This window comes from Prionailurus bengalensis, chromosome B3 (assembly GCF_016509475.1).
Source record: "Prionailurus bengalensis isolate Pbe53 chromosome B3, Fcat_Pben_1.1_paternal_pri, whole genome shotgun sequence".
NCBI classification, from domain to species: domain Eukaryota; kingdom Metazoa; phylum Chordata; class Mammalia; order Carnivora; family Felidae; genus Prionailurus; species Prionailurus bengalensis.
This window is the reverse complement of record NC_057355.1, coordinates 116,623,461-116,767,639: the sequence shown is the minus strand read 5'-3', so window position 1 is coordinate 116,767,639 and position 144,179 is coordinate 116,623,461. Positions and strand designations below refer to the sequence as shown.

The 144,179-nt window shown below is 40.3% G+C and overlaps 4 protein-coding genes, 1 long non-coding RNA gene and 1 pseudogene across 7 annotated transcripts in view; 3 read left to right on the top strand and 3 right to left on the bottom strand.

The window, feature by feature from the left end:
- Window positions 1–1,577, top strand: part of LOC122469269 (disintegrin and metalloproteinase domain-containing protein 20-like) — a 6,490-nt gene extending 4,913 nt beyond the window's left edge. For both annotated transcript variants that reach the window (XM_043556473.1, XM_043556474.1), the window contains exon 2: window positions 1–1,577. This exon is cut by the window's left edge. In XM_043556473.1, coding sequence (XP_043412408.1) covers window positions 1–1,372 — 1,372 coding nt within the window. In that variant the 3' untranslated portion in view covers window positions 1,373–1,577.
- Window positions 1,578–23,055: 21,478 nt separating this feature from the next.
- ADAM21 (ADAM metallopeptidase domain 21) lies at window positions 23,056–30,424 on the bottom strand. The gene is made up of 2 exons (XM_043556472.1): window positions 30,251–30,424; window positions 23,056–26,168 (listed from the first exon to the last, which is right to left on the bottom strand). The coding sequence occupies exon 2, from the start codon at window positions 26,012–26,014 to the stop codon at window positions 23,879–23,881; it is 2,136 nt and encodes a 711-aa protein (XP_043412407.1). The 5' UTR covers window positions 26,015–26,168; window positions 30,251–30,424; the 3' UTR covers window positions 23,056–23,878.
- A 33,869-nt stretch (window positions 30,425–64,293) lies between these two features.
- On the bottom strand, window positions 64,294–74,437 carry LOC122469267. The gene is made up of 2 exons (XR_006293427.1): window positions 74,057–74,437; window positions 64,294–64,573 (listed from the first exon to the last, which is right to left on the bottom strand). It is a non-coding gene; the product is annotated as an uncharacterized LOC122469267 (long non-coding RNA).
- Window positions 74,438–74,478: 41 nt separating this feature from the next.
- LOC122469265 (synaptojanin 2 binding protein) lies at window positions 74,479–111,884 on the top strand. Its single transcript, XM_043556469.1, has 4 exons — window positions 74,479–74,674; window positions 95,448–95,584; window positions 105,332–105,427; window positions 107,412–111,884. The coding sequence occupies exons 1-4, from the start codon at window positions 74,611–74,613 to the stop codon at window positions 107,550–107,552; spliced, it is 438 nt and encodes a 145-aa protein (XP_043412404.1). The 5' UTR covers window positions 74,479–74,610; the 3' UTR covers window positions 107,553–111,884.
- Window positions 111,885–117,645: 5,761 nt separating this feature from the next.
- Window positions 117,646–118,612, bottom strand: LOC122468111 (annotated as a pseudogene).
- Window positions 118,613–125,114: 6,502 nt separating this feature from the next.
- Window positions 125,115–135,721, top strand: LOC122469266 (cytochrome c oxidase assembly protein COX16 homolog, mitochondrial). 2 transcript variants are annotated; one of them, XM_043556470.1, is made up of 4 exons: window positions 125,115–125,372; window positions 127,152–127,223; window positions 132,179–132,241; window positions 135,387–135,721. In XM_043556470.1, exons 1-4 carry the CDS (start codon window positions 125,304–125,306, stop codon window positions 135,507–135,509), a joined length of 327 nt encoding a protein of 108 aa, XP_043412405.1. In that variant the 5' UTR covers window positions 125,115–125,303; the 3' UTR covers window positions 135,510–135,721. The 2 variants fall into 2 exon arrangements, with proteins under 2 accessions (XP_043412405.1, XP_043412406.1); XM_043556471.1 differs by lacking the exon at window positions 132,179–132,241 and having other exon boundaries at window positions 125,119–125,372.
- The last annotated feature ends 8,458 nt before the right edge of the window (window positions 135,722–144,179 follow it).

The window sequence follows — 144,179 nt, the reverse complement described above, 5'->3', positions numbered from 1 at the left end:
GCTTGTGGAGGATTTTGCCCTTTGGAAGTCTGTCAATCTTGATGCCCGACTGCACCATGACACTGCCCATCTTTTCATAAAAAAACGTTTTGGCACAAAGCTTGGAGTTGCCTACGTTGGAGGGATATGCCAACGCCCTTTTAATAGTGGAGTTGATGTTTTTGAAGGAGACAGTCTGTTTTATTTTGCACTTACTGTGTCCCATGAACTTGGTCATAATTTGGGTATGCTTCATGACACTGAGCAATGTGTGTGTGGGCTTCAGTGGTGCCTAATGTATCCTTCCCGGAAGGTGACAACTAAGTTCAGCAATTGCAGTTATGCCCGGTACTGGGACAATACTCTCTCTAGAGGATCATGTATTAAGTCATCTCCACACTCTGCAAATATCTCTATGGGACAGTTTTGTGGGAACTTAGTGATTGAAGAAGGAGAGGAGTGTGACTGTGGCACCATACACCAGTGTTTAAATGACCCCTGTTGTCTGTTGAACTGTACTCTGAAGCCTGGAGCTGCTTGTACTTTTGGAATTTGTTGCAAAGACTGCAAGTTCATGCCATCGGGGACCGTGTGCAGACACCAGATAAGTGAATGTGACCTCCCCGAATGGTGTAATGGGACATCTCATCTGTGCCCAGAAGATGTATACGTGCAGGACGGGGTTCCCTGTGGTGATGATGCCTACTGCTATGAAGGGAGATGTCCCAACCATGACAAGCAGTGCAGGGAGATTTTTGGCAAAGACGCAAGGAGTGCATCTCAGAGATGCTACAGAGAAATCAACACCCAAGGAAATCGATTTGGTCACTGTGATATCACAGACCTAATATACATAAAATGTGAGGCCCCTGATATTCTCTGTGGGAGAGTACAGTGTGAGAATGTGGAAGTAATTCCTAGTCTGATACAGCATTCTACAGTGCATCAACTTCACCTCAAAAACATCACTTGCTGGGGCACTGATTATCACGTAGGGATGTCCATACCTGATATTGGCCAAGTGAAAGATGGCACAGTGTGTGGTCAAAAAAAGATATGCATCCACAAGAAGTGTGTCAACATGACCTATCCACCGCGACGCTGTCAGGCTGATGAGACCTGCCACATGAACGGAGTCTGCAATAACAAACAGCATTGCCACTGCAACTATGGATGGGCACCTCCCAAGTGCCAGCATGTGGGCCATGGAGGCAGTATTGACAGTGGGCCACCTCCTCAGAACCAGGTGGCATCAGAAGGAGAGAAATGGTTGGACTACCTGATATTATTGTGGTTCATTCCTTTAACTCTTTTCGTTTTACTTTTCCTGATTATACTTGGTAAGAAAATTTTGAATGAAGAGGAGGAGCGGGAGGAGGAAGAGGAAAGCTAAAAACTCCTGTCGCGTTAAACAAATATCTAGCACTTCTTTTAATAGTACAGAAACATTAGAGCATGTCTGACTGTTAAAGAAAAATTTAAGGATCCCTCATATCAGGATCATAAGCATTAATATCACACCAGAGGATTTCTAGCATGTACTTTCTTACTCTTCATGTTTTAAGCAATATTAAAACTTCATTTTTTTTCCCTCGGAAGTCGTCTGTTTTTATTTCCTGGGCAAAGGCACAGCAAGGAAATATTTTTAAGCTGGTGTCTATCAGCTCTAATCCTCCTCCCACCTTTGTGCTCTAGATGTAATGTTAGGGATATGCCTCTACAGATCCCACTTCTGTTCCACCTGTTTTCTTGTGGGTAACTGTACCAACAGAGGGCAGTAGAAGTAGCCTAGAGTGCTGGATGAGGGGGGAAAGGAGTTACGTTTCTGTGTGCCGAAAGTAGCTCTATCATTTTGGCTGGGGCCATTCATTCTAGTAGCCAAGTTTGGTTTTGGACTCCAGTTTTGTTGGCTCTTTAGAACCACCTTCATTCTTGGTCACTGACACCCTCAGAGGTCTGACGTGCAGCTCTGAGCTTAGCAGGGTGGTCCTCCTCTGATTTCTGACCAGCAACTGGTCCCTTGCCCTGCTCTGCAAGGGACCTCTTTGAATCACCGGCATATTGATAAACCACTTTCCTTTGTTCTTTCCTTTGTTCCCCTCACCCTCGGGCTATCAAGTGCTTTCAGTAGTTATTTCACTGTGATAGTCAGAAGCAAAGTTAGAGCTTAGATTGTGAGATTTTGATAGGGACCAACTACTGTGAAAAGGGGAGGAAGTCAGTTGTGCAGAGAGAAATGGTACTGCACTGAAGCCATGGCCAGCCCAGCAGCAAGCTCTGGAATAAATACTGCGTGACAGATTTGGCCCAAAATGGCCAGGTCTTCATACCCTCTCTTGCTCATTCACTGGGTGTGGGGTGACCTGGGAAGGCAACCGAGGCTATCCTAAATAGCTGACATCTGGAGACTCTAGCTGGTATTTGTAACCATCTTCTTCCACCTCCCATTCTATTGCCTTTGCCTTCAGCAAGTACTTCATCTGATCATAGTTATTTATCTGGTGGTGTGACCCAAAACCCTCATTCCTAAATGGTCTGAACCATTAATAGTTCTGCCTGGATTGGGTTGTAGTTTTCCACTGACCTTAGTCACAGGGCATTGTAGTACTGAAAGACATGTTAGGGGATCTGCTGTATTCCAGACACTCTTACTTGCCATTTTACTCTGACTGATTTACTGTGAAGTAGTAGTCCAATTTCCCTTTGGTTAGCAGGATTAATCACCCCAACCATCACCATAACTCCCTTCATTGCCTGTGGATTCAGAGGCATGAGGAGCCCAAAGTGGCCAGGTGGCAGTCTTGGCTTACAGTCAATGGAATCGTTTGTCTCCTGGGAGAAGTACTGTTCCCTCTGGGACTAAGCCTTCTGAGCCAGCAAAACATGAAGTTGTGGGAACAGGAAGCAAAACTTTTGCTGGTAGGTCATTAAGGTTAATAGTGACTTCTGCCACTCCCATTTCCACCTCTTGATTCCTGGACCCATGAATCTGGGCTATGAGAGAAATAACATCATATGTTGGACACTAATTCAGGGCATATACAGCCTTCTGGAGAGCCTGGCCTCAGTCCTGCAAGGTATTGCCATCTAGCTGGTGCTGTGACTTAGTCTTGAAAAGGTTATTCCACCATTCTATTAAGACAGCTTCTTCAAGGGACACCTGGTTGGCTCAGTTGGTTAAGTGTCCGACTTCGGCTCAGATCATGATCTTGTGGTTCGTGAGTTCAAGCTCTGGTTGGGTTCTGTGCTGACAGCTCAGAGCCTGGAGCCTGGTTTGGTTTCTGTGTCTCCCTCGCTCTCTGCCCCTCACCGCCCCCCCCCCCACTCTCTCTCTCAAATAAACAAGCAAACAAACAAAAAGACAGCTTCTTCAAGATGGTGGGGAACATGGTAATACCAGAGAATTCCATGACCATGGGCCCATTGCTGCACTTCTTTTGCTGTGAAGTGAGTTCCTTGATCAGAAGCAATGCTGTGTAGAATACAGTGATGATGAATAAAGCTTTCTGTAAGTCCATGGAAGCATTGTGTTCAGGGAAGGAAAATCTGTATGCATAGTGTCCACTCCAGTAAGGATAAAATGTTGCCCCTTCCCTGATGGAAACAGTTCAATGTGATGGACCACCTTCTGACATGCAGGTAGCTGGCTGATTACCTCAGAGAAAGGTGCCATACTCAGGGCTCGATGTTGGCCTTACCACTGCAGATTGGGCAATTAATTGTTGCTGTAGCCTGGTCATGCATAGTGAGTGGAAGTCTTTGTTGCTGAGCCCAAGTGTAACTGCCACACTGCAACCATAACTACTTTAATGAAGTTCATGAAACCATTGGGTCATGATGGGTGACTGGGGAAAGAGGCTGACTGGTATCCACAGAATGGGTCATTCTATTTGTTAAAATCATCTGCTGAGGTAACCCTTTGGTGAGCATTCACATGGGACACAAATATGTTTGTGTTTTTTTGGCCATTCAGAGAGTCCGATCCACATGCCTCTTTCCTAAATTTCTTTGTCACTTATTTTCAAATCATGTTCCTTCTAAGTTCCTGACCATGTGGCCACAGCCCACACATTGTTATGTAATCCCACGTCTTGCCATTTCTCCTAAACAAAGTGAAAAACTGCCCAAACTGCCCACTGGTGCACTGCCCAGAGTTCTGCCCACGGGGGGATTTCCCTTCACCACTGCCTTCAGGGATGTCTCAGAGAGAGGCAGCAGTGCTGTAGCTGTCCACAGTCAGATGTGCATACCATGCAGAACCATCTGTAAGCCAGGCCTGAGTCTTCTCTTCTCCTGTCAACTGATCACAGGGAACTCCCCATGAGGCTGTATATGCAGGCTGGGAGAGAGAAGGCAGTGGAGCAGGAGTGGGGACTTTGGACACTTGGGCCACTTCTTCATGTAACTTACTTCAGGATCTGCTCAGGCCTGATCTTGTATATATCACTTCTGTTTGATAGAGTGTTGGTGTACAGGTTCACTTTGTGGGTTGATGGTCAGAGAACAGCCAGGTCGTGACAGTTACCTCAGGTCACATGGTAACATGGTGCCCATGAGCAAGCATTTGGTCTCTATTAAGACCTAGTAATAGGCCAAGAGCTATTTCTCAAAAGGAAAGTTATTTCTCAAAAGGAAAGCTATTTCTCATCTGAAGGTGATGGCAGAGCCTTGCCCCCAAATCTTAAAAGCCTGCATTGTAATTCATCTCTAGGGACCTGCCAAAGGCTCCAAACAGCATCTCTCTCTCTGCCACTGACAATTCGAACACGAGCAGATCTGTTGGATCATAAGACCCAAGTGGAAGAGCAGTCGTACAGCAACCTGGACCTGTAGCAGAGCCTCCTTTTCTTCTGGGCCCTGCTCAAAACTAGCAGCTTCTCAGGTCACTTGGTAAATGGACTGGAGTAACACTCGAGTGAGGAATATGTTGCCTCCAAAATCCAAAGAGGTATTGTGCCTCTTTCTTAGTTGTAGGAGAGCCAGGTACAACTTATTCTTCATCTTAGAAGGGATATCTCAACATGTCCTAAGTAACAGGACCCCTAAACATTCTGAGGTAGAAGTGAATTTTAGATTTACTTCCCACCTTGATGTGCAAGTGTCTTACCAATAAGCCTAGAGTAGTTGCTGCTTCTTCTCACTCGCTAGGTCCAGTCAGCATAATGTCCTCAGTGCAATGGACTAGTGTGATATCTTGCGGGAGGGAAAGACAAAATCCTTGCGAACTAAATGATGACATAAGGATGGAGGGTTGCTATAACCCTAAAGAGGTATATGTATATATATATCACTGGCCTTACCAGCTGAAAGCAAACTGCTTCTAGTGGGCCTTATGGACAAGTATGGAAGAAAAATGCATTTGCTAGATCAATAGCTGCATACCAGGTACCAAAGGATGTGTTAATTTTCTCAAGCAATGAGACTGCATCTGGTACAGCAGCTGTGTAATAAAATAATACACTGTCATTCTCTAAGATTTATATGTTTTCTGTGCAGCCCAAATAGGAGAGTTGAGTGGGAATGTGATGGAGATCACCACCCCTGCACCTTTCAAATGGTGGCGCTTATCTTTGCAATCCTTCTAGGGATGTGTATTGCTTTTTGTTTATTTTCCTAGGTAGGGACAGTAGTAAATGGCTTCCACTTGGCCTGTTCCACCATACTGGCCCATACTCTACAGGTCAAGGAACTATTGTGAGGATTTTGCCACCTGTTAAGTATATTTATTCTAATTACATATTCTGCAACTGGGGAAATAACCATAGGATGCATTCGGGGAGCCACTGAACCTACTGTGAGACAAACCTGAGCCCAATTCCCATTGATCACCTGACCTCTATAAGCTCTCCTACTCTGACTGGCTCTGGAGAGCCACAGTGACATTATGGGTCTTCTGGAATCAGTGTCACTTCAGAGCCAAGGTCCAGTAGTCTCTGAAAGGTATGGTTATTTCCTTTTCCCCAATGTACAACCCTGTTAAAAGGCTATAGGTCCCTCTGGGAAAGACTGGGAGAAAGATTAACCATGTAAATTTTCACTGGTGTATCAGGGTTCTTCCTAAAGGGTACTTGGCTTCCCATGTATTCAAAAGGTTCTTGGTCTGTAAACTGGCTCAACTCGGAACTGATTGAAGGACTGCAATTCACTGCTTTTATGATTGGAGTTAGACTTTCTGTTGACTTGGAACTTCTATGCTTATATAGATCAAGTAAGAATCTCTATTTCACTTCTAGGAACATCATGATTAACTAGCCAACACCATGGGTGTGCATGAGTCAGATTATTTTGACTCTTATGTTCATTATGGTAACCATGCCTACGTTATCTTTGGTGGTCGAGTGCTGCCATTTGACCCCCTATTTCCCTGGGACCCATATATTCCTAATACTTCTAGGTTTACAATTGAGTGGCTATGGTTCCCACTCTAAAGTCTGACCTACATAGAAGAGCCATCACAGAGATCTTCAAGGATGCTGGTTCCCCTCACAAATTTCTCAAAGTATTAGTGAAAGATATGTCCTCTGGACCCTCAGTGTGGGTGAGTAGGTCTTAAATGACAAGTCCACTGTAACATTCCAGTGTCCCTAAGCCTCCAAATCCCTTCCTCTATGTTAAGCCAAGGCAGGTCAGGCATTTACAATTGGTTCAAGATTGGCCTTCTTTTGGTCCATGTTTCAGCCAATTAACCAACAAACTGTTAGAGCCCTTTCTAACTCCCCAGGCCTCAGCGTTAAATGCAAAACCTCTGCTTAGTGAGCCCATATCAATAAATTCGGCCTGACCCAACTTTATGTTTCTTCCACCATTATCCCACACCCTCAGTATCCATCCGTGTTCCCTGGATGTCTGTTGGTATAAATTAGAAAACTTAAATTGTTCTTTTTGAGTATAGTGCACCTTCTCGTGGGTCATGTTTTATGCCTCATCATTAGGGGTCCTCTGGGATTTGACTCTAGTTATAGGTCTAGAAGCAAAGAAAGGTGGTGGGGGTGGGTCCCAAGGAGAATCAGCATTAGCACTGTCTTATATGGTGGTTATCTCAGGGGAGATCATTACCATTTCCTCAGGTAATGCCAGGTTAACCCCTCAGATGTAGATGGAAAAGCTGTTCCCACTGTCGCTGGGGAGACCAGTTCAATTCCACTAGGGCTGTTAATGAATCTTTGGGTTGTTTCCAGTATTTTGGCTGTTTCATGAGTAAAGTTGCAGTGGATGTTTATATGTAAGTCTTGTTCATACACAAGTAGAACACGGCTTAATTTCTGCTGGGTAAACCAACATCTAAGAGGAGGATTATTGGGCATGCAATGAGTATATTTACCAAGAAGCCACCAAAAATGTGTTGTAAAGTGGTTGTAACAATGTACACTGCCAGTAATAATGGATGAGAACTCCAGCTGGCTCTATCCCCCAGACTCCTGGTACCATTGGACTTAATCTTTACTCATTTTAGTGAGTCTGCACTGGTCTGCCACTGTGGTTTAACTTGCATTTCTCTGATGACTAATGATGTTGAACATTTTTTTCATGCGTTTATTAACCATTTTTACGTCTTCTTTTGGGAGTATTTTTATGTGTGTGTAATTGAATATTTTCTCCCATTTTCTTACCAGTGTTCTTGGAAAAGCAGAGAATTTTAATTTTGATTAAATCCATTTACCAATTACTTTAAGGTTAGTCCTTTTTATACATTTTATAAAAAGTCATTGCTTATCCTAATGTTATGTTGATTTTTTAGGAAGTCCTATTTTTTTTAGAAGTCGTATTGTTTTAACTTTTATAGTTGCATCTGTAATGCATCTCGAGTTTATTTCTCTACACTATGAAAGATGATGGTAATTTTTTTCAATAAGCATATACAGTTGTGCCAGAGTCCCTATTAAAATGATTTTCATTTCCTCCTTGATTTACTTTGGCAAATTTGCCACAAAATCGGGGCGCCTGGGTGGCTCAGTTGGTTAAGTGTTCGACTTTGTCTGAGGTCATGATCTCATGGTTCGTGAGACTGAGCCCTGCATCCAGTTCTCTGCTGTCAGCACAGAGCCTGTTTGGGATTCTCTCTCTCTCTCTTTCTCTCTCTCACTCTCTCCCTCTCCCTCTCTCTCTGCCCCTTCCCAGCTTGTATGAGTGCGTGCTCTCTCTCTCTCTCAAAACAAACAAATTTTTAAAAATTTGCCATAAAATCAATGGAGTATTTATGCATGGATCTCTTTCTGGACTCTTTTGTCTCTCATTGATCTATGTGTTGTTGCTTATGCCAGTTCTACACAATCCTGATGAATGGATGACTTTCAAAAAATATGCTGAGTAACGATAATGTTTCAATAAACATCGGGGTGCATGTGTCCCTTCGAATTAGTATTTTTATATCCTTTGGGTAAATACCTAGTAGTGCAATTGCTGGATGGTAGAGTAGTTCTATTTTTAACTTTTTGAGGAATCTCCATACTGTTTTCCAGAGTGACTGCACCAGTCTGCATTCCCAACAACAGTGCAGGAGGGTTCCTCTTTCTCCACATCATCACCAACACCTGTTGTTTCCTGTGTTGTTAATTTTAGCCATTCTGACAGGTGTGAGGTGATATCTCAACCATAAAAAAGAATGAAATCTTGTCATTTGCAATGATGTGGATGCAGCTAGAGAGTATTATGCTAAGTGAAATAAGCCAGTCAGAGACAAATACCATATGATTTCACTCATAGGTGTATTTTAAGAAACAAAACAAACATACAGGGAAGAAAAAGAGAGGAAAACCAAGAAACAAGACTCTTAACTATAGAGAACAAACTGAGTTACCAGAGGGGAGGTGGGGAGGGGGGATGGGTTAAATAGGTGATGGGGATTAAGGAGGACACCTGTGGTGAGCACTGGGTATTTATTGTATGTAAGTGTTGAATCACTAAATTCTACACCTGAAACTAATATTACACTGTATGTTAACTAACTGAAATTTAAATAAGAACTTAAAAAAATATGCTGAGTGAAAGAAGCAAGATTAAAAAGAATACATACTATTTGAATTTATATGAAATCCTAAAATGGACAAAATTCTATAGTGACAGAAATCATATCAGTAGCTGCATAAGGTAAGGGGTGGGGAGTTAGCTGCTGAAGGGCATAAGAAAATTTGAGGGTAATTGTCTAGTTCCTTTCAAAATTGTTTTGGCTAATCAAAGTTATTTACATTTCCATAAGATTCTAAGTCAGCTGTCTGTTCCTACATAAGAGTCTTCTGGTATTTTTATTGGCATGACATTGAATCTGTAGATCAATTTGGGAAGAATTGAACACATATTAACAATATCTAATCCAGTTTTATAATCCAGAAACAGGGATTTATTGTGGTCTCTTAAAATTTCTCTCAGTATTTTTTAAATAACTTTAATTGTACAGGGTTTACACATACTTTGTTGAATTTATCCCTATGTATTTAAAATTCTTATTCTACTTTAACTAATATTGTTTTACTACTATTTTTCCAAATACTTACTCTACATAGAATATAATTTATGTTTCCATATTGACCTTATATCATGTGACCTTGTTAAATGTACCCTATGTGGTTTTTGATAGATTTTTTTTGTAAATTTAGTATACACAATGATATCTTCATTAATAAAAGTGAATTTCATTTTTTTTCCTATCCAATCCGTATGCCTTTCTTTTTCTTTGTCTATTGCATGTCTAAGACCTCCAGAATAATGATAAAGAAGAGTGAGGATAGCAGACTCCCTTGCCCTGCTCCCAGTCATATAGAAAATGTTCAGTGCTTTGCCATGAAATGTGATATTAGCTGTAGATTTTTCATACATGCCTACCAAGGTTGAGGAAATATCCTTTTATTACTGTTAGCTGACCATTTTAGTCATAAATGAGGGTTAAATATTGTCAAATAATTTGCTGCATCCATTAAGGCAATTATAGAATTTTTCTCCTCTAGTCTGTAAATGTGGTGAATTACATTGATTTCTTTTTAATTTTTTAATTGTCATACAGTACAATTGACTTTATTTTAGTGAATAGTTCTAAGAATTTCAGCAAATGTACAGATTCCTGTAAATTGCTACCACAATCAGAATACAGAACAACTCCACCCCCCACCCAGAACCTCCATACTGTTTTTCAGAGTGGCTGCACCAATCTGCATTCCCACCAGCAGTGCAAAAGGGATCCTCTTTCTCCGCATCCTCCCTAACATCTGTTGTTGCCAGAGTTGTTAATGTTAGCCATTCTGACAGGTGTGAGGTGGTATCTCATTGTGGTTTTGATTTGTATTTCCATGATGATGAGTGATGTTGAGCATTTTTTCATGTGTCGGTTGGCCATCTGGATGTCTTCTTTGGAAAAGTGTCTGTTCATGTCTTTTGCCCATTTCTTCACTGGATTATTTATTTATTTATTTATTTAATTTATTTTGGTGTTGAGTTTGATAAGTTCTCTATAGATTTTGGATACTAACCCTTTATCTGATATGTTGTTTGCAAATATCTTCTCCCATTCCGTCAGTTGCCTTTTAGTTTTGCTGATTGTTTCCTTCCCTGTGCAGAAGCTTCTTATTTTGATGAGGCCCCAACAGTTCATTTTTGCTTTTGTTTCCCTTGCCTCTGGAGATGTGTTGAGTAAGAAGTTGCTGCGGCCAAGATCAAAGAGGTTTTTGCCTGCTTTCTCCTCGAGAATTTTGATGGCTTCCTGTCTTACATTTAGGTCTTTCATCCATTTTGAGTTTATTTTTGTGTATGGTATACGAAAGTGATCCAGGTTCATTTTTCTGCATGTCACTGTCCCGTTTTCCCAGCACCACTTGCTGAAGAGGCTGTCTTTATTCCACTGAATATTCTTTCCTGCTTTGTCAAAGATTAGTTGGCCATATGTTTGTGAGTCCATTTCTGGGTTCTCTATTCTGTTCCACTGATCTGAGTGTCTGTTTTTGTGCCAGTACCATACTGTCTTGATGATAACAGCTTTGTAATACAGCTTGAAGTCTGGGATTGTGATACCTCCTGCTTTGGTTTTGTTTTTTCAAGATTGCTTTGGCCATTCGAGGTCTTTTCTGGTTCCATACAAATTTTAGGATTGTTTGTTCTAGCTCTGTGAAGAATGCTGGTATTATCTTGATAGGGATTGCATTGAATATGTAGATTGCTTTGAGTAGTATTGATATTTTAACAATATTTGTTCTTCCTATCCAGGAGCATGGAATCTTTTTCCATTTTTTTGTGTCTTCTTCATTTTCTTTCATAAGTTTTCAATTTTTTTTTTCAATGTTTATTTATTTTTGGGACAGAGAGAGACAGAGCATGAATGGGGGAGGGGCAGAGAGAGAGGGAGACACAGAATCGGAAACAGGCTCCAGGCTCTGAGCCATCAGCCCAGAGCCTGACACGGGGCTCGAACTCCCGGACCGCGAGATCGTGACCTGGCTGAAGTCGGACGCTTAACCGACTGCGCCACCCAGGCGCCCCTCTTTCATAAGTTTTCTATAGTTTTCAGTGTATAGGTTTTTTACATCTTTGGTTAGATTTATTCCTAGGTATTTTATGGGTTTTGGTGCCATTGTAAATGGGATCGATTCCATGATTTCTCTTTCTGTTGCTTCATTGTTGGTGTATTGGAATGCAACCGATATCTGTGCATTGATTTTATATCCTGCAACTTTGCTGAATTCATGAATCACTTCTAGCAGTTTTTTGGTGGAATATTTTGGGTTTTCCATATAGAGTATCATGTCATCTGCAAAGAGTGAAAGTTTGACCTCCTCCTGGCCAATTTGGATGCCTTTTGTTTCTTTGTGTTGTCTGATTGCTGAGGCTAAGACTTCCAATACTATGTTGAATTACAGTGTCAAGAGTGGGCATCTCTGTCTTGTTCCTGACCTTAGGGGGAAAGTTCTAAGTTTTTCCCTCTTGAGGATGTTATTAGCGTTGGGTCTTTCATATATGGCTTTTATGATCTCAAGGTATGATCCTTCTATCTCTACTTTCTTGAAGGTTTTTTTTTTTTAATTTTTATTTATTTTTTTAACGTGTACTTATTTTTTTTGAGAGAGAGACAGAGACAGAGCCTGAGTGGGGGAGGAGCAGAGAGAGGGGAGACACAGAATCTGGAACAGGCTCCAGGCTTGGAGCCATGAGCCCAGAGCTGGACGTGGGGCTTGAACTCACAAACCGCGAGATCATGACCTGAGCCGAAGTCTGACGCTCAACCGACTGAGCCACCCAGGCGTCCCCTTTCTTGAAGGTTTTTAATCAAGAAACGAATGTTGTATTTTGTCAAATGGTTTCTCTGCATCTATTGAGAGGATAATGTGGTTCTTGTCCTTTCTTTTATTGATGTGATGAATCACATTGATTGTTTTGCAGATATTGAACCAGCCCTGCATCCCAGTATAAATCCCACTTGGTCGTGGTGAATAATTTTTTTTAATGTATTGCTGGATCCAGTTGGCTAATATCTTGTTGAGGATTTTTGCATCCATGTTTATCAGAGAAATTGGTCTATAATTCTCCTTTTTAGTGGGGTCTTTGTCTGGTTTTGGAATCAAGGCTGGCTTCATAGGAAGAGTTTGGAAGTTTGCCTTCCAATTCTATTTTTTGGAACAGCTTCAAGAGAATAGGTGTTAACTCTTCCTTAAATGTTTGGTAGAATTGCCCTGGAATGCCATCTGGCCCTGGACTCTTGTTTTTTGGGAGAATTTTGATTCCCCAAATTATTCGATTTCTTTACTGGTTATGGGTCTGTTCAAATTTTCTATTTCTTTCTGTTTCAGTTTTGGTAGTTTAAATGTTTCTAGGAATTTGTCCATTTCTTCCAGATTGCCCATTTTATTGGCATATAATTACTTGTAATATTCTCTTATTTTTGTTCTGCTGTGTTGGTTGTGATCTCTCCTCTTTCATTCTTGATTTTATTTATTTGGGCCTTTCCTTTTTCTTTTTGATCAAACTCGCTAGTGGTTTATCAGTTTTGTTAATTCCTTCAAAGAACAAGCTTCTGGTTTCATTGATCTGTTCCGTTATTTTTTTGGTTTCGATAGCATTGGTTTCTGCTCTAATCTATTATTTTCTGTCTTCTGCTGGTTGTGGGTTTTATTTGTTTTTTCCAGCTCTTCAAGGTGTGGGGTTAGGTTTTGTATCTGAGACGTTTCTTCTTTCTTTAGGAAGGCCTGGATTGCTGTATACTTTCCTCTTATGACCACCTTTGCTGTGTCCCAGAGGTTTTGGGTTGTGTTATCATTTTCCTTGCCTTCCATGTACTTTTTAATTTCCTCTTTAACTTCTTTGTTAGCCCATTCATTCTTCAAGTATTTGTTACCTTTCTACATTTTTTCTTGTGGTTGATTTCGAGTTTCAAAGCATTGTGGTCTGAGAATATGCATGGTATGATCTCAATCTTTGTACTTGTTGGTATGTGTCCCAGTATGTGGTCTATTCTGGAGAATGTTCCATGTGCACTGGAGAAGAATGTATATTCTGCTGCTTTAGGATGAAATGTTCTGAACATATCTGTTAAGTCCATCTGGTCCAGTCTGTCATTCAAGGCCATTGTTTCCTTGTTGATTTTCTCATTAGATGATCTATCCATTCCTATAAGTGGGATGTTGAAGTTCCCTACTATTCTGGTATTATTATCAATGAGTTTCTTTATGTTTGTGATTAATTGATTTATATATTTGGGTGCTTCCACATTTGGAACATAAATATTTACAATTGTTAGGTCTTCTTGGCATTAATTATGATATAATGCCCTTCTTCATCTCTTGTTACAGTCTTTATTTTAAAGTCTAGATTGTCTTCTTTCTCATTCTTAAAAAATAAATAAACATTAAAAACTTTTTTTTAAGTTAATTAGGGGTGCCTGGGTAGCTCAGTCGGTTAGGCATCCGACTTTGGCTCAGGTCATGATCCCATGTTCTCTGAGTTCAAGCCCCATATCATGCTCGGTGGTGACAGCTCAAAGCCTGGAGCCTACTTTGGATTCTGTGTCTCCCTCTTTCTCTGCCTCTCCCCCACTCATGCTCTTTCTCTTTCTTAAAAAATAAATAAACATTAAAAAAATTAAGGTCTAGATTGTCTGATATAAGTATGGCTATTCCAGCTTTCTTTCGTTGACCATTAGCATGATAGATGGTTCTCCATCCCCTCACTTTCAATCTGAAGGTGCCTTTGGGTTGAAAGTGGGTCTCTTGTAAACAGCATGTAGATGGATCTTGTTTTCTTATCCATTCTGTTACCCTATGTCTTTTGATTGGCGATTTAGTCCATTGATGTTTAGAATGAGTATCAAAAGATATGAATTTATTGCCATTATATTACTTGTAGAGTTGGAGTTTCTGGTGGTGTTCTCAGGTCCTTTCTAGTCTTTGTTGCTTTTGGTCTTTATTTATTTATTTGTTTGTTTGTTTTTATTTTCTCCCTTCAGAGAGTCCCCCTTAAAACTTCTTGCAGGGCTGGTTTAGTGGTCACAAACTCCTTTAATTTGTGTTTGTCTGGGAAACTTTTAATCTCTCCTTCTATTTTGAATGACAGCCTTGCTGGATAAAGAATTCTTGGCTGCATATTTTTCTGATTCAGCACATTGACTATATCCTGCCACTCCTTTCTGGCCCATGAAGGTTCTGTGGATAGGTCTGCTGCAAACCTGATCTGTATTCCCTTGTAGGTTAAGGACTTTTTTCCCCTTGCTGCTTTCATGATTCTCTCCTTGCCTGAGTATTTTGTGAATTTGACTACGATATGCCTAGTTGATGGTCAGTTTTTGTTGAATGTAATGGGAGTCCTCTGTGTTTTCTGGATTTTGGTGTCTGTGTCTTTCCCCAGGTTAGGAAAGTTTTCCATTATGATTTGCTCACATAACACTTCTACCCCTTTTTCTCTCTCTTTATCTTCTGAGACACCTATGATTCTGACGTTCCTTTTTAATGAGTCACTGATTTCTCTAATTCTTAAATTGTGCTCTTTTGCCTTAATCTCCCTCTTTTTTTTCTGCTTCATTATTCTCGAGAAGTTTGTCCTATATATCACTGATTCTCTGCTCTGCACATCCATCCTTGCCACCGTGGCATCCATTCGAGATTGCAGCTCAGTTACATTTTTTATTTCATTCTGACTAGCTTTTACTTCTTTTATCTCCACAGAAAGGGATTCTAATCTATTTTTAACTCCATCTAGTATTCTTATTATTGTGGTTCTAAATTCTGATTCAGACATCTTGCTTGTATCTGTGTTAGTTATGTCCCTGGCTGTCGTTTCTTCCTGCTCTTTCTTTTGGGGTAAATTCCTTCATTTTGTCATTTTGAAGGGAGAAAAGGAATTAATGAGGTAAAAAGAATTAAAAACAATTAAAATTTTTTAAAAATTACAAAATTAAAAACAACAAACAAAAAAATCAAATAAATGATGCTAGATACTAGATGTGTTTTGGTCTGGGTGTTGAAAGGAGCTTGATAGATTATAGAAAAAAGGGGAAAGGAAAATAAAAAAGGAAATCATTTGAAAATTTGAAAAAATGAATACACTGAAATAGAATAAAATGAAAAGATGGAAAAAAAATAGAATTTGAAAAAATTTACCCAAAAGTAAAAAATATAGCAGAAAAAAATTAAAAATATTTTTAATAAAATTTGAAAATGAAAATAAATTTTTTCTCTTTCTGTATTCAATAAAAAGAAAAGAAACAAAAAAGGGAAAAAAAAGAAAAAAAAAGAAAATTGAATAGATGGACCACTGAATAGACTGAAATATGACTGAAATTACTTCATTTTTCCCCTAGAAGTCAACCTATGAAGCGCTTTATAGTCTGTAAACTAAGTAGGCAGAGAAACTTGTGTTCCTGAAGAGCAAGGTTGGCCCAGTTGGGCAGGGCTTGGTGTAATGGCTCCATTCTCCACTAGATGGCGCTGCTAGCCTACTGGGGTGGATTGTTGTGGCGCTTGTAGGTGTGTATGCGCATGCGCATGCGCGGGAGCAGTGAAAATGGTATCACCCAGCTACCCAGTCTCTAGTACTGGAACTCTGTGCGCTCCCCGACCAGCAATCGCATACCTGTCCTTTTTCCTTGGCTTCCTTCCACTCCCTGCTTTTACACCATCCATGACCAAACCCCAGGCAGCACCTCCCTGGGTGCCGGCTGCACCCAGAAACATTTGCGGGATTGTGCTGCTGCCAATGCCAATGCCCAGAGACTGGGGCTGGGTGCCAGCCCACCCCAGAAAAAGTTCGTGTGATCAGGTGGCAGCAGGGTTTCAGGGATTATGGAAAATCACAACACACATCTGGCACCAGGTTTCACCCACAATGACCTTGTTCCAGCACCAGCAAATGTGGTTGTTCTCCTGGGTCCACTGGGGCCTTTGGGGGAGCCACACAGCCTCTACCAGATGTCCTCCCAGCAGGGGAACCGCCCCTCCCTGTGTGGCCTGAAGAATCCCAGACTTCACTCTGCTCCCAGGGATTTGCTCTTCTCACCAGAGCATGGCCAGATATTGAGCTGCGCAGTTTCAGACTCTGCACTCCCCCTCTTTATAGAGTTTTAATGGAATTTAAGCCCTCTCCTTTCTCCTTTCTCCCTTTTTAGTTCAGTCCCTGCGGCTGTTTCCACTTTTCCACTTTCTCTCCAGCTGCTTTTTTTTGGGGGGGTGCTTTTCCGATATTCTCCCTCCCCCCACCCCATCTGTGTCCTCTCTCCACACGCAAAAACAGCTCCCTGCCCTCCGTGGCCTCTCTCTCCCCCAGTTCACCTTCTTCACCACGTACCTGCTGAGTTCTGTAGTTCAGGTTGTGCAGCTTGTTGTGTTAATCCTCAGATCAGTTTTCTAGGTGTGGAGGATGGTTTAGTGCTGGTCTGACTGTATTTCATGGACGCGAGACACAAAAAAAGCTTTCATACTCATCTCATGGTAGTTTTAATGTGCATTTCTTTATTGGATAATGGTGTTAAACAACTATTCAGGTGCCTGTTTATTATCTTTCCATGCTCTTTGATAAAGAACTTTTATCAAGTCCTTTGCTGTTAAAAATTGGGTTGTTGTTTTGCTTGTTGAGTTTTAAGATTCCCTTTATATACTCTGGATACAAGTCCCTTGCTGAATATGTGATTTACATATATTTTCTTCCAAACTTTGCTTGTTTTTTCATTCTTTTGATAGTGCCTTTCATAGAGCAAAAGATTTCTGACAAAGTCCTATGTATTAATGTTTCATGGCTTGTGCTTTTGGTGTCAATTCTGAGAGGTCTGCCTAACTGAAGGATACAAAGATTTTCCTACGTTTTCTTTTAAAAGTTGATAGGTTACATTTTATATTCAGATTTATGGTCCATTTTGAGTTAATTTTTGTAGAAAGTGTAAGCATTCACTTTTTTTGCATAAGGATGTTTAAAAGTTAAAACACCATTTGTTTGATGGATTGCTATCTCCATAGAGCTGGTTTTGCACCTTCATCAAAGACCAAATGGTGATATTTATATTTGTCAATTTGATTTTCTATTGTTTCACTGATCTGTACGTTTATCCCTTTGCCTGTACTACACTGTCTTTATTACTGTAGCTTGGTGTTAAATCTTTTTTTTAAGTTTATTTATTTATTTTGAGAGAGAAAAAGAGAGAAAGGGAGTAGGGGAGGGGCAGGGAGAGAGGGAGACAGAGAATTCCAACCAGGCTGTGCACTGACAGTTCAGAGCACAGCACTGAGCCCTGACGCAGGGCTCGAACTCAAGAACCATGAGATCTTGAGCTGAGTCAAAATCAAGAGTTAGACACTTAATAAACTGAACCACCCAGGTGCACCTGTATTAAATCTTTAAATAGGGTAGTATGATTCTTCTTTCTCTTCATTTTTCAAAATTATTTTAGTTATACTTGTTCATTTGCCCTCCCATGTAAATTTTAGAATTAACTTGTCTATGTTTACAAAAATGCAGCTAGGAATTGTATTGGTATTGCTTTCACTACATTTCACAAATTTTTACATGCAGTAAGTTTATTTTCATTCAGTTCAAATATTTTCCAATTTCTCTCATGATTTCTCCTGTCATTCACAAGTAAAAGATGTGTTGATTAATGTCCATATATTTGGGTGAGTTTCACAGTATGTTTTTGTAATTGTTTTCTAACTTACTTACATTTTGTTTTCTAACTTACTTGCATAATTTTAAACTTCTTGGGCACCTGGGTGGTTCACTCGATTGAGCAACAGACTCTTGATTTTGGCTCAGGTCATGATCCCAGGGTTGTGGGATTAATGCCCATGTCAGGCTTAATCACTCAGTGTGGGGCCTCTTCAGGATTCTCTCTCTCTCCCCCTCTGCCCCTCTCCCCTGCTCACACTCTCTTTCTAAAAAAATAAAAAAATAATAAATAAATAAATAAATAAATAAATAAATAAATAAAATCTCTTAAATTTCTAAAGACTTGTTTCATAGACCAGCATAGTGAATGTTCCACGTGTACTTGAAAAGAATCTGTATACTGCTAATGTTGGATGTAATGTTTTATAAATGTCACATGAGTCAAGTCGGTTGATACAGCTACTCAAGTCTTCTATATCTTTACTGATTTTCCATCTACCTGTTCTATTAATTAGAGAGGGAGGAATGTTGAAATAATCACTCCACAAATAGTAGCTTGTGTATTTCTCCTTTTACCTGCCAGTTTTTTACATACATTTATTATATTTTTGTTATCATGTGCCTATGCAATTTGGATTGTTATGTTTTCTTGATGTAGTGACCATTTTTTATCATTATGAAATGTCTCTGTCTCTAAGTACTTTTTTGTCTTGAGGTCCACATCTTCTGATGTCAATTTAGCAATTCTCCTTACTTACAATTAATGTTTATGTAACTAACATTTACCATCCTAGTATCTTAATCTATATGACTTGCTTAAAGAATGTTTCTTATAGACATATGATTACACCTTCCTTTTTAAACCAATTTTGTAATGTCTACCTTTGATTGGTGTATTTGGGCTATATAAATTTTTTGTAATTATTTTTATAGCTGGACCTATATTGGTTTTCTGTTTGTGTCATCTGCTCTTCATAACTTTTTTTTTCTATTTCTGTGCCTTCTTTGGTTGAATATTTCTTTGAATTTTATTTTATCTCCATTATTGGCTTACTACTAATATCTCTTTTAAAAAATTTTTTAGTTAGGGGCACCTGGGTGGTTCAGTCAGTTAAGCGTCCAACTTCAGCTCAGGTCATGATCTCACAGTCCGTGAGTTTGAGCCCCACGTCAGGCTTTATGCTGACACCTTGGAGCCTGGAACCTGCTTCCGATTCTGTGTCTCCCTCTCTCTCTGCCCCTCCCCTGCTCATGCTCTGTCTCTCTCTGTCTCAAAAATAAATAAAAACATTAAAAAAACAATTTAAAATATTTTAGTTGTTGCTCTGGGGTTTATAATATACATCATTAACTTGTTACATTCTGTTTTCAGATAATATATTATTTAATTTACTACCACCTCGAAAATATAGAAGCTATTCTAGATATGCATATTGAAGTGAATTGGAGTATAATAGCACAAAATCTAGGACTTGTTCTACAGATATTTCAGCAGAAAAATTGGGATAAACAAAGCAGGAGTCGCAAAATCTTGTGTGTTGAATGTGGCTACTGGGAGTATATGAGTTCATAATTATACTGTTTCCATTTTTACATATACTTGAAATCTTCAGGAACATTTCAATGAAGTTTTTAAAGGCCTAGAAATTTTTGTAGGTGTTTTTGCAGATTTATGTTTAAATGAATGCAGAAAATCAAAGAGAAAGAAGGGAAAGAAGGTGAGGGAAAAAGAGAAGGAAGCAGAGAAGGAGAAGGGGTGGGGCCAGAGTGACTTACTATCAGGCAGTATGCTTCTTTATCAGTGATAGGAGACTTGGGTTTTATTAATTTGTTCTTTAGATTGAAAGGAATGTCTTAGTGTGCTCCCACTGTTGTACCCCTGAAAATATCCCCAGTGTGACAGGCCCCTAAATATTTGTGTAGCTTTTCTCCCATACTCTGACATGGATTCACAATACTTGCCATTCCCCATATTTGGTTAGCATGCTTCCACCAATATGGTGGACCAGTGTGACGTTCTGAGGAGTGTCAAATTATCTAATATTCTGTTTACTGGGTTTTATATTTTATTCAAATATAAATTATTTTGTTATTATACTGTGAAAAGAAGAGTTAACATAGCTTTGAAGCAAGATTTTGGATGTATATAGGCATACTTCATTTTCTTTGTTTGCTTTGGGTTTTTTGTACTTGGCAGAGAACTTTTTTTTTTTTAATTGGGTTTTGGCAACTCTGAGCAGGTCTGTCAGCTCCATTTTTCCAACAGCATTTTCTCACTTCAGTTTTCTGTGTTACATTTTGGTAATCCTTATATTATTTCAAACATTTTCATTATATTTGTCATGATGGTCTGTGATCAGTGATTTTTGATGTTGCTGTTGTGATTGTTTTGGGTTGTCGTGAACCATGCCCATTTAAGATGGTAAACTTAATTGATGATGTTTTCTGTTTTCTGACTGTTGCACTGACCTCTCTCCCTCTTCTTGGGCCTCCCAATTCCCTAAGGCACAACCATATTGAAATTAGGCTAATTAATAACTACAATGGCTTCTCAGTGTTCAAGTGAAAGTAAAAGTTGCACATCTCTCATATTAAATCAAAAGCTAGCAATGGTTAAGCTTAGGGAGGAAAGCATGTTGAAATCTGAGACAGACCAAAAGCTAGATCGATGGTGCCAAATGGTCAAGTTGTGAATACAAAGGAAAAGTTCCTAAAGAAAATTAAAAGTTCTGCTCCAGTGAACACCAAATAATAATAAATGAAACATCTTTATTTCACTTCTCTTCCAGAATATTTTCTCCTGTACCACGGAGGCATATTCCAAAGTATATTTCATATGACTTCTTAGAGAGTTCACAGGGGATGACCCCACAGTGGAAACTTGCTCATTAATATACTCCTGATTGTGCTTCCCAAATAAACTAACTCCACTTAAATCCTGGTCTGTCTGCTTTTTGGAGGACCCAGATTAAAACAATAGGTAAAAGACTCTATGTTTGTTATAAGGAGGTTAAATTCTACCCACTAATCTTGATATCCAGCCCTAGTGAACTCAACTAACAAAGTAATAATGCAGTTTTCCTAAAATTAGAAATAATGCAAAAGGTGTGGCTTCTTATAAAAACTTACCAGTAAAATAATGTGACTAACAAATTAACATTAAAATATAATACAAAATCTTAACTTACCAGTAAAACAGTAAACAATGGCTTATAAAATATATTGGAACAACTGACTAGCCAATTGAAAAACATATGGTTGGAGTCCTATTTCACTCCTTATAGCAAAATAAAATCCAGATTTAACCATTAAAACTGAAGCCAAGGGGCGCCTGGGTGGCGCAGTCGGTTAAGCATCCGACTTCGGCCAGGTCACGATCTCGCGGTCCGTGAGTTCGAGCCCCGCGTCGGGCTCTGGGCTGATGGCTCAGAGCCTGGAGCCTGTTTCCGATTCTGTGTCTCCCTCTCTCTCTGCCCTTCGCCCATTCATGCTCTGTCTCTCTCTGTCCCAAAAATAAATAAACGTTGAAAAAAAAAAAACTGAAGCCAACATGTTACCAAATATAAAAAAGATTCTCTCAAAGTAATCTCAAGCAAAAATATAAAACCCAGTAAATAGAATATTAGATTAATAGGGGATCCTGGGTGGCTCAGTCGGTTGAGTGTCTGACTCTTGATTTCGGTTCAGGTCTGATCCCAGGGTCATGGGATTGAGCCCTGAATCAGGCTCTGTGCTGAACGTGGAGCCTGCTTAAGATTCTGTCTCCCCCTCTGTCCCTCTCCTCAGCTTGTGTGCTCTCTCTCAAATTAAAAATAAAGAATATTATATTGGTAAATTTGACTGTAATCAAATTTAACCTTCTTTTGTTTTGTTTTAATTTTTTTAATGCTTATTTTTGAGAGAGAGATAGAATGAGCCGGGGAGGGGCAGAGAGAGAGGGAGACACAGAATCCGAAGCAGGCTCCAGACACTGAGCTGTCAGCACAGAGCTCGATGTGGTGAGCCACCCAGGCTCCCCAAATGGTCAATTGGTGCCCCAAATGCTCAATTTTAAAAGAGGATCAATAAATTGGAGCAGCTGCCTTTTGTCTCTATGTGAACATATATGCTTAAAACATGTGAACCTTTCTCTGACTTATCTTCTAAAACTAGGTTTAATCAGATTGTCTTCTTGGTTCATCCTCCCCTGTTTCTATGGTTCCACTAGACATCCTTTTCTTCTTTCTGTCCCTGGCTGTTAGACTTTCTCCTCATCTATTCCAGAGTGCATCAAAGAGATGACTACAAAGTGACAGGAGTACACAAGTAGAACATCTAATATTTCACAAGGAAATGCTTTTCCAAAGATAAGATGTTTGACCTCTAAGAGGAAAATTAGAGTTTCCAAGGGCAAGGGAGTGGGGGAGGATGGTAAGCAGCATTTTGGCAATGGAAATTACATGTACAGGTGTGTAGAATCATGACACAGCCAAGTATATTCAAAACAGAAAATAGCCAGAGGATGCAATATGTGCAAAGCATAATGGAAAATTATATTATAAAGGTTGTTTGACTCAATTTACAAAGAGTGGCATTCAGAAATCATCTGGACCATATATAGAAGGTGTCTGATTAGACACGTATTTTTAAGAGACAGGATTTCCAAAGGGACTGAGAAGAAAAATTGGAGGACAAAGAAACTGGGAAGGTGCCAAAGGGAACATTATAAATGGCATGTATTTTAAATATTTAAAATTTAATTTTGAGCAAGAGCTGCATTGGTTTTAAAAAGAGGACCAAAGTATTATTTTTACTTCCTAATAAATTTCATGCAGTTAATTCATTCAAATTAATTACTTCATCCAGGAAGGTATTGTGTATTAGGCACTGTTCTTGGTATTGGGATATCTACAACAAAAGACAAAAACAACCTTGACCTCATAGAGATTAAGTTCTGATATTCAAAACAAATATTTCAAGAGCATACCCAAACTGCCAAATTAAAGCAAAGAAAGCCAGGAAGGACAGAAAGAAGAGGGTCAGGAGTTTTTATTAAACAAACAATTTGTTTACACTTTAATAAAAATTCATTTCTTTCTCTCTTTTGGTTACCAAATAAACCCAGGAGGTTGGGTGGGACAAACATTATCATCATTTTTCTTTTCAGATTTTGGAGCAGAATGTTAGAAACATTTGAGTAATCTCTCCTCCTTTATACATCTCTTTTGATAGCAGTGGGCACTGTTGCTACAGGGAATCCCATTCTGCACATACCCATCTGCTGGCCACTGATGGGATGTCCCATTGCACTATGCCAGAAGGTCACATTTATTGACCTGATGTCTACAGAGTTCCCCTGATGGCATGAACTTGGCAGTCTGTTTGTTCTGTGCTTATCATTGGGAAAACATTTCCAATATCCCAAATCCCAATCCCACTCAAAATCACATAAGTACCCAACTGCTGATTAATGGAATCCACTGTGTCAACAAGAAATACATTCTCTGCACCTTTGAAAAGTTACTTTGGAAGTAAATGAAGTCTGTGTTCTCACATACCTGTCTCCTGCGTTTCCCATGAATCATATCTGTGCTCAAGAAACACAAAGAGGATAAATTTGGGGGAAATGGAGCTTTATTTGCTGCTTATAACAATGAACAGTAGATAGGAAGATGTTAGGAATTACCTTTGCTTAATGGCAATGTTTCTGATACTTCTGATACTGACAAAAGGGAAGTTTCCTGCATTTTTCTGTAAATTGTCAGTAATGTGCTTGGTTTGGGGCATGTAGTAACATTTTCCCTGCCAAGAGACTAAAACTTAATAATGCACAGGATATTAAATTAGAGGCATTTTCCTAACCTGAAGACAGTGCCTTAGTCTCCTTGGGACCAAAATGTTTTCTAAAGTACATAAATATAGCAGTTGACAGTAAAAACAAAACAGACAAAGTAAGACTCACAACTAGCAGCAAGAAAACTTTTTTGGCAGATGCTGGGCCACTGTCAACACTACCTCCATAGCCTCTGTGCAGGCAGTACGGTGGGGACCACCCGTAGTCACAGTGGCAGTGATGTTTATTATTGCAGATCCCCTTCATGTTGCAGGTCTCAGCCAGGCAGACTTGTGATAAGAGAGACAGACTGACACACTTCTTGTGAATGCAGATCTTTCCTGGACCACACATAGTGCCATCTTTTACTTCCCCAACATCAGGTGTGTCCATTCCTACATGATAGTCAACACTCCAGCAGATGACACCATTGATGTGAGTTTGCTGCAAATTAGAGTGATCTCTCAGATGGGGAATAACCCTCACATTCTCACATTGAACTCTGCCACAAAAGATATCTGAGGTATTACATTTTAGGTATGTCGTGCCATTTATACCACAGTGGCCAAAACGGTTTCCCAGAGTGTTGATTTCTTTGTAGCAACTCTGAGATGCACCCTTTGCACCTTCACCAAAAATCTCCCTGCATTGTTCTTCATGGTTGTTACACCTCCCTCTATAGCAGTAGGCATTGTCACCACAGGGAACCCCGTCCTGCACATGTACATCTTCGGGGCACTGATGGGATGTCCCATTGCACCACTCTGGAAGGTCACATTTATTGACCTGATGTCTACAGAGTTTCCCTGATGGCATGAACTTACAGTCTTTGCAACAAAGCCCAAAAGCACAAGCAGCCCCAGGCCTCAGAGTGCAGCTCACCAGACAACAGGGATCCTGTTGACACTGCTTTATAGATCCACAGTCACATTCCTCTTCTCCTTCAACCACACCATTCCCACAGCGCTTAAGCATAAAGACTTCCCCTGGATGTGGAATATTGTGTAGACATGATCCCTGGTTTAAAGTGGTCTTTGTAAAATCTGTGTAACTACAATTGGTGAATTTCTTTGCTGGAACTCTGGTAGCATTCATGATGCAGCCACTTTGCTCACACAAACAGAATTCTTCATCATGCTGCATACCCAAAGTATGTCCTAATTCATGGGCGACAGTGAGGGCAAAAAGAGACCACGAGTCTCCTTGGAAATTGTTAACACCACAATCAATAGGAGGATGACATATTCCTGCAACATAGGCTATACCAAGTACACTTATAAGTGAATTTTTTATGAAAAAATGTGCAACATCATACTGTAGCCAGGAAAGACTGATTTGTTTCCACTGAGAGAAATCCTTCAGAACCTGTTCTATGCTTATCATTTGGAAAACATTTCCTTGATTCCAAATCTCAATCCCAATCAAAATCACATAAGTACCCAACTGCTCATAAATGGAATCTACTATGTTGACAACAAGAAACACATCCTCCTGTACCTTTGAGAAGTTGCTTTGAGAATAAACTAAGAAATTGCTCTCTACCACCACAATCAGCTCCAGAAACCATGAGTGGGTCCACCATTTATCATTAGAATTTTGCTTCAGAGTTGGTTTGTTAGCCTCTTCAAATCTCAGCTGTTGGAGTGCAATTTCCTTCATTGTTAAGCCACATCTCATAGGTGGGAATTGTGTCTCATTAGTGTTTATCTCATAAACCAAGTGTTCAAATGTGGTAGAGTGCCTGATGGGCTCAATTTCATAAGCAAGGTCATTTATCTGCAGCATTCCTCGAAAACCTCCAGAACAGGTACTGAGGGCAACCAGGGACTCAGGGACTCCTTCCACATAACCATGATAGTAGCAGTCGTCGGGAACAAAAGGCTCATCCTGGAGAAGAGCATGCTGATCTGTGTATGTGAATACCGGGAAGTGTCTGGAAACCAAGAGCTTCTTGATCTTCATATGGACAACATGTCTCCAGCCCCCAAACTGTAGGCTGTAGGAGAGCCAGCCTGGAGTTTTTGCACTTCTGCCCTTGCCAGTCACCTTTAAGGGGACCACAACTTCTGGGTTGCTGAGGCATTGGGAGGGCCCGGCCTGGGAGAAGCTGGCAGGGAACAGAGACATTCCAACCCAGAACAGCAGGAGAACAATTCTCATGGCCACCTCAGCCTCACCAGCCACCGTTATGAAGTCATCTTCCGAGGGAAAAAGAGTGTGAGGCACTGCTGTTCTGGTTCCTCCTGATTGGTCATTGTGTAGAGCTGACCTTTAAGGATCTGCGTCCTGGCAGAAATGGACATCAGCTGCGGTGCTGAAAGTGAAAATAAAAGGGTGGGGAGGTGGTGGGATTGGATAAGGAAAATGAGAAAGAATTGAATGACAAAAAAGTGATTAATGAATTAAAATGCTTGGGAGTTGCTTTCAATAGATGGGGGTGGGAATTTAGAGGGGTATAATAAGACAGTATTGACCATATGTTGATAATGATCGAAGATTGATGATAAGTACTTGGGTTTTTCATACAATTATCTCAACCCATGTAGGCGGTATGAAAATCTCCACAATAAAAACTTAACGCCAAACTAAAGAGACTTAAGAGTAGGGTGACTCTGTATCTCAATTTGTCCAAGACCATGTTGGTCTATGCCTGTTGCCCCTGTATAACTACTGATACTTTCCCCTTTGACTGTCAAAACTGGAGAGATCATAAACAATACACTTCTTAATGTCAGTTTGCATTGGTCTTATGATTTGCTTTAATCTTTCTTTATTGCAAGTTATTTACTTGTCTCCTCGCTGTGTTTGCATTCATTCACAGCTCTCTGGACTGCAAGATTGCTGAGTGCCAGATTTATGATTTTAACTCATTTTAGTATCCCTATAATGCCTAGTATAGTTCTTTTTTTTTTTTTTTTTTAATTCGAGACGGAGAGCACATGCAAGTCGGGGAGAAGGGCAGGAAGGGGGGAAAGAGAGAAAATCTTAAACAGGCTCCACGGCCAGTGTGGAGCCTGACACAGGCCTCAATCTTACCACCCTGGGATCATGACCTGAGCCAAAACAAAGAGTCAGATGCTCAACTGACAGAGCCACCCAGATGCCCTTATAGTTCTTTATACAGTGAAAAATGAAAAAAGGTGAAGTACTTGGATTATGGATGAATGCTACTTAAAATGTGTTCGTATTTGATTATTATTTTTAGAAGAGGAAAAGATTCCTAAAAAGCTAATATCCTCTAAAGGAATGGGGAGAACAACATTGTTATCTGTAGAAGGATGTCAAAGACAAAAGAAAATGCTTTATAGAGAGAAAATGAGAATCTATAAAGTTCAAAGGCTTGGGAAAAGGAACTCTGTCTTCTTGAGGCAACATCATCAGAGTTATTGGAATTTTAGGATTGGGGAAATTCCTAATGTTTGCTCAAATATATTTACTGACAGCTTTTGACAGTGGATAATTTCTGTACATGGCATGAAGTCTGACTAGCAACACTCAAGCATTTCTTTCCTTATGTGTTAAACAAGAATTTATGTGTTTGAAGTATATGAAGTACAGACATTGTGCTAGATACTAGAGAACTAAAAAATAGAGAGCATTAAATAAATTATCCGTTTAGGGCAGAAATTTGTGGCAGGCACAAGAATTAGCTTTAAGGTGCCTATAATATTGTATTTAATATTGTAAATGTTTTGTGTTCTTTTGCTGAGGAGAGTGTCTGTAGACTTCATCATAGTCTCAGCTAAATGACAAAAATTAGGCTAAGAAGCACTGAGTTTGTGGGAAAACAGACACGCAATCAGACCATTATAATTATGATCTGAACCAGATTAATCTAAGACTAATAAAGGTTATGATTTAGGGACTCTTAATGTATAGACCTCCATAAACCCCTGGGAAATTTTAAGCAATGTAGTTTATGAAACTCATCAATATAAGAGTGTTCAAAATTAGCCCTACACAGGAAAATTTGAAATGCCTTGAAATATTGTAACTCATATATAAAAAACTTGATAAAGTTTTTCTGAAATTCAATAATTTATGTAATTTTTTGTTACCAATAACAAGTTGTGAGGCTAGATTCTTTTCAAACAAACAAAACAAAACTTGGATTAATTCTGTCACATCCTTTTTCCATTTCTCTATCAAACTAGCATGCACTACTGCCGTGGGGGCAGGGGGATGCTCAAAACAATATGTGTGAAGATCTTAAAAAGGGAATCCACAATTGGAACTGGAATAGTTTGTCTGGGTTCTCCATCCTAAGAAATGCAGACAAGAAATCAGCTGATATTTCAAACTTTCCTATGCCTTATTGCTCTTTTCTTCATTTTCTAGGACATTACATTTACACATCCCTAATATTCTGGGTTTCCTCATTTGTGTATAGTGTCAGTAGCTAAAAATCCATTCATTCTGATTGCCTTTCAGTCACAGAGTTAAATAGTTAACCAAGTAGACTTCATCTTTTCCTTCTTAATATACATTATCTTAGTTTATTATTTATTCTAGATTTGCTATATGTGTGCTGGTAGATAGGAGGATGTATTGATCTGAACAATATTCTTAGTGTTAACCTGCCTAGAGAGCTTGGACCCATGTGAGCAGTGGATAAACACTTTATTCCAAGGTGCAAGTAGCCCACAAGGGAACAGCAAAGTTCATAGACAAATTCAACTATATGAAAACTTCCAAGGATAAAGATCTCTGAATTGGGTGAAATCCTGACTTCTAGATTTGCTCTTCATAGCTTTCTTTGTATGTTTGTTGTTTATTATGGAGTGGGAATCATTGTGGATGGGAGGATGGAAAGTGAGAAGGGCCAAAAGAGTGTTGGAGAGAAGGCTGCTGAGCTCTATAAACCATGTCCTATTATACTTAGAGCTCATCTTGAGAGCAGACAACAAAAGGAAATTCTCCAAAGAATCTTTGAGCCATACTCGTTGTCCTCCTTATATTATTCTTAGGACCTCAGACACCCAAATTCTTAAAGGAACATCACCCTCCATTAATACTGTGAAGCAGTGTCATTAAAAATCTTTGTTTTCTGGGGCGCCTGGGTGGCTCAGTCGGTTGGGCGGCCGACTTCCGCTTGGGTCATGATCTCGCAGTCCGTGAGTTCGAGCCCCGCGTCGGGCTGTGTGCTGACAGCTCAGAGCCTGGAGCCTGTTTCAGATTCTGTGTCTCCCTCTCTCTGACCCTCCCCCGTTCATGCTCTGTCTCTCTCTGTCTCAAAAATAATTAAACGTTAAAAAAATTTTAAAAAAATCTTTGTTTTCTAATGTTATCGGAATCTCAAAGTAGACAACAGCCCTCCTCCATATGTTTTATCAACTCTTTCTTTCCCTACAGCTATGCCAAATTCCTAAAGACCTCTCTACCTGTGCATCTCCTCTCTTATTCCATCATGCTTGAATGCACTATTTTCCCATCTGTCTGTCACCAATGTCTGAATTAGAGAGTCATAAAATCAATTTAATGGATCATGACCTGCAGGATGTTTTTAAAGGAAATTGAGTAAAAATATTAGAGGCCATTCCTAGAAGTCCCTTAGCAACTCATACAGATGGTGCCAAAATTTTGGGGGTGTTTGTATATGTGTGGCCACTGAATCACAATATAAAATGGATTTCTTATTCTTCAACACACTATATATATATATATAGTGATATATATATATAGTGATGCCAAATCTATAAATTTTTTTTAACATTTATTTATTATTGAGAGACAGAGACAGACAGAGCATGAGCATGGGAGGGGCAGAGAGAGGGGAAGACACAGAATGAACAGAGTCTGACTCAGGACTCAAACTCACAAACTGCAAGATCATGACCCGAGCTGAAGTCGGACGCTTTACCGACTGAGCCACCCAGGCGCCCCTAGTGATGCCAAATCTAAAGATGAAATGCTTTCTACGATTTTCACTGTTACATACCTATCTGAATCCATACACATTTCTACCTCTCTTCTATCCCACTCCATATCCCAGTCTCAGTGGAAAAGTAGTTCTCCCCCAAATTCAGGTAGTAGCCCCTCATCTTCTGTTCCACATCACATCTCTTACCTACATGTGGACTGATTCTGTTAATGTTCTCTACTTTCAACTTTATTTCATCTGTTCTTTACTGGCAGTCAGAGTAACCAACTCATTCTAGTTCACCCAGGACTGTCCTTGTTTTAAAACTGAAAGCCCCGCATCCCAGGCATGTCCTCAGTCTGAGGAAAACTGGAGTAGTTGATCACCCTACTGCAGCACCTTACTCCCCACCCATGCTCAAGTTTCTTCCATCTTTAAAAAGGAAAACAAAACAAAAATTAAGAAACTTCACATTATCCATGGTCCTACTCTGGCTCCCAACTCATGCAGAAAACCAAACTTAACAGATGACTTACCAACACAATAAAGTTATTTCCATGGTCTTTTCTTTCTTAATGGTTTGTACCACACTTATCAATGAGCAAAGGTTGGTAGTTGACCTCACATAACAAAGGGAAACATAAGCCCTCCTCCTTTTATCTCCCAGGTAACTAAGTTCTAAATTCACCTGCTTAGCAACATGGATCTTTCACTTCTTCAGAAACAACTGGCTGTTGGGGCGCCTGGGTGGCGCAGTCGGTTAAGCGTCCGACTTCAGCCAGGTCACGATCTCGCGGTCCGGGAGTTCGAGCCCCGCGCCAGGCTCTGGGCTGATGGCTCAGAGCCCGGAGCCTGTTTCGGATTCTGTGTCTCCCTCTCTCTCTCTGCCCCTCCCCCGTTCATGCTCTGTCTCTCTCTGTCCCAAAAATAAATAAACGTTGAAAAAAAAAATTAAAAAAAAAAAAAAGAAACAACTGGCTGTCAAGGATGCTCTGGCTCCACTAATTCTATGCAACTTCAATATAATTAGAACTGGCTAGCCTCCTCTACTCCATTCTATGTCCTCTTACAATGTAGCTTCATTTCTGCTTCATAATTTTCCTCATGCTACTGTGTTGGCCTAGACTGTACAATCACTTTTCACTATGGAATTAAGTTGTATCATGACTCTGTACTCTGTCAAGATCAAATTCTACATTCAGTATCAAATATTTTCTAAATAATCTAGACAACATTGATATAATTCCCTTTATAATTACCATATTCAATATTTTTATAGAGTTTATAGCTTTGAGTTTTTGTTTTATATACAAGTTTTAAAAATTGTATCTCCTTTCATGTTTTTGAGAAAAATATACTCAAAATCATTTGGTAGAGAATTTATGACATAGTGTTTGGCAAAACATATAATCTGTAAGATGACTTTAACTATGTAAACATTACATAGAGTAAAAATCAATTCAGTAAAATATTAATGCTAACACTGAGTAGATTCTGTTTTAAAAGGATTCTTGGCCAATGAGTCTTGCCACCTTTTAATTTAACTAGGAGATTAAGAGCTCTACAACTATCAATTGGAAGCATTTTTGATGATAGTCCTTTTCAATTTCATCTCAGAAAAAGTTTCTTCTATTCATGCTGGTTTTCTCAGAAACCTGCTGTAGGAGTGCTGACAACACTGACTCCACCTTTGGCCCTCCATCTTGTTCATGTCCATGCAATGACTCCCTTGGGGCTCTGTGTTCCAGGCCTCAGGGAGGTTAATGTACACTCTGACCAGAATGCAAGAAGCCTTCTAATCTTTCCTCTGGTGCACAGATGGCACCACTTTAGATAACTACCCTTTGTCTTATAAAATCTGTGGGTTAGGGTCCTGACTTTGCAGAGAATTGCTGCATAGTGCCAGGATCACTGTTCACTCGGTACTCTTGTAAGTTACCCTGAATAAAACCCTGTGTAAACAGTATGAAACGACTTCCTTCATTTTTCTGTTTCAATGTGCCTTCTCAGTCTGGAGGATTACTGTTCCTCTTCCACCTTTTAACACTTGCTTGGAGGTTGCTTTTCATAAACTGTCTCATTCATCCAGGTAGAACTAGACAACCCCTGTCTTAGGAAAGGTGCATTAAAAACTTTTGTCTAGAACTGAACTGGGGGGGTAAAATTTGCTCCTATGCCGAGGATGATTAACAATTAAGAAAACTGGGGCACCTGGCTGGCTCAGTTTTCTGGGTGTCCAACTTCAGCTCAGGTCATGATCTCATGGTCTGTGAGTTCAAGCCCCACTTCAGGCTCTGTGCTGATGGCTCAGAGCCTGGAGCCTGCTTTATGTTCTGTGTCTCCCTCTCTCTCTGCCCCTCCCCAGCTCACACTCTGTCTCTCTCTTTCAAAAATAAAATAAAAATATTTTTAAAAATTAGGAAAACCTATCCCAGAAAATGAGACTATAGGACACTACAGATGCTTAATCCTAGAAAAGTTTTGATAGCAAGACTAGAGTGCCTGCTTCTGATAGGATGGTATCCTGGGAGATCTAGAGGTAGGGAAGGATTGAAAGCTTCCAAAAGTAGTTTTGGCTTGATCTCTCTTGCTGAAAGAAGATCGTTTCTCTTGCTGAAGAAGACCATTTCCTTTTAAAATAGCATTGAGGACTTCTGCTTTCAGAAAAGATAAACACTCTTACCCCTATTGCTCTTGCTCACTATAAGTTAAAACATCATTCTTTATGTATAAAACAAACATAAGAAAGTTCAGAAAGGTGGAGCAAAGAATACAAACCAGCTAAGGACATTGGGACCTAAGGAACAACATGGCAGGAATTTCTCTCCAATTTCTTTCTTTTCTTTTTTTTTAACTTTTTAAATTTTTAAAACCACTTTATTGACAAATGATTGACATACAAAAAGCTATACATATTAAATGTGCACAACTTGTCGAGTTTAAGATGTGGCTGTTTCTTTTTTTCTTTTTTCTTTTCTTTTATTTAAGTTACATCCAAGAGAGTTAGCATATAGTGCAACAATGATTTCAGGAGTAGATTCCTTAATGCCCCTTACCCATTTAGCCCATCCCCCCTCCCACAACCCCTCCAGCAATCCTCTGTTTATTCTCCATATTTAAGAGTCTCTTATGTTTTGTCCCCTCCCTGCTTTTATTATTTTTGCTTCCCTTCCCTTAGGTTCATCTGTTTTGTATCTTAAAGGCCTCATATGAGTGAAGTCATATGATATTTGTCTTTCTCTTGACTAATTTCACTTAGCATAATACCCTCCAGTTCCATCCGTGTAGTTGCAAATGGCAAGATTTCATTCTTTTTGATTGCTGAGTAATACTCCATTGTATATATATACCACATCTTCTTTATCCATTCATCCATCGATGGACATCTTCCCATACTTAAGCTATCGTTGATAGTGCTGCTGTAAACATTGGGGTGCGTGTTCCCCTTCAAAACAGCATCCCTGTATCCCTTGGATAAATACCTAATAGTGCAATTGCTGGATCGCAGGGTGGTTCTATTTTTAATTTTTTGAGGAACCTCCATACTGTTTTTCAGAGTGGCTTCACTAGTCTGCATTCCACTAGCAGTGCAAAAGGGACCTCTTTCTTCGCATCCTCCCTAACATCTGTTGTTGCCAGAGTTGTTAATGTTAGCCATTCTGACAGGTGTGAGGTGGTATCTCATTGTGGTTTTGATTTGTATTTCCATGATGATGAGTGATGTTGAGCATTTTTTCATGTGTCGGTTGGCCATCTGGATGTCTTCTTTGGAAAAGTGTCTGTTCATGTCTTTTGCCCATTTCTTCACTGGATTATTTATTTATTTATTTAATTTATTTTGGTGTTGAGTTTGATAAGTTCTCTATAGATTTTGGATACTAACCCTTTATCTGATATGTTGTTTGCAAATATCTTCTCCCATTCCGTCAGTTGCCTTTTAGTTTTGCTGATTGTTTCCTTCCCTGTGCAGAAGCTTCTTATTTTGATGAGGCCCCAACAGTTCATTTTTGCTTTTGTTTCCCTTGCCTCTGGAGATGTGTTGAGTAAGAAGTGGCTGTGGCCAAGATCAAAGAGGTTTTTGCCTGCTTTCTCCTCGAGAATTTTGATGGCTTCCTGTCTTACATTTAGGTCTTTCATCCATTTTGAGTTTATTTTTGTGTATGCTATACAAAAGTGGTCCAGGTTCATTTTTCTGCATGTCACTGTCCCGTTTTCCCAGCACCACTTGCTGAAGAGGCTGTCTTTATTCCACTGAATATTCTTTCCTGCTTTGTCAAAGATTAGTTGGCTGTATGTTTGTGGGTCCATTTCTGGGTTCTCTATTCTGTTCCACTGATCTGAGTGTCTGTTTTTGTGCCAGTACCATACTGTCTTGATGATAACAGCTTTGTAATACAGCTTGAAGTCTGGGATTGTGATGCCTCCTGCTTTGGTTTTGTTTTTTCAAGACTGCTTTGGCTATTCGAGGCCTTTTCTGGTTCCATACAAATTTTAGGACTGTTTGTTCTAGCTCTGTGAAGAATGCTGGTGTTATCTTGATAGGGATTGCATTGAATATGTAGATTGCTTTGGGTACTATCGACATTTTAACAATATTTGTTCTTCCTATCCGGGAGCATGGAATCTTTTTCCATTTGTGTGTGTGTGTGTGTTTTCTTCAATTTCTTTCATAAGCTTTCTATAGTTTTCAGTGTATAGATTTTTCACCTCTCTGGTTAGAGATTTATTCCTAGGTATTTTGTGTTTTCTTTGTGTCACTGAAAATGGGATTGATTCCATGATTTCTCTTTCTGTTGCTTCATTGTTGGTGTATTGGAATGCAACCAGTATCTGTGCATTGATTTTGTATCCTGCAACTTTGCTGAATTCATGAATCAGTTCTAGCAGTTTTTTGGTGGAATCTTTTGAGTTTTCCATATAGAGTATCATGTCACCTGCAAAGAGTGAAAGTTTGACCTCCTCCTGGCCGATTTGGATGCCTTTTGTTTCTTTGTGTTGTCTGATTGCTGAGGCTAAGACTTCCATACTGTGTTGAATAACAGTGTCAAGAGTGGACATCTCTGTCTTGTTCCTGACCTTAGGGGGAAAGTTCTAAGTTTCTCCCTCTTGAGGATGATATTAGCGTTGGGTCTTTCATATATGGCTTTTATGATCTCCAGGTATGATCCTTTTATCCCTACTTCCTTGAGGGTTTTTAATTAAGAAAGGATGCTTTTTTTTTGTCAAATGCTTTCTCTGCATCTATTGAGAGGATCATGTGGTTCTTGTCTTTTCTTTTATTGATGTGTCTCCGCATTTTCTCTTACCCCTTGCAGTCTGGAGAAGTCTACAACCTTGAAATGCAATAGACACAGACAAAAAAAAAAAAAGCCTCCAAGACAAGTTTGCTCTCTCTAACCAGAGGACCAGGAAAGGAGCAGCCTGGACAGAAACCTTTTACAAACTAACTGTCCTACACCAACCAAATGTCATGGGAAGTATTGTAACTCTATATGCATCCTCATTAGCATGAGCCACATGAGGGATTAAATATCCAATCACACCCACTTCTAATGAGTTGTCTCAGGCCCTGCACTGGGATGGTGTCAGAGAAGGTCAAATAGAGTTCTGGGACTTTCATTCTCGTCATGTAGTAATGGGGTCCTCATTTGGCAGTATTAGTGGATTGGGTAGCAGTAATGAGGCATCCTTCAACCTCATAGCAAGGGTAATATTAGAAGAGGTCAAAAGGGGTGAAAGTGAACTTCCACACCTTATCAGTATGAGGTTCTCCTTCCTCTTGGCATGTCATCTGAAACCTGGACATCTATCACCACTAGCAATAACAATGCAATGCTTCCACTGCTAGTGCAATATCAGAGGGGGGCCTGATATTTAAATAATATCTCAAGCCCCAAAATATAGCACCCAAAGTGCTCAGAATAAAATGAAAATTTACCTAACATAGAACAAACTAGGAAAGTTTCAACTTAAATGATGAAAGACAATCTGTATATGCCAACTCTAACAGATGTTGGAGGTATCTGATGAGGATTTTGAAGCAGCAATCATAAAATGTTTCAGTTGGCAACAACAAATATGATGGAAACAGTTGAAAAAACAAAAACTTGCAGAAATAGTTTCACCAAAGAAGTATAAGAGAGAGAAAACAAAGTAATGAAAATTTTGTAACAAATAAGTACAAAACCTAAAGCCAAAAACCCACTGGATGGGCTCAACAACAAAATAGAACAAAGGAAACAAATGGTGAACTTGAATGTGCAGAAAAGTTGTTACCAAATCTGGAAAGCAGAGAGAAAATAGACTGGAAAAAATATGAAGAGCCTCTGGGATCTGTAGGACTATAACAAAAGATCTAACATTCAGGTTTATCACAGTTGCAAAAAAAGAGAAAAATAGGGCTGGGCTAAAAATTACCTAAAGAATTCATGACTGAAGATTTCTCAAATTTTGCAAAATAGCCTACAGATTCAAGATGTGAGAGAGCCACAAACAGGATATACCCAAAGAAATCCATGCTATGACATATCATAATAAAAATTTGAAAACTAAAGACAAAGAAAAAATCTTGAAAATGCGCAGAGAGAAACATCTTGCCTAATATTACCTACAGAGGAAAAATGAATTGAAAAATAGTAGATTTCTCATTAGAAACCATGGAGGTGGGAAGGAAGTAGCAAAATATTCCACAAGAGTTAAAAGAAAATAATAATCCAGAATTTTATATACAGTAAAAATATCCATCAGGAATGAAGAGGAAATCAAGACATTTTCAAATTAAGGTAAACTAAGAGAAGTTGTCACAGACCGGCCAAAACAATGGCTAAAGCAAATTCTTGAGGCAGAAAATAAATTATAAAACAATGAATCTTACTGTTATGCCCAGAATTCGTGATCCCCAAAGACCACTAGGGAGCCGAGTCCGATGCAAAAGCAAAGAGCCTTTATTCGAGCTAGCTCGAGCTCAATCCCCTACCTGCACCGATGCAGCGGTGAGATACCAGGGAAAGAGAGCGAGTTTCAAAAGGACAAAGGTTTTATTGGGGCCTGGGGGCAGTTGGTGAGGTAATGGCTATGGCCTCAGCCGATTGGCTGGGGAAGGGTCCTGGGGAAGGGTCCAAGTCCTGTTAGGCAGGTGAGGGAGGGTTTACTCAAGGGGAGGAGGTGTGGTCAAGGTGAAGGACACAGAACAAGATGGAGTCGGCTGGCGTAGGCCTGCCCTTTCACTTACAACAGCCCTAAGGAAGGAGAATGGAAGTAAAAACATGAGTAAACACAATGGACTTTCCTTTTCTTGAATTTACTAAATTATGTTTGATTGCTGAAAAAAATATTGTCTAATGTAATTCTCAGTGTATATGGTGGAAATATACATGGAAATATTTAAGACAAATACACCAAAAAGGGAATGGCAAAAGGGCTTAATGAAACTGAAGTTTCTACACTTCATTTGAATGAGAAAAATTTTCATAATTAAAACCACAGAAGACAAAAAAAGTGAAAGACAAAGAACAAGCATAATGAACAGAAAATGTTTACAAATATGGTAGATATTAATCAACTATGTCAGTTATCACTTTTTTTATTTTAGAGAGAAATACCCAGGGTAATTGGACTAAATTTCAGCATTGACGTGGATACTCAGAGCCCCAAAGCTTATGATCGTTAGGCAATAAGTGGAATCCTAGCTGATATCCAGATTACTGTGAATTCAGTGGTCTATAGTCCAAGCCAGTGGTCACTTCCCCAAATCTCCATGTATATAATTGGGCCTGGTATCTTTAGCAGTTAGAATAACATCCCCACAGGGTGCTTGGCATGCAGAATAACCGCTATCATCATCACACTGCAGGTGGAAGACTCTTTGTTGTTGCTGTTGTTATTTTTAAAAGATTTATTGAAAAAAAGATTTATTGAGGTATAATTTGTAGATAGTAAAATTTGCCAAATATGCGTAGTCATGAAACCACTATCCCAGGCTAGATGTAGAACATTTTTTACCCCAAAAACTTTCACTGTGCCTCTTCGCAGTCAGCCCCCTCCCTCCAACCCCTGACACCACTGACTGGCTCCATAGGTTTGCCTTTTCCAAAATGTCATATAAAATAGTCATCCCGTATTGCAGTGTATTGGATCTGACTTCTTTAACTCAGCATTAGTTTGAGATCCTCCCATGTTGTTGCATGAATCAGGAATTGGTTCCTTTTTATTTCTGAGTGGCCGTCCATTGTATGGATAAACCACTGTTTGCTTATTCATTCACCATTGATTGACATTTGGATTGTTTCCAGTTTGGGGCTATTATGAACAAAGCTTCTATGAGTATTTGCATACAGATCTTTGTATGGACTTATGTTCTCAATGCACTAGGATAAATATTTAGAAGTAGGATTGCTGAGTGTATAGTCCAGTATATGTTTACCTTGATGAGAAACAGCCAAATGGTTTTTTCAAAGAACTCTATAGTTTTGCCTCCCACCAGCAATAGATGAGAGTTGCTTCATATCCTCATTAGCACTTGTTATTGTCAGTCTTAAAATGTTTTTACTATTCCAGTAGCTATGCAGTGGTATCTTAATGTGGGTTGTTTTTGTTTGTTTGTTTTGAGAGCGAAAAGTGTGAGGGAATGAAGGGCAGAGGGAGGGAGAGAGGGAATCTTAAACAAGTTCCATGCCCAGTCCAGCATGGAGCCCAATGCAAGGCTTGATCTTATGACAGACGTGAGCTTATGACGTGAGCTGAAATCAAGAGTCAGATGCTTAACCGACTGAACCACCCAGATGCCCCTTAATGTGGTGTAACACAGTTGATGAAGTTTAGGGGTGATGGGGGTTCATGGGTTCCAGAGCTGATGGCCAAGAAAGAATTCTTGAAGACGTCTTTGGTGCAAAAAGGTGATTTTGATTAAAGCATGGGAACAGGACCCATGGGCAGGGAGAGCTGTGCTGAAGTTGTGAAGAACTAGTTATATACTTATGGAATTGGGGGAGGTAAAGACTAAAGAGCGGCCTCCAGAGGGACTTTGATATGCTAAAGAGGACTTCTAAAATTCCTGAGGCCTTGCTATTGTCAAGCTAAAGATGTTTTTCCTCTAGTAAGGCATTAACATTAAGACAGTAGGGAGTTTCTGGAGAAACGTTTTACTCTGCCAGCCTCAAGTATTTGTCAGTGGGCTGCAGGTTATAAGAAAATTTAATTTTACCTGCCATTTCCTTCTTGCCTTTGTTCCCCACATCACTATGGAGGAGAGGGTGATGTTGGGGCTCCAGGAAACTGAGTCTATAGGTTTCTGGAGATTAGACTATTGATAATATTGTCTTTTTCTTGTAATTTACTAAGATATTTGTAAACTGATGGAGACTCATGTCCTGAAGAACTGTGATCTCTATCAGTTAACCATTTGTTTCCCCCCTCTCCTTTGTTCTTGGGCAGCCAGGAGTGCCCAAGGAATAACATACATATCCCCCTGGGGGTGGGGGTGGGGGTGGGGGTGTTTGCAGCCTGTCACTCATCACAGTGATTCTATTTGTCTGTACATCCTGATTTGCTCACCACAAGTGAAGCTACCATCTGTCACCATACAATCCATTACAATATCATTAACTATGTTCCCTATGCTGGGCCTTTTATTCCCATGATTTATTCATTAGTAGATAGTAGATACTGGTGCCAAGTGCAAATGCAGAAACACAAGTTTGACAAGGGCACAGTAAACAGGGACTCACGCCACCGAGACCAGGGAACCAGATCACTCTACCAGATAAGCTATCTGGACAAGAAGTGCTGAGTAAGAGCTCTATAATAAATGGACAGATTACAACGGTTTAGAGTGGCACTCTTGTTGATTCTCTACTGCTGTATCCTTCCTCTACCCTTTGGTGCTGTTCTCATCTGGACACCATATTTTTGGAAAGAAATTGGATCTGAGGCCTAAGGCATTTACATAGCACAAGTCTACCACACGTCACTTACGAGACCCCCTTCTCGAGCATGATTTCTGAAGTGATTGCTTCCTGTTTCCTTTAGTGTAAGTTTTTTCTCTGTACATGTATCAGACAGTTCCACCCTGTACTTTACAGACAGGCTATGTTCAGACACTTCCTAAGATTTGTATGTGAGTTACTACAACTTCAGTAACCAGAAGCCTTAAGCAGTGATACATCAGTCAGTAATAGACGGCTCGCAAAACCCAAGAGTAATAATGAGAAAATGGGAATAATGGCATGTATTACATGCTTAACATGTGCGAGACCCTTCTTAGGTGCTTTCTTTTGATCATTACAAAATCCTAGCAAAGTGCATTTCATTTCCCAGTGGAACGTGAACCTTGAAACTGTCACAGCCTAAGACTTTGTCCAAGGGCACATATTTTGCAGGTGGTAGATCTGTTGACACTCATGTCCCATGCCACAAAACTTCTTATGTTCACATTGTATCTCCCAACTGTTACTTTAAATGCTATTTGTTTGGGGTGCCTGGGTGGCACAGTCAGTTAAGGTCCAACTTTGTCTCCGGTCACGATCTCACAGTTTGTGGTTTTGAGCCCTGCATCGGGCCCTGGGCTGACAGCTCAGAGCCTGGAGTCTGCTTCGGATTCTGTGTCTCCCTCTCTCTATGCCCCTCCCCCACTCGCACTCTGTCTCTCTCCAAAATAAATAAACATTTAAAAAAAATTAAAAATAAATAAGTGCTATTTGTTTAACAGTATCAATAAAATGAACAAAGAACAATAGTCTAGGATATTGCCAATTGGGAAATGGTCCAATAACTCATTAAAACCAGTACATACCAGAGCAAACATGATTTGCTATGCAGGCATCTATAAAATGTTAGAATCCACACCTTAGAAGAGTACTGGTCTTCTTGTTAATGAATCTAAGAGTCTCTACTATCATCTCTAATAATAATAAGAATATGACTAGACAGGAAACGTTAAATAAATTTAAACACACAGAACTTTTTTAAATTGCCATTTTATTTTCAGATGACAATTTCAGAATGGCTATAAGATTATGTAATTATCACATTATTGATCATTTCTCCTTATATATGCCATTGTGACTTTCCCCATCTGGTGCATTCCAGTTAGTATTTACTTGCGTTTAGGGGGTTTTCTTTGTCTCTCCTCTTCTGGTATCTCTTCTAAATGATGAAACCTACCAATGATGATTGAAGTCACAAAAAGAATTAAGCGAAGAGTCAGTAGAAGTACTGCCTTGTTTACCTTCACAATTATTTTGGGGGTGAGACCGACTTCTCTGTAAGGTGGGGGGCCACTGTCTATACTACCACCCAATCCTCTCTCGTCACACGATGGCGGTTTCCAACCTTTCATACAGTGACAATGTTTCTTGTTGTTGCACACCCCTCTGAAGTTGCACGTCTTGACATCGCAGTCAAAACCCATGTCTTCGTAAAAAGTACAATTCTGTTTCAAACAGTATTTTCCTGGGCCACATGTTGCACCATCCACTACAAGCCCCATTTCTGGCGTATCTGTCCCATGGTGTGTGTCATATCCAAAGCATTTTTCTTTTGTAACACCTGGTATTATTATATGACGAAATGTAGTGTGCTCACCTCCACCAGGAATTTCATGGACATTACTACAGTGCAGCATTCCACAAAGAACATCATCTTCTTCACATTTGAAAGGTCTTGCTCCTCCTTGTGACACCCTCACTCCACAGTTGCCAAATCGGTCACCTAGTATATTCAAATGTTCATAACACTCTGGTGAAGCATCTTTAATTTGGAAGCCAAAAAGGGATTGACACTGCATGTCACGGTCACTACAGTTTCCTCTCACACAAACAGCTAATGCTGAACATGGGGTTCCATCTTGGGTATACATGTCATTTGGACAATTATGCGTTTTCCCATCACAGTATTCTGGCAGATCACAAATACCAAGTTGGTCTCTGCAAATCTTTCCAGGTTGAGCAAATTTGCAGTTAGCACAGCAGGGTCCTTCACTGCAATCACTGCCACGGAAAAGGACACAATTGGTCTTGCAACACTTATTCTTAGAACATTGTTTTAAGGAGCCACAATCACATTGTTCATTCCGATCTACAATTAGGTCACCACAACGAGCAGCTACATAAGGAAAATTTCTGTATGGGACATTAGGTATGCTCAAACAAGGATCCCAACCAGAAATCCGGTGATGCAAACTTGCATAAGAACAATTGCTCATCATATCCAATAAACCAGGTACTGGAGACATGACACAGTGTTCTCTTCGAAAGCAATGACAACCGGGTACATCATGTCGTATGCCCAAACTATGACCTACTATATGTGCTGAAATAGCTGCAGCTAAAAATATGTGATAATTTGTTACACATACATATGCTGCTCCCCAGTTGGGGTTGCACATTCCATTGTGGTGGGCATAATATAAAGCCCCAAAGAGTCTATGTCCTGTAAGAAGTATTGAGGTATCATGACGAATTGCATCATACAAAGCATAGAACTTCCACAAACCATATTCAGTTATAGCTGCTTGAATAGTCGAGAACTCATAAAAATTAATCCTGTCCATTCCATCCCATATGCACAAAGCACGTATGTTGACATCTAGGAGACTCGGTTTGTAAATGGTATGTAATATGTTGTTCAAAATCACTACATTTTCAATTATACGAGTGTAATTAGTATTCCGTACAGTTAACGTGTTAGAAACCGTGTAGTGAATTTTTAAATATTTCTTATGTGGCCACCACAAATAAACGGGGGCTGCCCTAGGAGCTCCGGAAAGTATTGCCTCTTCATATGCCTGATTTGTAGATTGTTCTTCAATCTTACACCTTTGAGACTCTGACGGTCTTCCTTCTGACACAAGTAGAGAAATCACATGCTCGAATCTGGAAGAAGCCTCCAATGGTTTTATTTCATAAGTGAAGTCATCCACCTGCAGCATGCCATGCAGACCCCCGTAGCAGGTGTCCAGTGTGCCCATGGACCCAGGAACCCCTTCCAGGTAGCTGTGGTAGTAACAGTCTCGAGGGACAAACGGGTAGTCCTCCTGCATGGCACCTTGATCATTGTCGGTGATAACAGGAAAATGTTTGGGCAGCAAGCTCTTCTTGACTTTCATGTGAACCACGTGTCTTTGGCCTCTGAAGTGGATCTTATAGGAAAGTTGGCCTTGTCTCTCAGCTCCACTCACCCTGTGGGACACCTTCCTGGGGATCACAACTTCAGAGGAAGTGAAGCGCCATCCCGGGAGGGCATGGGAGCAGCAGACCGGGGACAAGAGTAGCCAGAGCAGAGGCAGCCAGAGATCACCTGTCAAGTGGGCCTGGGCCCAGGCAGGCCCCATGAGTGAGGGAGCCTGTGACCACAGAAGATGCAGTCAGGTGGGGGGCAGGCAAGATGCTCCCTGAAACAGCAGCTTTCCTGGCAGTGGAGTCCTGAGGAGACCAGAGAGAGACTGGGGGCTGGGCAGAGGCCAGACAGGTGGAGGAGGGAGGGGAAGCTATTACATAATAATGGTGTGCTCATTAAGGAGAGGGGGGTGCTGTGCTCAGTGAGTTGGGTGTCCTAGCACAGGGGACCTAGAGAAGAGGACAAATGGGAGGAATTGGGAACAACAGTGTGTATACCTGAGCTGAAAGGTCCCATGGTCTCTTGGAGAAGTCACAGGGGAAGAATAAGGGCATTTGGTGGAATTTTAAGTGAGCGAAGGACTTTTCTTTCTCAAACCTAAATGACATCAGGGATCAACATGTAATTAAAACAAAGGATGGAGGCTCAGTTGGTTAAGTGTCTGACTTTGGCTCAGGCCATGATCTTGCGGTTCGTGAGTTTGAGCCCCACCTCAGGCTCTCTGCTGTCAGCACAGAGCCCGCTTTGGATCCTCTGTCCCCCTCTCTTTCTGTCCCTCCCCTGCTTGTTCTCTCTCTCTCTCTCTCTCTCTCTCTCTCTCTCAAAAATAAACAAACATTTAAAAAAATTAAGGAAAAGAGAAAACAAAGGATGGAGAGGAGAGTGGAAGCTTCTTAAAAGAATTTTGAGGAGAGAATTAGATTCTCTCATACTTCATAAGAACTGAATGCACTTGGGGTGATGGATGGAAAGAAGGAGTAAACAGAGGCCATAAGTAGAAAAATTAGCGTGTATGATAATAGTTTCTTATAAAGTTAAACTTCTATCCACCCTGTGTCCCAGCGATTCTGGCCCTAGGAAATTCCCCACAAAGACTTGTATGTGAATCTTCAGAGCAGTGTTATTCATGAAATTTATTCCACAAACTGGGAATAAACAACCAGTCCTTAATAGCTGAATGATTAAAGAAACTGGCATATTCATTCAGGGGAATAATCCCTCATAAGTCAGAACTAACTTTTGATCCATGTAAGAATATGGATTTATCTCACAGGTATGATGATGAAAAAGCTGTAATTATCAAGACAGTATGGTACTGGCACAAAAACAGACATATAGATCAATGGAACAGAATGAAAAACCCAGAAATGGACCTACAACTATATGGTCAACTAATCTTCAACAAAATAGCAAAGAGTATCCAATGGAATAAAGACAGTCTTTTCAGCAAATGGTGTTGGGAAAACTGGACAGCAACATGCTGAAAAATAAAACTGGACAACTTTCTTACACTATACACAAAAATAAATTCAAAATGGATGAAAGGGCTAAATATGAGACAGGAAATCATCAAAATCCTAGAGGAGAACACAGGCAGTAACCTCTTTGACATTGGCCATAGCAACTTATTAGATTCATCTTTGAGGCAAGGGAAATAAAAGCAAAAATATACTATTAGGACTTCATCAAGATAAGAATCTTCTACACAGCAAAGGAAACAATCAACAGAATTAAAAGGCAACCTTTGGAATGGGAGAAGGTATTTGCAAATGACATTTGCAAATGATAAAGGGTTAATATCCAAAATACATAAAGAACTTATCAAACTCAACACCCAAGAACAAATAATCCAGTTAAGAAATGGGCAGAAGACATGGATAGACACTTTTTCAAAGAAGACATCTAGATGACTAACAGATACATGAATGGATGCTCAACATCACTCATAATCAGGGAAATACAAATAAAACCACAATGAGATATCATCTCACACCTGTCAGAATGGCTAAAATCAACAACACAGGAAACAACAGATGTTGGTGAGGATGTGGAGAAATGGGAATCCTCTTACACTGTTGGTGGTAATGGAAACTGGTGCAGCTACTCTGGAAAACGGTATGGAGGTCCTCAAAAAGTTAGAAGTAGAACTACCCTATAACGCAGCAGTTGCAATACTAGATATTTACCCAAAGGATACAAAAATACAGATTTGAAAGGGTACATGCACCTCAATGTTTATACCAGCATTATCAACAATACCCAAATTATGGAAAGAGCCCAAATGTCCATTGACTCATGAATGGATAGAGAAAATGTGGTATATATGTATATACATATATACAATGGAATATTACTCAGCCATCAAAGAGAATGAAATCTTTCCATTTGCAACAAGGTGGATGGAACTAGAGGGTATTATGCTAAGTGAAATAAATCAGTCAGAGAAAGACAAGTATCATATGATTTCACTCATATGTGGAATTTAAGAAACAGATAAACAGCTGCAAAGGAGAAACAAAGAAAAAAGGGAGAGGGAAACAAACCATAGGAGACTCTTAAAGATAGAGAACAATCTGAGGGTTGATGGAGGGAGGAGGGTCAGGGATGGGCTAGGTGGGAGATGGGTATTAAGGACGGCAGTTGTTATGATGAGCACTGGGGTTGTATGTAAGTGATGAATCACTGACTTCTACTCCTGAAATCAGTATCGCACTGTGTGTTAACTAACTGGAATTTAAAAAATTTGAAAAGAAAAAAAAAATTACTAAAAAAATCTTTACAAAAATACTATGCAAATAAAATAACCTTTTTAAATGGAAAAAAATAAAATAAATTTCCTACTTTAAAGCAGCAAGGATATGGTAATTTTTACAATTGCAATGGAAAACTAATACATGCCCCAAGATAATTTAATAGGGAAAGCATAGTCTATAACAATAAGTGGTAGGAAAACTGGATGTTTATATAGGAAAAAAATTAGCCTCAACTCCTATCCTTACCGTACACAAAAATTAATGGGGGGAGGATCTTACAATTACATGTAATGGCTAAGATGCTTACCTTTCTAGAAATTTTAATAAGACAAATATTCTTAGTAACAGATTAAACAAAGATTTTTTAGGACATAATATGTATTAATGATAACAAAAATGATAAATTGGGATTCATAAAAATGAAAAGCATCAGCTCTTTAAAAGGCACCATTCACAAAATGAATAGGAAGCCTTAAACCAGAAGAGAATACTTGTGCACAACACATAAGAACAAAGAAATGTGTATCCAAAGTATTTGAAGAACGCTTATATTCAATAACACTAAGACAAATAGCCCAATACGAAAATGGGCAAGAAAGACTTGAACTGTCACTTCATAACAAAAAATATAGATGTGTCCAATAAACATAATAGTGACACATAACATCATTAGTTATCAGGGCAATGCACATTGCAATTGGAATGAGATACTATTTCTCATCCCCTGGCATGCGCAAGAGTCGTTGGTTTGGGTGAGGATGTGGGACTACTGAAACTCATGTATGTGTCTGGTGGGACTGTGGTGCAGCACAACCAGTGTGGAAGATACTTATTTTTTTTAATTAAAATTATGCCTACCCTATGAACCAGTTTAATGATTATGTATCTTACAGAAGAACATTTGCACTGAGATTTTGAGGCAACATATTAGTTTCATGAACTTGGACATCCAAATCTCTCCCCGAGTTTGAGAGGTTCTCAGTCATGATTACTTTAAATAAATTTCTACCCCTTCTCTCTCTGTTTTTCTTCTGGGACTCTAATGATGTGTACCTTGTCTTTTTTCCTTCCCTTCCCTCCCCTCCCCTCCCCTTTTCTTCCTTCCTTCCTTCTTTCTTTTTTTGATGATGTCCTGTAATTCCCGTAGGCCTTCTTTTTTCCCTTTCATTCATGTTTTTCTTCTCTGATTGGTTAGTTTGAATTGAACTGTCTTTGAGTTCACTGATTCCCTTTCTGCTTGTCCAGGTTTCCTGCTGAAGCTCTCTGTTCTGCAGGTCAGTGTTGTATTCTTCAGCTCCAATATTTCTGTTTTGTTCCTTTTTGTTTTCTCTCTTTGTTGAACTTCTTTTGTTTTCGCATTATTTTTTCTGATTTCGTGGAATGGTTTATCTGTATTCTCTTGTAATTCTCTGAGCACCTGTTTAACAATTATTTTGAATTCCTTGTCAGACAATTCCTAGATCTCCATTTCTTTGGAGCCAGTTACTGGAGGTTTACTGTATTTCTTTGGAGGAAACACATATTCCTGAATGTTCATGATCCATGTAGACTTTCATAGGTGTCAGTACATTTGAAGATGCAGTCACCTCTTCCAGACATCATGGACTGAGTTTAGTATGGGAAGCCTTTCACCTTCAGGTGGATGGCACACGAGATCATGCTGTGTGACCTGGGTGCCAAGTATGGGAATATGTGATGGCTCTCACTGGGTCTGGGGGCGGGGGGACCTGATGTCTCCTCAGCTTGGACCACTGAAGTTCACAGCATTGCCAACTATGCAGTCCTTGGCAAGTACAGGAGCTGCAAAGTTGTTGAGTTCCTTAGTGGTACCTCCAGGTCTGGTAGCTAGGGACCAGGGAAGGCAGTAAGGGTTACCAGAGCCAGTGATGTGCACACCCTCAGTTGTGGGGAAAGCTGTAGGTGCCAATGCAGTGGCAGATGCCTTTTGCAGACATGCTTTTAGTGATGAGGACCAGGGCAGGTAGCAAGGAGTGGGGTCAACTATGGACTGACTGGCAGCTCTGAGGCGTTTCTGTCTCCCCCAAGTATACACACCACACTGAGGCCAGTGATGGGTGTTGGGCTGGGGGTGTGTAGGTATACAGCTGGAGAGAATAGCTACTGGTGGGCATGGTGGTACCAGCCAATGAGAGAAGCAGGGCCTAGTCCAGACCTGCAAGCAGCTGTAGGGGGAAGGGCTAGATATTGTGCACTCACCTGTGGCTACCCACTCTCCCCCTAGGCGTGCACATTGCAGTGGAGGCCAATGATGGGCATCAGGCCTGTGGTATGCAGGTACAGCTAAAGAGGCTAAGCCCAAGTGCTGGAATGCTGATGGGACTCCACCACTTATACTTGTATGGTTAAAGAAGTGTGATTTGGCTGCAGGCATGGCTCTTGGTCCTCTTGGTCTCCACTGGGGACAGGGGGAGAGAACAAGGAGGCTGGTGTCAGTAAGTGCAAATATCTGGGGGGAGAAAGTTGGCAAGATCCACAGTGAGTCCATGGAGTCTGAGTAGGTGGCTGGCTTCATGAGTGGCCAAATCTGAGTTTGTTTGCAAAGCAGGTATTTGTAAACCACCATTGTTCCTACTGTGTGTCTGCTAATAACAGCCTCTTCTTTTCCTCCTTGCTTCTAGTCAGCTCATTATGTGTTAACTTTGCTGGTCTAGGTGGAATGAAACTAAGGTGGGACCTTTGTGCACTGCCCCATGAGGCTGGAGAAGCTGTTCACTCACTCTGTTCTTCTTTTGCTGGTAAGAGGAAAAGTTTCTAGTTTGGAAGTCCTTTCTTGGTGCTGAACAATGCTGGCGTGGGATGGGATGATGCAGGCAAAATGAAGACTTACTTCTCTTCTTGTATGATTATTCTGAGTTTTGTTTGTTGTTGTTGTTGTTGTTGCTGTTGTTGTTATTGTTCCCCAGTGTTGCTAAAACTTTCTACATGGACTCTAGGAGTCTCCCAAATCTGTTTTTATCCATGGATAGCAGTTTTCCCATTGATCTTTGGGGGGGCCTGGGAAGGCTGGATTCGCTGGAACCAATTCCTCTCCAGCTCTGAATTTGCCAGTGATTTAGAGGATCAGACCACATCAAGCTACTGGAGACCCTGACACAAGACCCTGTCCAGGGTGATCTGTTCCCACTGGAGTAAGGTAAGGGGATAGGGAGAGTTGCTCTGGGGCTCACTTGGCCTTTCAAGGAACACTGAGCTTTGCAAATTGTGATTTTTAAAATCACTGCAGCCCAGGTATGGTGAAAGATGGTAACTACACTTGTGGTGAGCATAGATGTTGTGTTGTATGTACTTGTCATCTCACTGTTGTACACCTGAAACCAATGTAACATTGTATGTCAACTATACTTTAATAAGATAAAATTAAATCCCTGCAGCCCAGCCTTGCAGAGCACTACCTGGAGGGGAAGGGCTCACCATGTTACAGGCTGGAGAGGGGGAGCCGCAAGTATAGAGGGTTTGGGCAGGTGTAGGTCTCCTGGCCACTGGGCTCTGGAGGCCGGTTCAGGCACCTGCCAGAGCCAAGGACGCATGTAACTTGTAAGCTGCAGGCCGGCAGACTCCTACTAGATCCAGAACATAGGTGAGAGGAGCCTTTGTCCTGGGCAAAGCTAAAAGCTGTAACTTAAACCTTGCCCCCAAATCCTGAGTAAGGACCCCTTGAAGTGGTATGCAGGCATGAGTCCTGCTGCTGCCCTTGTGACTTTTAGGCAGGTCCTTTGGTGCCCTCTGCCTGTCTCCACCACCTGGTCATGACACTCTGACATGTGGTGGCAGTCAGTAAGGGCAGCTGCCACAAAGAAGGTGATGATGATAGAGGCACTACCTCCAGGGGAATATTCCAGGCCCACTGCATTCCAAACCTGCCTAGCCCTGCCCAGTTAGGAGGTATAGCTATATCAGGATTGTTGACCCAAGAGGATGGTGGCCAAGATAGGACACCCAGGATCCTTTCAAGCACCCTAAGTTTGGGGACTCTCCTTGCTACCTCTGAGAGGCCCCATGTGTCCCTCACCAGATTCAGCCCACCACCCCATTCATTTTGCTACCACTGCACTGGGGGTTCCTGACATGCAGGCCTTTGTGCCCTTGGCCTAGGGCGCTGTCCCCCCTGCACTGCAGCTTCTTCTAGACCTCATGTCTTGCTGAAATGTCCTCCCCAACACCTGGCATCCTCTGTTGGCTGCTTTTCTCATTTGTCATCTGTCCTCTCCACTGGACTGAATTCTGTGAGGACCTTATCCACCATCCTGCCCCCTGCTGTACACCCAGGTCCAAGCCCAGGGCCAGTTTGCTCTCTGCCCAGTGGAGCACCTATCTTCATATTCTCCCAAGACCCTCTCACACCCCTTGGGCACCCTCTTTCCTCCACCTTGGCCCCACCCCTATGGGGAGAGCTGTGCCTCTCAATTCTGCAGGTAAGCCCAGAACTGTGTGTGGTCCTCCTGAAGAGGACTGTCTCCACGAGGAATAGCCATATTTGTGTGCCTCAAATTCTACCATTAGTACTCATACCTCTGGTTTATCCTGAACATTCACCAGATATCTATCTATTTGGGCTGGGACCCATGCTGGGTGCTAGGAGCAAAGAACTAACCTGAATTGGAAAACTCACAGTCTAAGAACAGAGGTGGACAAAGCAGGAAACATAGCCAATCACTGGTGAGGCTTGCTATGATGGACAGGGTGAAGAAAGAGAGATTTGGGGATATATGACCCCTGGCTCAGTGGCAACAGTCACACTCAGGTAGTGGAATTTGAGCAAGTGTTGATGGCCCAAAAGCCATAGCCATCTGCTCATCCCACCTCCACCCAGTAGCCCTGCCAGGCCATCTTCATGTCCCCTCTCCGGGCCATGGGGCAAGAGTCATTCCTACTCCTGGTATGGCTGTTCCCTCAGGCCCATCTTACACCTTTCCATTCCAGGCTGTGTGTATGAGGCAGTCAGAGCCCTCAGGGCATTTCCAAAATGTTCAGGTCTGCCACTGCCCCAGGTTGGGTATCTGTCTTGTCCTAGGTTCACTTCTCTGCCAGTTGGGGATAGAGGAGACCTATCTCTGAGCCCCAGGCCTCTCTGAACTGAGGGTCAGAGACCTGGGTTCTGCTTGCTGTGTGACCTTGGCCAGGTCACTGCCCTTGTCTAGACCTCAGTGCCCTCATCGTGGAGTACAGGTGGATTCACATTAGGAGTTTATACTTCCTGCATCCTGCACTTAAGTGAAGGAACTATATTGTACTTCAAGAACACAAGAAAACTTGCTTATTTGTTCATTCCACAAATTAATGGCTAATGCTTTTTAGGTGGCAGGCTAATGAATATGGTCATTTATAGTAGTCATATTTGAAAATAAAAACAAAGAATGATTCCAGAAGAAAGGTTTTCAGAAATGTAGGAAATATATAATTGATGGCTTCCTAAGTGGTTTGCAGCTTTGGATATTTATTTACTGCAAAAAAAAAAAAAAAAAACAAAAAACAAAAAAACAAAAAAACACACCTCACCGAAATCTCCAATTTAATCAATTTACAGCTCATAGTGAGTAAACATGTTTTCAGGTTATAAAACTTTTTTTTTCTGATCAGTAGATAAATCGTTCATGTTCTTTGAACAATTTCTGGTAAATGGGAATAAAGATGCCAATATCCAAATACTATTTGTTTTTTTACTTGGAAAAAAAAAGCATGGGGGTCCTTTAGGAGAGAGAGATTATCATTCCAGTAGTTTCCTAGGAATACTCAATATGTCTCATTACAATATCCTTTCATATATAAGGTGACAGTGACAGACTGTGAAGTTTGTCTAATAACATGGTAACTTCTCTCTTCTCCCTTGATTACCTTGAAAGTGGAAAGAGAAATATGTAATAATTATTTTATTTTATTTTATTTTATTTATTGTCAAATCACTCTGGTGTATGCCTGAAACGAATGTAATATTGTACATCAGTTACACCTCTATACTTAGCATACAATGAAATATACGTAGCATACAAGACGTATGCTTTTTTTTTTTTGAGGTATACTTAGCATACAATAAAATATATAGATTTCAAAGTGGATCTTGATGACTTTTGATTTATAACCACCACCCTACCTTAGCCTGTTTTGGCCACTATAACAAAATACCTTAGACTGTGTGTCTTACAAACAAGAGAACTTTATTTCTCACACTTGTGGAGATACAAAGTCCAAGATCAAGTCAACCACACATCTATTGTCTGGTGAGAACGGCTTCTTGCTTTATAGATGGCACCTCTTGCTGTGAAGCCACATGGCAGAAGGGGTGAGAGAGCTCTCCAGGGTCTCTGTTATAAAGACACTGATCCCATTCGTGAGGCCTCCACCTTCATGACCTAAAGATGTTCCAAAGGCCCCAGCTCCTAATACCGTCGCCTTTGGGCTTAGGATTTCAACCTATGAATTTTGCAGGGACACAAACATTGAATCCATAGCGCACCTCAATGAAGATACAGAAGTTTCCTATCACTCCAGAAAGTTCCTTCCGTTCCTCCATCGCCACATGAGCCACATCAGGAAACTACTGATTTAAATTCTATTTCCGTAAATTACAGCCTATTCTAGACTATTCTAGAATTCATTCAAATTAAATCATGTATTCAGTTCCTTTGGTCTGATTGTTTCTGTCATCATCATACCTGTGAGATAAATCCATGTTCTTACATGGATCGAAAGTTAGTTCTGACTTATGAGGGATTATTCCACTGGATGAATATGCCAGTTTCTTTAACCATTCAGCTATTAAGGACTGGTTGTTTATTCCCAGTTTGTGGAATAAATTTCATGAATAACACTGCTCTGAAGATTCACATACAAGTCTTTGTGGGGAATTTCCTAGGGCCAGAATCGCTGGGACACAGGGTGGATAGAAGTTTAACTTTATAAGAAACTATTATCATACACGCTAATTTTTCTACTTATGGCCTCTATTTACTCCTTCTTTCCATCCATCACCCCAAGTGCATTCAGTTCTTATGAAGTATGAGAGAATCTAATTCTCTCCTCAAAATTCTTTTAAGAAGCTTCCACTCTCCTCTCCATCCTTTGTTTTCTCTTTTCCTTAATTTTTTTAAATGTTTGTTTATTTTTGAGAGAGAGAGAGAGAGAGAGAGAGAGAGAACAAGCAGGGGAGGGACAGAAAGAGAGGGGGACAGAGGATCCAAAGCGGGCTCTGTGCTGACAGCAGAGAGCCTGAGGTGGGGCTCAAACTCACGAACCGCAAGATCATGGCCTGAGCCGAAGTCAGACACTTAACCAACTGAGCCTCCATCCTTTGTTTTAATTACATGTTGATCCCTGATGTCATTTAGGTTTGAGAAAGAAAAGTCCTTCGCTCACTTAAAATTCCACCAAATGCCCTTATTCTTCCCCTGTGACTTCTCCAAGAGACCATGGGACCTTTCAGCTCAGGTATACACACTGTTCCCAATTCCTCCCATTTGTCCTCTTCTCTAGGTCCCCTGTGCTAGGACACCCAACTCACTGAGCACAGCACCTCCCCTCCCCTCCTTAATGAGCACACCATTATTATGTAAGAGCTTCCCCTCCCTCCTCCACCTGTCTGGCCTCTGCCCAGCCCCCAGTCTCTCTCTGGTCTCCTCAGGACTCCACTGCCAGGAAAGCTGCTGTTTCAGGGAGCATCTTGCCTGCCCCCCACCTGACTGCATCTTCTGTGGTCACAGGCTCCCTCACTCATGGGGCCTGCCTGGGCCCAGGCCCACTTGACAGGTGATCTCTGGCTGCCTCTGCTCTGGCTACTCTTGTCCCCGGTCTGCTGCTCCCATGCCCTCCCGGGATGGCGCTTCACTTCCTCTGAAGTTGTGATCCCCAGGAAGGTGTCCCACAGGGTGAGTGGAGCTGAGAGACAAGGCCAACTTTCTTATAAGATCCACTTCAGAGGCCAAAGACACGTGGTTCACATGAAAGTCAAGAAGAGCTTGCTGCCCAAACATTTTCCTGTTATCACCGACAATGATCAAGGTGCCATGCAGGAGGACTACCCGTTTGTCCCTCGAGACTGTTACTACCACAGCTACCTGGAAGGGGTTCCTGGGTCCATGGGCACACTGGACACCTGCTACGGGGGTCTGCATGGCATGCTGCAGGTGGATGACTTCACTTATGAAATAAAACCATTGGAGGCTTCTTCCAGATTCGAGCATGTGATTTCTCTACTTGTGTCAGAAGGAAGACCGTCAGAGTCTCAAAGGTGTAAGATTGAAGAACAATCTACAAATCACGCATATGAAGAGGCAATACTTTCCGGAGCTCCTAGGGCAGCCCCCGTTTATTTGTGGTGGCCACATAAGAAATATTTAAAAATTCACTACACAGTTTCTCACTCATTATATTTAATGAGGCCTAATGTGACACAGGCAATAGAGGGTGTGGTGACGATAAACAATGTACTCCATACGATTTACAAACAGGGTCTTATAGACATCTACGTACGTCTTTTGTGCATATGGAATGGTCGGGATCCTACAGATGTAACAAAAAAAAGTAGTGTATTCAAAGCTATACAGAGCTTTGGGTTGTGGAAATTTTATAATATTCACAGATTTATTGAACATGATACTTCATTGCTTCTTACAGGACATAAAATCTCAGGACAGCATTTTTATGGTCACCTGGATGGAACATGCAACCCCAACTGGGGATCATTATTTGTATATGTAGCAAATTACCACATATTTTTGGCTGCAACCATTTCAGCACATGTATTAGGTCATAATATGGGGCTCCACCATGATGTACCTGGCTGCATATGTTTTCGAAGAAGCTACTGTGTTATGACTCCTGAGCCTGGTTTAATGGATATAATGAGCAATTGTTCTTATGCGAGACTGCATCACTGGATTTCTAGGTGGGATCCTTGTATGAGCATACCAAATGTCCTAAACAAAAATTTTCCTTATGTAGCACCTCGTTGTGGTGACAAGATCATAAATGAGGCAGAAGAATGTGACTGTGGCTCCTTAAAAGATTGTAAAGAGAATAAATGTTGTGAGACCAATTGTTACCTCTCCCTTGGCAGTGACTGCAGTGAAGGACCCTGCTGTGTTAACTGCACATTTGCTCAACCTGGAAAGATTTGCAGAGACCTACTTGGTATTTGTGATCTACCAGAATACTGTGATGGGAAAACGCATAATTGTCCAAATGACATGTATACCCAAGATGGAACCCCATGTTCAGCATTAGCTGTTTGTGTGAGAGGAAACTGTAGTGACCGTGACATGCAGTGTCAATCCCTTTTTGGCTTCCAAATTAAAGATGCTTCACCAGAATGCTATAAAAAATTGAATATACTAGGTGACCGATTTGGCAACTGTGGAGTGAGGGTGTCACAAGGAGGAGGAAGACCTTTTAAATGTGAAGAAGATGATGTTCTTTGTGGAATGCTGCACTGTAGTAATGTCCATGAAATTCCTGGTGGAGGTGAGCACACTACATTTCGTCATATAATAATACCAGGTGTTACAGAAAAAAAATGCTTTGGATATGACACACACCATGGGACAGATACACCAGAAATGGGGCTTGTAGTGGATGGTGCAACATGTGGCCCAGGAAAATACTGTTTGAAACAGAATTGTACTTTTTATGAAGACATGGGTTTTGACTGCGATGTCAAGACGTGCAACTTCAGAGGGGTGTGCAACAACAAGAAACATTGTCACTGTATGAAAGGTTGGAAACCGCCATCGTGTGACGAGAGAGGATTGGGTGGTAGTATAGACAGTGGCCCCCCACCTGACAGAGAAGTCGGTCTCACACCCAAAATAATTATTAATATACACCAGGCACTAGCTCTACTGTTTATTCGTATGTTTGTTTTTCTGCTTGCATTAATCATTGGTGGCCTTATCCAATTAAAAGAAGTTTTGATGAGAGCTGAAAAATAAACTGTGGAAGCACCAATATTCCTGTTAGTAAATAATACTGAAATGCACAAAATAGAGAAAATCATATTGACACCTACTGGGAGCAATGAAAAATAATTCCTCTGATAATTACACAATCTCATCCTGAGATTGCCACCTTGGAATAAAATGCCCTGGCAATACAAAGGGGTCTATGTGTTTAAATTATTTTACATTTCCTGTCTGGTCATATTCTTACTAATTCCATAGATGACATTAGGAGCTCTTAATTTCATTAAGACATGGATTCTAATGTTTTATACATGCCCGTATAGCAATCCTGTTTGCACTGGTATACACTTGTTATTGGACCATTTTCCAATTGGTTATATCCTGAATTTCTGTTATTTGTTCATTTTATTGGTGCTATTTTTTTTTAAAGTAGGTTTCATACCCAGTAAGGAGGCCAACACAGGGCTTGAATTCATGAACCTGAAATGAAGACTTGAGCCTAGATCAAGAGCCAGACTCTCAACCAACTGAGCCACCCAAGCACCCCTAAACAAATAGCATTTAAAGTAACAGTTGGGAGATATAGTGGAAACATAAGAAGTTTTGTGTCATGGCACATGAGTGTCAACAGATCTACCACCTGCAAAATATGTGCTCTTGGACAAAATCTTAGGCTGTGACAGTTTCAAGGTCCACATTCCATTGGGAGGTGAAATGCACTTTGCTAGGATTTTGTCATGATCAAAAGAAAGCACCCAAGAAAGGCCTGGAACATGTTAAGCACTTAATACGTGCCATTATTCTCATTATTTTCTTGGGTTATGCTAAACCTGAGGTATTCTAGTATAATGAGTTCAGCTTTGTATCGTTATTATAACATGAGGAGGCAGACTGTCAGGAAAAGGGCTATAGGCTTTGTGGGAGAAGGACTGGGAGAATCATTACATTATCCATGTGTCATGATATTGATAGGTCCTTCCTCCTGGGAACCCCGCAATCTCTTCAATCAACAGCTACTGCCTCTGAAAATCATCTTTGTTCCAGGAACTGCACAAGGATCATGACTTTTTACTGGGGCAACCGTTCTCAGCCTCCTGCCCCGCCAATTTTACCTTCTTCCCATCGTAGATGGGAGGCAGCACTCTCTTTGGTGACCACTCATCTGTTTGTCACCAGAGATGCTATGCTTCCTACCACCTCAAAAGTCCCTACAGGTGACTCCCCTTAGCTGCCTCTCCAACCTTGACAAACTGTATGGTAATTGTGGTTCCCTAGCTTTGGCCTGTGAAGAGCAGGCACCTGGCCTCTACTACTTACAGAGACTTCATTACCGCCATAGTTGTTACTAAACACCGATCTGGGCCAGTCTGTCTTATCATTAAACTGGACTGTGGAGGAGAGACACGACAGAACTTCCGAGAGGTGATGCTTCTCCTTGCACCAGCACAGTTCGTGTTTCTTCCTTTCATTGAGGTGTAATCGACATGTGGCATGATATCAGTTTCAAGTGTACATACAGTGTAATAGCTCGATATTTGTGTATATTGCAAAACGCTCGCTCACCACAGTTAAGTCCAGTTAGCATCTGTCACCATACATAGTTACAAAAGAGTTTTTTCTTGTGATGGGAACTTTTAAGATCTACTCAGCCACTTTCAAATCTACGATACAGTCTCATTCACTATAGTCACCACACTGTATGCTGCCTCCCCAGGTCTTGCTTATTATATGACTGGAAAATGCACCTTTTGAGCCCCTTCTCCCATTTTGCTCTCCCCTTTCCCCCGTCCTCTGGAAACCACTGATCTGTCTGTGTCTTTCCCAGTGCATTCTGCTGGGTCCTCTGGCCTCACATGATATATGCAGTGTAGCATGCCTACTTCTCTCAGCCTTGTTCTGCCTACTTCCATGGAAAATTAAGCATTTCCACTTTGCCCAGGATGGGCGATTGCTTTCTGTGTGCTTCTGAGAGTCCCCGTAGAAGTGCGTGAGCCCCATCCCCTGGGATGGTGTCCTTGCCAGGGTGATTCTTTGCCAGGGTGATTCTTGCAGCTACTTTGGTGGAATCTCATTCCTCTCACAGCGCAGCTTGTCCAGCCGGGTTATGCTTGGTGTGGCACAGCAGGCAGGAAGAGAAGTGGGGACAGTCTCTTGTGGCGGGACAAGCTCTGGGCATTCATATGGCTGTGCAGAGCCAATATTTTCAGGGCTATCCACCCAGATGTCACCATCTCATGTTTTGAACTCCTGAGTTTCCCCAGCATAACATACTTGTTCTGGATGACCATGTAAAAGTCCCTGTTGCTGTTGGAAGCCTATCTGATCCTGAGATTGCTCCTCAGCTGTGATCTCTCTTCCATGCCAGGACAGAAGGGCCCTTCGGTAAGCAACCCAAAAAGCCTTCTGGCATTCACACATGGCCTTTAACATTTAGTAAACTAGGGTAGTTCCTCTCATTCTCATTACCTTTTACAGTTCATCGACACAACTTAGTCATAACCTGTCAACTCTGCCATCCTTGTAGACATTGTGGCTTCCGTATGGTCCAAATGCCTAAATCGTTGCACATGAGGGAGGGTTGCCCTCCATCAGGACCTTTGCCTGGGCCACCGTTGGTAAATTCCTCAGTATTGGGCTACCTGCCACGTAGGGCAGTCTAGGGTTTATCTTTGTTTCTTCACATTCCTCTTAGGACAGAGTCCTCCTTGCCAAGAGTGTTAGAGTGTTGATTGAGCATGTCCCCAAGCCCATCCAGCTGTTTTGTCAGATCACAGCACCACTGTCTTTGGAGAAGCAGATGTCAAGACAGATGTCTTGACCTTCAGGAGATCTGTTGAAGGAAATGTCTCTAAGGACAAAGGGGGAGGAGTAAGAGTAGACCAAGAGAGACTTCAGGCCGCAATACTTCTTCTGTGAAAGGGGGGAGAAAAAGTCTGAATCACAGTGGAAGAGCCTCAGACATCAGAGTTGGTGTGAATCAGATTCATCCAGGAGCCCTTGAGCCAGGGTGACCCTTGACAGCCTCCTGTGTTGGGCAGCAGTGGCCCTGCTTAGTGCCAACACACTCAGACATTGGCTAGGGCTTCCCAGGGGAAACAGGGCCTGGGGTTAATTTCTCATGGCTGCTAAGGTAAGATACTTGGAGACTGCCACTCATCCATGCTCCCTGTAGTGGACTACTCCCCTGAACGGTGACCTGAGGGGGTCACAGAATAAGCAACTGCCACAACCAGGGAGGTTATTTTAGGGGCCACACAGGAATCTTGAATGGGAATAAATGTGGCCCACCATTCTTAAGTCTTTTAGGTAAACATGATCTCTGCTACTGTCTTAGCTGCATATTGCTCCTATGCTGGTAGAGGAGGCTGTCCGAGGGGCTTTCTCTTGGCTTTTGTTGCTATAGTGACCCTTACTCCCTCTATCATGGAACCAGTGAAAGCATTCTGCCAGCTGCTAAGTACATCTGTCAATTTTTCATGAAGGGCCAGGAGAATGACAACAGACACGGCATAGGTTATGACAAAAACCTGTGCCAGCTATCTGTTACCTTGCCTCCACATGCCCCCACACTCAGGGACAATCACCATAACATTTGTCTCTCTTGTTATTAATGGCAGCTCACACCCTGTAGCTGACAACGCTGCTAAGATGTGAACACTTCCCTTTCTCCAAGATCTGAGTATCGTCTGAGGAAGGAGTGAGGGCATGAGTTCTATAAATACATGCACTATTGCCTCCAGAGTCTTTGAAAGGACTTGCTTCCACTTCAGTCAAGCAGTCTGGGTCTGAGAACTGGTCCAGGTCTGGCAACTGGGTGAAAGCTCATCATTTTCCATTGTGGCTACTAACATCATTCTTTAGAGATTTTTGCTTGCATAAATCACACTATGCCCTGATTGATTCCCATCTATTTTTCTCATAGGAATATCATGTTCTGTGAGACATCATCATAGACCCCTGTGTCTGAACGTTTACTGGTTTGACATTCCAATTTGATTAATGTTACATTAATTACAAATGCTTTGCCTTTGATGGTTAAATGCTTCCTTGTGGCCCCTGCCTCTCTGGAATCCTGTCTCGTTCAATGAGACTAGGAGTCCAGGTCCATGGCAGCATCAGCCCAGGTCTACCAGAAGATAGCCGCTACTGAGCTGCTCAGACGTGCCAGTATCGCCTTTCATTAGTCATTCTTTACCTATTCAGTGAAGAGATGCCTTCTGGGCCCTCCCCGGAAACATAACTAGCTGGTGGATTTTCTTGTCTTCCAATGCTTAGGTGGTGTCATTGATCATACTAGCTAAAACCTGGAATAAGTTTCTCAGCATTGTAAGGAAGCTGCCATTACCATGTGCAGAAATGATAAGTCGATTATCTGTCTGGCAGTCTTCCCCAAATGAATGAGAGTATCCTCATTTTGGAGAGAACTCTGTAGTCATTTGAGGGCTACATGGTCTACTGGTCATGTTTCCTTAAACACACTGAGACCCCTATGATCATTCCTAAGATGAAAGTGTTTTGGGAAGGGAGGCCAGTTAATTCCTGTTATACACAAAAATTATACCACAAAGGTACACCTAATGCCTAAAAAAATGTTGTTTAACATTTTGAGGTCCTTTCATACGGCATTTAAATCTGAGAGTATTAGGTTTACAGTACCTCCAGTATGATTTTCTAGTGGCCGGTAAGCCTTATGTTTCCCAGTTCCGTTCAAACTGGAAAACTGTCCTTGTGTTTCAGGGACTGAATACAGTTCTCTGATTTGTCATGTCTACTTCACCCGTCGGGGTGGTATCTGCCCACCTTCGGGACTGAGTGAAAGCTATTGCTTGGGGATGAAGGAGGCATCTGAAGGTGTTGTCTGGTGTTTTGCATGGTGCAGGAACTGGGGCCACTCCTGTTTTTTCCAATGGACTTCTCCATAAGGTTAGATAAGGTAGTCAAATCATGGCCAGAGCTGCCTGCTATGGGATGGCAGACTCAGTAGGTAGTTAAATTTTAGATTCCTGCAAGAGTTTGGGAGAGCTGCGTTAGGGCAATGTCCTTCATGAGGAAGGTTCAAATGGAAGTTCTGAAAGATAAAGATCATTAATATCCCTCTTTCCTCTTTACCTCCCTGGGACACAGGTATTCCCTCCTATAGTTCCAGGGTTGTTGTTCTGTTTCTGCTACGACAAAATTGGTTTTTGTCGTCCCTGTAGATAACAAAAAATTCCCCAATTAAAAAAAAAATTTTTTTTTTAACCAGGTAGGCTCTGTGCCTCACATGGGCCTTAAACTCGGGACCCTGAGATCAAAAGGAGCATGCTCTACTGCCTGAGCCATCCAGGTGCCCCTAAAATCTTTGTAAAATCTCCTACTGAGACCCAGACCTTCTCTCTGGAAGGGGCTGGTAGAAGTGGTACTAGGGCACTTTTATAATATTAGAAAAGAATTAGGTTTAAATTCTCTAAGCCTCCTTCTAGTCGGGCTGCACTGAGAGGAAGCACTGCCAGGGTGATATACCAGGGAAATGAAAGATGAATCATGCCTAGGAATGGTCACAGCAGAATGCAGAATTTTACAAATAGTGCTATATAAACATCCATCCCTTGTATCCTTATCATAATCTAGGAAGAAGTGGTTAAGATGTTGCTGGGCAGTGTGGGGAGACCCTGGCCCCTGAGGTCTCCGCCCAGCTAGTCCCCGGGATAGCGCCAGAGGCTCTTGGTCTCTTGGCAAGAAAGAATTCAAGGACAGACTAGACAAAATAGTTGGGTGACGCAAGTGAAGGGTTTATTAAAGTGGGAGTACACTCTGGAGATGTGAGACAGGTACGCTCAAGAGAGAGCTACATGCCCCTGGTGGTTTTCTATCTTTTCTTGACAGTTGTCAACTAGGGGGTAGAATATTTATTACTTGGGAAAGGGATTTTTTTCCTTGGAAGCAAGGTTTGTGCCTTTTCTCCCTTACTTGGTCAGGGTTTGTGGCCTCCTTTGTCTTGGACCTGCCTGGTTTGGTCCAACTTCCGGTGGCTTTGTTTTTAGAGTGCTGCCTGCACAGTCCTCCGACTCTCCTGATAGGGGGCCAGAACTCCCCCTTTGCTGGCCTCCAGGCATCCTGTGAAAGCCTAACTGCCTACTCTAATAAAGAGGCAATGATCCCTTTCTAGAGATAGCTTCATTAAGTGATTAAATCATCTTATAATGTGTGTGAACCAACAGTAGGTGAGAGAGGCAGAAGTGTAAATCTTCTTTTACGCTCCAAGTCAAGTTCTTGGAGGCTATTCCAACACTCACATAATACCTCATGTCTGGGAATGTTGATGGTTTGTTGAATAACTCTACTGTCCGTTCACTATGAGTGGCTTTAGGCATAAAATGTGTGCTTTGTGTAGGTCTCAGCCTACCTGTAGTGATGCTATTGGCTAAGAATGCCTGGGGGCATTCACCTGGGCTTGTACTACTCCTTGTGACTCTCCAAGGACATTTCCCCCACTGGAGCCAATGTTGTGGCCGGACTGCCCCTTGTGGTTCTTATTATGAATGCCTGACACACCTCAGGGACAACCATCAGGGAACTTTCAAAAAGTGAGGTTTATTACTCACAAGTCCTGCATGTGTACACAGTATACCTGGGAGCACATGGCCAGGTTAGGGTGGGGGGAGAGTGTATGGATCTGGGGTTCTATCTTTATTGGGGTGGAGGGCCTCACTGGTTTACTCTTTATTGGTAAATTTAAAACAAAAAAGGTGGGAGGTGGGGGGCGCACGCGCCTGGGTGGCTCAGTCAGTTAAGCCTCTGACTCTTGGTTTCAGCTCAGGTCATGATTTCACAGTTTGTGAGTTCCAGGCTCGAGTCAGGCTCTGTGCGACAGCGCAGGGACTGCTTGGGATTCTCTCTTCTTCTCTCTCTCTCTGCCCCTTCCTGGCTCTTTCTCTCTCTCAAAATAAATAAATAAACTTAAAATTTTTTTTAATTAAAGATGTTTATTTAGTGTTTATTTTTGAGAGAGAGACAGAGCATGAGTGGGAGGGGCAGAGAGAGAGAGAGGGAGACACAGAATCCAAAGCAGGCTCCAGGCTCTGAGTTGTCAGCACAGAGCCGGATGCAGGGCTCAAAGCCACGAACCATGAGATCATGACCAGAGCCAAAGTTGGACACTCAACTGACTGAGCTACCCAGGTGCCCAAATTTTTCAAAAATGTTTAAAAGAGTAGGAATTAAAGTGCGGGAAAGGAAAAGCACTGTCATTCAAGTGGTCAGTTATCTAGATTACCCAGAGCTTTGCAAAAGAGGAGCTTCATGGGTGGAGTGGCCTAGCTGTTTATCTATTTGTGTAGCTAACAATATATTTGAGACGGATATCTTTGAAATGGGTGCCTCGGCAATCAAAAGCTTAATGTCATGCATTCACACTACAATGTGTCCCATTGTCAGGCTGCAAATGGTTCAGAAAGCTGAAAATATGACCCACAGTAGTTTCAAAGGCCACAAATAGGTGGCCGAGGTCAGCTGATCTGATTGAAACAGGAGTACTGTAACTTCAAAAAGTGTCAACAGTGGCAAGGCACCACTGGTAGCCCCAAGAAGGGATCAAAGTCCTGATGTAGTCAGTCTGCCAGGAGCAGGCAGAGATAGCACGCATGCAACTTGGGCTCTCTTACCTTGAAACAAACATAAGCTTTTGACAAGAATCACAAGCCTAGCAGACAATGGTAGCCTCTGCATCAGAAACATAGTCTTTTATTTTCTGCCAGGTATAGTAGAAATTGATGTGTTCTATACTTGTAATTCCTGCCCAGGATATGATGGTAGATGTTCTGCCATATGTGGTATGATAGGTAATACAAAGCTTAATCACCAGTTTGATTCCTGCTGATCTCATCAGAGAATAGGTCTTTACCAGGAACAACTACATGAGTAACCCAGATGGTTCAGTGTCTACAATTTGTTTCCAGAGTTCATGGCCCCAAAGGGGTGGCATTAATGTGCCAGTCTGTTGTATTCTAAGTAGCAGACTAAAACACACAGGCCCTTGGCAATAGGGAAGAATCAATAGAAGTGTTAGCCAGGGGTGAAGCTGAAAACAAAGCACAAGCTAACACCCCACAACCACGCCCCAGGTGAGATATGTGTCACATTCTTCAGGCACTCCTGGATGCCCAACAAAAAAGGAGAGGAAAAAGCAAATGGTTAACTGACAGAGATCACAGTTATTCAGGGCCTGAGTCTCCATCAGTTTGCAACTGTCTTAATGATTTACAAGAAAAAAGCAATCTCCAGAACCCTACAGATTCAATTTCCTGGAGCTCTAACATCACCGTCCCCCCACAGGATAGAAAATCTTATATAAACAGTCTCTCTTCACAACCCCAGTGCAGCTCTTTCTGCCCACAGGTCCTGTCCCCATGCTATAATAAAAACACCCTTTTTGCACCAAAAACGTCTCAAGAATTGTTTCTTGGCCATTTGCTCCTGAACCCCACATCAGGGATTGCAGGGGTGCAAGAACACCTGGTTTCAGGGGGTCCCAAACAGACCAGGTTCAGCCACTAACCACTGACAAAATCCAAATGCAGAGAGATGGGGGCACCTGGGTGGCTCAGATAGTTAAGCCTCAGACTCTTGATTTCGACTCAGGCCATGATTTCATGGTTCATGAGATTGAGTCCCAAGTTGGGCTCCACACTGACAGCATGGACCCTGCTTGGGATTCTTTCTCTCCCTGTTGCTCTCTGCCCCTCTTCTGCTCCCATGAGCACACGCTCTCTCACGCTCTCTTTCAAAATAAATAAACTTATTTAAAAAATGCAGAGAGATGAGTGGAGATGAAATAAGAAAGGAATTTATTTCAGTGAGCCCAACACTGGAAGACAAAGACGGCAGACTAACATTTCAAAGACTTTCTCCAAAGTGCCAAAAATACTTCTAGGTTTATACCAGGAAAATGTGGGACAAAGGTAAGTAGGTACTTGCAGGTGGGCAGTAAAGGTCAGGTCTTCATTGTCATGGGTGGGGTCTTGCTGGTTCAGTGCAGCCCTTACTGCTTGAAGGGGTAGTATCAGTTCCCTTCAGGGGATGCTTGGCTCACAGGGTCTTTTGCCTGAGTTAAGAGATAAGCCAGAAAGAAGAACTTGATCAATTAGAAAGTTTGAGGTCAAAATGGAGGTAGTTGAAATCCTCTTTCGAAAGTGTAACAGAGGATAGAGGCGCCTGCACTAAACCCTGACCCACTCTACTTAAGGCTCAATTAAATTAGCTTCTAATGTTTTTGGTCCACTCAATTTCTACCTCTTTATTGTGGACATGATTTGTTACTGCTTTGAGGAGGCTTTGACTCAGCAGCTACAGCCACGTTGCATTTTGGCTAGGGCTGCAGGGATTTCTGCCTCTATTGTCATAATGACAACCCTTTCCCATCCCACTTTGGAGGAGAATGAACAACAATCAAAGGAGCATTTGATTGACTTGTTTTAATCCTAACTCACTGCTCAGCCTCTAAGCATCTATTGAAGGTAGGGCAGAGAGGAAACCTTAGTCCCTTCCTGTCCACCACTTGATCAAGAGCATTCGCTAGTGGATCCTGGGGAGTCCTCTTTAATCCTCTACTCTGGCCTGTAGAGGACTTTGTTCTTTTTGTTCCAGAAAAGCATGTTTCTGTTAGCGTCCCATCTTAGTCACCAAAAACTGTCAAGAAATGTGATAGGTCTAAGATTTTACCCTATCTTCAAGGTAACAAGTTAGCCTGCCACAGTTTTGTGGGGCACTCTGATCAGATTGGGGGCCACTAAATATGGGGTGTCCCAATTGGGTAGGGTCCAGCAGCATGGGTGGTGAAAGAATTCACCCAAGGCAGGACAAGAGACAGAAGTTTACTGAATATACCACAAGGGAGCAGCAGGCAGGATAGCAAAGGAGAGACGGTCTGTGAGAAGTGATGGTGAAGGACCTCAATTATAGGGCAGAGTGAGGAGGTATGGGAATGTATGGAATTTTCCTTTTGGTAACCTTAGGAACTGTGCCTGGTTGGTCAGAGTCTATGGCTACTTCGAGGTGGACCACTTAATGAGCCTGTTTGCATTCTGCTTGGTGGTCACCATGGGCCCTTTTACCTTACTCGGGTTTCTATTGCTCAAGCTTGTTGCCTAAAAGCGGCCTCTACAAATATCATGGATGGTAGCAGAAGATAACGAGATGCCCAGTTCAGAGACAAAGGACTTTCTTTCTCATGGCACAGCAAGGAGCAGGAATTTCATGCTCTTGTCAGTTTAACTTATTCCAAAGTCTCATGGGGGCAATGCAGAGGGCTCCTGAGGATACTGCACATATAATGATTTTACATTGGAGCTAAGGAACTCTGAGCTTTAGGAAATGTCTTTTATGATAGGCTGCTTGCAAATCTGCCCAATTTCTGCTCTGGAGGAAGACATTATCTTTATTATAATAGGCAGTAGGCAAACCTGCCTTCTGCGCTGAAGGGTGACATTTTTTAAAAAAGTTTTATTTTAGACAGACAGATTGAGGGGGAGTGGCAGAGGGAAAGAGAGATTCTTCAGCAGGCTCCACGCTCAGCATGGAGGACGACATAAGGCTCGATCCCACGACCTTGGGATTATGACCGAAGCCGAAATCAAGAGTCGGATGAGCAAATGACTGAGTCACCCAGGCGCTCCTGAAGAATGACCTTTTACCTTCCAAACTGGTCCACTACACAAAGATCTTTGAAAAGATAATCTGGAATAATATCTGTCATCTGCATGTAAGATGTATACAAATATAAGAGATACATGGAGAATTGTCTCCCAATAGATAAGGATATAGTAATTTCAATAGAGACAAATGTATTATCTAATTCAGTCTTCTGAGAGGGACTAGAAGCAAGTATGCCCCAGTAATAATGAGCAGACTTAGTCCCCAGATCTTGTTTTATAAATACCATTGTCTGCTCAAAGGAAACAGAGATCCTTTGAGAAAATGATAATTCCAGGACTGGAGCAGGTGAAATACAAGATGAGCCTAAAACACTGTGTGCCAAAAAGTAATGAAATGCTCAAAGAATGATGGAGATATGTTGAAAGGACAAAGATGCCAGTTTAAAGGTGCTCCCATGGGTCAAATCTAACACAATTTAGTTTTAAAATAAATAAGAGTAATGGATTATAAGCCATTCAATTATACAGAAATTCATGAGTCCATACTGATGATGATAAATAAATGAAATAAGGGAAAGGGGAAAGTTGTTTCTTATAGTAGAATGCCAAATAATAGATGTAGGTGGAATTATGGATAAAAAAGTCATCATTTGACAATCTTCCCAGTTAACAACTGCTTCAATTGAGGGTAATCATTGAATGCTAAAATAACTGGGTGAAAATTTGATGAAAAAAAGAATAATTACTTAAAGTAATTCTCCATAAACTTCCTATTCATTGTAAAAGGAAATATAGTCACTTTTCAGTGGAGCCATCTAGTGGACAACACTGTAATTAAGTGTTCAAAGTTAACCAATAATGGGACCAACATCTTGTGCCTACTGATAACGTGGACTGAGATGGACATAACATTACTTTTGTGGTACTGCTTCTAAAAATAAAGCAGTACCTAAACAACAATCGACGGGCTCTCTACAAAATGATTGTTCTGTATTCTTGTCATGACAGACAATGAAAGACTAAGGAACTATTCCAGGTTAAAGGAGATTAAAGAGACATGGCAACTGAATGGAGTGTGCGATCCTTGGACTTTGGGCAGGGGAAAAAAAAAGATGTAAAGGGCATTTAGGGAACAGTTGATGAACATATACAAAATAGATAATAGTATTGTATCAATATTAAAAATCTTGATTTTGATAACTATATTGTAACTTATATACTAGAATGCCTTTTCATGTATATATGTCCCTATCCATCTGTCTTTTTCCTTGCTTTCCTTTCTTTTCTCCCACTATCTTCTTTCTTTCTATTAATCTATGTCTAGGATACATATGTATGTACATGAATATGTACATGTATGTGTACATATGTATGTTTGTGTATATATATATTCACATACTAAGAAAGCACATGCACGAGAGTGAGCAAGAGAGAGAATAAAGTGAAGAGAGGTCAATTGTAAGAAACTGGAGAAATGGGTAAAAGGTATCTGGAAGTTCTATGTCATCTTCTTGTAACTTCTCTGTAAGACTGAGTATTTCCTATATGAAAAAAGAAAAACATTCCAACAGAAAAGTGGACAAAGGGCAAGATTTTTCAGAGAAACAAAAAAGGATAAAAAATAAAGAGCCATAAAAATGTTTAAAATAATCTCAACAGCATTCATAAGTGAAAATTTCAAATTAAAATATTATTTTCCACTTAGCATTTTGGCAAGGATGTGAGATGTGATGATAATTCCAGTATGGAAAACAGCATCCTCATATAATGTTCATAGAGGGATAACTGCACAAGATCTTTGATGTAAAATTTGGTAATATTTTCCACAAGTTAGTATATACCTACCCTCTGACCCAGAAGATCCCCTTCTAGAATTTTACTCTCCTGACACTCACACTGATTCTAAATTTTCACTTAGAATTGCTTGTTGTAGGAATAAAATTTTAAATAACCAAAATACCTATAAGTAGAAATTAAAATCTTATGAAACATCTGCAATATGAACTATATTATACTATGGACAGTATGTGAATCAGACAGCCTAATTACACTGTTAAACAAATCAACCCCACAACCACCTGCTTAATGAACGTTAACAGTTTATCTGATGGGTCAGGGTTTGACCCTCTTAGAATCAACTTTATAGGCCAATTCATTGTATGCCAAGGCTCCCTAGCTGTTCTCTAACCCTCTTTGTGCATCCTCCCAGAGGCAGGTGGAAGTCCCCATTGATGCAGCAACAGCATTAGCCATACCTCTTCAGGAAAACCTGCAGGCTACTAAAGTGTATACTGCACACTAGCCTCATATATAAGCTGTATTTTCTGACACAGTTTCATGAGAAGCACTAATATTGGGGGGTTGGGGTACTTCCCAAATTAATAAAATTGGTACCAATTTGTGATATACCTAGTGATCATTTTGTTTTTTCCACTAGAAAGAATCCAGAGAGAAAGAGGTGTGCTAATATTATTTGGTTCACCTAATTAATTAATTAATTTTAAATGTTTTATTTATTCTTGAGAGAGAGAGAGAGACAGAGCATGAGCGAGGGAGGGGCAGAGAGAGTGGGACACAGAATCGGAAGCAGGCTCCAGGCTCTGAGCTGTCAGCACAGAGCCCGATGTGGGGCTGGAACCCACAAGTGGTGAGATCATGACCTGAGCTGAAGTCGGATGCTCAGCCGACTGAGCCACCCAGGCGCCCCAGTTCACCTATTTATAATGTGACACTTTTTTTAAAAAAGTGTGTTTGGGTGTGTGTGTGTGTGTGTGTGTGTTTTGCTACTTACTCATTTGTATCACAGCAGCAGGTCTACCCTTCTCTAGTACTCTTTAATGCTGATGCTGGGACTCTCTACAAACTACATTTCCCATATTCCCTTGACAGCTACCTTCTGGCTAGGTTTTGCCAACTTGGAAACATTGGCAAGAGTTTGCAATCTGGGAAAAGAGACTTCTTTCCTGTTTGTAATCTCTGTCAGCATTTCTCTAGCAGCAAAACACAGCTCTGGCTCCAACCTCCACCTTGTTTTGGTGATTTCATTACCAGCAATGCTATCCCACCTGAAGTACCACCATTAGCTACCTGTGAGCCCTGGGTAGCACACCTTTAGAGATGCTACGGGTTGGGTTTCAGACCACTGCAATAAAGTGAATATTGAAAAAAATTAATTATTGCAAAAAAAATTTTTTTTGTTTCCCAGTGCACATAAGTTATATTTACATTACAGTGTAGTCTTAATGTGCAATAGCATTATGTCTAAAAGAAAACAATGTACATACCTTAACTTAAAAATACTTTATTACCAAGAAAAAAAAAAGCACTTAATTGCTAAAAAGTACTAATGATCATCTGAGGTTTCAGTGAGCTCTAATCTTTTTTGCTGGCAGAGGGTCTTGCCTTGATGTTGATGGCTGCTGACTGATCAGGGAGGTGGCTGCTAGAGGTTGGGGTGGCTGTGGCAATTTCTTAAAACAAGACAACAATGAATTTATCTTATAGTTTTCATGTTTTATTATGCATATTTCAATTTCACTATTAATATTGAGCCTAAATATATGCTGGCTTTATGTCAAGATTTTTGAAATGTAAAAAGTAAACAGATAGCTCTTAGGCTATATATAGAATGTATTAAATAATTAGAGAATCTATGGGGTGGTAAATTCTGTCTATACAACATTTAAACATTTAGTGGCACAAATATAAATAAACAATAGGGACAGGAAGACATGTAAAACTTTGGGTTGCAATTGGAGGAAAAACCTGCTCAGAACTAAAGGGAGAGGTTCTTGGTTGCTGATGAGAATCTCTCCTTGATTTCAGACTTTAGACAAACTAAGGAGTCAGTGTACAAAAACCAGTGACTTGTACAAAATCCCCATTAGTCAGGAGAAATAGTAGCAATATGATAGATGAAAGAACTGGCTCGCACCAGTCTGCAGTAAGCAAGGATGGCTGGGCTGGAAGTTGGAAAGCTAGTTGGAGGCTGCAGCTCGAGATCGGGGTCTACACTAGAGTAGAACAGCAGGCTGGAAACAGTCTATAGAGGCAGATTGGTTGGTTAGTGCATTTTTCAATAGTTCTTATTTTCCAAACAAGGTCTTAGGATGCTTTCCTCAAACAGGGAAGACAACAATGAAGTTTGCTGCATCAATGAGCTCTTCCTCTAACAAACAATTTCCTGTAGTCATTTGATAGCACAGTAGAATCACTGTAGAGACCACAGAACTTCTTTCTAAAGTGGAGTCATCCTCTCAAATCCTGCTGATCAACTAAGTTTATGTAATAAGATTCTAAATACTTTGCTGTAATTTCAACAATCTTCACAGCATCTTCACCAGGAGTAGATGCCATCTCCAGAAACCACTTTCTTTGCTCAGTCATAAGAAGCAATTCCTCCTCAGTTAAAGTTTTATGCTGAGATCGCAGCAATTCAGTCCTATCTTCAGGCTCCACTTCTAATTCTAGTTCTCTTGCTATTTCTACCACAGCTGCAGTTACTTCTTCCACTGAAGTCTCGAACCCCTCGAAGTCATCCATGAAGGTTGGAATTAACTTCCAACATCTGGCTAATGATATTTTGACCTCTTCCCATGAATTGCAAATGTTCTCACTGCCATCTAGAATGGTGAATCTTTTCTGAAAGTTCTTAAATTTATTTTGCCCAGATCCATCAGAGGAGTTACTATCTGGGCAACTATAGCCTTATGAAATCCATTTCTTAAATAATAAGACTTGAAAGTTGAAATTACTTCTTGACCCATGTGCTGTACCTTGTGTTAGCAGGCATGAAACCAACATTAATCTCACTGTACATCTTCATCAGAGCACTTGGGTATATTATCAATGAGCTGTACTATTTTGATAGGAATCCTTTTTTTTTTTTTTTTTTTGAGCAGTTTCTCCCAACAGTAGGCTTAAAATATTCAGTAAACCATGTTGTAAACAGACGTGCCATCATCCAGGCTTTGTTTTATTTATAAAGCACAGGCAGAGTAGATTTAGCCTAATTCTTAAAGGCCCTAGGACTTTTGAAAAGGTCAGTGAGCACTGGCTTCAACTGAAAGTCACCAGCTGCATTAGCCTCTAACAAGAAAGTCAGGCTGGCCTTTGAAGCTTTGTAGCCAGGCACTGACTTCTCTCTAGCTATAAAAGTCCCAGATGACATCTTCTTCCAATAGATGTTTCATCCACATTGAAAATCTATTGTTTAGTGTAGCCACCTTCATTAATTATCTTAGGTCTTCTGGAAAACTTGCAACTTCTACAACAGAACTTGCTGCTTCACCTTGCACTTTTATTATGGAGATGGCTTCTTTCCTTAAACCTCATGAACCCACTCCTGCTAGCTTCAAGCTTTTCTGAAACTTCTTCACCTCTCTCAGCCTTCATAGAATTGGAGAGTTAGGGCCTTGCTCTGGATTAGGCTTTGGCTTAAGATAATGTTGTGGCTGGTTTGATCTTCTATCCAGACCACTAACCTTTCTCCATATTAGCAATAAGGCTGTATCACTTTCTTACATTCACACCACTTTTTCATTTCCTTCAAGAACTTTTTTTTTGAATTCACAACTTGGATAACGGGCACAACAGATCTAGCTTTTGGCCTGTCTCAGCTTTCCACATGCCTTCCTTGCTAAGCTTAATTTCCTAGCTTTTGATTTAAAGTGAGAGACACATGGGGTGCCTGGGTGGCTCAGTCAGTTAAGCATCCAACTCTTGGTCATGATCTCATGATTTCGTGGGTTCAAGCCCCTCATCCGTCTCTGCACTGACAATGCAGAACCTGCTTGGGATTCTTGCTCTCTCTCAAAATAAACTTTAAGAGAACTATGTTTACATTAAGGTATAAAGGCAATTTACATGCCTAATCTGTCACTCCCACTTATTACCAGCATTTTGTAAATTTATTTGGTGACCTGTTTTCTTTTAGTGCCCTATGTGTTCCTTTTGAAGTTGTGTGCTCATGTGAGAAGGGCAATCTTCCAGGTACAGGGTAGTGATCTCCCCTTCCGTAGTCTAGAAGAAGCTTTGAAGCTTTGTTTTTTTTCTTCCAAACTAACTAATTAGTTTTTAAGTAAAGCATGACTGACATACAATATCCTTTTAGTTTCAGGTGTACATCATATTATATCTTTATTTATTTACATTATGAAATGATTCCCATGATAAATCTAGTTACCAGTCACTATACAAAGTTACTAGAATATTGGCTATCTTCCCTATACTGTACATTATATCCCCAAGACTTATTTTATAACTGGAATTTTGTACCTCTTTATCCCCTTCACCTATTTTGCTCACCCTCCAATCCCTCCCTACTTGAGTAATCAATAGTTGGGTTTTTTTCCCCCTTTATCTACCAGTCTATTTCTCTTTTGTTTGTTCATTTGTTGCATATTTCTCCACTGGTGATTTTCTTTTCCCATTTCTATTTTCTCTCTTCTCTCTTGATATTTCAATCTCACTTATACTTTTTTCACTTATCATATTCTGCTTTTTATTATGATCATTTTATTCATTCAATCAATCAACATGTTAAGGAGGCTTGGAAGTGAGGGTGGAATGAATCTGAGTTTGAAGGTGAGAAGTGATGTTTAAAGTTTCATCTCATTTAATCCTTTCCACAACATTTTAAAGATCTATTACCATGCCTTTTTTTGGATGGAGAATCATAGTTAGGAATTGTTAGGTTACTTGCTTAAAGCCAGACAACTCTTAAGAAGATGGAACTGGGGGCGCCTGGGTGGCTCAGTCGGCTAAGCATCCGACTTCGGCTCAGGTCACGGTCTCACGGTCCGTGGGTTCGAGCCCCGCGTCGGGCTCTGGGCTGATGGCTCAGAGCCTGGAGCCTGCTTCCGATTCTGTGTCTCCTTCTCTCTCTGCCCCTCCCCCATTCATGCTCTGTCTCTCTCTGTCTCAAAAATAAATAAAAATGTTTAAAAAAAAAGTAAAAAAAAAAAAAAAAGAAGATGGAACTGAAACTTGAGGCCAGGTCTGCCATCATCTCCTGTGTTCTTTCTATTATTCCATATTAACTTCTCAAAGGATTAGCAAATAAGAGGCTTGTCTGCTGAATCTGCTTCTTTCTTGTTTTGTTTCGTAAACACAGTAGGTTCCGGTGTGATTATTTAATGTGAACTCAAATGCCTTAATTGGAACTGTGCTTTTCAACCCTCCAAGGTCCCCACAAATCCCTGTGGTCTAATTCCAGGTTGTTTCCCACATTTAGGTCCTCTTCCTGCCCTTTAAGGCTTTTATGTTTTTGATCTGTGAGGGTTCCTTAGAGCCATGTTTTGGAAGTGTACTTCAAAAGTCAGGAAGACTGGGCTGAAGTCACAGTAAGTCCATCCACTAGTCTTACTGTAAGAATTAAACAAACAACCAAATAAAAACTTGAATTTTCCCTGTTACCAAAAAGAAGAAACCTTTACCTTCTCTCCCTTTTTTTAGATTTTTTTTTTTAATTTTTAAAGTTTATTTATGTATTTTGGAGAGACAGAATGAGCGGGGGAGGGGCACAGAGAAAGGGAGAGAGAGAATCCCAAGCAGGCTCTGCACGGTCAGCATAGAGCCGGATGCAGGGCTTGAACTCACAAACCACGAGATCATGACCTGAGCCAAAACCAAGAGTTGGATGCTTAAACGACTGAGCCACCCAGGTGCCCTTAGATTCTTTTCGAGCAAGCTTGTGATTATAAATCTTTCCTTCTCTCTTTTATATGTATATAAAATTTTGTAAAAGCCAAAAAGCCTCTTGTCAGGTACAACTCTCTTTGAAATGTAAATATCGAGGAAAATCGTGCCCCCTCTCCCCCATAGCAGTTAGGCTAGGGGCCTTGCTCCAGGTTTAAGCACCTGCCTGTCAGAGTTTTATTTTTCCTTTGAATGACAATTAACTATCACAGATGATCACTTATGGGGTGACTTACCAAAGAATGTATACAGCAAACTGTGTTAAGTCCTCTTGCCAGAGACCATGTATGAAATGGATTGTATTTGCCTGGATATATAAAAGGCTGTGAGATTTCATTCTCTGAAATCTTATTAGCGGATTGCTTGATATGCCCGTCCCAGTCTGGAATCCTGAATACTGAATAAGAGAACTCCCGCCCCCCCCCCCCCCCCCCCATTTGTAACGATTTTCTGAGGCGTGAGGATTTTACATTTAACTTCTTCACAAAATCGATGTATTCATGTCTCCTACCTCTACGGCCCCCACCCACCCACGGTAAAGTGGAATGGTAACCGGGTCATCGCTCACCGAGCGGTTCGGGGCGGCGACGGGGAGACAGACCCTCACGCCGGCCGCCGGAACCACGACTCCCAGCATCCCCTGCGCGCCCAGCGCTCCCAACTTCCTCTTCCGGTCCGCGGGCCGCTGAAACCGAAAGTGTAGTGCTTGGAGCACCGCGCGGAGATTGGCTCACCTTCACCTGCGCGAGCCCCAGCCGATTCAGTGGGGAACCCCGACGAGCAGTAAGACATGAACGGAAGAGTGGATTATTTGGTCACCGAGGAGGAAATCAATCTTACTAGAGGACCCTCGGGTATGTGCGGCACAGGTTGCCTCCGGGAGCAGGGTGCTTGAGGTTGTCATTGCAGAGTAGCCCCGTCTCCTGCTGAGCCGATTCCTTTGGCCTTGGAGCAGGCAGGCCCCAGCCTAGAGGTTTCCTGCACCTCTTTGAGCACGTAGAAGACTGTGTTGGCATCCACCGTTAGCCAGAGCGGGATCTGAGGAACCCACGTCATTTTTCAGTCGGATTATCCCATGTGTTTATAGTCAGGAAGGGTTTTTTCGGGTGCTAATAGTACCAGAAAATCCTGTCCCAAAGCCTGCTTTTTAACACCCCCCCCCCCTTCCATTGCCTACTTTATTCCTGTGCCTGTGACAGACTGTTGAGTAAAAAGGGGAGCATCAGCGGCGTCGACTGTAAAGGCACAGCCGTTTTCTTGGTGCTAGAATCCCTCTCTCCTTCCTTCCATTTTTGGGAAATTCATTTAGTGTGTCAGCTGGAATGCTAAAGCGGAAAGAAACCTCAGAGATCTGCTACCACACTTCTTAAACCTGCTTGTGCCTTAAAATTACCCGAGGTTTTTCGGTTTTGCTTTAAAAAAAAAAAAGTTAGTTCCTAGATCCCATCTCTAGGAATTTGGATTCAAAGCAGAGTTTTGCTTGCTGGCTTGGGTTTTTCTTTTCTTTTCTTTCTTTCTTTTTTTTAAACAAGCAAGTTGGGTGATTCTGATACAGCTAAATCCTCACTTGGCCCTCAGTCGTATTTCTGCCTCCAACACCCTTTTACCCCACGCTCTTCCCTGGGCTCTTAACACTACTACATGCCTTGGGTTTTGTTGACTCCCCTTTACAGCTGTCTAGTGGATCGATTAAGAGCTTTAGCTTTGGGACTACGTAGATCCATCTGGTATCTAACCTCTTACTGGATCTTCGATATTGGTTGGCTGACTAACTTTACCGATGTAAGCTAAGCCTTAGTTTCTCATAAAACGTGCAGGATAATAGAATATACTTCATTTCATTTTTAAAAAAATATTTATTTATTTTTTGATAGACAGAGACAGAGCATGAGTGGGGAAAGGGCAGAGAGAGAGGGAGTCACAGATCTGAAGCAGGCTCCAGGCTCTGAGCTGTCATCACAGAGCCCGGTGCAGGGCTTGAACTCACGAACTGCGAGATCATGACCTGAGCCCAAGTCGACGCTTAACCAACTGAGCCACCCAGACGCCCCATAACAGAATATACTTCATAGGGTTATGAGAATGAAATGAGTTAATCTGTGTAAAACTTTCAGAACATTGCCTGACACCTCTTAAGCACTGTGTGTTTGCTACTGTCGTTGTTATTATTAACAAATGAGTAGCTAGACTAGCACAGTAAAACCTGCTAAATATTGTTATTCCAGGAGCCTCCAATAAGTTATCAAGTACTGTGAGCTCTGTCTCTGAAATGTTGCTGTAAATCTGTCACTCCTTTCCATTCACCACTATCTAGAACAGTCCATCATCATTACTCATGTGGAATTTTGCGATATCTTGACCACCACTTATAGGTTATTCTTCATAAAATGTGGTTTTCACAATCATCCATACTTTCTTTTTTTTTTTTTTTTTTTTTTGCTATGGAAGATTGGAAGTCAACTTCTGGAAATGTAATTCATTCTAATCTGCATGTGTTAGTGTCATGCTTTACGTGAGCTCCTAAACTTTTGTTGAATGCACGTTCTGTATGCCCAGTCCTTTTAGATGCACTTTTCCTACTTTATGTAAATTTCTCCTTCTCTCACTCTTAATATTTATTGACCTTTGAGGCTTACTATTTATTGACTTTTGAGGCTATGTGGGAAAGTGTTTTTAAGCCAAAATCTGGCTTCCCTGTAACTTTTCATCCATTGGTACTTGTTCTTGGAGCCAGTTAAAATAATACTAGTTCTTTTCCTGATTGTCCTGCAAGTATTTAAAGATATCTAGTTGTTCTCCTGTTTTGTCTCTTTCCTCTATAGCCTAAATATCCGTAGTTATTATATGAACTGTTTTGATGTGATTTTGGATTTAATTCTTGTCTCTTGCTTAAGAATTTACCGTACTTTGACATAGTCCTTTTGCTGTGGCATCCACTGTACTTCCAGGGTCTCCTGACTATAGCAGAGCAGAACTCACTAAATATTTTTAAAGTTCAGTGTAATATCACTTCAGCTTTTTTGGTGTTTGCATAGCAGGGTTGACTAATGCTCACCTCACCATTCGCTACAATTTCTGATCCTGTTAATTTTGCAGACCTATAGTTCCTAGTATTGCCTTTTTTCTCAATCACTGGTGTTAGGACAAACTTCAAAGGACTAATTTAGAAGAATAATTATATCTAGCTAATATATTTCCCTCAGAAGTGGTTTAATTACTATAGTATATGTGCCTTTATTCACAATGGATATTTGTTCACCAGGTGACTTCTTTAATTTTCCTAAGCATTTTCGTGTCTTGCTCATGTAAGTTGATAAACGTATGTTTTTAGGAGAATAGAGCCACAGATTTAGGATGGAACTGGCCTAAAAACAGTCATTTGAAGTTTGGTTGCCTCGGTTATCAAGAGAATGTTTCAAGTTTCTGTTTATCACCTCTCAGAGCTAATTACCTGGTATGTTGTACAGCCTAATTCAGCTTTTCTTTATTGTGCGGTCATGAAGATACACGGGGACGTCCCTTATCACCGCTAGAAACTTCCAGTAACTTTGGCAGTCACGTAGAGCTCTTCCCTTCTGTAGAAGAAATAGGAAAAGCCTCTAGTTCGAAATATGCATTTCTGTTTGTAGGCAACATTGTCACTCTTCATGTACAGCTTCCTATGCAGAGACCTGATAGTTTAAATCAGGTAGCAGCAAAAATGCGTATTCTGCATTTTTGTGCCAGTGTTCCGTCAAGGGCGAGAGTCTTGGATATTTTCAGTGTTTGGGCCCATTTTGGAAGGCAAATGAACCTATTCTGTTTGATCTTGTTTACTGCAAGGGAAAGAATGAAGTCTTGGGGAAATTATGACCAAGAAACTCAGTCTTTGGGAGTTCAGCTCAGTAACAGTCTCTAAGTCTCCTATATTTTCCTTTATCAAATTAAGAGTTTTTAATTTTGAAAAGCTGTGGTTACTCTAAGAAGTATCACAGGGATCGAATGTCGCTTTTCCCCCCGCTACTGTAACAGGTAGAGATTGGCCATAAAGACAGCTCTGTTGCCCACCATGTGTTAGGATTGGGATTCCTAGTTCAAGACTGAGGCCTCAATAGGTTTCAGCAAGTTGCTCTTGATATATTATCTTTAAAGAAGGAAGAGAATCTCTATGTGTCTACTTTTCTTTTTTTTTTTTTTGCAGAGGATGATGGGTTGGTATAATGTTTTAATAATGAATAGTTACAGAGGGATTATATTTCTGGCACTGTTAGTTACTTTATATATTAATTCATTTAATCTTCACAGCAACCCTGAGTGCTAAGTGATTAATCCACATTATTAGATGAGGAAATTATCTCTCGGAGAGGTTAAAGATTTGCCCAAGTTCTAAAGCCAGTAAGTTTAACCTAGAGCTTTTGATTCTGCTATTCCATCAGCTACCTTCCAATATAGTAGCCATGTCTAAGGAGTTGACTGCCAGTCTTTCTCCTGACCTTTATTTGGTTATATCATGCGTTAAGGATTTGAGGCATCTTAAATGACTAACACAATCCACAGTGGAAAGTTTTTATAGTTTGCTGTTGATAGAGCTGAGGGCATATCAAGGTAAGAACCTAAAAACAAGAAACCCTGTTAAATCCAGGCACGTGAGTCTCTACAGACTGGTCATGTGCTTTAGGTTTGACGCTGAGACTGTTGCTGATCTGTTGTTGATTTGTTCATTCATGTGCCAAGTAGATCTGAGACTAAAGTGCTATATCTCTGCCCTGTTTTCTCTTGCTTACGTGAAGTCTTACCCTCATGGAATATATGTCCCCATGGAGACATTACAGTCACAGGTGAAAAGTTAAATCTCAGTGTAAAGGATGGTTAAGAACTATGATGAACATGCATGTCATCAGAGGGCAAAGGAAGTGTGGTGGGGACCTTGTCCTGGAAAAGTTCAAAGAATGGAGCCATTGATAAGGTCCAGACTGATCAATTACAAGAAGATGGAACTTATGTTGGTCTTATAGACAGTCTATAGGCTAGTGCCAGGCATAGGGAAGGTGTGGCCTAAACAGTAATAGAAAAAAGAAAATTAGTTAAGCATATTCTGAGGTCAGTGAGTTATACTGGCCTGGATAGAAAGAAAGGTTCATTTAGGAGAGTTAAGGAGATGAGGTTACTGAGGTAGAGACTGGATTATGACAAGTTCTTAATGCTAGTGTAGAAACTTAACCTTTCTCTAAGGTTCCATCTTGACTCCTTCCCCTTCCTGTTCATTGGTTAAGACTGAATTCAAGAATCACCTCCTCCAGGAAGCTTTATATAGGCTAGTTGCCCCCTTGTTATGAGTATCATATACCATTTATTGAGTGCTTGTCATGTATTGCCAAACTAAACACTTTGTCTCATGTACTCCCAACTAGGAATGGATGAAATGGTTATTACCCCATTTTATAAATGAGAAAACCTTGACTCTTATGTCACACAGTTCTTTAAGGGGTCGAGTTAAGAATTGGATTCAGGTCTGTGTGACTTAAAAATCCAGGCTCTGGGGTGGTGCCCTGGTAGCTCAGTCACTTGAGCATACAACTCTTGATTTTGGTTTAGGTCACGATCCCAGGATTGTGGGATCAAGCCCCACGTCAGGCTTCATGCTGAGTGTGGAGCCTACTTAAGATTCTGTCTCTCCCTTTCCCTCCTCCCCCACATGCGTTCACTCCAGTCCACTCTCCCTCCTCCACTCACATGTGTTCTCTCTCTCTCTTTCTGTCTAAAATAAAAATAATTTTTAAAAAACCCAGGCTCTCAACCATCATACAAAATTCTTTTTTCTCTTTATGCTCCAACTGGATTCTGTGCATATCCCTATCTTAGTGTTTATTTCTATATTTGCTTCCTTATTTGTGTCTCCTCCTCCCTCTACTTCACTCTGAGCTCTTCCGATTCAAAGGATATACACTTCTTTTGTTTTCCTGTTGCCTTGCCAGGCATGACACAGGGTGGTCAGTAAGTGTCATGAAATGACTAGGAAAACTGATAAATCTCAGAAAAATATAATAGAATATTGTTAAGTAAAGAGAACCAGTAACATGGTCTATTTCAGATTTCAAAAAGTCAAACAGGGTTCTCCACTAACTCCAAGAAAGAAGGAAAGAATGTGGATGTAATGTGTTACAATGGATATGAAACTAAGATGTAAGAAACAAGGAGATACAAGAGCTAGAAAACCTTATAGAGTGAGAAGAGCATATTATATGAGTATCTAAGGTTGCTTCAAGGATCATTCTTACTAATATTTTTTCAAGACAATCCTTATGAATAATATAAAGGAAAACATGTAGTAATTACCTTGGAGAAGTAGAAAGGCAAGCTGTTAGAGGCCGAACCATAGAAACATTTTTTAGGGGCCCAGTTGGTTAAGCATCCAGTTCTTGGTTTCAGCTGAGGTCATGATCTCACAGTTGGTGAGTTCAAGCCCCGTGTTAGGCTCTATACTGACAGTGCAGAGCCTGCTTGGGATTCTTTCTCTCTCCCACTCTCTGCCCCTCCTGGGCATGCTTTCTCTCTCTCTCAAAATAAATAAGCTTAAAAAAAAAAAAAAAAAAAAAAGCATTTTTTAAATCCACATGACTAGGCAGAAAAGTAGCCACTGAGTGTATTTGCATAAGTACAAAATTACTTACTGAGGAAAAAGATCCAAGATGATAGAATCAGAACAAACTGTTGGTTTCAGGAGACTCGGAAATAAAGGTAGCTGTTTTTAAAAGCATTCATTTAGTGTTTGCTATGTGCCTACACTGTGATTAAGAATTACAGATATTAGGGGGCGCCTGGGTGGCTCAGTTGGTTGAGCATCTGACTTTGGCTCAGGTCACGATCTCACGGTTTGTGGGTTCGAGCCCCGCGTTGGGCTCTGTGCTGACAGCTCAGAGCCTGAGCCTGCTTCAGATTCTGTGTCTCCCTTTTCTCTCTCTCTGCCCCTCCCCTGCTTATGCTTTGTCTCTCTTCCTCAAAAATAAAAAAACTATTTAAAAAACTTTAAAAAAAGAATTATAGATCCTAGAATAAAGAATAAAAGATCCCAATTTTTAAGAATTCTGCAGTTCAGTAGTTGTAATAGGCATATACCAAGTTCCCCTGAGGTAGAATAACCAAAATAGCTATGGACCTTCATAAGATAGTTCTGTTCCTTGTAGAGTCACAGAATAAGACTCAAGACCATACTAAATGTGCTAGGAAATGTTTTGGAAACAAAGTAGATAATATTCTCCCCCTTGTACAAAACTGTGGTGTATTCATACCTGCTACAGCATACAGATTACCATATTTTGGGCAAGAAGCAGTAGAGTAGGAGCAAGTTGAAAAGAGGGTAGTGGGGGAGTGTACAGATTGTAGTGTAAGGCAAAAAATGAAGAGATTGAAACATTTTGAAAGCAAGGAGGCAAATGGAGACATGATCCAGTGGAGACCTGGCATATACATTGGTTTAGTGTTTGAGCAAAAGCTTATCCTGGAATGAGAGACTAAAGGTGCCTACATAGGTATTTCAGAGAGAACTTAAGGAGCTGTCATTCAAGAAGAGGAGGCTATAAAATAACCAAAATGTTGATTTGGGGTTTCACTGGGAGACAGTCAACTGAAATGGAAACTGTGCCCTAAATTGTGAGCCAGGAGTACAGGCTTTTAAAGGTAAAAACCACAAGGTGACATAACTTGGTTTGAGACAATCATAACGGTGCTGGCAGAGTTTAAACTGGTTATCTAGTGCAGGATTGGCTGTTTAACTAACAGGTGTTACAGTATCTCTGTTTCAGTCCAAAGTGGAAGAATGTGTCCATTTGGGAAAAGTCAGAAAAGTTCGTTGTGTTCTGCAAATTGAAACAGGAGTGGTGCATGGGACCTACTCCAAGCTCCAGGCTCCGAGCTGTCAGTGCAGAGCCCAACATGGGGCTCAGAATCACAGAATCATGACCTGAGCTGAAGTCAGACACTCAACCAGCTGAGCCACCCAGGTGCCCCATGTGTTGAGTAGGACCTCCAGTACAATGCTAAATACTAGTGGAGAGAGTGGACATCCTTTCCTTGTACCTAGTTTTAGGGATGTTAGCTGTTTGTAGATGCTTTTAATCAGACTTGACATTTCCTTGTATTTTCAGTTTGCCAAGAATTTTTATCATGAAAAGGTGTTGAGTTTTGCCACCTGCTATTTCTGCATGTGCTGAAATAATCATGATTTTTTTCTTTATTAACTGGTGGATTTGTTCATTTGATTGACCAATGTAAAAACCACTTTACTTACATTCCTTAGGTAAACCCTACATTCTTCCTTTATATATTGCTGGATTCATTTTGCTAATATTTTCTTGAGGATTTTTGAGTCCACATACAGCATATTTTTCTGTAGTTATGTTATAACCTGTGTTTCATGTTTTGGTATCAAGATTACCTTGTCCTCATAAAGTGGATTGAGAAACATTTTGTGAAATTACTGAATGTATTGTGGAATTTTTTACATAAGGGAATTATTTCTTCCTTAAATGTTTGCTATAACATACTTAGGTAACACTTGAGGCCTGAAGTTGTCTCTGTGGGAATACTTTTTTATTATGAATTCAATATATTTAATACACTTGAAGATATTTTTTTTGAGAGAGAGAGGGTGCAAGTGAGCAATGGGCAGAGAGAGAGTCCCAGGAAGGGTGGGGGTGGGGGAGGGAGAAGTGGGGCAAAAGCTCACCCAGTGTGGGACTCGAACTCACCAACTGTAAGATCATGACCTGAACCAAAGTCAGATGCTTAATGACTGAGCCACCCAGGTGCCCCTTGAAGATATTTCTAATAGATGGGATATTCAGATATTCTGTTTCTTCTTGAGTCATTTTATCTAACATACCATAATTATTCACAATATTCCCTTATCCCTTTAATGTCTTTAGGATATGTATAGTGATAATCCATTTTGTATTCTGGAAATTGGTAATTTGTAAAATTACATTTTCTAGATTAGTCTTGCTAGCAGTTCATCAACTTTATTAATCCTTTCAAAGAACTTTCTTTTGGCTCTGTTAAATAAAAAAAATGTTTTTAATGTTTTATTTATATTAGAGACAGAGCATGAGTGGGGGAGGGGCAGAGAGATGGAGACAGAATCCCAAGCAGGCTCCAGGCTCCGGCTGCAAGCTGTCAGCACAGAGCCTGATGCAGGGCTCGAACCCACGAGCAGTGAGATCATGACCTGAGCCGAAGTCGGACTCTGATTGAGCTACCCAGGCTCCCCTCTGTTATTGAGTCTGCTTTTATTTTATTATTTTCTTCTTTTCTTCCTTTAGGTTTAACTTAGTGGGTTTTTGGGTTTTTTTTTAGCTTCTTAAGATAGAATTTAAGGTCATTGATTTTATACCTTTTAATTATTTCTTTTCTATTGTGAGCATGTAAAGCCGTAAATTTCTCTCTAAATGTTGTTTTAGCTCCATCCCACAATTTTTAATATATGGTGATATCATTGTCATTCAGTTAAAATGTTTTCTGTTTTCCTTTATAGTTTCTTTTTTTTTTTTAATTTTTTTTTCAACGTTTATTTATTTTTGGGACAGAGAGAGACAGAGCATGAACGGGGGAGGGGCAGAGAGAGAGGGAGACACAGAATCGGAAACAGGCTCCAGGCTCTGAGCCATCAGTCCAGAGCCCGACGCGGGGCTCGAACTCACGGACCGCGAGATCGTGACCTGGCTGAAGTCGGACGCCTAACCGACTGTGCCACCCAGGCACCCCTATAGTTTCATTTTTAACTCATAGGTTGTTTTCCAAACATTGAGGGATTTTTTTCAATATCTTATTGTTATGGACTGAATGTTTGTCCCCATGTGCCCACCCCCCTGGGAAATTCAGATGTTGAGTTGAAACCTTAACCCTCAATATGACTGTATTTGGAGATAAGGTCTTTACAGAAGTAATTAAAGTTAAATGAAGTTAAGGATGGAGCCTTGATCCTATAGAATCAGTGTCCTTATAGAGACCCAGAGAGTGCACGCTTGTGCATGTGCGCACAATCTCTCTCTCAGAACTCACGAAGAAGTCATGTGAGCACACAATGAGATGGTGGCCACTTACACGTCAAGAGAAGAGGCCTCAGCATGAAATTTGTCTTGCTGGTACTTTGACATTGGACTTGCCAAGCCTCCAGAACAGAATTTCAGCCATACGGTCTGTAGTATTTTGTTTTGGCAGTCCAAGAAAACTAATACAATTATTTTTGCTGATTTCTTTTTTTTTTTTTAATTTTTTAACGTTTATTTTCGAGAGAGAGAGAGAGAGAGAAAGAGAGCAAGTGGGGGAGGGGCAGAGAGAGAGAGGGAGACATAGAATCTGAAGCAGGCTCCAGGCACTGAGCTGTCGGCTCAGAGCCCGATGTGGAGGTTGAACCCATGAACGGAGATCATGACCTGAGCTGAAGTTAGATGTTTAACCGACTGAGCCACCCAGGTGCCCCAATTTTGCTGATTTCTAATTTAAGTCTGTTTTTTGAAATTTATTGAGATTTACTTATGGAGCAGCCTTTGGTCAATCTTTGTGAACATTACCTGTGCATTAGAAAGGAATGTTTATTCCATAGTTGTTGTGTGTGCTGTTCTGTAAAGATAAATTACATGAATTTGGTTCTTAGTTTTGCTCAAGTGTTCTGTATTTTTACTGATTTTTTTTTTTGTTCTACCAGTTGCTAAGAAGTGTTGAAATCTGCAACTGTCGTTTTTTATTTGCCTTTTTCTCATTTCAGTTTTTGCTCCATTAATATTTAAGTTCTCTTATCTGGTGTGTTCATATTTAATGTTTTAACCTTTATTTTATTTTAGAGAGGGAGATAGAGCATGAGTGGGGGAGGAACAGAGGGAGAGAGAGAGAATCTTAAGGAGGCTCCATGCTCAGCACAGAGCCTGACACCGGGCTCTGTTCCATGACCCTGAGATCATGACCAGAGCCAAAATCAAGAGTTGGATGCTCCGCTGACTGTGAGCCACCAAGGCACCCAGGTCATATTTTGTGTTTTAATGGCATCTTGGTGAATGGACTTTTTTCATTAGGAAAGGTCCTTTTTTATTCTCTGTAATATTCTTTATTCTGAAGTCTACTTTTTATAATATTCATAGGGCCAGTTCACCTGCGTAGTGTGTGTCCATCCCTTTCCTTTTCACTAGTGTTTATCCATGTATTTATGATTTCTGGTGGTATTCATTCCTGCGTATAGATCCAGTTTCTGTTCAGTATTATTCCTCTTTTGTCTGAAGGATTTCCTTTAACATTTATCATAGTGCAGATCTGCTTGTGACAAATTCTCCCTGCTTTTGTTTTTCTGAAAAAAAATATTTATTTTGCCTTTCTTTTGAAGGCTGTATTCACTGGACATGAAATTCTAAATTATATTTTTATTTTAGAATTTTATTTATTTAAAAAATATTTTTAATGTTTATTTATTTTTGAGAGAGAGAGACAGAGCGTGAGCAGGGGAGGGGCAGAGAGGGAGACACAGAACCTGAAGCAGGCTCTAGGCTCCCGACTTGTCAGCACAGAGCCCGACACGGGGCTCAAACTCAGGAAGCGCAAGATCATGACCTGAGCTGAAGTTGGACACTTAACTGACTGAGCCACCCAGGCACCCACCGCTCTTTCAGCATTTTAAAGATGATGTTGCATTGACTTAAGGTTTGTATAGTTTCTGAGGAGAAGTCTGGTGTCATTCTCATCTTTGCTCCTTAGCATATACTTGTCCTTTTCCCCTGTGACTGCTTTCAAGATTCTCTTTATATCTGGTGTTGAGCAGTGTGGTTATGATATACTTTGCTGTTTGTTTTTTTTTCTTTTCTGTTTATTCTGATTGGAGTTTGTTGAGCTTCTTGGATCTGCTTGTGTATATTTTTCACAAATTTGAGTCAGTAGATTCTTCAAACGTTTTTTGTTTCCCTTTTCCTCTCCTTCTGGAACTCCAGTTACATATCGCTTTTATCCTGCATGTTACTGTGGGTCCCTTCTATGTCTTCAGGCTCATTGATCTTTTGTCTTGTGGTATCACATTGGTTGTTAATCACATCTAGTGTGTTTTTCCTTTCAGATATTGTAGTTTTCAAAATCTGTGAGTTTTCTTTTTTTTTTTTTCTTTCAACTTTCATTTTCATATATACATCAGTGGAACAAAATAGCCCAGAAATAAACCCATGCATGTATAGTCAATTAATTTGTAACAAAGAGACTAAGAATATATAATAGGGAAAAGATAGTCTCTTCAAAAATGGTGTTGGAAAAACTGGACAGGACGCAAAAGACATGCAAACATGCACAAGGATGAAACTGAACCACTCCCTTATACCATATACAAAAATCAACTCAAAATGGATTAAAGACTTGAAAAAAAATCTTCCATTTTTTCATTATGTTTAACTTCCTTTAATTATTTCCACATAGTTACAATAACCTTTTAAACATCCTTGTCTGCCTGTTTCATCCTTTATTGTTTCTGGTTTTGTTTCTCATGATTGATTTTTCTCTTGATTATGGGTCGTGTTTTCTTCTTAGCATGTTAATTTTTAGATTCTGGATATTGTGACTATTACGTTGTTGCCTGTCTGCATTTTGTTTTATTACATGAACATTGTTAATGTTACAGTGCTGAACTTTGTGTTAGCAGGCAGTTAAGTAACTTGTAGATCAGTTTGACCTCCTGAAGGCCTGTTTGTAACCTTTTCTAGGATGATTCTAAAGTCGTATTTACTTCAGGGATAGTTCAACTCTACAAATGAGTTATGTTCTAAGTGAGTATCCACAGAATTTTCAAGTGAATCACGGAGGATTTCCATTCTGGCTGGACAGAACTTGAAAATCTCCCTGCCCTTTTTGAACTCTGAGAATTATCCAGCATACAACTTCCTAGTTTTTGTTTGTCCAGTCTTCTGGAGTTTGACTCAGCATCTGCTTGGGCTAGTACTTTGTAAAGACTCATGAAGATACCTGGATCTCTTTTTTTTTCTGCCTCCCTTCCTCCTTTCCAGAACTTTGCCCTGCAGCTTCCAGCGACCTCACCCTCTCCAGACCATAATCCCCATTTCATCAACTCAGTTGATTGATTTTGATAGAGAGTCCAGAAATAAACTTGGTTCCGCTTGGGTCCTGCTCCCTGTGGTTGTGATCAGAAATTGCATTCACGTAGGTCGCTAGGGTGATTATAGAGCTACATTGTTTTAATTTAGGAACATATTAAGAGGAATATAGGCCATGACAAAATGGGATTTATTCCATGAATGCAAAGATGATTCAATAAAAGAAAAACCCTTCAAAGTAATACAACATATTAATAGAATGAAGGAAAAAACCCACATGATCATCTCAGCAGATACAGAAAAAGCATTTAAGGATATTCAACACTTTTCCATGTTAAAAGCAAACTAGGAATTGAAGGAAACTTCCTCAGCATGATGATGGCAATGTATGAAGAATCCACAGCTGACAACATACTCACTTATGTAAGCATGAAAGCTAAGATTAAGAACAAAGACAAGGATGTGTGCTTTCACCACTTTTGTTCAATATGGTATTAAAAGTCCTAACCAGAATGGCTAGACAAGAAAAAGAAAGAAAAGGCATACAAATTGGAAAGAAAGAAGTAAAATTGTCTCTAGTCACAGATGAAATGATCTTACATGTAGTAAACTCTAAATGTTCTACAAACAAACAATACCTGTTAGGGTTTATAACAAATTCAGTAAAGTTGCAGGATACACACTCAACACACAAAATCAGTTTAGTTTCTATACATTAACAATGAACAATCTGCAAAGGAAATTAAGTAAATAATTCCATTTACAGTAGCATCAAAAAGAATAAAACACTTGTGAGTTTAACCAAGGGGGCAATAATTTGTACATTGAAAACTACAAATTTTGGCTGAAAAAAAATGAAGACATGAATAAGTAGAAATACATTCCACATTCATGGACTGGAAGACTTAATATGGTTAAGATGACAGACAATACTATCAAAGCATTCTGTATAGTAATGCAATCTTTGTCAAAATCTAATCAGCCTTTTTGTAGAAATAGAAAACCACACTCTACAATTCATATGAAATGTCAAAGGACCCCTAATAGCCAGAGCAATCTTGAAAAGAAAAAGTGAAGTTGGGGAACTCAAAACTTCCTGATTTCAAGCCTTACTACAAAGCTACAGTGTTCCAAATAGTGTGGCCCTGACATAAGGACAGATATATAGAGCACTGGCATAAAACAGGGGGGCCAGAAACAAACCCTCTCCTATACGGTTAAATGATTTTGGAAAGGGTGCCAGGACCATTCGTTGTGTGGAAGGACAGTTTCCAATAAATGGTGTTGGGAAAACTGCATCTGCAAATGCAAAGCACTGAAGTTGGATTCTTGCCTTACATCTCAGTGCATAACAAAAATTAAAAGTGCATCAGATACCGAAATGTAAGAGCTAACTCTGTCCATTGATTGATGAGTGGATAAAGAAGGTTTGGAATATATGTTACACAATAGAGTATTACTCAGCCATAAAAAAAGAATGGAATCTTGCCATTTACAACATGGATGGAGCTGGAGACTATTATGCTAAGTGAAATAAGTCAGAGAAAGACAAATACATGATTTCACTCCTATGTGAAATTTAAGAAACAGAACAAATGGGCAAAGGGAAAAGAGAGAGAGGCAAACCAAGAAGCAGACTCTTAACTATACAGAACAAACTGAGGGTTACCATAAAGGAGGTGGGCCAGGGGATGGGTTAAGTAGGTGATGGGGATTAAGAAGTACATTTGTTGTGATGAGCACTGGGTATTGTATGGAAGTGTTGAACAACTATACTGCACACCTGAAACTAATATTACACTGTATGTTTACTAACAGGAATTTAAATAAAAACTTATAAATAAGTAAAGCAAGTGAGCAGACTATCTGTCCCCCTACACCCTTCTCCCCCCCCCCCCCCCCCCCAAAGCGAATACTATAAAACTCTTAAAAGAAAAGATAGGGAAAGTATTTACATTTTTGAGTTTGGTGATTTTTTTTTTTTTTTTTTTTTTTGGCTATGACACAAAACGTACAGGCAGCGAAAAAAATAATTGGGTTTTGCCAAAATTAAAAATTTTGTGCATCAAAAGACACAGAGTTAGAGATAACACAGAATGAGAGAAGATATTTGCAAGTCATATATCTGATAATGGATTAATATCCAGTATATAAAGAACTCTTATAACTCAACAACAACAAAACCAATTCAGAATAAGCAAAGGACTTGAAAGATATTTCTCCAGAGAAGATATGCATATGGGCCAATAAACTCATGAAAAGATATTCAACATCACAGCCTTAGGAAAGTGCAAATCAAAATCACAATGATATACCACTTCACATCCACTAGAATGACTATTATCTAAAAGACAAGTAAAAATAAGTATTGGCAAGGATATGGAGAAATTTGAACCCTGCGCATTGCTTGTTGGAATCTTAAATGATGTACCCACTGTGGGAAACATTTGAGCAGTTCCTCAAATTGTTAAAAAATTGCTATGTGATCCAGCAATTCAGTTCCTAGATAATTGCCCAAAGGAATTGAAAGCAGGGACTCAAATAGATACTTGTACACCAATGTTCATAGCATTATTCACAGTAGCCAAAATGTGGAAATAACCAAATGTCCCCTGAGAGATGAGTAGATACACAAAATATGGTATGTACACACAATGGAATATTATTCAGCCTTTAAAAAGAATGAAATTCTGATACATGTTACAACATGGATGAACCTGGAAGATACTATGCTAAATGAAAAAGAAGCAAGTCGCAAAAGAACAAATATTGTATGATTCCACTTACATGAGGTATACAGAATATGCAAACTCCTAGAGACCTAAAGTATAATAGAGGTTACCAAGGTGAAGGGGAGGAATTACTGTTTAATGGGTACAGAATTTTTGTTTGGTATGATGAGAAAGTTCTGGATATGGATAGTGGTGATGGTTGCACAACATTGTGCATGTACTTAATGCCATTTAATTATACATTCAAAAATGGCTAGTGGTAGGTCGCGTGGGTGGCTCAGTTGGTTAAGTGTCGGACTTCGTCTCAGTTTATGATCTCATGGTTTGTGAGTTCAAGCCATGCATTGGGCTTTGTGCTGAAGCTTACAGCCTGGAGCCTGCTTCAGATTCTGTGTCTCCCTGTCTCTGCCCCTCCCCCAGTCGTGCTGTGTCTTTCTCTCAAAAATAAATAAACATTAAAAAAATTTTTTAGGGGTGCCTGGGTGGCTCAGCCAGTTAAGTGTCCGACTTTGGCTAAGGTCATGATCTTGCAGTTTGTGGGCTCAAGCCCCGCATCAGGCTCTGTGCTGACAGCTCAGAGCCTGGAGCCTGCTTCAGATTCTGTCTCCCTCTCTCTCTGCCCCTCCCCTGTTCACACTCTGTCTCTCTCAAATATAAATAAACATTAAAATATTATTTTAAAAAAATTTTTTAATGGCTAGAGGCACTGGGTGGCTCAGTTGGTTAAGCATCCATTCAATTTCAGCTCAGGTTGTGATTTCATGGTTTGTGAGTTCGAACCCTGGGTCCGGCTCTGTGCTCACAGTGGGGAGCCTGCTTGGGATTCTGTCTCTCTGCTTCTTTCTCTCTCTCTCTTCCTCTCAAAAACAAATAAACATTTTTAAAAAGTGGCTAAAAAGTTAAATTTTATGTTACATATATTTTACCACTAAACAAACAGTGAGTTTGATTGACATCTAGGGAAAATTAGTGAGATTATCTTGGGATAAAAAAAAAAAAACCTGCATGCTGATAGTGAGGGAAATAAGGGTGTTTTGTTAATCTGGTATTCCTAATTCAAGAAGTGGCTACCATCATTGGTGTTAATGGACTGTTTTGTTTCATTTTCATTATGTCCAGAATTATTATTTCTAGAGCAATATGGTTAAACATTGTTTTTTACCTTATAACTTACAAATTTTAAAGACAAGAATCTAAAATAAATGAAGGGCTTTTCTTTCTTTGGCCTGAAAGTAAGCACTAGGGACCGTGATTCAAGTGACAGAACTCCAGAATGACCAGTTCTTCCTCTGGAATATATTACTGTTGGGAACTGTTCTACAAGCATTATTCCAACATTGCTTGTCCGGCCAGCTCAAAGGCAAGTTGCCTCCCAAGATAGCCAGCCTTGCTGAGCAGATTTTTTTTCCTAAAGCAGTTGTTTCTATTTTCTACAACAATAGAGTATGGCAAAATGATTTAAAACTCACACTTTGGAATCAAACATCCAGATTAACCTTTTGTAAAATTACTTAATCTCTTCATGCCTCATCTTCAAATTCATCTATAAAATGTAATAATCACTTCACCTGTTTGTTGAGAAGATTAAATGAGATAATGTATGCAAAGTGCATAGCATGGTAGCTGGTACATATTAAATGCTCCGTAAATATTATCTGTTGCTTCTACTATTACTGCTCTTATACATAAATGAGCCCAAGGTCCAGACTTGGAGACAGGTTGGGGGGTGTCCACAAGAAGGCATTTCTTGTTTGACTTTGCAAAGCTCCTATACAAGACGTACTTTCTTTCTCTCCTAGTGCGACGGTGGTGTAATTCTTATGCCATCTTTACTTTCTTGCATTTAGAGTTCTTTTCCAAATTAGAGACCAAGCAGTGCATTTTAATCTTATCACGTTTAAAAAAAATTATTGGCACATTATAACCCGAGTTCACTATGTAATACTTCTTCATTCACTCACTTTTTAAAAAGCCATTGAGTCCTAGTCTTTTTCTTTTTTCCTCTCCCTCAGCCCCTTTTGGATCATAGATGCTGAGAGCTGAATTAATTGTATCCTTTAGGTCCATAAAACATTGTCATCATCAGTAAATGCAAGGTCCCCCTCTGGTTTGATTTTTGTCCTTTATCCCTAAACTTCATCTTGTACCCTTTCCCCCATAGGTACCCATTCTAATGTGTCTTTACATGTCTTTAACAATACATGTACTTTTGTCTTTTGTGTTTTTTAAAAAATATTTATTTATTTTGAGAGAGAGAGAGAGAGAAGGAAAGAGAGAATCCCAAGAAGGCTTTGCATTGTCAGGGCAGAGTCCGACTTGAGGCTCAATCTCATGAACCGTGAAATCATGACCTGAGCTGAAATCGAGAGTCAGATGCTTAACCAACTGAGCCACCCAGGTGCCCCTATACATACATACATTTTTGTAAGTAGGTAATACTGTTTTGTGTGCATGGGTTTCTAATTTATAAGAAGATATTGGGCTATTAATAACCAACATTACATTTTAAAACCCTGTTACCTTAGATATGATTACTTAGTGCTTCTGACTTTTAACTATATTTTAGTTATCAGTTCCCTAAAGTATAGACATCTAAATTACCATCAGTTTTACCCTACCACAAAACATGCTGCAGTTAACATTTTTACATTATCCTTTATAGATAGGATGATCACAGTGGTCCAAAATGAGATGCTTTTTAAGTTGAAGGGGACTATTTTAATTATAACAGGTATTCATCAAGACTCCCAGACAAACTAGGATCGGTGGTCTACCCTATTTATGGAAGATTTTCCTGAGACACAGTTGGTAATCAGCAGATACATACTGGGAGAGCCCTTCTCCTCCTGGTTGTTTCTAGCTGACATCTGTTGCAATTGATTGGTACGTGTGCTGGACTGACTGTTGTGTATTTTAAATACCACCCTTGCTAGAAACTCTTCATGATGGGGATGTCTGGGTCACCATAGATATACTTAATTTCAATAAGTTTGAGTTCCAAACCAGTCTTGTTCTAATAGTTGGATGGACTTTTTATCTGTCTTCTTATATTTTAGGACTTTCCACATTTGTACTGTGTCTTTTTTAATCTTTTTTCCATCAAACTGTCCAGTTTGGGCTGTAGCAGGCACCACTGTTTATTGACAACTGCTCTTACAGTAACTACTTTGTAGATTATGAAGGATTTTTTCAGATTTGATGTTATTAGACCCTAGCATTTACCTTTTGAGGTAGAGAGGGCAGAACTTGTAATCCTTAACGTTACAGAAAAGGAAACCGAGGATTAGAGGTACACTGACTTAGTAAGTCCACACATGTGGTAAGTTATGGAGTTGAATTTATGACCAGGTGTTCTGCCTCTGATTAGCCTCTGCACAATCTAAAAGGGACAGGCAAGAGGGTAAATTTCTGTTTGTGGTTAAAGCAGGGACTATCCAGTTTAGCTTTATGTCTTCCTCAGAACATAACACAGTGCCTGACGCATAGTAAATGATCGGGAATTTTTAATGAACAGATGACTTGGGGATTAATGTAGGGCCCAGGTTTGAATTGGTAGTACTGCTGCCCAGTGCTTTGGTGACTCCCATTTTATTTCAGCAATGCTTCGAATTATGGGTGAGTTCAGTTCTCTAAATGCTCTTAATGAGGAAAGAGACTTCCTGCCAGCCTCAGAGTTTTCATGTTAAATGGCGTAGTGCATTTACAACTGACATAGCGATCGCTTATAAACATGCCATTGAAGCGTGACTTCTGGGTGAGAGTAGACTGTACTTATGTGTTCATAGAAAATTTCGATTAGATTTCTCCCACTCTCCTTTTTTTAGGCACTCTTCTGTAGCTTTGAATAACAGTAGCAAATTCCTTCCTCTTTCTAACAGTTATATTGCATTAGGCTGCTTAACACATGCTTCCTATTCCCCAAATCCCCAGTCATCTATAGTGTTTAGTAAAGATGTTAGATTTGAAAGATTTGCTCCAAATAGTTTGTGCTAGTATTGTGAGAGGCTGGTTGTCCTCAGCCACCTTGCTCAAACCACAGTTTTGAAGTGGTTTCAAAGCCTTCAACAATCAGGCTTCACCTACCTTTCTGTCTTCTCTCATAACTACCCACCATCCCCTTTCTCATAGTTATAACTACCCACCATCCCCTTTCCAGTACCTCCCACCCACTATGAAACAAATTAAGAGTGTTCTAAGAAAACCCATTTAATAACTTAAGTTTTCATACCCTACCCTTCAAGGAAGTTGAAATAGTCATCTTCTAGAAGTAGCTTTCTATCATGTATCTTAAATCCTTTTCATTCTCTACCTGCAGAGACTCTGTGCACAAGGTATGCTATGTAAATGAGATGTTTCCTGCTGCTTCTCTCCTTTTGGCCATGTGTTTCTTTCACTCACAGATTGATTTGCTAGTACTTGTGTTAACACTGTGAGCTTTACATGGAAGCTTTCATCCTATCAATGGGGAGAATTTTTAAGAAAGCCCACGTATGTCTCCTTAAGTATCTTTTCTGTTGAAACCAATAGTAAGCTAGTGATTACGGCCATTCCTTCTAATCGTGCCACCAGACTTTTGTTTTTTCATTGTTTCCAAACCCTTTTCTCTTTTTGCTGTGGCTATGAATTCTACAGTATCTGACATAAAGAAAACCCCAGGAGGTTCTTTCCTTTTCTTTTATATTCTTTCTTTTCCTTTTCTTTCCTTTATAAAAGTGGTTTTTGTAAAGTGAAATTCTTCCAACAGCTGAGTGGTGGGTCCATGGAAATGATACTTTGGTGGTCAGATGAGACCTACTCTCTTAACTGATTTTTAAGAGTACGGTAACACTGTTATTATCTGTAGGCACCATGTTGTACCTCAGATCTCTAGAACTTACTCATCTTGCATAACTGAAATTTTATACCTATTTAAATGACTCACAGAAGCAAAGAATCGAAGGGTAGTTGCCAGGGGTGAGGGTGAGGGGCAAGATGGAGAGTTGCTAATCAGTGGGTAGTCCGTTCTCTACAGTGGATAAAACTTGGCAAACTACTTGAATATGTAGTTGTTTGCACTGAAAGTAGAAAAGGAAACAAGAGTGAATTTGGTGATTTGGTCCCATCATGAAGCTTCAGTTACCTCCCTAGTTCCCTTCATGCTAAGTAGAAGAAAAAATGAAACTCCTAAGACCATTTCCTCCAAAACACCTCCATACACAAATTGTCCTCAAGGTTGGGAGAAGAGAAGTATGAAGGGGAAGGTTTGGTTAGGAATCTCTCCTCCACTAAATTGAAAATAGTTCAGGGGCACCTGGCTGGCTCAGTCAGAACAACATGCACAATGCTTTATCTCTGGGTTGTGAGTTCAGGCCCCACTTTGTGTGTAGAGATTACTTAAATAAGTATTAAAAAAGCTCATTTGCTAATTAGTTAAATGCATGGCTTCTTCTCATGAACACTGCTTACCCTGTTACATTAATATCGAGAAAGTCGAGAATTGGGTCCTCTGAAAGCCACCAGCAGAATCAAAATCAGATGTGAACAGAAGCACATCTTACGAGAATCACCATTATTCTTTAACTGAGTTTAGTATAGATTTTTATTTTCATACTCAACAAACTATGTTGATTACCCTGTTTGTATTTTTAGTCTAGCTTGGTCTAAGTGGGCAACTCTGGGTACTGTTGACCTCTGTTGATGATACTTTTCATTGACCTTGCCTGGGTCTATTGACTAGTTACGTCACAGTTGACTCGCCAGCCTCCCCTCCCCAGTAGGCCTTTCCTCTTTCTTTTTCCTCTTCTTCTCTAATCCCTTTCTTCTTCGCTACTCTCTCCTTCACAACTCCTCCATGATTTTCTCAGGGCTGGGCTTCAACATCGTCGGTGGGACAGATCAGCAGTATGTCTCCAACGACAGTGGCATCTACGTCAGCCGCATCAAAGAGAATGGGGCTGCGGCCCTGGATGGGCGGCTCCAGGAGGGTGATAAGATCCTCTCGGTGAGAACTGGCTTCGGCCTCCTTCGCTGTTCCTTGCTCCCTAGACCCCAGTTCTTACCCTTGGCCCCTTCTTTGGGAAGATTTCTGCCTGCCTTTTTGGATCTGGAAATTTCTGGATTCTAGAATTCTGTGGGAGGGACCTTGATCAATCACCTTTTCCAGCCCTGCCATGGAGCAAGGAGGATAATACCTCACTTGATAGCAAGGCCTGTAAGTCCAGAATATGAAGCTACTTACCCAAATTGAAAAAACAGGGAACAGGGAGGGTGAGGGACCGATATGGGGGAAAAGGACTTAAAACCCACAATTGTTGTCTTTCTTCAGTTATACGTTATCACCTCCCTTTTGTTAATTGAAACACTAATGTGTGTCTTCCTTTACTCCAAAGAGACAAAAAAGGAAGGTAGGAATTAAAGTGTCCTTTTTAGACTCAGATCCTTTCTCACCTGTTATTAAGAATTGGAAATTGGAATGCATTCTCATTTGGATATGTGTCCACTGTGCTCCCATTTCACTCTGCTATGTATTTTGTAATAAGACACTACATGGTAAGCATTAGGTTTTTGTTTTTGTTTTTTTAATGTTCTAGAAGTTCCTCAAGGGCAGGGACTGGATCTTTTTAAATTTTTTGTATCCTTGCACAATGTTCAATATATATTTAACAGATGAACAGGTTGAGAAATCCAGGCAAGCCCAGAAAGGTTGGCTGATCCAAAATATAAATACAGTGTCATGGATGGTAACATCCTATTTTCGTCCTTCTCACCAACTGTTTTGCCTCTTTTCAGTCCATTGAGCTGCTAGATCCTGTTTATTAATTTGAGAGGTACAGTGATAAATACCTTTATCCCAAAACGATCCTGAGAAGCTTACAAGCAGATTATTTCCTATGGCTCCCTGGAGAAAGATATCCTAAAAACATGAAATCAGCTTGAATGGTACATTAAGGAAAATTTGAGAGTGAGTTGTTAAAGGTATAGCATGTAGTTAGAAACTGTGCATTTTAAAGTGCCATTTACCACATTGTCTCCAGGAAACTGGGGCCTGGGTTACATTTGAAAAGTATAGGGGTTAAGAGAACAACCATGTTATTCAAAAAAGTTTGGTAAAAGATAGATTATTGAAGAATGAGAATGGTTAGTTTTTGAGCACCATATGCTGAGCAATATGCTGAGAACTTTAAATTTGTTTAATATTGTGGTAATCCTACGAGGTGGATACGTTTATTATGACTATTTTGCAGCTAAAGAAGCTGAGTTCTTAGTGAAGTCAAGCCGCTCGCCCAAGGTCACACAGCTAGTAGGTGGCAGAGGGCTAAAACTGGTCTGTCTGAATTTGGAGCCTTTACTCTTAATCAGTATACTGTATTGCTTCCTAAGAGGTAAATGAGGAGCTCAGACTAGTTCTCCTAAACAGAAAGTTGCATGTGAATTAATAGATTTTATGTATGGTTTCATATAAAAACTGAATATAAGGGATAGAATTAGGGGAAAAAAGGACATAAAGCTCACTATGAGAGAATTTATTAGACATAAGCTGAGATGAGGGGCCTTACTTATGTGGGTCATTGCCTCACGGAGAAAAGAAATTACTGGAAGGTCCGCTCGAGTTTTTTAAAAGGGTATGGTAGGAGATAAATGTCCATGAAAAGAAAAAGTAGATGTCGAAAAAAACTCAACTCGCTTCTTTTTAAAATTCATAGCAAGGAGGATTTTACTTTATCAAAGTAAAAGAAATATGAGAAATATTACAAAGATCTATAAAAGATATTAAGTATTAAACAAATATCTGTAAGACACATAACAAAGAATGATTCAAGTTTATGTTTTGGCCAGTTAAGACATGGCAAAGAAAAGAGGGAGGAAATGCCCAGCAAAGAAAAGGCAAAATTTTAAGACAGATATGGAGAGAAATAAAGGAAAGCTGAGAAAGAGAAAAAGCATGTACAGGAGGACAAGGCCAGTATATTCTCTCCATTCTTTTTTCTTTTTTTAAATTTCTTTATGTTAATTTTTGAGAGAAAGGGAGACAGAACGTGAGCGGGAGAGGGGCAGAGAGAGGGAGACATAGACTCCGAAGCAGGCTCCAGGCTCTGAGCTGTCAGCATAGAGCCTGACACAGGGCTTGATCTCACGAACTCATGACCTGAGCTGAAGTTGGACACTTAGCCGACTGAGCCACCCAGGCACCCTTCTCTGTTCTTTCTGGGGCTATCTTATTTGACTCCAGTTTCCCTTCCAGGAGTTTGCTCCAAAATTCTTCTTTCTAGACCCTGTTCCTTAAGAAATAAGCTTCTGTTGCCTCACCATCTTATCCCCTTTCTGTCCTTAGGTTAACTTGTTAGACATTAACCACTAAATGGTTATGTCTCCTCTGTAAACTCACTTTATCCCTTTGATGTACTTAAGTACCCGATTACTGGCTTTGGAGTCACTTCCTTAGCACATTCATTTTGGATAACTAATAGAAGTATCATTAAGGGATCTAGGTTTCCTGTGAATTATTATTGACAGTTCAGTCTTTCCATTTCTCCCCAGATTATGCCCATGTTTTTCAAGGAATATTAAATAATTGCATGACTTACCATGCAATTTAAGGCCCTATTGCATCTGACCACCATGAAACAAAAACATATTACCGATGGAATAGAGCTGAGGTTGACATGAGGGCTGGAGATGGAGATTCCTCACCAAAGTTTATTTTGTGCATGTGATAGTGAGGGTGATTTAATATTTGTATAGGTTACCAGGGAACCTGGGGAAATTTTATTTTTCTGAAAAAAATTAAACTGCCTAGGTTTATTTTCCTTGTGTGTCTGCCTCAATGAAGGGAGGTGGATGGATAGTCAAGAATAGTCAGTCCTTGGCCAACTCTACATTTTTATGAAGCTCAGGAGCTCAAGGTGATGTGGCTGAGTTTTGCATTGAATAAATGAATATTCCATTTTGACCAAACCCCTTGTATAACAAAATGGTACACACAGATTGGGCCACTAGTCAGCTCCATTTCTTGTTCTTGTCAAATATAATTCTTAATTTGGTGACTGAAAGAGTTCATTTCAGGATCTTGGCAAGAAATTAAAATATCCAGAGTATAATCAGAAGTCAATGCTTATTAAATTGAGTCCATTTCTTCTCTACATTTTATACATTTATATTGATATTATTCTATAGTTAGAGCTCTTGAGGCAATTCAAAAAATTTTTTCAGGCTATTCAAAATTGTTAATCATCAAAGAAAACTAAATTTAACTCAGTTTATTAATTTCCTAAGACAGAAAATAGGAAACTCCATTTTGAAGACTGCTAACAACTATAGTTAAAGGGAAAAAACATGTATGTTTCCCTATATGTTAACTAGAACACCACCATTACAGTTCTCCGAACATTCAGTCAGCAAAATTTTCTAGCATGTTGCAAATCTGCCATATCTCAAGTTCAATAAAACTATGCCATGAGTTAAGGAAGCTGAAGTAGCAAGTTTAGCAATGTTCTAGGTTTCTTGGTTGAGTAGCTTGGTACTAAAAGTGAGATCCACGGATCATCTGGCCATTACTTGCGATCTTATTAGAAATGCAGTCTCAGAAACCCTCCCAGACTTACTGGAATCAAAATCTTCATTATAACACGATCCCTGGGGTATGAATAAAAAATGTGAATAAATTTTGAGAGGCATTACTGTAGGCAAGTGTTATTGAAACGTTTCACATTATGACCTATATAGTAGGTAATACACATGCACATGCATACAGACATAATTGAAGCAAAGTTTAAGAAAATAATATCTCTTCTATATGTGATACATTCTGTTATGTTTTCTTCTAATTTCACTTTTTTAAAGTTAAATACTGCTCTTGACCCACTGGATTGACCTCACTATCTTCTGTGATGGGTCAATAGACTCATATTTGAAAATCACTACTTTGGTAAATGGAAAATCACTGATGAAATCTGTGTATGCACAGCATATGTATTAAATAGGGTAAGTAGGCTGGATGTAGAGACCACTAAAGTTTGTTTCAGTTAGTTTAGATTAGAATTAACTCAAACTCAGAATCACGTGGATGGCTTGTGAAAACATGGATTGCTTTTAACTTTTAAGATCCCAAGTGAATGCTAATGCTGCTGGTTCTGGGATCACGTATCGAGAACCTCCATTTATTAGTATGGGTGGTGACAAAGAGTGAGCTCCACATACATTTAGGGGTAAAATCTACGGAACTTGGTGGTTAGTCAGTATGAGGTAGAATCTAAAAATGCTTAGAGGAGGCAAATTTTGGAAAGCCAGTTTGGCTTTGGATTAGAGGTGGCCTTGTCATGAGACAAAGAATCATAATTTGTTTTATGGGGTTGTTTTACTTTGAGGATAAGAAATGGTTTAAAAAAGAAATTCCCTTGGAATGTCTAAAAGCCTCTTGTTTGGGTTTTGTTTTTTGTTTTTTGGGTTTTTTTAGTTTATTTATTTATTTTGAGAGAGGCAGAGAGAGTACAAGCAGAGGAGGGGTGGAGAGAGGAGAATCCTAAGCAGGCTCCATATGCAGTCAGTGCACAGAGTGGGCCTCGAAACCAGGAAACCATGAGACCATGACCTGAGCCAAAATCAAGAGTCAGACGCTTAACTGAGCCACCCAGGTGCGCCCGTGGGTTTTGTTTTGGTTTTTTAAGCAATTAGAGTAAGTGTCCTTTTATATTAGAATAGCTTTAGGCTTAACTAGGAGAGTTGAAAGGCATAATTGGTATAATTGGCATGTGCCCTGTCTAGCATCTTCTTTTGCCTGATATTACCAATGTCTTTCTTCCCCATTGGCAGAAGGAGGCTCAGGTGAGGACCAAGGTTACACACTGAGTCACTGGCAGATAAAGCTGCTGTCAGAGTCCAGGCCTTTCAGCATTGTATAATACTGATAATAGGTCAGTCGGGCTCTTACAGGGTGCAGTCTATGAGCAAACCTCAGGAGATCACGTAACATTTATTCTACTCAAGTGTTGTTCAAAGTACTCTTTAGATATAACAGGAGTTATAATGATGAGTTTTGCAATACAGCCTTTCCAAGTTATTTACAGTACAATGTAAAGTGATGTAATATAGGACAGAGTTCGCTTTGAGCTTTAAGATCACTAAATGGTATGGAGATACAGAAAAGTAAATCACTCACACTAGAATTCTTTAGAAAGGTCTTGTCAATGCAGTGGCACTTGACTAAATTTTAGCTTCTTAAATTTTAATGCTGCTTCAATATATGCACATGAATGAAAATATATAAACAACTTATATTTTATACAACTAAAATTTTAAATGTATAACATTTGAAACAAATGAAACTGTAAAACCAGTAAAAATTCAGTGAACAACATCAATATGATGGATAGTGATATGTTCCTGAAATCAAATCCTTACTTACAATGTAAACTTCTATGGTTTCGTGTTGTTGTTTTTTTATTTTTGAGAGAGCAGGAGTGGGGGAGGGGCAGAGAAAGAGAGAGAGGGAGACACAGAATCCAAAGCAGGCTCCAGACTCTGAGCTGTCAGCACAGAGCCCAAAGCGGGGCTCGAACCCACGAACCTGCGAGATCATGACCTGAGCCGAAGTGGGCTGCTTAACCAACTGAGCCATCCAGGCACCCGTATGGTTTTGCATTTTAAAGTGAAGGTTTTGCGGCCAGGCTATTTGAGTCCTGGCTTTGCTGCTTCCATTCTTTATGCCTGTGGACAAGCTGCATAGCCTTTCAAGTTTTTCATCTATAACATGGGGGGTTCCTAACTCATGGGATCATCGCGAAGACTAAATAGGTTAGTACCTGTAAAATGAAGAGACCTCTCCAGACATGATGATAAATATGGAGTGATTCCTAGCAATTAGTATTGGCTGTGATTGCAAAGATGACTTTGACCTCAGTACTCCTGCCATCGCATGTCATGTAGTGACTCAGTTCTCCCACTTGCATTCATGTCATTATGAAACTTGGCTCTCATACTGAGCTCTGGTATCTTTGGCATTTGTTGACATGACTGCTTCATTATTTGTCTCTAAGAGAAAACACTTATTTCCTTACAATGAAAAATACAGTTATCACATGGGGTAGATTAGGTACAGGAGCCTTCTCAGTATAATCAGCAGTCTCACACCTATTCTCTCCCCCAGGAATTAACTGGAAAGTTGAGTTGTTGAGAATTCATTGTGATGGTTCTAGGGCTCCTGAAGTTCTTTCCCTGTGGCATGGCTACCAAAAAAAAAAAAAAAAAAAAAAAAAAAAAAAAAAAAAAAAAACACTAATCAGAAGGTGGCTTTGTAGCATGAAATTAAAGTCCATCAACTAGAAAACTATATTCACTTCTACATTATAGATAGCAAGACTGATCTTGTTAGATACATAGAATTTTTAAAAAGGGAAGTGTATTCAGATGGTGGAAATAGCTAGGGCACAGGTATGAAGGTAAGAATATATGTTTTATGTCCTAGGGACAGTGAGTTATATGACTTAGAGCACAGTTATGAAAAGGAATCACGTGAGATTAAACTGGGAATGTGGGTTGGAGCCATTTCCTGGAGGACTTTGCATACCAGAATGAAAAATCAGTCATTCTCCCTGCCTCAGTTTTGTTTTTGTTTTTAAGCAGTAAAGTGGTATACATAGGATTGTACTTTAGGAGGATTGATCTGGAGACATAGTGTTTGAATAGGTTAGAGTGGGGGAGGGCCTAGAGGAAAATGAATCAGAGAGAAGGTGATCATGATAGTTCATCTGAAAGCATCCACAGCCTAAAGAGAGAGGCAATTCAAAGAAAATCATGTACGAGGAATTATACTATGTTAGGCTATAGGATTTGATAGTCTGTTGTATGTGAAGATTGACAAAGAGTGGAGTTTAAAAATATTATCAGAGTTTTAGTCTGAAGGAATGGTAGTAGCACGAAGAGGGAAGTTGGGATAGTCTGGTTTTGTGGGAAGTAAAAAAGGAGGCGTTGGATATATTGATTGGGATCTAACAGAATATTTGGGTTCAGGCACCCAACAAGAAACTGGCAAATCCAGAAGTAGGAATAAGGATAAACATTTGGGAGTTGTGTTGCAGATTACAGGTGAAATTGTGAAAGGTCATCATGGCAGAGAAGTTCAGAAGACAGAGGACTACTGACATGGAGGAATATTTACTCGCCTTAAAGAGGAAGGAAGGGAAGAGGCATCAGGAAAGGAATCATTCAAGAACTAGGAGAGCTACGTATGCATAAGCTGAGATTGGAGAGAACTGCAAAAGGGAGGAGGTCTGAAGACAGGAAGGGCTGTAGGATTTGGTAATGGGAAGTCACTGCTGAGCTGCAGGACAGCATATGCTTTCCTCCCACCTTATATTACGACAGTACCAGGGAATAAAGAGTGAATGGCTGCTGAAGAAGTGGAGGATAGTGCTTTCAAACGAAGTTTGCAATGAAAGGAAGAGGAGAAAAGATGGGAAGAGGGTGATAGTGGGTTCAAGAAATATTTATATTGTTTTCTGTGTAAATGAGGATAATTTTAGTTGAGAAGGAGCCAAGAGCAATAATAAAGGAATCAAGAGGAGCAAGGGACCACTTAAGTTCTGTAAGAAGGCTAGAAGGGATATGACCAAGAGCACTAGGGAATAGCTTAGCCTTGGTAAAGGAAACATCTAATTCAGAAAGAAGGGCAAAGCAGCAGTGGGAGGCTGTCATGAAACTTGGAACGAGGTGGAAAGAAAATGGAGAGTGTGTAGAAAGTTATCCATATTCTCAAGAAAGATAAGGCAAAGGAATCTGCAGAGAGAAGAGATGGGGTTGGAGTTGGGGTTTGATGGTAGGAATGGTCTGGAACAGCTGCCGCTGGGAATTCATTAGGGGTTTCACCAGGTTAGTAGAGAGGTCATGAGGATATAGCAAATGTCAGCCAGCATGGATCTGTGCTGGAAAGTGTGTGTGTGTATTTTTCCCCAGGAACATTAAACTTAGGACAAGGAAAGTAAATGCAGTGTGCTGTACAGGTCTGGAAAGATGGCAGAAGATCATAGGGGCTAGGGATTCGAATAGTTTACCAAGTCCTTTGTTGAAATAACAGCAAGAACTCCTAGATGGGTAAGGATGCAAGTAAAGCCTAAAAAGGTTAAAAGATTTTGATGAGGATAATGAGCACATTGAGTAGAGGAATATGAAGTGTGAAAGGAGTATAAATTGTGGTCCGGGAGTTTGAGATATTGGAGCTGAAGCATGACCATTGCTGAAGTCAAAGGCATACGCCAGTTGGTGGCTAAAGTGGAATAGAGCAGGAAACTGTTAATATGGAAAGGTAGACAGTCTGTAACACCAAAGTGTTGTTAGTTAGATTAATTCACCAAGGGCATTGGCAGGGGATTGTATGGAGAACCTCTTGGAGAAGGAAGATAGTAACAAGTTGAGAGGCTTGAATAAGTCAATGGCTTGAGCTTCAGCTGACAATAGTTGGTTAAGTGTCCAACTCTTAACCAACAGCAAGTGCTGTTATTTCAACAAAGCACTTGATTTCAGCTCAGGTCATGATCTCATGGTTAATGGGATCAAGGCTCACATCAGGCTCCTTGCTGACAGCAAGAACTCCTAGATGGGTAAGGATGCAGTAAAGCTTGGGATTCTTTCTCTCCCTCTCTGTCTCTCTGCCCCTCCCCTACTAGTGCTATCTCTCTGTCTCTCTCTCTCAAAATAAATGAACAAAAAAAGAATAGTCAAGGTGGAATAGAATAGTCAAGGTGGAAGAATAATAGCACAGAAGGAACAGTAAATTGCAAGAGCACTTTAACCTTCCAGTATTTAAAAACACTAGCCCTAGCTCCTATACCTACTATGACTTAGGGTAGAGTTTCTTCATTGTGAAGACAAGATAAAAACGGTGTCTACCTCATAGGATTATTGTGAGAAGTACATTACGTAGTATATGTGAAGCATACAGCACAGAACCTACCAAGTAAATACATTAAGCGTTCTTGGTGCTGTTGCTGTTGCAGACACCAACATGTACCAAAGATGTGTAAATCTTGCGTAGAGTGGGCTATGCTGTGTCACTGAGTACAGCATAGGATAGATGTCACTTGTGGACACTGTCACTCCTGACGCTAAAAAGTATTACTACCACCGGTCACCTCTCACCTCTAAATGGTAGGACTGACTTACACTGAAACATTTTTTAGGACTTTATATCATCAAAGAAATAGTGTAAAATTAGTAAATTGGAGAAGGATGGGAGTATTCATGGAATCAAGGGAAATTGTTCACAATTGAACAAGACCAATAAAATGGGCTAGTAGGTTTGTTTCGTAGAGTTACATTTGTGGAGTTTCATCAAGTTATATTTCTGGAGTTGACACTGGCAATGCCAAGGATTAGGAATATAAAGGATAGAGGATAACTCGGAAGACCATGTCGGCTGTAGGGAAGCAGGCTGATGCTCATGGAAGACACACAAATACTGTAACAGAAACCCAAGTGTCAAAATGAGACAGGCAGTAAGAGCTAAGGTGAAGGAGAGACTTTTTTTTTTTTTTTTAACCTTGGTGCTCTTCACATGGCCCATGGAACCTCAGTTCTAGGAAAACATAGCTTTAAAAATGACAAAAGTTACTCTGAGTTCTACGTAACATTCCCATTCTCCTAGCCCTTGGAATTTGCTCTGTAGTTTTTTAAATGTCCAGTCACATGAATGTAAATCTTTGACTTAGGAAAATTCACATTCTCCCTCTCTTACTACTTTTCTTGCTGTTTTTGACAGGTAAATGGCCAAGACCTAAAGAACTTGCTGCACCAGGATGCTGTAGACCTCTTTCGTAACGCAGGCTATGCTGTGTCCCTAAGAGTACAGCACAGGGTAGGTGTTATTTGCAGCCAGCGAGCTGGCACCAGGCTTTTGTGGGAATAAAGCCTCTTCGGTAGTGCGTTTGGCTTTTTTTCTCCCTCCCATTCTCACTTTTTTAAAGAGCTTCTCTGGCACAGGCAGGGGTCTGCAGGGACTTCTGCTTATCATGATAGGAAATTCAAACAGTATGCTTGCAGCCTAGGTCCTGGCTTCAAGGTGACGTGCCTTAAATATAAAGCGTGACAACAAAATTTAAATAAATGGGGAAAAATACAACCAGCATCAGTTTTATTTTTAGTAGGGAGGGAAGCCTATGTCTGCCCTTGAACATACTTATTAAGGAAACTCAAAGTGTAAACGAAAGATGGTGGATTTTTTGATACCCACTATGTGCTTTTCCCTATCACCACCATGAACCCCATTTCTTACCATCTTGATGACACTGTTGACCAAAGCTATAATGCTCAAAGGGGAACTCCAGGAAAAAAGAAATGGATTTCAGAGTTTCATCAAAGCAGCACCTGTCCCTGCATCCACGTCTTAGTTTCTAGTGTTTTATAATTTGGATGATGGGTGGAGAAGCCAGGTAGACCTAATTCTTTCCATAGCACCAAGGACTTCAGAGTGCGTTTACAGCATAGGTTCAGTGTGCCTTTAAAGTTACTCCCTCTTAAATTAATGATGTCCTGCCTCACTCAGCTCTTGAGTGAGGCTTCAGAGGCTGAAGAAGGGCCTAACAGGAGATAGTACAAAATTGGAAGGGGCTAGGCATGAAAGACACTTGAGAAAACAGCCATGGTTGCAAGCAGAATCTGCATGTGATGGATTTGAAAACAGATCCATAAGTGACAATATTGGTAATCAGCTGTTTCTGCCTTGGCTCTTCTGTTTCTAAAGCATGGAAGGCTTTGTGCAATAGATAAAGGCAAGTAACGAACACAGGTATACACTTCAGGTATGATTAGTGCTTTTTGAAGGCATGTGGGAAATGATTTTCAAAGTTCACATTTTAGGAAACATCCATAAATAACTCCTGATAAAATTTCTGGTCAGAGAATTGGCCTAGCCCTAAAAACCATATCTTACTATTGGCATGCCTTCTCAGGAAATCTCAACAGGAAATGAGTGAAAGATGTAGAGGTAGGTGGGAGAGAGGATAGAAAAGGTAGTTTGTGCTGTGTTGCCTTTCAGATGGAATGGTCAGACTTTTCACTGGTTGCAATGAGGAGGTCGATACCATTGAACTGAAACAAGATGGTATTATGACTCATAATTGCAAGTTAGCTATTAAAAGTTAATATTAAGAAAGGCCACCAGCCTCAAAAGGGAATGCCTAGGCAGTGGAAGGTTATTACCACTTGGATATGATTTTTTCTTTTTCCTTATTTCCCTCCGAGTCTTTTACTTCTGTTTCATATAAATTTCATCTTTACTGTGCCCAGTGCTAGAAAGCAGAGATGAAGGACATGACCGTATATTAGGAGGGAGTGGGTGCCTTTTGGGAATTGCAAAGTATTTCCCAAAATGGCACCGTACCTGTGTTAACATTGCTCAGATCTGCTCTTACTGTTTTCTGATGACTGGCAATCTTTCTAAGTAAACATTTCTAGGAAGGTCGACACTCCCTGCCCCCGCCCAATAATTTCTAGCTTCCCCACAGGATCAATAGGCTTCAGCTCATGTCTTCATTGTCCTAATATGATAGACACAGAGCTTGGTGGAGGCAGTACAGAAACAGAAAGAGGTTATCTGCTTACCTTTGGATCCTTTTAGGCCAGTAGCACAGCAAGGTTAAACACCTCCCCATCAGACTTATTTCCAGAGAATTGATGACGCTGATGTGTCAATCTGGAACAAACAGAGAGGGCTCCCGCTAGATAGTTCTTGGAGGTTACAGCTTTGGGTGGTCTGGACCCGGGTCATGTGTCAGCGTGGACATTTCAGTTGGGGTAAACACACATTGGTCACTAGAGTAATGTTTTTCTTTTCCTTCCAGTTACAGGTGCAGAATGGGCCTATAGGACATCGAAGTGAAGGGGAGCCGAGTGGTATCCCCATAGCTCTGGTGCTGGTGCCAGTGTTTGCCCTCGCCATGGTAGCAGCATGGGCCTTCATGAGATACCGGCAACGACTTTGAAAAGCTTGCTGTCTTCCAGTGCTCCCAATAGAAGATACATTTCTCTCTCCCTCTCACCCTCCTCCCCTGCCATTCTCCCATATCCTTCCCTCTCTGCGTAGCCAACACATCATTTTAAGAGACTGCTACCTAGCCAGGACCTCGCCACCCAAATCTCCAAGTCCTTATATTCTAAGGGGAGAGTGAAGGCATTGTTTGAAGACAAGACTTGGCTTGGAACAAATGGGGAGTTAATCTGTTTTGCTAGGACCACCAATAGAAGTTCAGCTACAACCCAAAGAGGGAAAGGTCCAGTCTTCCCATCAGCACGGGTGATGCCTGTTCCTTAGCTGGCATGCCTCAAAGGCCAGCTGTGTGCTGCAAGAGAAGAGAGGATTTTTCTCCTTAATGATCTTCCTTGGGAAGTTTTTGTGGCCTTTATTTAATTTCTAACTACATACTTGGGTGCCTATATCAAACACAGGATGGTGAGGAGAGCATTTTTGCTTTTTCAAAAAAGCAAATGCACACACACACACACGCACACACACATACACATCCATATATGACAGTACAATAGTGATGCCTCGTGGAGAATTAAAGAAGTGGAAAGCGGCTCTGTGGTTTCAGGTTTCTGTTATAAGGGATGTTCTAAATGGAAGAATGCGATGCGTAGCAGAAGTTGAGGGAGTGAGCCTTACAAAGATGCCCAAAAAGAAAAAGAAAAGACCAAACCAACTAATCAGAAATCTTAGAACAATATTTCTTCTTACAATAGCTGTGGTGGAGTGGAGGTAAAATGCCATAATCCAGCTTCATGTAAGTCAGTCTGTTCCCCAACCTTTGAAATGCAAAGATAAATCTGACTGGTCTCTGGGCTGCCCTAGGGACCTTTTTGGTACCTCACAGTCCTGTTAAAGGATCAGCTGGCATGATTGTGGTCAGGGCTATAGTGATGGGGCCAAACCAAACCAGTGAGAAAACTCTAAAAGGCAAAAGGACGGTGCCTCCCAGGTGGCACCTGAACCCTCTCAGGCCATCTAACAGACTTTTGGTCTCTAGAAATAGGCAAATTCTGAGTGATGGAGCCGCTCTCTGTCAGGACAGGCATGAAGCAGCTCTGCTTACAACTCAGTTGAGAGGGTTCGGATCACAGGTAGTTTTGAGAGGATCTGAACACCGGCTGTGGCTTTTAATGAACAAACCATTTTGCAGGGAAGGGGAAGAAAAGAGTTTTATCTTAGTGGATAGGGAAGTTTGGTGGATGTTTCATGGGGAGACCTTGAGAGAAGGAGATGGATGAATGGATGCTCAGGAATACCAAAGACATTAATGAGATAGGAACCAGTCCATTCATGTGCTACTGAATGTTGGTTTTAAGGCCCTAACTAAGGAGAGCTGAACCAAGACAGATTCTCTAGCTTAAAAAGAAATCATTTCCGCCCTCCAGATATACTGGCTATCAGCTACAGGCCTTACATGATCCCGACAGCAATAGTGTGAACACCTGCCCTGAGGCAACCAGCCGTGTCGACTTTTAGCGTGGATAATCTAGTCAATATTTTACACTTGTTGGTTGGATACCAGCTTTGTTAAGACACTTGTACAAAGAATGTCAAATTTATACTGCAGACAGCAAAAGGGAACAGTTCCTGAGACTCAAAACACTTGGGAAAGTTCCCTGGAGAAAGGGGACAAATTGAGGACCCTTGAGGAGCTCACAGTCTAATTAAGGCAATTCATAAATAGATGAGAAGTTAAAAGTATATCATCAGGTTAAGTAACAGTTGAAAACAATAAATGGAAAAAGAAACTCAGAACATGATGTAGCAACAGAGATGTGCAGGCAGCCATCACCTTTTTTTTTTTTTTTTTCAGGAATTCCAAAAAAGAAAGCTGTCACATAATGACATCAGGCCAGAGTGTAAAGGGAAGGCTTTTAAAAATAAAAACCTTAGTAAGACCTTTCCTCTGGGCCAACCATTGCTCTAAGGAGAAACTTGCTTTAAACAATCGCAGTAGGACTTAGTCTCTTACACCTGAACTGTTCAGTACCTTTGAGACTCACTTAGACGACTGTACCTGTAGGGCCCACAGAGAGCACGGACGGTATTCCAGTTCTCACCTCAACCAGTCCTGCTGTGGAGGCACCACGCTGGGTGCCCGCCCTGTGTTTGGAGGCTGGTGCAGAAGCTTCCGCAAAGGGCCTGCTTACCTCCCGGGACTCATCTCAGGGTTTGGACATCAACTCTTGAGAGGACCTTGAGACATTCAAAATAAATAGGACACTTATCCCCTTGTTGGTAGAAGTTTTGCTTTGTCTAATAATAGGGATTCTTATGCACTTTAATAATTTAGTTTTTTTCTGGAATTAAACAGCATTAAAAGATCCAAGTTTTAGGCATGATTCAAGTTTTAGGCAAGTATGCCATTCAACTTTCCTGATTCTCTAGAAAACTTTTATTCTGGATGAAGTATTGAAGTCCATTGTAGGTCATTTAAAAAATTCATGATCTATATAGATCTTTCACTTTATAGATTGTGTCTAATATTCCTGCTACCTAAATTACTATGTACAAGTTTTAAAAATTGAATGAAAGTATTTTAAGACAATATACTTAAAACTCTTCTGTATTTATCATCTTATATGAATAATTTTAATAAGACATCATTTGCTTCCATTGTCTCTGTTTTCTTTTCCTGCCAAGTTTTAATCTGCTATTGATTTAACTTAATTATTCACACCATCTAGCCATGTACAATAGAAAAGGAAATTAATACTTGTTACCATATTTTGTGCTAGACAGTGTACTAAATCCTGATTGGTACACTGTATGTTTATGACTCACAACTCTGAGATCTAAGTATTGTTTAAAAAGACACCAAAGGAAAGATAATAAATTACTTTTCTAAGATTACATAGGTGGTAGTGGTAGAATCAGGATTTAACTCAGGACATTGGATGCCACTGTCAGTGATATTTCTTATTCGCAGTGGTTATCAAAGTGTCAAAACATCAGCATCACTGGGGACCTTGTTAGAAAAGTAAATTCTTGGGCTTCATCCCAGACCTGCTGAATCAGAAGCAGTACAGCACTGAGTAATCTGTGTTGTAACAATCCCTCCAGGTGACTGGTTGACCGTGAACTTTGAGAATCGCTGCTCTATGCCAATAGTTGTCCTCTTTTTCTTAGGCTAGAATCATCTGGAGAGCTTTTAAAATTCTGGTTCCCGGATGCACCTAGACCAACTCAATAGAATCTCTGGGGGTGGGACTCAGGCAGCAGTAAAATAAAGTTCATCAGGTCATTCCAGTATGCAGTGTCAGTAAACAATGCTCTGTGGCATTTAAATTCTTAAATAACTTGAATTGTCAAATCACATGCAGGCATTGCTCCAGTCTAAAATGAGAATTTCACTTGGGCCTTTTTTTTTTTTTAATGTTTTTATTTATTTTTGAGACAGAGACAGCACATGAGCAGGTGAGGGGCAGAGAGAGAGGGAGACACAGAATCTGAAGCAGGCTCCAGGCCCCGAGCTGTCAGCACAGAGCCCGGCGCGGGGCTCAAACTCACGGACTGTGAGATCATGACCTGAGCTGAAGTCGGATGTTTAACCGACTGAGCCACCCAGGCGCCCCTCACTTGGGCCTTTTAGAGCCGAACTGTGAGCTTCTGCCCAAGTGTGGATGTGGAATGAGAAGTGGAGCATTCTGTGGCTTCTGATTTGCTAAGGACTGGCCAGCAAAATGTTATTCGTGATTCAGTGTGTGCAGCTAGTAAATAAATTAGAGCCAAATCATAGAACATTAGAGCTAAAAGGGGACCAGAAAGATTCTAGGATTAATCTATTTTAGAGATGAGAAAATCCAAGCTCAGAGAGGAAACTGACAGATCTGAGATCTAAGTCAGATCAAAGACTTCGTCTATTGTAGAAGTGCCCTTTCCATCTCATGTTTGTGACTTGAATGTATCCACTACATGAACATAGACAATGTCCTTTCTATCTCCGTCCACTTGTATCTTCTGTCTTTGGGCCTTGAACAGAGACGGGAAGAACTGACAGCTGAAGGGTATTGCAGGCCATTGGGCAAAACTGGGAGATCCCACAGAATCATCTGTGAAAGCTCTAATATCAAATTCAATCACACAAGCTCTTCTGAAACAAATTCCAGTAGTTTTAAACTAGAGAAGTGTGTGTGTGTTTTGATGTTGGACATTGTTTTTATTGTGTAAATAGCAATTTAAACGAATATGTAAAGAAACGGAACATAACCATTAGGCTGTCAAGTATGGAGGGGGAGTGGTATTCATGTAATCTCACGTGGAGCCAATAAAGTTTTACTCTAGTCAATTTTAGTCAGAATTTATCTTTAGACGGATGAGAGTTGTTTCTCTCAACAAGTGAGCGTCTAGTATGCACTAGGTGGTGGATACAAAGATAAATAAGATACAGTCACTCTAAGCTGAAATGGCTCATTATCTGATCGTGGGGGGAGTATTTGTTGGGGATCTTGATGTTAAAGTATTTTGTTAACATCATCTAGAAGTAGGTGATTAAGTTACGAAGCTCTCAACCTCTTACCTATAATGGGTTTAGACTTGGTTACTGTCCTGGAATAGGCCCCTTTTGCTGTTCCTCTTTTGTCTGCAGATCTTGAGACCAGCATTCACATCCAAAAGGACAACTGTGATCAGAAGGAGGACAGTATTTGAAGGAATTCTGTTCTGATCGGAACCAGGTTCTTAACTGCCATAGACTCTTGCCTGATGTTGATGTGTATATATACACACACATACTATAAAGCACTTGGTCTGCTTACCTGATGCACTTGGGACCATATCAGCCTATATTATAAAGAAAGTATTGCTGTGTCTAAAGAAGTTATACAAACATTAGGTCTTGTTCCTAAACGTTTTCCATACTGTTCATGTTCTTTTTTCAGGGGGAGAGGGCTGAAGTGTGTTTTCAAATGCAAGACAATCATTAACAGAGTCATTTACAAAAGAACTTTGTATTTACTGTAATCATTAAATTTATTAACCAATCACAGGCAAATGGGATGACCCTTCTTACTAGTTTATAGATTTCTGAATTGAATTCCAATTTAATTCTGTATTTGCAATGCTGATTTGAATACGAGTTTCTTATTCCTGAATATATGTGCATTTTACCCACAGGCTAAAATGTTAGTTCTTATAAGATTATTTTCCTTATGAACCTTATTTTGCTTCCTTTCTACTTTGATCTTATGATGCCTGGATCTGAACAGCTGTCGGTTTCTCAGATCAAATAGATGCCCTGTTGCAACTTGGAATGGAAGACACATGGACATGAAACCCTAGTCCTTAGGGAATATCACCAGAGATTAAATGTGTAAAGGAAGCCATTAAAATAGCTGATAATCTCTCCTAAGCTTTGCTATTGATACCAGGTATAGCAAATGAAGTAAAAGTAGATCTAACTGCCTAGCCCTATTGGCATTCAACAAAAACTTGTTGCATTTGTCAGTGAACCTTTACAATATTTTTTCCACATTATTCTGGAGGCTATTGAATAAATACGTCCTTATTTTTCTAACAGCATAGCATCTCTGACAGAATAATGGAAAGAGGAAAGGAAGAAATCTAAATGACCAGTTTGGGCTTAGCTTTGATACAGGAGATAAGGATAAGGGCACATACAGTTACCAACATTTACTATCTTATTTGCACCCTCTCTACTCCCCCAAAGCCTGACAAGATACGTAGAAGGCAGAAATAGGTTTGTGCCACAGAATGAGAACGGACTTGTCAAAACTGAATATTGACCTTTGGTCCAAGTTACTTTGCATGTAGCTGACCTTGGTATGAAGAGAAAAGGCAGTTTATCTTGGTCATCATTGCTCTGTCACATGGCTTAAACAAAGTTCAGACCTGAAGTCCAAGGACTAGTCTATCGTTGTTGTGTGTACAGAATGGCTTTTCTCCCTTGAGGAGCTAAGAAGATATGTCAGTTGTCAATTACGTAATACACCACTGCAAAACCTAGTGGGCTAACACAATATTTTAGTGATATTCTGTGGGTTTCAGAGTGTTTCTTCTGTTAACACCTGGGTCACATGCAGCTTCATCCATCTGATGGTGGAACAGAAGTAGGTAGTCCAGAATGGCCTTATTTTGGTGTTTAGTGCTGGCTATTGGCTAGGGTGCCTTGATTCTTCACATGGCCTCTCATCTTCCAATAGGCTAGATTGAGCTCTTCACAGTATGGGGGATAGGGGTCAAGATTTGAAGCCAGACCAGAACTTTGTCTGTGCTCCTTATACTCCATCACATTGCTCTTGCCTTGTGTGTTAAAGAGGAAAAATATATATAATAAGTAATATATAAGAATGAGTAATAATGAAGAATGTAGAAGAATGAATAATAACTTTTTCATGGAAAATGTGTTTGCTAGAAGCCTATTTGGGTGCAGATAGAAGATAGGGAATCAGAAAGGGTTGGTAGTTTTAATAGAGTAATTGAGGTATAGTAAGACCAGAAGATCAGGAGACCGCTGACATTGAAAAGATAGTTCGTTACGCACAGTTCCCAAGAGAAGGGGACACACCATGCCATGGGGACCATACAGGGAAGTACTAGCATTGGGCATAAGGCAGAGGGAAAGGGAGGAAGTATGGACAAGAACCTTCACAACGGTGGCATGGGAAGGAACGGGCAAGACCAGATATATAGGGTTAGGATTGGCTACTTTGAACAACTGCAGTGGCCTGTGTGGCAGAGGAGCTCTCCCTAGTTTTCTGGTACCTGGCCTTGGGGTGTTTAGGGCATGTGTATAAATGACCCTGAGTGTGAGAGCTCCACAAAGGAGCGTAGGCTCCAGGTTGGTTGGTTTGTATTTGAAAAGTAGGCTCATGAGAGAGTCAGCTGTTTACTCTCTCTAAAAACCGGCTAACCCTGGGAGGAGCAGTCCCTTCTGGGTCAGCAAGGCCCCAGATGTCAAAACATCAAAATACAGAAAATAAATTACATAGTGAATACACTACCATTACTACTATAGTGGGCTCTCTGTCCCTCTAATTTCTACCTTTACTCCCAAACCTACAGACGTGACTGAGATATCCAAAGGTAATCTGAACTATCTAGAAAATAACCAAGAAGGACAGAAGCAGCAACAAGATTTTTTTTTTAAACCCAAAGAACTACATATCACCAAATCCATGTGCAAAAAGTCCTCAGTTTTATTTTATATAATTTTCTAACAAGTTCGGTTAGCTGGTTTCCTAATCCATAATAAATTACTAGTTAAAATTATGGCTAGTTCCACTGCCTGCGGGGTCTGGCAATATATACCCTCCAGGGCCCCAAGTAGTTAATGGGGAGTGATTCTCTCATATCACAACTTTAATCCACCCTCAACCACAGTGCGATGGTGTTTCAAACTTTGTATCTGAGGTCAATGGTTAATTAGAAACCACTTTATGGAAAAGGAAGTTTTAAGTTCGCTTTTCTGGGCAACTATTATCTAAGGCAAAGGAAAATGGTCCATCTCCAGCCATGTCAAATGACCCTGGGTACCCTATAGTCCTTGTGCCCATTTATTTCAGTGGCATGTCGCTTTACACATTTTATATTCCATCTCGTACTAACCATTCCCAGCCTGTCACACTGTTCCTTGAGTCGTAGTCTAAACCACCATCCAGTTTTGCTTGGACCACTGCATTAGCTTTCTAACTGCCCTCATCATTAGTCGTTTGCTTGTCTTAGACAAAGATTCTGGTAAAAACAAATCTCAAACATGTCTCTCCTCTGCTTAAAAACCCCTAGAAGTTTCCCATTGCACTTAGGATTCCGTCCAAAATACTCGAAGGCCAGCACAATCTAGTTCCCGCTTGCTTCTTCAAACCCTTTTCACCCCACACTCCACCCTCTCTCTCTGATCCCTCCCCTCCCCAACTTTTTGGTTACTCAGAAATGTCAGGCTCTTCCCCTCAGGGCCTTCCTATAAACTTTAAAGTTTGTGTGTTTTCTCCTCCACTTCTTTTCTAGATTGTTAACTCCGTGTCATTTCCTCTGTGTCAATTCTCAGCCTCTGTTTTCAAGCTTGTCTGGTCCTGGGGGCACCAGCTACATCCTGCACAGCTCCTCTCCATCTGGCACCTGCTCCCTGTAACCCAATCTGCCTGGCCACAGAAGCCTCCACAAATTAGCCCTTTAACATCAGCTTCTCCATCCCTTGGCCCACCCTAATGCCAACTTCTGCATTTACGTTCTGTTTTCAAATTTGGTTCTTTTTCTCCTCAGTGCTCTAGTCTCCAATCCTTCCCCTTGTCCTTCTAATATTTTCTCTGGGTATCAATTCTGGGTTTGCACAGAAAATAGTATTTTTTGTTTGTTTGTTTGACGGACACCAATATACAGAGACAGTAAAAAAGCTTTCCTCCCATGGAGGACACAAAGGACCGGCCGTAAGAACTCAGATGCTTTCAGAAACTTTTAAACAACTGTCAGAGGAAGTTGATATAAGCCCTATGATCATACATTCAGAAGGAAAAGGCCCTTGAATTCACGAAATGGCAAATTCCTTTAAAGTACCAGTAAAACTACCTATCCAACAGTCCCCAAGAAGAACTGACTAGAGGAGGAATACAACGTTTCAGAGCGCTGGGGATACAGGAAACAAGTGTATTTTAATCTGGCTCTGGCTGCAGGTGGGGGTGGGGGGTGTGGAGTACAAGTATAGGGAAATTTAACAGCATCACTACAGGGCTCGTTTAAAGCTGGTCTTGCCTAGAACAAAGTGAATGACAGACTGCTGATGTGGGGAAAGTATTAAAAGCTTTTCTCTATCTCAGTATTACTTTAGGGGGTCAGGAAATTTATTTCAGACTTTAAATCTGGCTTTTCTGTGGATGTGCTAAGTAGAGGTTAATTCTTTTAGATAATGAGTATAAGACCATAAAGTATCTTTTCTTTTTTTTAAAAAAAATTTTTTTTCAATGTTTATTTATTTTTGGGACAGAGAGAGACAGAGCATGAACGGGGGAGGGGCAGAGAGAGAGGGAGACACAGAATCGGAAACAAGCTCCAGGCTCTGAGCCATCAGCCCAGAGCCCGACGCGGGGCTCGAACTCACGGACCGCGAGATCGTGACCTGGCTGAAGTCGGACGCTTAACCGACTGCGCCACCCAGGCGCCCCTAAAGTATCTTTTCAAGGGAGATGTTATCCTCTCTCCTAGTCTCCTATTTCCTACCTTGTCCTTTTTCCTACTATCCTTTTTTTAAAAAGAATTATTCTTTTTATTACAAAATTTAATAATTTAATGGTTTCTGTACTTTTCCTTATAAGAATAAAAATGACAGCTGATGTTCAAAATTGGAAACAAGATAATCAGACAAAAAAAATCACATTTATTTCAATAGTTCAAAGTGCAAATACAGCAAGTCGGTTCACAATGTTTCAAGATACAGTTTTAGGTATAATGAAAACTTAACCTACAAAAATGAAAGGGTAAACGGCAGAAATAAAGCTCAATTAAAAAAAAAAATTCAAGTAACCCGAAAACCTTCAGACTAAAATATTCCACTTACAACAATTCAGAAAGGCCTTCGTTTATGGAAACCAGTAGTACTTTGCAATCCAAAAGGACTTCTCAAAGAAAGAGAATTCCCTCAAACTGGTCAGCTGAGGACAAGAGTGGAGGTTCTTGGTGCTGGCTCTGCCTGGTTCGGCAGCCTCACTCACACTGTCATTTGATGTGATTCAACCCGTGATACTTTGATGTTTAGGCAAATTCTAAAAGATGCTTAAAGTTCAATATGAGACCAACACCCTGCTAAGAGTTTTTGAAATGACCACTATATATTTAAAAGATTTTAAAGACCAATTTCAACTTCAGGAATATGGTGTTATTGGGGGAAAGACATAGATGAATACTTCTTCCATTACTTCAAACCTTTCTGTAAGGTTAGCAACGTGGCCTTTGAAACTTCCTTGTGAAAATCGTACTTCGATGTCTATTTACTTATTTCTACACACACAGAACTTTTATGTAGAGTAGAAAAAGTTCCCACTAGGAAGATAGTTCAAGGTTGTTAATGTCCTTTGTATCCGTTGTTCATTTCTGCTTGTTCATTTCTGCTCCGCAGAAGCAATGTTAGCTACTCGCTTCAATTCAGGAAAAGTACCTTCAGGAAGGTTTAGAAGAGATATTTACTCAGTCTTTTTTTACAACCTTCTTCACCTTTTCATTGTGGGCAATAAACTGAGAGTCTCTTCCAAAAATTCTATCCCACCATGTAAATGCTGAAGCGTAATTTCCAATGAACTTCATGTGGTGGAAATCATGATGTTGAGAACCAGCAATGAAAGGGATCAGATTTAAAGGGTTGAGAGGAATGTCACCACCACTATGGACATCAATAGTGTCTATCGAACGAATGGTCACCCATGCCCAAAGAAGAATGACACGATCACCCAGAAGCATGATTCCAATGGAAAATCCAGTTCCAAAAATCAGAGTTTCCAACGGATATGCATAGTCAGCTTCCATCCCAAATGGCGCCTGAAATTCATGATGAATTTTATGAATATATTTTATGTGTTCTTTTGTGATGTAAGAGCCTATGCAGAAAATGGTGCCAGGTGTCCTCAATCACCGCACAGCCTACGCATCTTCCCAACAGCATATACCGTCTTGGCATTCTTTCCCAATCATAAGGAATATTTAAATACTCTGTAAAATAATAAGTTCCACAGATCAAAGGAAGCTGGATACAAAACTGATTAAAGAGAAGTACTTTAAAACATTTCTATTGGCTTTCTCATGTTTCTGATTTATTTTTCTGAATTTTGTACTTTTCCATGTGAAGTATAAATTGAAACAAAAATCTAGGTAAACAGAACAAGAAATAAAGGGCCTCATGAACTATCAAGGTTCCCATGTTGCAAGCTGGAACTATGTGTAATTACTCACTATATAGTTCCAAGCAATTTTAAATGGTTCTTGTAGAGGGTTCTCAGGTAAAAGTGACTCTATCTACTCCACAGCCAAGGATGCTGAACTAAAGATGCTGATACTTTCATTTGTTGCCGTTTTTCAAATCTCTGCAGAAAGCCTTAGAATTCTGGATGACAGTAGGGGACCTGCAGGCCGCTGTCACCCAGACCCCAGCTATCCTTTTTAAAAAGAACTGGTGCTGTGATGGATGTTGAGGAGTAAGTAAAATATATTTTATTTCCACTGTTGTTAAACCTCGCCCAATCTACTCACACTGCTGTTTGCCAGAAAGACCAGTTTTTCACTGGACTTTTGAAAGATAGTTATGGCTAGACTCAGTTAAGATGAATGTTTTTTCCTGTATCACAGCCAAGGGTCTAGTCCTTCTTAATGGTAAGTTTCCAATTTCCTCAGTAATTGGTATGTTTGACTTTTATGTTTTATCACAAAACCATCAATTTCTCTTGCTGTTCAATGTATGGTAATAGAACTTGAAATTCTTATGCAATCTTTTTTACTTTCTTATAGATCTCTGTTTTTGTTTTCTGTTAAATTCCTAACAGATTTAAATATTTTTTCTTTAATCTTTGAATTGATTCTTTCTAATAACCAGCTTTTGGATTTATATTAATCCATTTTTCTGGTTTTGTTTGTTTTCCATTTCTTTTATTTTAGCTTTTATTTTCACTAATTTCTATACTTTTTTTTTTGGTTCTTCTTCATTACAAGTCAAAAGTTTATTTTCTGTCATCTGTCATATGATGTTTTTTCCTTTTTATTAATTGCCGTGTGAATTATAATTGTTATTTTGATATCCTTCATGATTTAGGGATTATTCAAAATAGTGTTACTAATAGTCTCATTAATAGTGTTGTAGGAGATCTTAAAAATTCTTATTACAAGGAAAAAAATTTTGTAACTATGTGAGGTGATAGATCTTAACTAAATTTACTTTGGTGATCATTTCACAATATGTACCTTAATCAAATCATTATGGTATATGCATTAATCTTATACAATGTTCTATCTCCGTTATATATCAGTAAAGCTGGGAAAATTTAAATTTGAAAAACAGTGTTACTTGACTGCAGTGGTTACTTTAGGAAGTAGGTTCACTTTTGAGTGTCAAGTTTTAGTTTTATTGGATGCACACTATGTTTTGATTTATAGGAAACTTTATATGTACAATGATTTTTAACTGTTGTGTTTTTTTATTTTTTATTTATTTTTTTAATTAAAAAAAATTTTTTAAATGTTTATTTATTTCTGAGGCAGAGAGAGATAGAGAGCATGAGTGGGGGAGGGTCAGAGAGAGAGGGAGACACAGAATCAGAAGCAGGCTCCAGGCTCTGAGCTGGCAGCACAGAGCCCGACGCGGGGCTCAAACTCACAAACCATGAGATCATGACCCGACCCGAAGTGGGTTGCTCAACTGACTGAGCCACCCAGGAGCCCCTACATTATTTTTTTTTAATGTTTATTTATTTTTGAGACAGAGAGAGACAGAGCATGAATGGGGGAGGGTCAGAGAGAGAGGGAGACACAGAATCTGAAGCAGGCTCCAGGCTCTGAGCTGTCAGCACAGAGCCTGATGCAGGGCTCGAACTCACAGACCTGAGCTGAAGTCAGACGCTTAACCGACTGAGCCACCCAGGCGCCCCATGGTTTTTTTTTTATTATTTTTCTTAATTATTATTTTTTTTTAACGTTTATTTATTCTTGAGACAGAGAGAGACAGAGCATGAACGGGGGAGGGGCAGAGAGAGAGGGAGACACAGAATCGGAAGCAGGCTCCAGGCTCTGAGCCATCAGCCCAGAGCCTGACGCGGGGCTCAAACTCACAGACCGCGAGATTGTGACCCGGGCTGAAATCAGGCGCTCAACCGACTGAGCCACCCAGGCGCCCCAACCCCATGTTTTTTTTAAAACCGGTGGTGGACAAAGACGTTACTCAAACACTTAAAAGACACAAATAGACAGGCCATTTTTAAATGGTCTCCTTTTCAAAAAATGTATCTTGAGATAAAAGTACACTTTACTTGCTCTTTATTCAAACATTTGTCTTTACAATTCTCAATAGACGTTTTTCTACAAAGCTTTTTTGAACATAAATTTCAATAGATAAAATCCCATTTCACCGTTGACTTATATCACAAAAGCACCTAATCGTCTACCCAGAAAGGAAGCCTTAGTTTAATAGACAATATTTAGAAAGCTTTCAGATAGGCTTTAGTCCCATGGCAATTGGAAGGTTAGAGTTTTCCTGATTTGCTCTACATGATGAAATTTGCTGTAATCTAGCTAATACTGCATTTTGAGACAATGTAATTAACTTTGGATTTTGTTAATATTTTGGTTTCATTAATCTATACAGAAGAGATTTCCAACACTTTTTTTTTTTTTTTTTTTTTTTGGTACAGGAGACTTACCTTGGATTCTCTCCACAGTGTTGTAGAGCAGATTTGTGTTTGGTTTAGGAATCACTACTCGGGGAGTCTTCGCTATAAAGCATGGTATGGGAAGTTCTTGTCACCTTTGCTGCGGCCATTTTATTTGTTTTCCCAAAAGTCATGGACCGTGGTTTAGGGCTACAAAGGAAGTCAGGGAAGACAGAAGTGTATTAGACATGGTCACATTCATCCCATAGTTCATATTCTGTAAAAAGTAATAAGACAAATACAGGAATAATTCTAAAACTATAATGTTAATGATCACTATCACAAGAGAGATGTGCATTAAGGGAGAAACAATTTCTTTCCTAGCTGAATAATGTCAAAGGTTTCCTTTTAACTGATTTCACATTTGACTGGATTGGAAACTGAGCAGCCAACTATCAGCCACTGTGGTTATAGCCAGAGAAATTAGATGGAATGGAGGGAAGGACAAAAAAAGAAGGAAAGAAAGAAAGAAAGAAAGAAAGAAAGAAAGAAAGAAAGAAAGAAAGAAAGAAAAAAGGAAAAGAAAGAAAAAAAAAGGAAAATCTTTGTGGCATGTTGACTTTGAAGTGTTAGAAAACCATTTATGCTGCTGGAAATATGCCAGAATTCATCCACAGTGCAATAAAATTTGAAGCCAATGTGATAATTGACTTTACCTAGGGAAAGAGGATAGAGCGTGGGAACAAGGACAGAGCAGTGTTTCTCACAGAGTAGTCCCCAGACCAGCAGAAGGATCACACGAATGAAAGCTTGTTAGAGAAGCCAGTTTTCAAGTCCCATCCCAGACCCACTGAATCAGACACTTGGGATGTAGCCCAGCAATCTGTGTTTTGATCAGCTCTCGCAAGGATTCTGTGCACACTAGACTTGGAGAGTCACTGAGATAGAGAAGAAAACTGGAATAGGCTGACAACTCCAGCTAAGATTTCTAAGGCTGAAGTTTTTATTTATAAGGCTCGAAGTTGGCGAGGATCCACGAGAGCCAAACATCCACAGAAGCCACAGGCGGAGGAAATTTCAAGAATCAGATAGTCAGTATTGTCAAATGCTATAGATGTTTAGTTCTAGTCGGGTCATTTGTGCTACTTCACACAGTTTTGACCTTGTACAAGCCTCTTAACTTTTCTGAGCCCCAATGTGCTCATCTGTAAAATGGATCTGGAATCGTGCTCTTCCAAACTTCGTAAGGTTTTTGAGGGAATCAACTTAGATATTAGGTGTCAATTAGGAAAGCAAACAAAGATTCGTGAAGTAACTAATCTTTTGGTACCCATAGCCATTACGTTTGGCCACAGTTCTAAAACTTAACCTTAGTGCTAAAGCTCTCAAGATTGGTCATTTTGATACGAATGCTCCTATATACTGGCACGAGTTAAGTGAAGGTAGAGCAGATACTGGAGGAACACATAACTTGCCTACATATCAAAAACATATGAGTCCTAAAAGACTGGCATGGGTGGTGGAGATGCCTTGTTTCCTGGATGTGCGTTTTCATATCCTCCCCCTTGGAAGTATGACAGTTGGGATGGCTGAATCAACACTGTGACTGTTGATGAACACTGAAAGCACAGATGGGATTTGAGTCGTGTTTCTGAGAAGGCAACAGAGCCCGTACTGATGAAGAATTTTGTGGGCTTTGTAAGAATTATGAAAAGGGTGACAAATACCACTTATTTGGATTTAACAGAGAAACTGAGGTATACCGTAGTCATGCTTAAGGTGAGCACTAAACACAGACAATGGAGTTTACCACCTATATAATATTCTTTGTTAGGCATTTAAATTTCCCATTGCTCCAAATTTTGCTCCCTGACAATCTTCCAGCATACTTGTAATTTTGACTATTTAGTTGCTCCTTCAGAGCCATCTCATAAATGCTTACTTAAATAATGGAACAAATGAGAGGCTGAAGACCTATATTTACCTAAATTGAATATATGCTTTACCTAAAAAGGGTAGCAGATTATTAGCTACAGCATTACCTAGAATATATGTGTATGACTTAATCCATTATTAACTACTAGCTTAATGCAGTAAGCATTTACTGATGTCTGATCCAGTAGGGAGAGGTTTTATATAGTGAGAAGGTAAGAAAAGGCCTGGACTTTAGAGGAGTGCCCTTCACATCTAGGATATGAGGGAAAGTGGGAGAAATAATAATACGGAACTAACCTGGATGCTCTATGAGTTCTGAAATATTGAAAGGAAGTGAATGAGGAAAGAAGGAAAGCTATATGCAAAATTTGCATACTTCACAATACATCCTGTAAGAAATCTCATGGCCCTATCTGGTTCCTTCTCTGCAGAGAGATGAATTATATGAACAAATATACAACAAACAGCAAAAGTCAAACAATTCAAAATAAAGGACAACAAAATCACATTGAAGGAGACCCCATTCATAAAACATAGTAACTATCAGGCCATCCCTTCAATCCTAAATTCTCCTGCATTCTATAACTGTTCAGACTCTTTCCCATGAATCTACATAGTTTTTCCCCAGCACTCCCCACTGGGTAGTTTGAATTTTTTTTTCAACGTTTTTTTATTTATTTTGGGACAAGGAGAGACAGAGCATGAACGGGGGAGGGGCAGAGAGAGAGGGAGACACAGAATTGGAAACAGAATCCAGGCTCGAACTCACAGACCGCGAGATCGTGACCTGGCTGAAGTCGGACGCCTAACCGACTGCGCCACCCAGGCGCCCCGAAGTTCCCACTGGGTAGTTTGACTTAACCTCTCAGGCTAAATGCTCCCCAGTTTGCAAGAAGTTTCTTCCTTGGACAGATTGGGGTGATAGAAGATTGGAGAAATAGGGGTGAGGAATTTTCAGTCTCCCTTTAATAAAGCTTGTCCTGATCACTTCAAACTCTCCCTTGGATCAGTTCATGTGATGCTTCTTTAGGGAAGCATGTGATAGTGCTGTGTGATATGTATTAGTCAAAGGCTACTCCAGCTCTGAGGAGGGAAGAATTTATATCGCCTGTGGAGTAAGGGAGGCTTACTGGTGTCCCTGAAACTGCATTTTGAAGATGTGGAAGTTCATGCAATACTCATGGAATAATATCTCTTCCAAGATGGAGTATGGAGTGAGTGCAGAAGAGCGGTAGAAAATGCAGGCCAAAGTCATACTATATTACAAAGGGCCTGAAGTTCCTTGCTAAGAAAACTGGAGTCACTACTGTAGGCAAAGAACAAAGCCAACCGAGAGAATCTCATTGTTTATGCTTTCTGAATAACTTTTCAGCAGTGTGGAAGCCAGACTTGAGAACCACCATTCGGGTTCTGTTTGTTTTATCATATTTGACCCCATGGGCCTATTATTAGAGCGGCTGAAAGGCAGAGCTGGTATTTCTCTTCTGAAGACCACTCAGGGGTGACTTCAGCGTGTGGAAAGATAACAAAGGATTCAACTACGAACGTTTCGGTGGCACTAGAGGCAGGGGCAGATGGAAAGATTTCAGGGCTAGCCTGGGAAATGTTACTCCGTGTCACCTGTATTTTATACTATTATGGCATCTCAAAGAGTGCTCGGTAGGTGAGGCTTTTTCTCTGACTCACCTGGCAAATGGCACGTGGGAGCTGTTTCCTAAGCAACCGTCGTACTTAAGGCACGTTCATTTGCCCATTAAACTGCCAGCTTCTTTCTTTAAGACGGGGATTGTTATTTTTTTCATCGCTGTTGTCTTCGAACCTTCGAATGACCTGCAAAAATGTGTGCCGGAGGGTTGCGGAGTGATTGGAAAATGGACATTCATAAACGGCTGAAGATTACAGGCTATCTGGCAGTAAAAGTACCAGCATTAAATGTTCAGTGATAGCAAGGTACTACACTGATTGCCACTCAACCTACCCTTTCGTGGCGGTTTATTTATTTCTAAAAGTCTCTATCAAGTCGGTAAACTCCCCATCCTACAAACAGCCAGAGTACAAGAAACTGTAGTACTAGCTTCAAATTTTTTTTTTTTTCTTTTTGGTTAGCTGACTTTATAGAGCGGCTATATGCTTGGGAAGGTAAGAAGACGTTGGCCAAGACCCCAAACGTGGGAGGTACGGGGATCATTTGCTGAAGACTACAGACAGGGTTACGCGCCGGAGTCCCGATTGCAAACCAGAGTGCCGGAACCAAACCGCCGACACTCGAATTTCCGCCCGGACGCGCTAGCGTGTTACGACGCATCGACTGCTTTTGCCTGGAGGAGGCCTATCAAGGGAGGACCGAGTATCGGGAGGCCAAGGAAAGGAGGCGAGTGAAGGTCTTCCTCGTGGGGAGGGAGCTGGAGCTGCCGAGATTCGGGAGGCCGCGCTGGGCCTGTTGAGCTAGACGTCCAAGCGCGTCGGAGAGTTCAGTCATGTCTACACAAGCGGTGATGCGCGCCCTGCGCAAGAACAAGACCCTTCGCTACGGAGTCCCCATGCTGGTGAGCGCAGGGAGGAAAACGTGTGGGGCGGCATTCCGGAAGGGGTGGGTCCGGATTCCGAAAGGGGTGGAGCCTCGAGGTGGGCAGGATCCTGGCTGCGAGGGTCTGTGATGCGGCCGTCGGGGAGCAGCAACCTGGGCTAGGAAGAGGCTTCTAGGGAGTCTTAGACTTCTGCCCCCGCCGGTAGTGGGATCTTTTACCCTCCCTAAGAGTTACCAGGATGTGCTTCAGAGAGCGAGGTCAGAACCAGCTTTTATTCCAGCACTGGGTGATTACTAAACTTACCTTTTTAACCTGTTGCTACCCTTTGACGATGCTGTGGATCGTCGAAATAGATGTATTTACTTTAACTGTACAATTTCGGGCATCTCTATATTTCAGCTTCCTGGTTTGTGAACTAACTGGTTTAATTCTTCCCGGGTTGTTGTTAGGAGTTCAGTAAAACCTTGTGAATTGAGTGGTTAGCACCGTACCTGCCACACTGTAACAGCTTTGAAAAGGTCGCTAAATTATAATTGATAATTTTAAGGCACATTGAAAGTAGTTGTGGTGTTTATATGTTTGTCTACAGCCCTCACTGAGTTCCCTGAAGATCTCATTCATCTTTGAAGATACAGGTTGAGGTTGACATAACACCAACCAGAGTTGGAATCCAGCCCAACAACCCTTCTTACTTGCTGATCCACCTTGGCAAGTTATTTTGCTTCAGCAAGTCTTGATGTCATAGTAAATGAAACAATTTCAGTACAGCATGTGGACAAAAGCCACTTTGTTGTAAATACATAATAGTTTATTACTTTGGAATGAATAGGTGTTGGTGTAGGTGAAGATACCAGCTTTGTGCATTTTAGCAGAACAAAAGGAGAGAAGTGACCTTAAAAAAAGTTTAAAGAAAACTGTCTTAAAAGGTAGTGTAGTAATTATATTTGTGTAGATCACAGGGCATGTGTAAAAACCATCCTCTCTATAGATTCCTCTGCCCCAAAAAGGAGATCCATTCAGAAGCATTGTGATTGTGGCCACTAACCTGAGGTCACCTGCATGTGCCATTTGTGCCAGTATGATTTTGTTTCTTATTTTTCAAAATCACCAAAGCCGGATCTTAAAACCACTAGTGTTGAAGTACCTTCTAGATACTTAGTTAGAGGTTTCCTGTTTTGTTTTATTTCTTGGAATGGAAAGTACCATAGTAGCCTTTCCCCCAAACATGTTACTCTATATTTGTCTCTATGTCTATACTGGACCTAGAGGACCATGTTTCAAAATATGAATCCTAAACATATAAATAATACTGAAGAGGAAGATGTTGAATTCAGTGCTGTGAAACCCAGCACTACTGGAAAGACCTCAAAAGATACGTCCTTTTCATCGAGTATCAGTCAAATATGCCGTAATTACTGTACTACATTTATCTTCAAGCTGAAATTATTTCCTTTCTTGGATAAGTATTAATGCTTCCCTAGGATCTTTATTCAAGAACATACGGAAGAGGACTTGGAATACCAGGTGTATGTTAATGCTACTTTCCTTCCCTTCTTGTCCAAACCAGGTCGAGTGAAGGTATGGGGTACTGATTCTGGTATTTGGTAACGGGCTAAAATGTTTTCTTGTAATGGTATATACTGCACTTACTCTGAACAGATGAATGGCAACTCACCAGGAAAAATAATCTATAGGATTCCATATAAGCGGTCACTGTTGGCATTTAGATAAATAATCTACAGCTAGACTGAATTTTGCGCTTCTATTTTGTTTCATTGTTTCCTTTCTTTGTTTTAGGTGCTGATTGTTGGAGGTTCTTTTGGTCTTCGTGAGTTTTCACAAATCCGCTACGATGCCGTGAAAATTAAAGTAAGGACTGTAATTGGTGTTCAGCATGTGTCTGTGTATATGTATGTTCTGGTTTACATGTGTATATGCGGTGTTAAACAGTCTGAGTTTTGTCTTGCTTTTCAAGGTGGCCATATAATCTTTGGACTTTTCCTTATTCTGTAAAACAACATGAGTGATGATCTGGAAATGAATCATGAAATGTAAAGAATTTAGTAATCTTCTTCATCATTGGAAAATTTACAATACTGTATTCTCCAATAAAATGAACTCTGGTGTAGTTGTTTTTAGGATTTAGGAGGGACTGAAGAATGTGGGACAGTTTCACTCCCATTTTATTACTCCATTTCATATTAATACCAGTAATTTTATAAATTATATGGATATATAAACTGATATACTAACAGTAAAAGAAAATTATTTTCATTATAAATAATAAATTATATGTGTGTGTGTGTATATATATATGTATATATATATATGTGTATATATATATATGAAATTTACAGGTGAGGAAGCTGAGGTTCAGAGAACTTAAGTAACTTGCCTAAGGTTACATGACTATTTCGAGGCAGTGTTAGGATTCTCACCTTCTGTGATTACACGGTTACTTAAAAATTCAAGCCAAGTGTTACATAAGAACCCTGGTTAATTCTTTCAGAAGTATGTAGTTTTTGTTTGTGGCCATTTGTGATATTTGAGTTTTTTCCAAGTTATTTATATATGATAAATATATATAACATTTAATATTCATATTATATAAAAATATAAATATATATGTGTGATGAAATATATATATGATTTACTACCAATATTACTGAGGTCTGCTAATGAAATATATATAATATATAATATTAATTAATAATTATCGATAGGAAAATAAAGAGTAAAGGCCTATTTAGTTTTCTCGGTTAATTTTATGATTTAAGAGAAACGCCAATTCCAACTAGTCTTAAAGATATTAGATATTAGAGTAAATATTAAATGTAAAAAGAATGTGTGATTTCTGTGGGGTAATAGAGCAATTATCAACTGTATTAAAAAGTGTCTGTTAGCATCCTACTTATTTTATTAAGGAATTTTTTTCCCTTTCCTTGTAAGATGAAAGTTATAATAATCTGACTTTTGAAAGTGGGATGACTATACATATTTGAAAAATAATTGAATATTTGTCATATGTATTTATCATGTGGCAGATCCTATAGATAAAGATTCAAGAAATTAGTTCTTACAAAGCTTGTGGCATAATTTAGGCTGGAAGACATCCAGTATAAAAATGTAGTCGGGGCGCCTGGGTGGCTTAGTTGGTTAAGTGGCCGACTTCGGCTTGGGTCACGATCTCGCGGTGTGTGACTTCGAGCCCCGCGTCGGGCTCCGTGCTGACAGCTTAGAGCCTGGAGCCTGTTTCGGATTCTGTGTCTCCCTCTCTCTGACCCTCCCCCATTCATGCTCTGTCTCTCTCTGTCTCAAAAATAAATAAACGTTAAAAAAAAATTAAAAAAAAAATATAGTCAAACAAATTACATCATTGCCCAGTAAAATGCTATATTAGAGTTTTGCATAAAACATTACTAGAGACATACAATTTAGACTTGGGAAAGGGGTATCACAGAAGGTTTGCTAGAGGCATTAACCTTTGAATTACGACCCTACGAATGAGTAAGTGTTGGGTCACCTGGGCAGCTCAGTCTGACTCTTGATTTCAGCCCAGGCCATGATCTCACAGTTTCTCACAGATCTCATAGATCTCAGTGTTTGTGGGTTGGAGCCCCATGTGGGGCTCCACATGCTGACAGAATAGAGCCTGTTTGGGATTCTCTCTTTCCCTCTCTTTCTTCCCCTCCCTTGAGCACGTGTGCATGCTCTCTCTCTCTCAAAATAAACTTAAAAAAAATTGGATGAGTGTTAGCTAAATGCTTAAAATGATATTCTATAACACAGGAGGAGTATTGGGCATATCGTCAGATGTTCATTTTAGAAATCCCTCTGGCCATGGATGGGACAAGATGGATGGGGATTGAGCAAGGTGGAAGGGGAGAGATGAGACCTGTTAGGGTGCTTTGGCAGTAGTACACAGGGACAGTAATGAAACTTGAAATAAAATATTTGCAATGAAGTTAGAAATAAATGGGTTCCAGAAAAAAAATTTTTAGCAGCTAATTGATAGTATTTGATGACTAATGTGATGTATATAATATAAAAAATGAATAAGTCTTGCACAGCTTGAGGTTTTGGTTTTGTGGACTGGATAAATGGTGACGCCATTCACCGAGTTAAGGAGAGAGAATGAGGGAGATTGGATTAATAGGAGAAGTTTAGAAGATGGGCTTAAAGTAAAGAGAAGAAAGGTGAAATAGAATGAGGTTCATTGCAACTGAGAGGACAAGGTTGGTTGACGAGAACAAGGTTGAGAGGATGCGGTTGGTCAAGGTCTATGGGAGGAGGCTGAGTGGACAGAGTTCAAGTGAGAAGGATCAGAGGACAAGACCTGAGATTGAGAAGTCCAGGTTGGTTGATGTTCAGAAGTCAAACTCAGATGAAGTCAAGAGTCAGTGTTTGGGTGAGATTGAGTTCAGACAAGATAAAGAGGATAAGGTGGACTGAATGTGAGAGGGATTAACAGGATGATTCATTGAGGTTAACTGGGGTTATTAGGGTTGAGAGACCAAGAGCAAGGGGGAGTCAAAAGGACAGAATTGCTGAGATTAAGGGGGGGGTCAAGTCTGAGGTTGAGAGTACAAATGCCGTTGAGAAAGACTAGGATAAGTTCAGCTGAGAAGTGTTGAGAAGGGTGGAGAAAGATAGTATTGATTTGGAGTGACTGGCCATCTTAGTTTGCCTGGAAATGTCCTGATTTTAGTGCTGAAAGTCTGGCATCCCAGAACACAGAAACTCCTGCTTTTCAGTCATTGGTAAGGAAAGTGGAAAGGAAAGTACAGAATCCAAGAGGTGGGCTAAAAAAATGAACTGAAAGCACTAGCTTTCAATTCTAGAGTGAAATACATAGGGCATAGTTTATCTATGCCATTCTTTTGGTTTTTTTTTAAGGTTATTTATTTATTTTGAGAGAGATCGAGCACAAATGGGGGAGGGGCAGAGAGAAAGGGGGATAGAGGATCTGAAGTGGGATCTGAAATGGGCTCTGTGCTGACACCAGAGAGCTCAACGTAGAGAACTGGATGCAGAGAGCCAGACGCAGAGAACCCAGACTCACGAACTGTGAGATTTTGACCTGAGCCACCCAGACACCCCTTATCTACGCCATTCTTAGTGGTGGTGGTTCTTTTTTGTTCTCCTGACTCTTAATACTAACAACCATGGAACTACAATAATGGACCATCCATTGTTGCATCGCTCCAAGTAGTATGACCTAAGTGTGCATATAAGTGCATTATAATCCTGAGTATTAAGTCTTTCTTTTTCCTTTGAAATAGAGCTAGTTTAATTCTTAACATTGTTAATGTTGTGATCATGTTTTCTAAGATTTAGATAATGAGAATGAGAACAATTACAATACCAATGCCAGCATGGTCCAAACATCACTGAAAGAGAAAGCCAAATGACTGTTATTTTTTTTTAATGTTTATTTATTTTTGAGAGAGAGAGCACAAGTTGGGGAGGGGCAGAGAGAGAAGGAGACACAGAATCCGAAGCAGGCTCCAGGCTCTGAGCTGTCAGCACAAAGCCTGACATAGGGCTTGAACTCCACTGAACGCGAGATCATGACCTGAGCTGAAGTCAGACACTCAGTCAGACTGAGCCACCCACACGCCCCTATTCTTAATATTCTAACACTTTACTATTCCTCAATTAAGAATAGCTGTTTTTGTTTTGTTGTGGTTATTTTTTCTTGTGTTGTTTCAGGCTGAGGACTCATGCTTTTCTAAATATTACTCAGTTAATTACTGGTCAATTATTTAATTATATCCCTTCCTCCATTCTCTCTGTTCTCTAATTCTGAAATCCCTAACAGAACTATATTGGGGTTTTTAGATGTAGCTTTCATCATAGGCCTTTTCTTTCCTTCATCCCAATTCTTGTGCATTATTCTAATGGTATTTCTAGTGTATTAATGGTCTTTTTTTTTTTTTTTAATTAAGTTTATTTATTTTGAGAAAGAGAGAGCATGAGTGGGGGAAAAGGCAGAGAGACAGGGAGACAGAGAATCCCAAGCAGGCTCCACCGTCAATGTGGAGCCTGACACAGGGCTCGATCTCATGACCTTGGGATCATGACCTGAGCTGAAGTCGGACACTCAATCAACTGAGCCACCCAGGCACCCTAGTGTATTAATGGTCTTAAGCTGTGTTCAGTTACTATTCTGCTATTCCATTTATTTTAATTTGGGTTCTGTTGTTTGTTTATCAATTTCAGTGATCACATTCTTCTTTCCTCAACACTGCCACGCATAGGTAACATGCCATCAGCTCCTGTTTACTACTGTGGACTCCTGTTGAATTTTTTCTTCGATGCTTCTTTTTTTCAGGTGTATTGAAGGTCTTATTTTTTGTTTTCAAGAGCAGCACTATATTTATTAGTATTTTTATGTTATTTTGTTTGTATTTTATGTTATTTATCATTTAGGGTGGTTGTTAACAGCATGGACTCTGGAGGCAGAGGGCCAAGTTTCAAAGCCAGTTTCTTCCTCTTCAACAAGTGATTCGAACTCCTTATGTCCCATTATCTTCACTTGTGATCATCATCATAATAGTTATCTCATAAGTTTCGGTGAGGATTACAAGAGATAATGTATGTCAGAATGCCTGGCATATGAAGAGTGCTGGCGAATACAGGCTGCTGATAATTATAGTAGTGGTGGTAGTACGTTAGCTGTCATTACGCGATCGGGTGGGAGAGATTTTGTCGCGTGTTTGTCATCTGCCACACCACCCCAGCCATCCCTTATATAACTTTTTACATTCACAGTTGAATGTAAGAGACTTGAACAACTTACGGCTCCTCTTTCTTTTCTACAGATTGATCCTGAATTAGAAAAAAAGCTGAAAATGAATAAAGTGTCATTGGAATCAGAGTATGAGGTACATACGTTAATATGTATTGTATGTTAATACAGCCTCTCTTTTGTAACCGTCTTCCCAGTCAGTGAATGATTCGCTCTCTCTTAAGGTTAACGGAAATGATTACCAGTGCAGAAGAAAATTATTTACCTTAAACAGTATGGTATCGGGGCAACTAACTATGTAGTCATTTGGAAAGAAAATAAGGATGGATCTATATTTCATATACTATAAATGGATGAATTCTAGACGGAACAAGAATTTAAAAGTAAAAAAGCAATGCTAAAAATACTAGGAGAAAAAAAAAACGGAGATTCTTTTCTGTGGTCTTGAGTCAGAAAAGCCGATTCAAATGTGATACAAAATTCCAAAGCTTTACAGGGAAAGATTGATGAGTTTATATATAAAAATTCAAAAGTTCAGGCTTAAAAAATGTATATAAAGTCACTGGTTAAATGAGACATCCTAAAACTGTTGTTTATCTTATCATGATGAATTAATTTAAATATGTAGAGCGTCTGCAGATCAATACGGAAAAGTTTAACAATTTAGGTGGGCAGTAGGAACATGGGCAAAGCGTGTAAAGACTACAGAGAAAAGGAAATAAATATCATTCTTAGACATATAAAGAGGTACTAAACTTACAGGAATGTTAGTTAAAGTTATAATGAGGTGTCATTTTCCACCCATCTGATCAGAAACCAAAGTGTTTAATATAGGATGTGGTGAGGAGGGTGTGCTCCATTTCTTGGAGTCCGTTCGTTTTTGTGACTGTGGGTCATATTTTCCCATATTTCTGTGTATGTTTGATCATTGTTGCTTGAAAGGTGAACATTATAAATAATACATTGAAGAACGTTGACTCTCATTTTAGCAGGCCCTTCAATTATTGGCTGATCATTTTGAGCTCGGTTTTGTCTTTTTGAGGGAGGATCTGTGGAAAGACTTTGGCGTTCCCTAAACTGCTGTAACCCTATGAGACTCATTCTCCAAATTGCCTCCCCAGGGGATCTTGTCAGAGCTTGGCCTTAAGCTCTGTTGGACTGAGTCTAACGCGGGTCTTCTTCTTGGCATGATCCTTATTCCTAAAGACTAGCTTTTGGTGCCTCAGCTGTATGCCAAAGGAGCAACTCGGTGTTAAAGAGAGGTCCCACACCAGCAGGGCTGAAAATCAGTATTGACACTGCTTTCTTCTTGGTTCCGTTCCGTACTCAGTTCTGTAGCAGTTGGTTAGGTGGTAAGCCGTAAGCGGTCTTGCCCACCACGTGTACGGTGTAGTCTTCAGTGACCGTACATGTTTTGCAGAATTCCACAGAGACTCTTTCATTCACCAAAGATCTTTGAAGACTTGGAACCCTCTCGCATGAAGTTGTTCTACCAATTTGCATCCCATCGAAGAATTATTCTTCAGTTCTCTTGAGCATATATCTTACGTTACCTGGGTAGAGGCCATTATTCTTTCTTCAGACCCTTTTGTAACTGAATCATTTCATAACTAAACTTTAAAATAATTTACTCTCCTGCACCTTAAATTAGTACAATCTTGTTCATCCACATATATTTAATACAGACATCCTATAAGTGGAATTTAGAGAGTGGTTCAGTTCTCTGCTTCCCCACTAGTTTTTCAAAGCCTGTAACTTGCTCCTTCTCGGTCTATAAGCACTATGTCAGTAGTGATGGCTCTGGAGGGTTTGTCTGGGGATAAATTTTCCTCTACTTATTTTGGAAATCATAGAATTTGAGAACTGAAGAAACCATGTAGACCATTTGGTCAAGCCTTTTTATTATTACTTAGGAGGGAATAGTGCCCAGACAGCTTAAATCACTTGCCCAAGGTTATACAGCTTCTTCTTTTTTTTTTTTTTTTTTAATATATATATATTTTTTAACGTTTATTTATTTTTGAGACAGAGAGAGACAGAGCATGAACGGGGGAGGAGCAGAGAGAGAGGGAGACACAGAATCGGAAACAGGCTCCAGGCTCTGGGCCATCAGCACAGAGCCCGACGCGGGGCTCGAACTCACGGACCGTGAGATCGTGACCTGAGCCGAAGTCGGACGCTTAACCGACTGAGCCACGCAGGCGCCCCACTTCTTTTTTTTTTTTTAATGTTTATTTTTGACAGAGAGAGAGAGAGAGAGAGGGAGAGAGAGACAGTGTGAGTGGGGGACGGGCAGAGAGAAGGAGGGAAACGCAGAATCCAAAGCAGACTCCAGGCTCTGAGCTGTCAGCACAGAGCCTGATGAGGGGCTCGAAATCGTGAACTGCAAGATCGTGACCTGAGCCAAAGTCGGATGCTTGACTGACTGAGCCACCCAGGTGCCCCAAGGTTATACAGCTTCTTAGTAAAAGAGAAATGCTCCTTTTTATTTTTGTTACAAGGGTCCATGTAAATTTACGTCATTTTCCTTATCTTTGGATATAAGCTATTCTGTGTTCTGTGAGTCTCTTTTTCTATATTATTTCAGCAGTAATTCGAGAACAGATAAAGCAGTTGTAGAAAACTTGTTGTCAGAGTGGTGTTGAAGAGTGAAGAAACCTTTATATTCTTCCCTTTATCCTACCTCTGTGCTGAGAGATACTTCACACTCACTGAAGGTACAGTGATCCAGACTGGTTGAAACTAGGTTTTACTGACTGAAAGGGATTGGCTCATGGCAGCTCTGGGGAATGTCTTTTCATTCTCTGGCTCAGGCTCATTTCTCATGTGCAGGACAAATCATCTTGGCCTCTTTTCTTCCTTCTAGCAGCCATTAGGGTCTCTACCTTTGTTTTTCCCCTCTTACTTACTACCGTTACCCACGTTAACCCTTGCTAGTCATTATTATGTTCGTTTAACCTTCAGAGTTGGATTTTTGTTTTCCAAGCTTCTTCCCTTTCTTTGTATTCTCAGAAATAAAGCATGTAGGCCCTCTATAATTTGATAATTTTATTCTGATGGGGGGGGAAAGATAGTCTAATTAACATGACTAGCAAGCAAGAAAACTTCCAAACCCTAAGAGATATGCCATTTCTTCAATTATTATGCGTGGTATGCAGTTGATTTATTTGCTAAAATTGGATTTTTCCACTCATTTATTCATTGATGAATCAGTAATGTCCTAATCAAAGCTACATGCCTCCTACACTAATATATATGCTTTAATTTTTGTGGCTGTATAGAAAATAAAGGATTCCACTTTTGATGACTGGAAGAATATTCGAGGACCCAGGCCTTGGGAAGATCCTGACCTCCTCCAAGGACGAAATCCAGAAATCCTTAAGACTAAGACTAAAACAACCTAAGTGGATTCTTTCTTTCTTTCTTTTTTTCTTTTTGACAAAAATGCCATCCACTGGAATTCTTGCTACATATTCAGTGGGAAGAAAATCTCAGACCTGCAGAAGCCTGGATGCGAGCAATGTGATGACAGATACTTTTGATAAAAGTCAAAGTAACATCACACAGTGATTTTATGTCAAACCTATGTAGAAAAATAATACTGATCACAGGCTGATAAGAGTTTTGGTTTTGCTTATAATACTACTAATCAGTCTCCAAAGTCTTAACCTGATGATTGCATTGATACCATTAGAACATGTTAAGAAAATACCTCTCCAGACTGAGAGAAAATATTTGTCGACCACATATCTGCTAAAAGACTCATATCTAGAATATATAAAGAGCTCCAAAAACTCAATTGTAAAAAAGCAAACAATCCAATCAGAAAATGGTCAAAAGATATAAAGTGGCATTTCACTGAAGAGGGTATATGAATGGCAAACAGACACCTGAAAAGAATGATTGACATCACTAGTCATTAGGGAAATACAAATTTAGACTACACTGAGAAATCACTACACATTTATTAGAACAGCTAAAATAAAAAAGGGACAATTCCAAATGCTGGCAAAGATGTGGAGAAACTAGATCTCAAACACATTGCTGGTATAATGTAAAATGGTACAAGTGGTCTGGAAAATTCTTTGGCAGTTTCTTTAAAAACTGCATAGGGGACTTCAGTTTCCGGTCCAACAGATAGCAACCTTGGAAGTCACACCTCCCATCCTCACACAAAGGATAAGCTGAAAAAACTGAAAATCAACAACTATTCTTTGATCCATGAGAGAATTGAGGACACAGAACAAAACCACCACTGGAAAATTTGAGACACGCAAATACAGAGGATCACAGGTTACCTGGAGGAGAAACCACCTGGAAGCCACATCAGGTAGGAATGCTTAAAGGGCAATTGCCTAATTACTGGAGACTGAGCATGGACTAATTTGAGTTAAAAACTCCTAGAGACCAGGCCAGGGGCACACTTTTATGAGGTTTACTTCCTGGGGCCCCACCAGGTTCTTGCAGTGAATAGTAGAGGAAAATCTTGTGGTTTCAGTAGGGGGAGGAAAAATTAACTATTCTGAAATATGTCCCCTAAATTTTGTTCTCTTTAACAAAAGCCTGGCCTCAAAGGAGACTTTTGCTAGACACTAATCACACTGGATTTTACCAGAGTCTAACCAACCCTGGGGTAAGGGAAATACCCGACATCAGCCCCTTCTAGCCTTCCTGTTCACCTAAATGGGGTGAGGATGTGGGGAGGAAGACTGAAAAGTAGTCGTGAAGGTCATGTGGGACCACGATGACTAGAAGACTGAGACCTAATCATAAGATTATAGAATGTTCCCCTCCCCCTTCACATTACCACCACATCCCTAAAGGCTCTTCACTGGAGTTTCTTTTACCCAGTCCAACTGGATATCATGTCCAACTTTGAACAAAGAAACTACAAGGCATACGAAAATACAAAAGGCACAGTTTGAAAAGGCCAAGCATTATAATCAGATTCATATATGGTAGGAATATTGGATTTATCATGTTGATACTTTAAAATAACTATAATTAAGATGTTTAGAGTTCTGATGGAAAAAATACACAACATGCAAGAACAGATGGGTAATGTAAGCAGTGAGATGGAAGTTTTAAGAATTAAAGGGAAGGGGCGCCTGGGTGGCTCGGTTGGTTAAGCGTCCGACTTCGGCTCAGGTCATGATCTCGCGGTCCGTGAGTTTGAGCCCCGCGTCGGGCTCTGTGCTGACAGCTCAGAGCCTGGAGCCTGTTTCAGATTCTGTGTCTCCCTCTCTCTCTGACCCTCCCCCGTTCATGCTTTGTCTCTCTCTGTCTCAAAAATAAATAGGGGCGCCTGGGTGGCGCAGTCGGTTAAGCGTCCGACTTCAGCCAGGTCACGATCTCGCGATCCGTGAGTTCGAGCCCCGCGTCAGGCTCTGGGCTGATGGCTCAGAGCCTGGAGCCTGTTTCTGATTCTGTGTCTCCCTCTCTCTCTGCCCCTCCCCCGTTCATGCTCTGTCTCTCTCTGTCCCAAAAATAAATAAATAAAAAAAAATTGAAAAAAAAATAAATAAATAAATAAATAAATAAATAAACGTTAAAAAAAAAAAAAGAATTAAAGGGAAATTCTAGAAATCAAAAACTGTGTAACAGAAATGCCTTTGATGGGGTCATCAATAGAATAGACATGACTAAAGAAAAAAAAAAAAGAAGACATGACTGAGGAAAGAGAGAGGGAAATGATACCAGAAAGTAATTAAATCCATAAGAAATGACAAAAGAGCACTGATAAAGGTAATTGGGTAATTATTTTTTACGAAGTACAACTACAGGGGCACCTGGGTGGCTCAGTTGCTTAAGTATCCGACTGTTGATTTTGGCTCAGGTCATGATCTCACAGTTTGTGAGTCCGAGCCCCACCTCAGACTCTGTACTGACAGCATGGAGCCTCCTTGGGATTCTCTTTCTTTCTTTCTTTCTCTCTGCCCCTCCCACCTCTCAAAATAAATAAATAAACTTAAAAAAAAGTACAATTACAATTTTTCCCCTTCTTAATTTGTTTAAGAACAAGTAGAACCCTTTCTATAAAATGTATTTTGAGGTCTGCATATAGAAATGTAATATATTAGACAATAATACAGTAAAAGAATGGAGTGGGAATGAAGCTTTATTGGGGCAAGGAAATGATACCAGATAACTGAATCCACAGGAAGCAAAGAAGAGAACCAAACATGATAAATAAGAAGGCTAGTATTTAAGTTTATAATTTTTTAAAACTTCTTCCAAATACATAGAAGAGCATAAATCAATAATTATAATGTTTGTTGGGTTTGTGAAATGCATAGCTATAATATGTATAAAAATAATAGCACCAAGAAAGTAGGGAAAGATCAGGGTAAATAGGAAGAAAGTTTTTATATCTTACTGGAATTAAGTTAGTATAAATCTGAAGTAGATTCTGGTAAGTAATATGTATATTGTAAGCCCTAGAGTAAGCTTTAAGAAAATCCCTCAAAAATGTAGTTAAAAATCATAAAAGGTATTAAATGTTACACTAGAAAATATCTTCCTAATACAAAAGAAAGCAAAAGAAACAAATACAAAAGACAGGTAGAAAATAGTAAAAATAGACGAAAGGGTACTTATCAATTTACATTAATGAAATTTTTTTTTAATGTTTATTTTTGAGAGAGAGAGAGCATGAGCGGGGGGGGGGGGGGGGGCAGATAGAGAGGGAGACACAAAATCCGAAGCAGGTTCCAGGCTCTGAGTTGTCAGCACAGAGCCTGATGTGGGGCTCGAACCCACAAACCGTGAGATCATGACCTGAGCTGAAGTTGGATGCTTAACCGACTGAGCCATCCAGGTGCCCCTATCAATTTACATTAAGTATAAAAGAATTATATTCACAAATTTAAAAGCAGAGATTGACAGAATGGATAAAAAAACATGATCCAGTTGTATGCTGTCTACAAGAGGCTCACTTTAGATTCAGAGAAACTGTAAGTTCAGAGTATAAGGATGGAAAAATGTATACCATGCAAATAGTAACCAAAGAGAGTTGCTTTGGCTGTCTAATATCAGAAAAAGTATACTTTGAGGCAAAAATTATTCCAAGAGACAAAGAAGAACATTTTATAATGATAAATGGTCAATAGTCAAGATATAACGATTATAAAACATATATACAACTAACAACACATTCCAATAATATAAGAAGCAAAAATGTAGAAAAAGACAATTTTATAATTACAGTGGGAGACCTAAGTACTCCACCTTTAATAATGGATAGAACAACTAGGCAGAAGACCATCTATCTACGTTAATAGAAAACTTGAACAACACTGTAAACCAACTTGACCTGACATCTATGGATTACCCAACGAGAGAAGAAGACATTCTTTTCAGGTGCGCATGAAACATTCTCCAGGATAAACATTTTGCCATAAAACAAGCCTCAATAAATTTAAAAGGATTTCAATCATACTAATTTCAAACATGTTCTAGGACTGTAAGAAATCAACTATAGAGAAAATTTTGGAAATTTACATGTATATGAAAATGAAGTGTAATTGAATGTCCCGACTGGTTGGAGAAGAAATCAAAACAGAAATAATAAATACTTTGAGGTGAATCCAAATGAAGATACAACATACCAAAACTATGGGATGCTTCAAAACAGCACTTAGATTGAAATGTGTAGCTATAGACACCTATGTCAAGAAAAGATCTCAAATTAGTGACTTAACCTTTCACCTTAACACACTTGAAAAAGAAGAGTGAACAAAACCTAAAGCAAACAAAGTAAATAAAGATTAGAAAGAAGTAAACGGAAGAGAACAGAAACACAATAGAGAAATCCATGGAACCAAAGGTTCTTTTTTTTTTTTTAAGAGCAACAAAATTGACAAGCCTTTAGATTGATTAAAATAAAAAAAGAGGGGCGCCTGGGTGGCGCAGTCGGTTAAGCGTCCGACTTCAGCCAGGTCACGATCTCGCGGTCCGGGAGTTCGAGCCCCGCGTCAGGCTCTGGGCTGGTGGCTCAGAGCCTGGAGCCAGTTTCCGATTCTGTGTCTCCCTCTCTCTCTGCCCCTCCCCCGTTCATGCTCTGTCTCTCTCTGTCCCAAAAATAAATAAACGTTGAAAAAAAAATTTTTTTAAATAAATAAATAAAGAAAGAAAGAAAGAAAGAAACAAGACTCAAATTATTAAAGTCAGGAATGTAAGGGGGACATTACTAGCAACCTTACAGAAATTAAAAGTTAAAAAAACTTTAAGGGAATGCTATAAGCAATTCTATGCCAATGAGTTAGGTAATTTAGGTTAAATAAACAAATTCCTAGAAAGACACAAACTACCAAAACTGATTCAAGAAGGAATATAAATCTGAATAGACCTATAACAAGGTACTGAATTGGTTTTTTAAAAAAATACCCACAAAGAAAAACCCAGACCCGGATGGCTTTGTTGTGAATTCTACCAAATATTCAAAAGAAGAACAAATGCCAATTCTTTACAAACGTTTCCAAAAAAGTAGAAGAGAATGGAACATTTCCTAACTCATTTTATGAAACTAGTATCCTGATAAAAATACCAGGCAAAGACATAACGAGAAAGTTAACTGACCAGTACCTCCTGTGAATGTAGATGTAAAAACTCTCAACAAAATATGAGCACGCGAATCCAATAACAGAGTTATACATCATGATCAAGTGAGGTTTATCTCAGGAATGCAAGATTGACAACATTAAAAAATTAGTACGTAATACCACATCAATAGAATTAAGAGTAAAAACCACATAATCCTATCAAGATGCAGAAAACCACTTGACAGAAAATAAGCTCTTTTCTGCCACAGGGAACTAGTGAGGAACCATAGTGAGGAACATTACATTCTATAATTTAAATATACATGTATAGTCTTGGGAAAAATATTTAACTACTTGGTGGCCCTGTTTCCTCATGTGGAAAATGGGAATAACAGTAGCAACATCATAGAGTTGATGTGAGTTAGTTATGTAAAGCTTAGAACAATGGCATAGAGAAAGTACTCGACAGATGTTAGCTATTAAATAGGTAACAATTATTAGTAATAACGAAGTTCTTCACAAAATGTCACATCTAAAACAGTATTTTAATAACATTGCACAGACATCGATCAGTAACAGTCCTGTGTGGAAAGATCTGCATGATCTATGTCCCTTCTGCACACAGCAAAGTTCAGTGGGAAAATACACAAACTGATAGACTTGAACTGGAATCTTGTCAGTTTATCAGATTACAAACATGACAAACAGATTACAAATCTTACACAGATTACATAACCCACTTCAGTCTCCGTTAACTTGCCTGTGAATTGGGAGTTTTGTAGTTGTCTCAGCCAGTTAACCTAGTGAAGTATGCGAGGCACTCAGTAGAGAAACAGGCAGAGAAGATAGGTGATAAAGGAGTGGTTGGTACTATCATTGGCCAGTAGATGAAAAATGGTTTGCTTACAGATGATAGACATTCTGTCTGAAGTCATGGCTTCAAATACTTCATTAAAAACTTTTTTTTTTAAACTGGTTTTCTGCCTTTTGACCCTTAAACAATGTTTAAACCTTCTAGATGCCTCAGCAAATGATAGGGGGAAAGTGGACGACGGATTTCTGCAGTGGGATTTTTTAGACTGTGAGAGTGGAGACTAGATTCGAGGATGACAGGGTTGAGAGGCATGAGACGTCTGTGATGCTCCCATCCAGCATCCCAGTGTGAGAAAGCCTTAGAGTCACTGCCTAACGCCAGCAGAGGGCGTGCTAAGACCACACAAGACTGAATTTGGCGGCTCTGACTCAGTGAAGCCCAGCCCCGGCGTAGGGCTGCTCTCTCTACAGGGGTCCCATAATCCTGAATCCTGACTGTTCTCCCTCTGCATTCTCCCTTTAGATCCCGTGAGGCCAGGAGATTCCAGGCTGGGCGAATCGCCTTGGCCGCCTCAGCTACTTGTGTCCTCTGTGTGCAGAGTTGGCTCCCCAAGGACCTGCAGACACCTTCAGCGCATCAGAACCACGTAAACCCTGCACTCCACAACCAGGAGTCCTAACAAAGCACAGATGAGAAAATCTTCCACATCTGGTGTTCTGAGGAGCTGCCAACCAGCTGGGCTCTACTCCCTTTCTACAGCTGTTCCCTCTGCCTTCATGCTTTGTGCTCCGCTTTCTCCTATTTTTTTCTCACCTCCCTTTTCTTGCCAACATAAACCTTGACACCAGAAACCAGGGCTCCTGAGCATCAGATGCCTGCAGGCAGTAATAATCAAAGCTTCCTGCTGGGCCGTTGCACCTGCTGCTTCACAAACATCCTGCTCCCCACAGACACATGTACACATACCCAGACGCACATGGTGGGCACCTGAGTGGGGAGGGACCATCTGGGACAGTGGCCCTGGCAGGTTGCTCTGAGGTCTGCCCTCAGCAGCATGAGTCACCAGTCCATGTCATCGCCGGGGGGCATGTTTAGTCCTGTGCCATAAAGGGATGATGTCCTTGCACATCACCTTTTCCTTGATCTAGAGAATTTCTTCTGGGCAAATCAAGTTTTCCTCAGGCATTGAGGAACAAGAAAAGAAACTCCCAAATCCTACACTGGACACCGTGTGTGAGAAAACACCCCACTTTTGGAAATCCCAGCTCTTCACCAACAAAGACCCAGCAGGGAGGTTCTTCAGGCTTGTTTGGTGATTTTTGTGGGAAGGGCCTGGGCGAGCAGACTAAGAATATTGGGAAGCACACAGGGAAAACATCTTGAAAAAGTGGTGTAAAGGTGTCCACTCCTAAGCAGGTCCTTGGACTTTACAATATTGTGAAGGCCCCAAGGGCAGCCTTCTGTCCACTATCTGCTTCCTTCCTTTCCCATTAAGGAAATCAAGAAGCACCACAGTTGTCTTGTTCCCTCTTTCCCCCTTTTCCTTTGCTAATTGCTTTTACCATGATCTTTCTCTTAAGTTCTGGTATGTAAAGATCAGAGAAGCCCATAGATAGCCAAGTGCCAATCCATGCACTCAGGCCACAGTTGGCCCCAGAAAATAACATCTCCTACTCTTTGCTAGAAAAAAATCTAGACGCTTCATCAGTTTATGCCAGCTAAAAGCCTCCGTTTCTCCTACAATTGATGTAGGGCCTGCATTTATTAAGGTGTCAGAATAAGAGAATGTGAAATTTTCTCAAAAGATCACCCATCTTTGAATAAGATCCTTATTTTACAGAAGAGGAATATGAAGCCAGAGGAAAAGAGACGAGTTGCCCAAGGTCACCCAGGTGATTTAGTAGATGATTCTGGGCTGAACTTTAGTTATCCTGACTACCAATTGAACAAACCCTCCTGTTCACTCGCAGTTCAAAGGGTCGGGTAGGGACCATTTTTTTTTTCTAAAGGTCATAAAGCCTGCATATCTCCATTTGTGACTATGTGTGAGGATACAAGCTCCTGAGAGCAGGGACACTGTTTTTGACATTTGTAACAGTGCTAGGTGAACACATGCTAAAAAATGTTTATTCAATGAAGAATGTTAAAACAGGCTCCACTTGGTATAGTTCAGGCTCCTCTAGTGGGCAGCACAGAGCCAGAAGCTTTAAAACAGCTCAGTTCTTTGGCTCACTCCAGCTGCTTTTTCTTCCAAACCAAGGGAGAAAGTGTTTTTGAGCGAACGAAGTGTGCCACAGAACTCCTTCACAGCACCAACTTGATAAAGGGACCGGCAGAGAAGACTTTCATTAAAATCATTTACATCATCATTCGTTCATTGAACACTTATTAAGCACTTGCCATACACTAGAGACTTGTATAGATGTTGGAGATTCAAACAGTAGTACTCTCCTCTTTTCATGTTCCTTATATCCCTACATGTGTTGATCCTTGAACAATAGGGGTTTGAACTGTGTGGGTCCACTTCTATGCTGGTTTTTTACAGTACAGTACTGTAAATATTTTCTCATGATTTTCTTAACATTTTCTTTATTGTAAGAATGCAGTATATAATACACATAAAATATGCGTTAATTGACTTTATGTTATTGGTAAGGCTTCCAGTCAACAGTAGGCTATTGATAGTTCAGTTTTTTTGTGGGGGAGGGGTGGCAAAAGTT

Excerpts from the sequence above, each read along its gene's own strand:
- ADAM21 (XM_043556472.1), bottom strand. The coding sequence starts at position 26,014 with ATGAGAATTGTTCTCCTGCTGTTCTGGGTTGGAATGTCTCTGTTCCCT.
- LOC122469265 (XM_043556469.1), top strand. The coding sequence starts at position 74,611 with ATGAACGGAAGAGTGGATTATTTGGTCACCGAGGAGGAAATCAATCTT. Across the intron at positions 74,675-95,447 it reads TCTTACTAGAGGACCCTCGG|GGCTGGGCTTCAACATCGTC; the intron begins GTATGTGCGGCA and ends TGATTTTCTCAG. Across the intron at positions 105,428-107,411 it reads CCCTAAGAGTACAGCACAGG|TTACAGGTGCAGAATGGGCC; the intron begins GTAGGTGTTATT and ends TTTTCCTTCCAG.
- LOC122469266 (XM_043556470.1), top strand. The coding sequence starts at position 125,304 with ATGTCTACACAAGCGGTGATGCGCGCCCTGCGCAAGAACAAGACCCTT. Across the intron at positions 125,373-127,151 it reads GCTACGGAGTCCCCATGCTG|GTGCTGATTGTTGGAGGTTC; the intron begins GTGAGCGCAGGG and ends TCTTTGTTTTAG. Across the intron at positions 132,242-135,386 it reads CATTGGAATCAGAGTATGAG|AAAATAAAGGATTCCACTTT; the intron begins GTACATACGTTA and ends GTGGCTGTATAG.